We start from the raw sequence: 144,179 nt of genomic DNA on the forward strand, positions 1-144,179 counted from the left end.
TACGCAGGTGGAGACAGCAAGGAGGAGGTGATATGCAGGTGGAGACATCAGGGAGGAGGCGATATGCGGGTGGAGGCAGCAGGGAGGAGGAGACAGGTTGATGGAGACCACAGGGAGGAGGCAATATGCAGGTGGAGACAGCAGGGGGGAGTTAGAAGGGAGGAGGCGATTACAGGGTGGAGGCAGCAGGGAGGAGGTGATAGGTTCATGGAGACCACAGCAAGGAGGCGATACGCAGGTGGAGACAGCAGGTAGGCAGCGATACGCAGGTGGAGACAGCAAGGAGGAGATGATACGCAGCTGGAGACATCAGGGAGGAGGCGATACACAGGTGGAGAGAGCAGGGAGGAGGCCATACGCAGGTGGAGACATCAGGGAGGAGGCCATACGCAGGTGGAGACATCAGGGTGGAGGAGATACGCAGGTGGAGAGAGCAGGGAGGAGGCGATACGTAGGTGGAGGCAGCAGGGAGGAGGCGATTGGCAGCTGGAGACAGCAGGGAGGAGGCAATACGTGGGTGGAGATAGCAGGGAGGAGGCGATACGCAGGTGGAGGCAGCAGGGAGGAGGCAATATGCAGGTGGAGACAGCAGGGGGGAGTTAGAAGGGAGGAGGCGATACGCGGGTGGAGGCAGCAGGGAGGAGGCAATACGTTGATGGAGACCACAGGGAGGAGGCGATATGGAGGTGGAGATAGCAGGGGGGAGTTAGAAGGGAGTAGGTGATACGCAGGTAGAGATAGCAGGGAGGAGGCGATACGCAGGTGGATACAGCAGGAAGGAGGCGATACGCAGCTGGACACCGCATGGAGGTAGCGATACATAGGTGGAGACAGTAGGGAGAATGCAATATGCAAGTGGAGACAGGACGTGGGAGGCGATACACAGTTGGAGACAGAAGGGAGGAGGCTATACACAGGTGGAGACAGCAGGCGATACGCAGGTGGAAACAGCAGGGAGGAGGCAATACGCAGTTGTAGACAGCAAAGAGAAGGCAATACGCAGGTGGAGACAGCAGGTTGGAAGTGATACGCAGTTGGAGACAGCAGGTGGGAGGTGATACGCATGTGGAGACAGCGGGGAGGAGGCGATACGCAGGTGGAGGTTGAAGGGAGGAGGCAATACGCAGCTGGAGACAGCAGGGAGGAGGCAATATGCAGCTGGAGACAGCAGGCAGAAGGTGATACGCAGGTGGAGACAGCAGTGAGCCGGCGATACGCAGGTGGAGGCAGCAGGGAGGAGGCGATATGCATTTGGAGACAGCATGGAGGAGGCGATATGCAGCAGGAGACAGCAGGGTGGAGGCGATACGAAGGTGGAGGCTGCAGGGAGAAGGTAATATGCAGGTGGAGACAGCAGGTGGGAGGTGATAAGCAGGTGGAGACAGCAAATAGGCGGCGATACGCAGGTGGAGGCAGCAGGGAAGAGGAAATATGCATTTGGAGACAGCAGGGAGGAGGCGATACGCAAGTGGAGACAGTGGAGGGGAGGCGATACGCAGCTGGAAACAGCAGGGAGGAGGCAATACGCAAGTGGAGACAGTAGGTGGGAGGTGATACGCAGTTGGAGACAGCAGGGAGGAGGCGATACGCAGGTGGAGGTTGAAGGGAGGAGGCAATGCGCAGGTGGAGTTTGAAGGGAGGAGGCAATACGCAGGTGGAGACATCAGGGAGGAGGCGATACTCAGGTGGAGGCAGCAGGGAAGAGGAAATATGCATTTGGAGACAGCAGGGAGGAGGCGATACGCAAGTGGAGACAGTGGAGGGGAGGCGATACGCAGCTGGAAACAGCAGGGAGGAGGCAATACGCAAGTGGAGACAGTAGGTGGGAGGTGATAAGCAGTTGGAGACAGCAGGGAGGAGGCGATACGCAGGTGGAGGTTGAAGGGAGGAGGCAATGCGCAGGTGGAGTTTGAAGGGAGGAGGCAATACGCAGGTGGAGACATCAGGGAGGAGGCGATACTCAGGTGGAGAGAGCAGGGAGGAGGTGATACGTAGGTGGAGGCAGTAGGGAGGAGGCGACATGCAGGTGGAGACAGCAGGGAGGAGGAAATACTCAGGTGGAGACAGCAGAGAGGAGGCAATACGTGGGTGGAGACAGCAGGGAGGAGGCGATATGAGGGTTGAGGCAGCAGGGAGGAAGCGATATGCGGATGGAGACCACAAGGAGGAGGTGATATGCAGGTGGAGACAGCAGGGGGGAGTTAGAAGGGAGGAGGCGATACGAGGGTGGAGGCTGCAGAGAGGAGGCGATACGTTGATGGAGACCACAGGAAGGAGGCGATATGGAGGTGGAGACAGCAGAGGGGAGTTAGAAGGGAGGAGGCGATATGCAGGTGGAGATAGCAGGGAGGAGGCGATACACAGGTGGAGACAGCAGGAAGGAGACGATACGCAGCTGGAGATCGCAGGGAGGTGGCGATACGTAGGTGGAGACAGTAGGGAGAAGGCAATATGCAGGTAGAGACTGGACGTGGGAGGTGATACACAGTTGGGGACAGTAGGGAGGAGGCTATACACAGGTGGAGACAGCAGGGGATACGTAGGTGGAAACAGCAGGGAGGAGGCGATACGCAGGTGGAGGTTGAAGGGAGGAGGCAATACGCAGGTGGAGACAGCAGTGATGAGGCAATATGCAGCTGGACACAGCAGTCGGAAGGTGATACGCAGGTGGAGACAGCAAGGAGGCGGCGATACGCAGGTGGAGGCAGCAGGGAGGAGGCGATATGCATTTGGAGATAGCAGGGAGGAGGCGATACGTAGGTGGAGACAGCAGGGAGGAGGCGATATGAAGGTGGAGACAGCAGGGGGGAGTTAGAAGGGAGGAGGCGATACACAGGTGGAGATAGCAGGGAGGAGGCGATACGCAGGTGGAGACAGCAGGACGGAGGCGATATGCAGCTGGAGACTGCAGGGAGGTGGCGATATGTAGGTGGAGACAGTAGGGAGAAGGCAATATGCAGGTGGAGATAGGACGTGGGAGGCGATACAAAGTTGGAGACAGCAGGGAGGAGGCGATACGCAGCAGGAGACAGTAGGGCGGAGGCGATATGCAAGTGCAGGCTGCAGGGAGGAGGCAATACGTAGGTGGAGACAGCAAGGGGGGTTAGAAGGGAAGAGGCAATACACAGGTGGAGATAGCAGGCAGGAGGCGATACGCAGGTGGAGACAGCAGGAAGGAGGCGATACGCAGTTGCAGACCGCAGGGAGGTGGCGATACGTAGGTGGAGACAGTAGGGAGAAGGCAATATGCAGGTGGAGACAGGACGTGGGAGGCGATACACAGTTGGAGACAGTAGGGAGGAGGCTATACGCAGGTGGAGACAGCAGGGAGGAGGCAAGACGCAGTTGTAGACAGCAGAGAGAAGGCAATACGTAGGTAGAGACAGCAGGTGGGAGGCGATACGCAGTTGGAAAAAGCAGGGAGGAGGCGATACGCAGGTGGAGATAGCGGAGGGGAGGCGATACGCAGCTGGAGGCAGCAGGGAGGAGGCGATACGCAGGTGGAGACATGAGAAAGGTGTTGATACACAGCTGAAGACAGCAGGGAAGAGGCGATACGCAGGTGGAGGCTGCAGAGAGGAGGCGATCTGTTGATGGAGACCACAGGGAGGAGGCGATATGGAGGTGGAGATAGCGGGGGGGAGTTAGAAGGGAGGAGGCGATACGCAGGTGGAGATAGTAGGGAGGAGGCGATACGCAGGTGGATACAGCAGGAAGGAGGCGATACGCAGGTGGAGACATCAGGGAGGAGGCGATACGCACGTGGAGACAGCAGGTAGGAGGCGATACGCAGGTGGAGACAGCAAGGAGGAGGTGATATGCAGGTGGAGACATCAGGGAGGAGGCGATATGCGGGTGGAGGCAGCAGGGAGGAGGAGACAGGTTGATGGAGACCACAGGGAGGAGGCAATATGCAGGTGGAGACAGCAGGGGGGAGTTAGAAGGGAGGAGGCGATTACCGGGTGGAGGCAGCAGGGAGGAGGCGATAGGTTCATGGAGACCACAGCGAGGAGGCGATACGCACGTGGAGACAGCGGGTAGGCAGCGATACGCAGGGGGAGAAAGCAAGGAGGAGATGATACGCAGCTGGAGACATCAGGGAGGAGGCGATACACAGGTGGAGAGAGCAGGGAGGAGGCCATACGCAGGTGGAGACATCAGAGAGGAGGCCATACGCAGGTGGAGACATCAGGGTGGAGGCGATACGCAGCTGGAGACAGAAGGGAGGAGGCAATACGCAGGTGGAGACAGCAGGGAGGAGGCAATACGCGGGTGGAGACAGCAGGAAGGAGGCGATACGCGGGTGGAGGCAGCAGGGAGGAGGCGATACGTTGATGGAGACCATAGGGAGGAGGTGATATGTAGGTGGAGACAGCAGGGGGGAGTTAGAAGGGAGGAGGCGATACGCAGGTGGAGATAGCAGGGATGAGGAGATACGCAGGTGGAGAGAGCAGGGAGGAGGCGATACGTAGGTGGAGGCAGCAGGGAGGAGGCGATTGGCAGCTGGAGACAGCAGGGAGGAGGCAATACGCAGGTGGATACAGCAGGGAGGAGGCAATACGTGGGTGGAGATAGCAGGGAGGAGGCGATACGCAGGTGGAGACCACAGGGAGGAGGCGATATGCAGGTGGAGACAGCAGGGGGAAGTTAGAAGGGAGGAGGCGATACGCGGGTGGAGGCAGCAGGGAGGAGGCGATACGTTGATGGAGACCACAGGGAGGAGGCGATATGGAGGTGGAGATAGCAGGGGGGAGTTAGAAGGGAGGAGGCGATACGCAGGTAGAGATAGCAGGGAGGAGGCGATACGCAGGTGGATACAGCAGGAAGGAGGCGATACGCAGCTGGACACCGCAGGGAGGTGGCGATACGTTGGTGGAGACAGTAGGGAGAATGCAGTATGCAAGTGGAGACAGGACGTGGGAGGCGATACACAGTTGGAGACAGTAGGGAGCAGGCTATACACAGGTGGAGACAGCAGGCGATACGCAGGTGGAAACAGCAGGGAGGAGGCAATACGCAGTTGTAGACAGCAAAGAGAAGGCAATACGCAGGTGGAGATAGCAGGTTGGAAGCGATACGCAGTTGGAGACAGCAGGTGGGAGGTGATACGCATGTGGAGACAGCGGGGAGGAGGCGATACGCAGGTGGAGGTTGCAGGGAGGAGGCAATACGCAGCTGGAGACAGCAGGGAGGAGGCAATATGCAGCTGGAGACAGCAGGCGGAAGGTGATACGCAGGTGGAGACAGCAAGGAGGCGGCGATACGCAGGTGGAGGCAGCAGGGAGGAGGCGATATGCATTTGGAAACAGCAGGGAGGAGGCGATACGTAGGTGGAGACAGCAGGGAGGAGGCAATACGCAGCAGGAGACAGTAGGGCGGAGCCGATATGCAGGTGGAGGCTGCAGGGATGAGGCAATATGGAGGTGGAGACAGCAGGGGGGAGTTAGAATGGAGGAGGCGATACACAGGTGGAGATAGCAGGCAGGAGGCGATACGCAGGTGGAGACAGCAGGTAGGAGGCGATACGCAGCTGGAGACTGCAGGGAGGTGGCGATACGTAGGTGGAGACAGTAGGGAGAAGGCAATATGCAGGTGGAGACAGGACGTGGGAGGCGATACACAGTTGGAGATAGTAGGGAGGAGGCTATACGCAGGTGAAGACAGCAGGCGATACGCAGGTGGAAATAGCAGGGGGAGGCAATACGCAATTGTAGACAGCAGAGAAAAGGCAATACGCAGGTGGAGACAGCAGGTGGGAGGCGATACGCAGTTGGAGACAGCAGGGAGGAGGGGATACGCATGTGGAGACAGCAGGGAGGAGACAATACACAGGTGGAGACAGCAGTGAGGAGGCAATATGCAGCTGAAGACAGCAGGCAGAAGGTGATACGCAGGTGGAGACAGCAGTGAGCCGGCGATACGCAGGTGGAGGCAGCAGGGAGGAGGCGATATGCAGCAGGAGACAGCAGGGTGGAGGCGATACGAAGGTGGAGGCTGCAGGGAGGAGGTAATATGCAGCTGGAGACAGCAGGTGGGAGGTGATAAGCAGGTGGAAACAGCAAAGAGGCGGCGATACGCAGGTGGAGGCAGCAGGGAAGAGGCAATATGCATTTGGAGACAGCAGGGAGGAGGCGATACGCAAGTGGAGACAGTGGAGGGGAGGCGATACGCAGCTGGAAACAGCAGGGAGGAGGCAATACGCAAGTGGAGACAGTAGGTGGGAGGTGATACGCAGTTGGAGACAGCAGGGAGGAGGCGATACGCAGGTGGAGGTTGAAGGGAGGAGGCAATGCGCAGGTGGAGTTTGAAGGGAGGAGGCAATACGCAGGTGGAGACATCAGGGAGGAGGCGATACTCAGGTGGAGAGAGCAGGGAGGAGGTGATACGTAGGTGGAGGCAGTAGGGAGGAGGCGATATGCAGGTGGAGACAGCAGGGAGGAGGAAATACTCAGGTGGAGACAGCAAAGAGGAGGCAATACGTGGGTGGAGACAGCAGGGAGGAGGCGATACGAGGGTGGAGGCAGCAGGGAGGAGGTGATACGCGGATGGAGACCACAGGGAGGAGGTGATATGCAGGTGGAGACAGCAGGGGGGAGTTAGAAGGGAGGAGGCGATACGAGGGTGGAGGCAGCAGGAAGGAGGCGATACGTTGATGGAGACCACAGGAAGGAGGCGATATGGAGGTGGAGACAGCAGAGGGGAGTTAGAAGGGAGGAGGCGATATGCAGGTGGAGATAGCAGGGAGGAGGCGATACACAGGTGGAGACAGCAGGAAGGAGACGATACGCAGCTGGAGATCGCAGGGAGTGGCGATACGTAGGTGGAGACAGTAGGGAGAAGGCAATATGCAGGTGGAGACAGGACGTGGGAGGTGATACACAGTTGGGGACAGTAGGGAGGAGGCTATACACAGGTCGAGACAGCAGGGTATTCGTAGGTGGAAACAGCAGGGAGGAGGCGATACGCAGGTGGAGGTTGAAGGGAGGAGGCAATACCCAGGTGGAGACAGCAGTGAGGAGGCAATATGCAGCTGGACACAGCAGTCGGAAGGTGATACGCAGGTGGAGACAGCAAGGAGGCGGCGATACGCAGGTGGAGGCAGCAGGGAGGAGGCGATATGCATTTGGAGATAGCAGGGAGGAGGCGATACGTAGGTGGAGACAGCAGGGAGGAGGCGATATGCAGCAGGAGACAGCAGGGCGGAGGCGATATGCAGGTGGAGGCTGCAGGGAGGAGGCGATATGAAGGTGGAAACAGCAGGGGGGAGTTAGAAGGGAGGAGGCGATACACAGGTGGAGATAGCTGGGAGGAGGCGATACGCAGGTGGAGACAGCAGGACGGAGGCGATACGCAGCTGGAGACTGCAGGGAGGTGGCGAATGTAGGTGGAGACAGTAGGGAGAAGGCAATATGCAGGTGGAGACAGGACGTGAGGCGATACACAGTTGGAGACAGTAGGGAGGAGGCTATACGCAGGTGGAGACAGCAGGCGATACGCAGGTGGAAACAGCAGGGGGAGGCAATACGCAATTGTAGACAGCAGAGAGAAGGCAATACGCAGGTGGAGACAGCAGGTGGGAGGCGATACGCAGTTGGAGATAGCAGGAAGAGGTGATATGCATGTGGATACAGTAGGGAGGAGGCGATACGCAGGTGGAGGTTGAAGGGAGGAGGCAATACGCAGGTGGAGACAGCAGTGAGGAGGCAATATGCAGCTGGAGACAGCAGGCAGAAGGTGATACGCAGGTGAAAACAGCAGTGAGGTGGCGATACGCAGGTGGAGGCAGCAGGGAGGAGGCGATATGCATTTGGAGACAGCAGGGAGGAGGCGATACGCAGCAGGAGACAGCAGGGTGGAGGCGATACGAAGGTCGAGGCTGCAGGGAGGAGGTAATATGCAGGTGGAGACAGCAGGTGGGAGGTGATAAGCAGGTGGAGACAGCAAGGAGGCGGCGATACGCAGCTGGAGGCAGCAGGGAAGAGGCGATATGCATTTGGAGACAGCAGGGAGGAGGCGATACGCAAGTGGAGACAGTGGAGGGTAAGCGATACGCAGCTGGAAACAGCAGGGAGGAGGCGATACGCAAGTGGAGACAGCAGGTGGGAGGCGATACGCTGTTGGAGACAGCAGGGAGGAGGCGATACGCAGGTGGAGGTTGAAGGGAGGAGGCAATGCGCAGGTGGAGTTTGAAGGGAGGAGGCAATGCGCAGGTGGAGACATCAGGGAGGAGGCGATACACAGGTGCAGAGAGCAGGGAGGAGGTGATACGTAGGTGGAGGCAGTAGGGAGGAGGCGATACGCAGGTGGAGACAGCAGAGGGGAGTTAGAAGGGAGGAGGCGATATGCAGGTGGAGATGGCAGGGAGGAGGCGATACGCAGGTGGAAATAGCAGGGAGGAGGCGATACGCAGGTGGAGACAGCAGGAAGGAGACGATACGCAGCTGGAGACCGCAGGGAGGTGGAGATACGTAGGTGGAGACAGTAGGGAGAAGGCAATATGCAGGTGGAGACAGCAAAGGGGAGTTAGAAGGGAGGAGGCGATATGCAGGTGGAGATAGCAGGGAGGAGGCGATACGCAGGTGGAGACAGCAGGAAGGAGACGATACGCAGCTGGAGACCGCAGGGAGGTGGCGATACGTAGGTGGAGACAGCAGGGAGGAGGCGATACGCAGGTGGAGGTTGAAGGGAGGAGGCAATACGCAGGTGGAGACAGCAGTGAGGAGGCCATATGCAGCTGGAGACAGCAGGCAGAAGGTTATACGCAGGTGTAGACAGCAGTGAGGCGGCGATACGCAGGTGGAGGCAGCAGGGAGGAGGCGATATGCATTTCGAGACAGCAGGGAGGAGGCGATACGCAGGAGACAGCAGGGTGGAGGCGATACGAAGGTGGAGGCTGCAGGGAGGATGTAATATGCTGGTGGAGACAGCAGGTGGGAGGTGATAAGCAGGTGGAGACAGCAAGGAGGCGGCTATACGCAGGTGGAGGCAGCAGGGAAGAGGCGATATGCATTTGGAGACAGCACGGAGGAGGCGATACGCAAGTGGAGACAGTGGAGGGGAGGCGATACGCAGCTGGAAACAGCAGGGAGGAGGCGATACGCAAGTGGAGACAGCAGGTGGGAGGCGATACGCAGTTGAAGACAGCAGGGAGGAGGCGATACGCAGGTGGAGGTTGAAGGGAGGAGGCAATGCGCAGGTGGAGTTTGAAGGGAGGAGGCAATGCGCAGGTGGAGACATCAGGGAGGAGGCGATACTCAGGTGGAGAGAGCAGGAAGGAGGTGATACGTAGGTGGAGGCAGTAGGGAGGAGGCGATACGCAGGTGGAGACAGCAGGGAGGAGGCAATACGCGGGTGGAGACAGCAGGGAGGAGGCAATACGTGGGTGGAGACAGCAGGGAGGAGGCGATACGAGGGTGGAGGCAGCAGGGAGGAGGCGATACGCGGATGGAGACCACAGGGAGGAGGTGATATGCAGGTGGAGACAGCAGGGGGCAGTTAGAAGGGAGGAGGCGATACGAGGGTGGAGGCAGCAGGGAGGAGGCGATACGTTGATGGAGACCACAGGAAGGAGGCGATATGGAGGTGGAGACAGCAGAGGGGAGTTAGAAGGGAGGAGGCGATATGCAGGTGGAGATAGCAGGGAGGAGGCGATACGCAGGTGGAGACAGCAGGAAGGAGACGATACGCAGCTGGAGACAGCAAGGAGGTGGCAATACGTAGGTGGAGACAGTAGGGAGAAGGCAATATGCAGGTGGAGACAGGACGTGGGAGGCGATACACAGTTGGGGACAGTAGGGAGGAGGCTATACACAGGTGGAGACAGCAGGGAATACGCAGGTGGAAACAGCAGGGAGGAGGCGATACGCAGGTGGAGGTTGAACGGAGGAGGCAATACGCAGGTGGAGACAGCAAGGAGGAGGTGATACGCAGGTGGAGACATCAGGGAGGATGCGATACACAGGTGGAGAGAGCAGTTAGGAGGCCATACGCAGGTGGAGACAGAAGGGAGGAGGCAATACGCAGGTGGAGACAGCAGGGAGGAGGCAATACGCGGGTGGAGACGGCAGGAAGGAGGCGATACGCAGGTGGAGGCAGCAGGGAGGAGGCGATACGTTGATGGAGACCATAGGGAGGAGGTGATATGTAGGTGGAGACAGCAGGGGGGAGTTAGAAGGGAGGAGGCGATACGCAGGTGGAGATAGCAGGGAGGAGGCGATACGTAGGTGGAGACAGCAGGGAGGAAGCGATTGGCAGCTGGAGACAGCAGGGAGGAGGCAATACGCAGGTGGATACAGCAGGGAGGAGGCAATTCGTGGGTGGGGATAGCAGGGGGGAGGCGATACGCAGGTGGAGGCAGCAGGGAGGCGGCGATACGTTGATGGAGACCACAGGGAGGAGGCGATATGCAGGTGGACACAGCAGGGGGGAGTTAGAAGGGAGGAGGCGATACATCGGTGGAGGCAGCAGGGAGGAGGCGATACGTTGATGGAGACCACAGGGAGGAGGCGATATGGTGGTGGAGATAGCAGGGGGGAGTTAGAAGGGAGGAGGCGATACGCAGGTGGAGATAGCAGGAAGGAGGCAATATGCAGCTGGACACTGCAGGGAGGTGGCGATATGTAGGTGGAGACAGTAGGGAGAATGCAATATGCAAGTGGAGACAGGACATGGGAGGCGATACACAGTTGGAGACAGTATGTAGGAGGCTATACACAGGTGGAGACAGCAGGCGATACGCAGGTGGAAACAGCCGGGAGGAGGCAATACGCAGTAGTAGACAGCAAAGAGAAGGCAATACGCAGGTGGAGACAGCAGGTTGGAAGCGATAAGCAGTTGGAGACAGCAGGGAGGAGGCAATACGCAGGGGGAGACAGCAGGGAGGAGGCAATACGTGGGTGGAAACAGCAGGGAGGAGGCGATAGCAGGGGGGAGTTAGAAGGAAGGAGGCGATACGCGGGTGGAGACCACAGGGAGGAGGTGATATGCAGGTGGAGACAGCAGGGGGGAGTTAGAAGGGAGGAGGCGATACGAGGGTGGAGGCAGCAGGGAGGAGGCAATACATTGATGGAGACCACAGGGAGGAGGCGATATGGAGGTGGAGACAGCAGAGGGGAGTTAGAAGGGAGGAGGCGATATGCAGGTGGAGATAGCAGGGAGGAGGCGATACGCAGGTGGAGACAGCAGGAAGGAGACGATACGCAGCTGGAGACCGCAGGGAGGTGGCGATACGTAGGTGGAGACAGTAGGTTGAAGGCAATATGCAGGAGACAGCAGGGAGGAGGCAATACGCAGGGGGAGACAGCAGGGAGGAGGCAATACGTGGGTGGAAACAGCAGGGAGGAGGCGATAGGAGGGTGGAGGCAGCAGGGAGGAGGCGATACGCGGGTGGAGACCACAGGGAGGAGGTGATATGCAGGTGGAGACAGCAGGGGGGAGTTAGAAGGGAGGAGGCGATACGAGGGTGGAGGCAGCAGGGAGGAGGCAATACATTGATGGAGACCACAGGGAGGAGGCGATATGGAGGTGGAGACAGCAGAGGGGAGTTAGAAGGGAGGAGGCGATATGCAGGTGGAGATAGCAGGGAGGAGGCGATACGCAGGTGGAGACCGCAGGGAGGTGGCGATACGTAGGTGGAGACAGCAGGGAGGAGGCGATACGCAGGTGGAGGTTGAAGGGAGGAGGCAATAAGCAGGTGGAGACAGCAGTGAGAAGGCAATATGCAGCTGGAGACAGCAGGCAGAAGGTGATACGCAGGTGGAGACAGCAGTGAGGCGGCGATACGCAGGTGGAGGCAGCAGGGAGGAGGCGATATGCATTTCGAGACAGCAGGGAGGAGGCGATACGCAGGAGACAGCAGGGTGGAGGCGATACGAAGGTGGAGGCTGCAGGGAGGAGGTAATATGCAGGTGGAGACAGCAGGTGGGAGGTGATAAGCAGGTGGAGACAGCAAGGAGGCGGCGATACGCAGGTGGAGGCAGCTGGGAAGAGGCGATATGCATTTGGAGACAGCACGGTGGAGGCGATACGCAAGTGGAGACAGTGGAGGGGAGGCGATACGCAGCTGGAAACAGCAGGGAGGAGGCAATACGCAAGTGGAGACAGCAGGTGGAAGGCGATACGCAGTTGAAGACAGCAGGGAGGAGGCGATACGCAGGTGGAGGTTGAAGGGAGGAGGCAATGCGCAGGTGGAATTTGAAGGGAGGAGGCAATGCGCAGGTGGAGACCTCAGGGAGGAGGCGATACTCAGGTGGAGAGAGGAGGAAGGAGGTGATACGTAGATGGAGGCAGTAGGGAGGAGGCGATACGCAGGTGGAGACAGCAGGGAGGAGGCAATACGCAGGTGGAGACAGCAGGGAGGAGGCAATACGTGGGTGGAGGCAGCAGGGAGGAGGCGATACGCGGATGGAGACCACAGGGAGGAGGTGATATGCAGGTGGAGACAGCAGGGCGGAGATAGAAGGGAGGAGGCGATACGAGGGTGGAGGCAGCAGGGAGGAGGCGATACGTTGATGGAGACCACAGGAAGGAGGCGAAATGGAGGTGGAGATAGCAGGGAAGAGGCGATACGCAGGTGGAGACAGCAGGAAGGATACGATTCGCAGCTGGAGACCGCAGGGAGGTGGCGATACGTAGGTGGAGACAGTAGGGAGAAGGCAATATGCAGGTGGAGACAGGACGTGGGAGGCGGTACACAGTTGGGGACAGTAGGGAGGAGGCTATACACAGGTGGAGACCGCAGGGAGGTGGCGATACGTAGGTGGAGACAGTAGGGAGGAGGCAATATGCAGGTGGAGACAGGACGTGGGAGGCGATACACAGTTGGGGACAGTAGGGAGGAGGCTATACACAGGTGGAGACAGCAGGGGATACGCAGGTGGAAACAGCAGGGAGGAGGCGATACGCAGGTGGAGGTTGAAGGGAGGAGGCAATATGCAGAGGGAGACAGCAGTGAGGAGGCAATATGCAGCTGGACACAGCAGGCTGAAGGTGATACGCAGGTGGAGACAGCAAGGAGGCGGCGATACGCAGGTGGAGGCAGCAGGGAGGAGGCGATATGCATTTGTAGACAGCAGGGAGGAGGCGATACGTAGGTGGAGACAGCAGGGAGGAGGCGATATGCAACAGGAGACAGCAGGGCGGAGGCGATATGCAGGTGGAGGCTGCAGGGAGGAGGCGATATGAAGGTGGAGGCAGCAGGGAGGAGGCGATATGCATTTGGAGACAGCAGGGAGGAGGTGATACGCAGCAGGAGACAGCAGGGTGGAGGCGATACGAGGGTGGAGGCAGCAGGGAGGAGGCGATACGTTGATGGAGACCATACGGAGGAGGTGATATGTAGGTGGAGACAGCAGGGGGGAGTTAGAAGGCAGGAGGCGATACGCAGGTGGAGATAGCAGGGATGAGGAGATACGCAGGTGGAGAGAGCAGGGAGGAGGCGATACGTAGGTGGAGGCAGCAGGGAGGAGGCGATTGGCAGCTGGAGACAGCAGGGAGGAGGCAATACGCAGGTGGATACAGCAGGGAGGAGGCAATACGTGGGTGGAGATAGCAGGGAGGAGGCGATACGCAGGTGGAGGCAGCAGGGAGGAGGCGATACGTTGATGGAGACCACAGGGAGGAGGCGATATGCAGGTGGAGACAGCAGGGGGGAGTTAGAAGGGAGGAGGCGATACACGGGTGGAGGCAGCAGGGAGGAGGCGATACGTTGATGGAGACCACAGGGAGGGGGCGATATGGAGGTGGAGATAGCAGGGGGGAATTAGAAGGGAGGAGGCGATATGCAGGTGGAGGCAGCAGGGAAGAGGCGATATGCATTTCGAGACAGCAGGGAGGAGGCGATACGCAAGTGGAGACAGCTGAGGGGAGGCGATACGCAGCTGGAGACAGCAGGGAGGAGGCGATACGCAAGTGGAGACAGCAGGTGGGAGGAGATACGCAGTTGGAGACAGCAGGGAGGAGGCGATACGCAGGTGGAGGTTGAAGGGAGGAGGCAATGCGCAGGTGGAGTTTGAAGGGAGGAGGCAATGCGCAGGTGGAGACATCAGGGAGGAAGCGATACACAGGTGGAGAGAGCAGGGAGGAGGCGATACGTAGGTGGAGGCAGTAGGGAGGAGGCGATTCGCAGCTGGAGACAGCAGGGAGGAGGCAATACGCAGGTGGAAGCAGCAGGGAGGAGGCAATGCGTGGGTGGAGACATCAGAGAGGAGGCGATACACAGGTGGAGAGAGCAGATAGGAGGCGATATGTAGGTGGAGGCAGTAGGGAGGATACGATTCGCAGCTGGAGACAGCAGGGAGGAGGCAATACGTGGGTGGAGACAGCAGGGAGGAGGCGATATGCGGGTGGAGGCAGCTGGGAGGAGGAGACACGTTGATGGAGACCACAGGGAGGAGGCAATATGCAGGTGGAGACAGCAGGGGGGAGTTAGAACGGAGGAGGCGATACGCGGGTGGAGGCAGCAGGGAGGAGGCGATACGTTGATGGAGACCACAGGGAGGAGGCGATATGGAGGTGCAGACAGCATGGGGGAGTTAGAAGGGAGGAGGCGATATGCAGGTGGAGGTTGAAGGGAGGAGGCAATGCGCAGGTGGAGTTTGAAGGGAGGAGGCAAGGCGCAGGTGGAGACAACAGGGAGGAGGCGATACACAGGTGGAGAGAGCAGGTAGGAGGCTTAATCTAGGTGGAGGCAGTAGGGAGGAGGCGAATCGCAGCTGGAGACAGCAGGGAGGAGACAATACGTGGGTGGAGACAGCAGGGAGGAGGCGATACGCGGTTGGAGGCAGCAGGGAGGCGGCGACATGCATTTGGAGACAGCAGGGAGGAGGCGATACGTAGGTGGAGACAGCAGGGAGGAGCCGACATGCAACAGGAGACAGCAGGGCGGAGGCGATATGAAGGTGGAGGCAGCAGGGAGGAGGCGATATGCATTTGGAGACAGCAGGGAGGAGGTGATACGCAGCAGGAGACAGCAGGGTGGAGGCGATACGAGGGTGGACGCAGCAGGAAGGAGGCGATACGTTGATGGAGACCATAGGGAGGAGGTGATATGTAGGTGGAGACAGCAGGGGGGAGTTAGAAGGGAGGAGGCGATACGCAGGTGGAGATAGCAGGGATGAGGAGATACGCAGGTGGAGAGAGCAGGGAGGAGGCGATACGCAGGTGGAGAGAGCAGGGAGGAGGCGATACGCAGGTGGAGAGAGCAGGGAGGAGGCGATACGTAGGTGGAGGCAGCAGGGAGGAGGCGATTGGCAGCTGGAGACAGCAGGGAGGAGGCAATACGCAGGTGGATACAGCAGGGAGGAGGCAATACGTGGGTGGAGATAGCAGGGAGGAGGCGATACGCAGGTGGAGGCAGCAGGGAGGAGGCGATACGTTGATGGAGACCACAGGGAGGAGGCGATATGGAGGTGGAGATAGCAGGGGGGAGTTAGAAGGGAGGAGGCGATATGCAGGTGGAGATAGCAGGGAGGAGGCGATACGCAGGTGGATACAGCGGGAAGGAGGCGATACGCAGCTGGACACCGCAGGGAGGTGGCAATACGTAGGTGGAGACAGTAGGGAGAATGCAATATGCAAGTGGAGACAGGACGTGGGAGGCGATACACAGTTGGAGACAGTAGGGAGGAGGCTATACACAGGTGGAGACAGCAGGCGATAAGCAGGTGGAAACAGCAGGCAGGAGGCAATACGCAGTTGTAGACAGCAAAGAGAAGGCAATACGCAGGTGGAGACAGTAGGTTGGAAGCGATACGCAGTTGGAGACAGCAGGTGGGAGGTGATACGCATGTGGAGACAGCGGGGAGGAGGCGATACGCAGGTGGAGGTTGAAGGGAGGAGGCAATACGCAGCTGGAGACAGCAGTGAGGAGGCAATATGCAGCTGGAGACAGCAGGCGGAAGGTGATACGCAGGTGGAGACAGCAAGGAGGCGGCGATACGCAGGTGGAGGCAGCAGGGAGGAGGCGATATGCATTTGGAGACAGCAGGGAGGAGGCGATACGTAGGTGGAGACAGCAGGGAGGAGGCGATACGCAGCAGGAGACAGCAGGTCGGAGGCGATACGCAGCTGGAGACTGCAGGGAGGTGGCGATACGTAGGTGGAGACAGTAGGGAGAAGGCAATATGCAGGTGGAGACAGGACGTGGGATGCGATACACAGTTGGAGACAGTAGAGAGGAGGCTATACGCAGATGGAGACAGCAGGCGATACGCAGGAGGAGACAGCATGGAGGAGGCAAAACGCAGTTGTAGACAGCAGAGAGATGGCAATATGCAGGTGGAGACAGCAGGTGGGAGGCGAAACGCAGTTGGAGACAGCAGGGAGGAGGTGATACGCATGTGGAGACAGCAGGGAGGAGGCAATACGCAGGTGGAGGTTGAAGGGAGCAGGCAATATGCAGGTGGAGACAGCAGTGAGTTGGCAATATGCAGCTGGAGACAGCAGGCGGAAGGTGATACACAGGTGGAGACAGCAGGGAGGCGGCGATACGCAGGTGGAAGCAGCAGGGAGGAGGCTATATGCATTTGGAGATAGCAGGTAGGAGGCGATACGCAGGTGGAAACAGCAGGGAGGAGGCGATACGCAGCAGGAGACAGCAGGGAGGAGGCGATACGCAAGTGGAGGCTGCAGGTGGAGACAGCAGGTGGGAGATGATACGCAGGTGGAGACAGCAGGGAGGTGGCGATACGCAGGTGGAGGCAGCAGGGAAGAAGCGATACGCATTTCGAGACAGCAGGGGGAAGGCGATACGCAAGTGGAGACAGCTGAGGGGAGGCGATACGCAGCTGGAGACAGCAGGGAGGAGGCGATACGCAAGTGGAGACAGCAGGTGGGAGGAGATACGCAGTTGGAGACAACAGGGAGGAGGCGATACGCAGGTGGAGGTTGAAGGGAGGAGGCAATGCACAGGTGGAGTTTGAAGGGAGGAGGCAATGCGCAGGTGGAGACATCAGGGAGGAAGCGATACACAGGTGGAGAGAGCAAGGAGGAGGCGATACGTAGGTGGAGGCAGTAGGGAGGAGGCGATACGTTGATGGAGACCACAGGGAGGAGGCGATATGGAGGTGGAGATAGCAGGGGGGAGTTAGAAGGGAGGAGGCGATATGCAGGTGGAGATAGCAGGGAGGAGGCGATACGCAGGTGGATACAGCGGGAAGGAGGCGATACGCAGCTGGACACCGCAGGGAGGTGGCAATACGTAGGTGGAGACAGTAGGGAGAATGCAATATGCAAGTGGAGACAGGACGTGGGAGGCGATACACAGTTGGAGACAGTAGGGAGGAGGCTATACACAGGTGGAGACAGCAGGCGATAAGCAGGTGGAAACAGCAGGCAGGAGGCAATACGCAGTTGTAGACAGCAAAGAGAAGGCAATACGCAGGTGGAGACAGTAGGTTGGAAGCGATACGCAGTTGGAGACAGCATGTGGGAGGTGATACGCATGTGGAGACAGCGGGGAGGAGGCGATACGCAGGTGGAGGTTGAAGGGAGGAGGCAATACGCAGCTGGAGACAGCAGTGAGGAGGCAATATGCAGCTGGAGACAGCAGGCGGAAGGTGATACGCAGGTGGAGACAGCAAGGAGGCGGCGATACGCAGGTGGAGGCAGCAGGGAGGAGGCGATATGCATTTGGAGACAGCAGGGAGGAGGCGATACGTAGGTGGAGACAGCAGGGAGGAGGCGATACGCAGCAGGAGACAGCAGGTCGGAGGCGATACGCAGCTGGAGACTGCAGGGAGGTGGCGATACGTAGGTGGAGACAGTAGGGAGAAGGCAATATGCAGGTGGAGACAGGACGTGGGATGCGATACACAGTTGGAGACAGTAGAGAGGAGGCTATACGCAGATGGAGACAGCAGGCGATACGCAGGAGGAGACAGCATGGAGGAGGCAATACGCAGTTGTAGACAGCAGAGAGATGGCAATATGCAGGTGGAGACAGCAGGTGGGAGGCGAAACGCAGTTGGAGACAGCAGGGAGGAGGTGATACGCATGTGGAGACAGCAGGGAGGAGGCAATACGCAGGTGGAGGTTGAAGGGAGCAGGCAATATGCAGGTGGAGACAGCAGTGAGTTGGCAATATGCAGCTGGAGACAGCAGGCGGAAGGTGATACACAGGTGGAGACAGCAGGGAGGCGGCGATACGCAGGTGGAAGCAGCAGGGAGGAGGCTATATGCATTTGGAGATAGCAGGTAGGAGGCGATACGCAGGTGGAAACAGCAGGGAGGAGGCGATACGCAGCAGGAGACAGCAGGGAGGAGGCGATACGCAAGTGGAGGCTGCAGGTGGAGACAGCAGGTGGGAGATGATACGCAGGTGGAGACAGCAGGGAGGTGGCGATACGCAGGTGGAGGCAGCAGGGAAGAAGCGATACGCATTTCGAGACAGCAGGGGGAAGGCGATACGCAAGTGGAGACAGCTGAGGGGAGGCGATACGCAGCTGGAGACAGCAGGGAGGAGGCGATACGCAAGTGGAGACAGCAGGTGGGAGGAGATACGCAGTTGGAGACAACAGGGAGGAGGCGATACGCAGGTGGAGGTTGAAGGGAGGAGGCAATGCACAGGTGGAGTTTGAAGGGAGGAGGCAATGCGCAGGTGGAGACATCAGGGAGGAAGCGATACACAGGTGGAGAGAGCAAGGAGGAGGCGATACGTAGGTGGAGGCAGTAGGGAGGAGGCGATTCGCAGCATGAGACAGCAGGGAGGAGGCAATACGCAGGTGGAAACAGCAGGGAGGAGGCAATGCGTGGGTGGAGACAGTAGAGAGGAGGCGATACGTGGGTGGAGGCAGCAGGGGGGAGGCGATACGCAGATGGAGACCACAGGGAGGAGGCGATATGCAGGTGGAGACGGCAGGGGGGAGTTACAAGGGAGGAGGCGATTACCGGGTGGAGGCAGCAGGGAGGAGGCGATACGTTCATGGATTCCACAGGGAGGAGGCGATATGGAGATGGAGACAGCAGGGGGGAGTTAGAAGGAAGGAGGCGATATGCAGGTGGAGATAGCAGGGAGGAGGCGATACGCAGGTGGAGACAGCAGGAAGCAGGCGATACGCAGTTGGAGACCGCAGGGAGGTGGGGATACGAAGGTGGAGACAGTAGGGAGAAGGCAATATGCAGATTGAGACAGGACGTGGGAGGCGATACACAGTTGGAGACAGTAGGGAGGAGGCTATACGCAGGTGGAGACAGCAGGCGATATGCAGGTGGAAATAGCAGGGAGGAGGCAATACGCAGTTGTAGACAGCAGAGAGAAGGCAATACGTAGGTGGAGACAGCAGGTGGGAGGCGATACGTAGTTGGAAAAAGCAGGGAGGAGGCGATACGCAGGTGGAGACATCACAAAGGTGTTGATACGCAGCTGGAGACAGCAGGGAGGAGGCGATACACAGGTGGAGACAGCGGAGGGGAGGCGATACGCAGCTGGAGGCAGCAGGGAGGAGGCGATACGCAGCTGGAGACATCACAAAGGTGTTGATACGCAGCTGGAGACAGCAGGGAGGAGGCGATACGCAGGTGGAGGCTGCACGGAGGAGGCGATACGTTGATGGAGACCACAGGGAGGAGGCGATATGGAGGTGGAAATAGCAGGGGGGAGTTAGAAGGAAGGAGGCGATACGCAGGTGGAGATAGTAGGGAGGAGGGGATACGCAGGTGGATACTGCAGGTAGGAGGCGATACGCAGGTGGAGACAGCAGGAAGAAGGTGATACGCAGGTGGAGACATCAGGGAGGAGGCGATACACAGGTGCAGAGAGCAGGGAGGAGGCCATACGCAGGTGGAGACATCAGGGAGGAGGCGATACGCAGCGGGAGACAGAAGGGAGGAGGCAATACGCAGGTGGAGACAGCAGGGAGGAGGCAATACGCGGGTGGAGACAGCAGGAAGGAGGCGATACGCAGGTGGAGGCAGCAGGTCGGAGGCGATACGTTGATGGAGACCATAGGGAGGAGGTGATATGTAGGTGGAGACAGCAGGGGGGAGTTAGAAGGGAGGAGGCGATATGCAGGTGGAGATAGCAGGGATGAGGAGATACGCAGGTGGAGAGAGCAGGGAGGAGGCGATACGTAGGTGGAGGCAGCAGGGAGGAGGCAATACGCAGGTGGATACAGCAGGGAGGAGGCAATACGTGGGTGGAGATAGCAGGGAGGAGGCGATACGCAGGTGGAGGCAGCAGGGAGGAGGCGATACGTTGATTGAGACCACAGGGAGGAGGCGATATGCAGGTGGAGACAGCAGGGAGGAGTTAGAAGGGAGGAGGCGATACGCGGGTGGAGGCAGCAGGGAGGAGGCGATACGTTGATGGAGACCACAGGGAGGAGGCGATATGGAGGTGGAGATAGCAGGGGGAGTTAGAAGGGAGGAGGCGAAACACAGGTGGATACAGCAGGAAGCAGGCAATACGCAGCTGGACACCGCAGGGAGGTGGCGATTCATAGGTGGAGACAGTAGGGAGAATGCAATATGCAAGTGGAGACAGGACGTGCGAGGCGATACACAGTTGGAGACAGTAGGGAGGAGGCTATACACAGGTGGAGACAGCAGGCGATACGCAGGTGGAAACAGCAGGGAGGAGGCAATACGCAGTTGTAGACAGCAAAGAGAAGGCAATACGCAGGTGGAGACAGTAGGTTGGAAGCAATACGCAGTTGGAGACAGCAGGTGGGAGGTGATACGCATGTGGAGACAGCGGGGAGGAGGCGATACGCAGGTGAAGGTTGAAGGGAGGAGGCAATACGCAGCTGGAGACAGCAGTGAGGAGGCAATATGAAGCTGGAGACAGCAGGCGGAAGGTGATACGCAGGTGGAGACAGCAAGGAGGCGGCGATACGCAGGTGGAGGCTGCAGGGAGGAGGCGATATGCATTTGGAGACAGCAGGGAGGAGGCGATACGTAGGTGGAGACAGCAGGGAGGAGGCGATACGCAGCAGGAGACAGTAGAGCGGAGGCGATATGCAGGTGGAGGCTGCAGGGAGGAGGCAATACGTAGGTATAGACAGCTGGGGTGAGTTAGAAGGGAGGAGGCGATACACAGGTGGAGATAGCAGACAGGAGGCGATACGCAGGTGGAGACAGCAGGAAGGAGGCGATACGCAGCTGGAGACAGCAGGGAGGTGGCGATACGTAGGTGGAGACAGTAGGGAGAAGGCAATATGCAGGTGGAGACAGGACGTGGGAGGCGATACACAGTTGGAGATAATAGGGAGGAGGCGATACGTAGGTGGAAACAGCAGGGAGGAGGCGATACGCAAGTGGAGACAGCAGGTGGGAGGCGATACGAGTTGGAGACAGCAGGGAGGAGGCGATACACAGGTGGAGGTTGAAGGGAGGAGGCAATGCGCAGGTGGAGACATCAGGGAGGAGGCGATACACAGGTGGAGAGTGCAGGGAGGAGGTGATACGTAGGTGGAGGCAGTAGGGAGGAGGCGATACGCAGGTGGAGACAGCAGGGAGGAGGCAATACGCAGCTGGAGACAGCAGGGAGGAGGCAATACGTGGGTGGAGACATCAGGGAGGAGGCGATACGAGGGTGGAGGCAGCAGGGAGGAGGCGATACGAGGATGGAGACCACAGGGAGGAGGCGATATGCAGGTGGAGACAGCAGGGGGGAGTTAGAACGGAGGAGGCGATACGCGGGTGGAGGCAGCAGGGAGGAGGCGATACGTTGATGGAGACCACAGGATGGAGGCGATATGGATGTGGAGACAGCAGAGGGGAGTTAGAAGGGAGGAGGCGATATGCAGGTGGAGATAGCAGGGAGGAGGCGATACGCAGGTGGAGACGGCAGGAAGGAGGCGATACGCAGCTGGACACCGCAGGGAGGTGACGATACGTAGGTGGAGACAGTAGGGAGAAGGCAGTATGCAGGTGGAGACAGGATGTGAGAGGCGAAACACAGTTGGGGACAGTAGGGCGGAGCCTATACACAGGTGGAGACAGCAGGCGATACGCAGGTGGAAACAGCAGGGAGGTGGCAATACGCAGTTGTAGACAGCAAAGAGAAGGCAATACGCAGGTGGAGACAGCAGGTGGGAGGCGATACGCAGGTGGAGGTTGAAGGGAGGAGGCAATGCGCAGGTGGAGGTTGAAGGGAGGATGCAATGCGCAGGTGGAGGTTGAAGGGAGGAGGCGATACGTAGGTGGAGGCAGTAGGGAGGAGATGATTCGCAGCTGGATACAGCAGGGAGGAGGCGATACGCAGGTGGAGGTTGTAGGGAGGAGGCAATGCGCAGGTGGAGTTTGAAGGGAGGAGGCAATGCGCAGGTGAAGACATCAGGGAGGAGGCGATACACAGGTGGAGAGAGCAGGGAGGAGGTGATACGTAGGTGGAGGCAGCAGGGAGGAGGCGATACGCAGGTGGAGACAGCAGGGAGGAGGCAATACGCAGGTGGAGACAGCAGGGAGGAGGCAATACGTGGGTGGAGACAGCAGGGAGGAGGCGATACGAGGGTGGAGGCAGCAGGGAGGAGGCGATCCTTGGATGGAGACCACAGGGAGGAAGCGATATGCAGGTGGAGACAGCAGGGGGGAGTTAGAAGGGAGGAGGCGATATGCAGGTGGAGATAGCAGGGAGGAGGCGATACGCAGGTGGAGACAGCAGGAAGGAGGCGATACGCAGCTGGAGACCGCAGGGAGGTGGCGATACGTAGGTGGAGACAGTACGGAGAAGGCAATACGCAGTTGTAGACAGCAAAGAGAAGGCAATACGCAGGTGGAGACAGCCGGTGGGAAGCGATACGCAGTTGGAGACAGCAGGTGGGAGGTGATACGCATGTGGAGACAGCGGGGAGGAGGCGATACGCAGGTGGAGGTTGAAGGGAGGAGGCAATACGCAGGTGGAGACAGCAGTGAGGAGGCAATATGCAGCTGGAGACAGCAGGCGGAAGGTGATACGCAGGTGGAGACAGCAGGGAGGCGGCGATACGCAGGTGGAGGCAGCAGGGAGGAGGCGATATGCATTTGGAGACAGCAGGGAGGAGGCGATACGTAGGTGAAGACAGCAGGGAGCAGGCGATATGCAGCAGGAGACAGCAGGGCGGAGGTGATATGCAGGTGGAGGCTGCAGGGAGGAGGCGATATGGAGGTGGAGACAGCAGGGGGGAGTTAGAAGGCAGGAGGCGATACACAGGTGGAGATAGAAGGGAGGAGGCGATACACAGGTGGAGATAGCAGGAAGGAGGCGATACGCAGTTGGAGACAGCAGGAAGGAGGCAATACGCAGCTGGAGACTGCAGGGAGGTGGCGATACGTAGGTGGAGACAGTAGGGAGAAGGCAATATGCAGGTGGAGACAGGACGTGGGAGGCGATACACAGTTGGAGACAGTAGGGAGGAGGCTATACGCAGGTGGAGACAGCAGGCGATACGCAGGTGGAAACAGCAGGGGGAGGCAATACGCAGTTGTAGACAGCAGAGAGAAGGCAATACGCGGGTGGAGACAGCAGGTGGGAGGCGATACGCAGTTGGAGACAGCAGGGAGGAGGTGATACGCATGTGGAGACAGCAGGGAGGAGGCGATACGCAGGTGGAGGTTGAGGGGAGGAGGCAATACGCAGGTGGAGACAGCAGTGAGGAGGCAATATGCAGCTGGAGACAGCAGGCGGAAGGTGATACGCAGGTGGAGACAGCAGTGAAGCGGCGATACGCAGGTGGAGGCAGCAGGGAGGAGGCGATATGCATTTGCAGACAGCAGGGAGGAGGCATTACGCAGCAGGAGACAGCAGGGTGGAGGCGATACGAAGGTGGAGGCTGCAGGGAGGAGGTAATATGCAGGTGGAGACAGCAGGTGGGAGGTGATAAGCAGGTGGAGACAGCAAGGAGGTGGCGATACGCAGGTGGAGGCAGCAGGGAAGAGGCGATACGCAAATGTAGACAGCGGGGGGTGGCGATACGCAGCTGAAGACAGCAGGGAGGAGGCGATACGCAGGTGGAGACATCAGGGAGGAGGCGATACGCAATTGGAGACAGCAGGGAGGAGGCGATACGCAAGCGGAGACAGCAGGGAGGAGGCGATACGCAAGCGGAGACAGCAGGGAGGAGGCGATACGCACGCGGAGACAGCAGGGAGGAGGTGATACGCGGGTGGAGACAGCAGGGAGGAGGCGATACACGGGTGGATACATCAGGGAGGAGAGCAGGGAGGAGGCGATACGCAGGTGGAGACCTCAGGGAGGAGGCGATACACAGGTGGAGAGAGCAGAGAGGAGGCGATACGCAGGTGGAGACTTCAGGGAGGAGGCGATACACAGGTGGAGAGAGCAGGGAGGAGGCCATATGCAGGTGGAGGTACCAGGGAGGAGGCGATAAGCAGGTGGAGACAGCAGGGAGGTGGTGATATGCAGTTGGAGACCGCAGACAGCAGGCATGAGGCGGGGGTTCAGGGCTCTGGGCAGGGGGCTTGCAGTTCAGGGACGCTGATCGTGGAGTCTTCTAGTCGTAAAACACATTTTTGAGTGATGTGAAGGTGATAACAGAGAGTACAGCGGAGTTCAGTGACCAAACATACAGGTTAAAGAAGCTTCATAAACGATGTAACATGCATGTGCTGTGTGTTCTGCGTGTGCCGCACTGCAGGGGAGAGGCTGAGGCTTTCTCCTTTATAGGAGAAAGGGCTGTGATAATATATGGTGGGCTGCATTGCTCCATAGGGGAGTGCTGTGATATGTGGGGTCTGTCATGCTCTATTGGGATAGGGATTGTGATTATATATGAGGGCTGTCATGATATATGGGAGACTCTGTTGCTCTACAGGGTAGGGGGCTGTGATTATATATGGGGCCTGTGATGCTGTATAGGGGGCTGTGATGATAAATGGGGGGCTTTGTTGCTCTATATGGGAGGGGACTGTGATGTATATGATCTGTGATGCTCTATATGAGAGGGGGCTCTGATGATATATATGGCTACGTGGTGCTCTATGGGGGGGGTGTTTCTGATGATGGAGGGCTGTGAAGCTCTATAGGGGAGGGGATGTGTTAGTCCAGTGGAAGGCAAAAAAAAAAACAAGAGGCAGGAGCCAACTAGCCCTTTGGGGGGGGAAATTCCTTTCCGACTCCCTAATGGCAGCCAGAATAATCCCTGGATTAGCCTCTGATAGTACCTACCTGACTGTAAGACCCGGATCACCAACCCGCTGGCCACCTAATGTCTATATCCTGTAATATCACAGAAAGGCAGCTAGTCCCTCTTACACTCCTCTATGGATCTTGCCATCACCACGTCCTCAGGCAGAGAGTTCCACAGTCTCACTGCTCTTACAGTAAAGAACCCCCTTCTATGTTGGTGATGAAACCTGCTTTCTTCTAGACGTAGCGGATGCCCTCTTGTTACCGCCGCAGTCCTGGGTATAAACAGATCCTGGCAGAGATCCTTGTATCGTCCCCTCATGGATTTATACAGAGTTATTTGGTCGCCCCTTAGCCGTCTGTTTTCCGGGGTGAATAATCCCAGTTTTGGTGCCTCTCTGGGTATTCCAGTCCCGTCATTCCATGTATTAGTTTAGTTGCCCTTCTTTGAACCCCCTCCAGTACTGTAACATCTTTCCTGAGCGCCGGTGACCAGAACTGTCCGCAGTATTCCATGTGGGGCCTGACAAGTGCCTTATATAGTGGGGGGGATGATGTTCTCGTCCCTCGCCCCTATACCTCTTTTACTGCACCCCAAGACTCTACTACCTTTTGCAGCAGCTGCCTGGCATTGGTTACTCCAGTTTAGTCTACAGCCCACTAGTACCCCAGGTCTTTTCCCTAGCTGTACCCCATTCAGTGTATATTGGTGACATCCGTTTCTCCTGCCCATATGCAGAACCTTACATTTATTCACCTTGACCTTCATTCCCCATTACCCCCCCCCCCCCCCCCCCGATCCCCCGGCTTATCTCGGTCCGTTTGTAGCCGCACATTGCCCTCCATTGCATTGATTACATTGTATAATTTTGTATCATCTACAAATATTGATACTTTGCTGTGCAGCCCCTCTATCAGGTCGTTGGTAAATATATTGAACAGAATGGGGCCCAATATTGAGCCCTGTGCCCCCCCCCCCCACTAGTGACGGGGGCCCAATCAGAGTACGAACCATTTATTACCCCCCTCTGCCTTCTATCTCTGCCAGTTCTTTACCCACATACACACGTTTTCACCCAATCCGAGCTTCTCATTTTGTATATCAGCCTATCATGCGGCACGGTGTCAAAGGCTTTAGAGAAGTCCAGATATACGAGATCTATAGACTCTCCCCGGTCCAGCCTAGAGCTTACTTCATGGTAGAAGCTGATCAGATTGGTCTGACATGATCGACCCCTCATGAACCCGTGCTGGTGAGGAGTTATTCCGTTGTTCTCCTTGAGGTATTCTTCGATGGCGTCTCTCAGAAACCCCTCCAATATTTTCCCAGTTATTGAAGTGAGACTTACCGGCCTGTAGTTGGAACCACATTTGCATATCTTATTTTTCCCCTGTATGATTTCAGCGCTTCTTCGCTGCCTTCTTGCTTTAGTAGTTTGAACGCTTTCTTTTTTTCGTTTATTGCCCCCCTTACCGTCTTGTCTAGCCACATTGGTTTCCTTCTACTTGAAGTTCTTTTATTTTTAAAGGGAATGAACTGCTCACATGAGGTGATTAGGATCCTTTTAAACTCCTCCCATTTGTCCTCCGTACTGATATTTTTGAGGATGTTGTCCCAATTAATGTTACCGATTAGTAGTTCTCAGCTCATCAAATGTTGCTTTACTAAAGTTTAGTTTATTTGTCGCTCCCTGATGAGGCTTCTTATTGAACGACAGCTGGAAGTTGATTATATTGTGGTCACTGTTCCCCAAGTGCACCTCAACCTGCACCCCCATGATTCTGTCCGGTTTGTTAGTTAGTACTAAGCCCAGAGTGGCCCTCCCTCTCGTTGGCTCCCGCACAAGTTGGTTCAGGTAATTATCTTTAATTGTTTTCAAGAACTTATCACCCCTGTGAGATTTGCAGGTTTCGTTTTCTCATATTATATCCGGATAATTAAACTCCCCCATGATAATTACTTTGTTGCGGTTTGACACCTCTTCTATCTGCCTTAGTAGTAAGGTTTCAGTTTCTTCTGTTGCTTTTGGTGGTCTATCAGTACTTTATTTTTTTTTCTCCCTGTATTTCTACCCACAGAGATTCCACGTGTTCTTCTCCTACTCCTATATCCTCCTGTAGTCTCGGCATTAAGTACGATTTAACATACAGACACACCCCTCCCCCTTTTGTTTTCACCACGGTCTCTTCTGCAGAGATTGTAACCCTGTACATTAACCGCCCAATCGCACTTATCATCAAGCCATGTTTCCGTTATTCCGACTATATCATAGTTTTCATTGGCCATTCTCGCTTCAAGCTCACCCACTTTACCGATCAGACTCCTTGCATTTGTTGCCATACAATTTATACGGTTGTTGATCTTTAAATACATTGTGCTACTTATGGTTCTATTAGCTGTTCTATTAGTTCTAACTGTACTAACCCCTCCCCCTGCTAGACCCCCATTCCCATTGCTTAGACCCGGGTCGCTAGCTACACTGACTACCCCCTTGTTTTTCTTTTTGCCCTCCCCCAGTCCCTAGTTTAAACACTCCTCCAGCCTTCTAGCCATCTTTTCCCCCAGCACAGCTGCACCCTCCCCATTGAGATGCAGCCCATCCCTACAGTAGAGCCTGTAGCCGACAGCAAAGTCAGCCCAGTTCTCCAGGAACCCAAATCCCTCCTTTTTACACCAACTCTGGAGCCACTTGTTTACCTCCCTAAGATCCTGCTGCCTTTCTAGTGTGGCTTTAGGTACAGGTAGTATTTCCGAGAAAACTACCCTGGAGGTCCTCGCCCTGAGCTTGGACCCCAAGTTCCTGAAATCATTTTTGAGGGCCCTCCATTGACCTCTAACTTGTTCATTGGAGCCAACGTGCACCATGACCGCTGGATCCTCACCAGCCCCTCCCAGGAATCTGTCAATCCGATCCGCGATGTGTCGAACTCGAGCGCCAGGAAGACAACACACCGTTCGACGATCCCGGTCTTTATGGCAGATTACCCTGTCTGTCCCCCTAATAATTGAGTCCCCCACCACTAGGACCTGTCTAGCCTGCCCTCCACTCCCCGTCCCCGTCTCACTGGAGCAGTCATCCCCCTGGCGTGAGGTTCTGATGCTGGATAGGGGGCTGTTATACTCTGTAGTGGAAGGGATATGATGATGGCTGGATGGCTGTGATGCTCTATAGGGGAGGGGATGTGATGATGGATGAAGGCTGTGAATGCTCTGTATGGCAGGGGATGTGATGATGAGTGGGGACTGTGATGCTCTATAGGAGAGGGGATGAGATGATGGATGGGGGACTGTGATGCTCTATAGGTGGGGGGATGTGATGATGGATGGGGGACTGTGATGCTCTATAGGTGGGGGGATGTGATGATGGATGGGGGACTGTGATGCTCCATAGGGAAGGGGAAGTGATGATGGATGGGGCTGAGATGTTTTATAGGGGAGAGGATGTGATGATGTATAGGGGAGGGGATGAGATGATTGTTTGGAGGCTGTGATGCTCTATAGGGGAGGGGATAAGATGATGGATGGGGGGCTGTGATGCTCCATAGGGGAGGGGATGTGATGATGGAAGGGGGGCTGTGATGCTCTAGAGGGGAGGGGATGTGATGCTGGATGGGGGGCTGTGGTGTTCTATAGGGGAGGGGATGTGATGATGGATGGGGTTGAGATGCTCTACAGGGGAGGGGATGTGATGATGGATGGAAGGTTGTGATGCTCTATAGGGGATGATGAATGGAGTGGTTGTGGATCTCTGTAGGGGATGTGATGATGGATGGGGGCCTGTAATGCTCCATAGGGGAGGGGATGTGATGATGGATGGGAGTCTGTGATTCTCTATAGGGGATGGGATGTAATGATGGATGGGGCTGTGATGCTATATAAGGCAGGGGCTATGATGATGGATGGGGTGGCTGTGGATCTTTATAGGGGATGGGATGTGACGATGGATGGGGGTCTGTAAAGCTCTATAGGGGAGGGGATGTGATGATGGATGGGGGCTGTGAATGCTCTGTAGGGGTGGGGATGAGATGATGGATGGGGGGCTGTGATGCTCCATAGGGGAGGGGATGTGATGATGGAAGGGGGGCTGTGATGCTATAGAGGGGAGGGGATGTGATGATGGATGGGGGTCTGTAAAGCTCTATAGGGGAGGGGATGTGATGATGGATGGGGGCTGTGAATGCTCTGTAGGGGAGGGGATGTGATAAAGGATGGCGGTGGTGATGCTCTATAGGGCAGGGGATGTGATAATAGATGGGGACTGTGATGTTCTATAGTGGAGGGAATGTGATTATGGCTGGGGGGCTGTTGTGCTCTATAGGGGAGGGGATGTGATAATGGATGGATGGGTGCTGTGATGCTGTAGAGGGGAGGGGATATGATGATGGATGGGTGCTGTGATGCTGTATAGGGGAGGGGATGTGATGATGGATGGAAGGTTGTGATACTCTATAGGAGAGGGAAAGTGATGATGGATGGAGGATTGAGATGCTCTATAGGGGAGGGGACGTGATGATAGATGGGGTTGTGATGCTCTATAGGGGAAGTGATGTAATTATAGATGGGGTGTTGTGATGCTCTATAGGGGAGGGGAAGTGATGACAGATGGAGGTCTGTAATGCTTCATAGTGGAGGGGGTGTGATGATGGATGGGGCTGTGATGCTCCATAGGGGTGGGGATGAGATGATGGATGGGGGGCTGTGATGCTCCATAGGGGAGGTGATGTGATGATGCAAGGGGGGCTGTGATGCTCTAGAGGGGAGGGGATGTGATGGTGGATGGGGGGCTGTGATGCTCTATAGGGGAGGGGATGTGATGATGGATGGGTGCTATGATGTGGTATAGGGGAGAGGATGTGATGATGGATGGGGTTGAGATGCTCTACAGGGGAGGTGATGTGATGATGGATGGAAGGTTGTGATGCTCTATAGGGGAGGGAATGTGATGATGGATAGAAGGTTGTGATGCTCTATAGGGGAGGGGAGGGGATGATGAATGGAGTGGCTGTGGATCTCTATAGGGGATGTGATGGATGCGGGGCTGTAATGCTCCATAGGGGAGGGGATGTGATGATGGATGGGAGTCTGTGATTCTCTATAGGGGATGGGATGTAATGATGGATGAGGCTGTGATGCTATATAAGGCAGGGGCTATGATGATGGATGGGGTGGCTGTGGATCTTTATAGGGGATGGGATGTGACGATGGATGGGGGTCTGTAATGCTCTATAGGGGAGGGGATGTGATGATGGATGGGGGTCTGTAAAGCTCTGTAGGGGAGGGGATGTGATAAAGGATGGCGGTGGTGATGCTCTATAGGGCAGGGGATGTGATAATAGATGGGGACTGTGATGTTCTATAGTGGAGGGAATGTGATTATGGCTGGGGGGCTGTTGTGCTCTATAGGGGAGGGGATGTGATGATGGATGGATGGATGGGTGCTGTGATGCTGTAGAGGGGAGGGGATATGATGATGGATGGGTGCTGCGATGCTGTATAGGGGAGGGGATGTGATGATGGATGGAAGGTTGTGATACTCTATAGGAGAGGGAAAGTGATGATGGATGGAGGATTGAGATGCTCCATAGGGGAGGGGACGTGATGATAGATGGGGTTGTGATGCTCTATAGGAGAAGTGATGTAATTATAGATGGGGTGTTGTGATGCTCTATAGGGGAGTGGAAGTAATGATGGATGGAGGTCTGTAATGCTCCATAGTGGAGGGGGTGTGATGATGGATAGGGTATGTGATGCTCTATAGGGGAAGTGATGTAATGATAGATGGGGGTTGTGGTGCTCTATAGGGGAGTTGATGTGATGATGGATTGGGGGCCGTGATGCTCTATGGGGGAGGTGATGTAATGACGGATGGGGGTTGTGATGCTCTGTAGGAGAGGGGATGAGATGATGGATGGGGGGCTGTGATGCTCTATAGGGGAGGGGATGAGATGATGGATGGGGCTGAGATGTTTTATAGGGGAGGGGATGTAATGATGTATAGGGGAGGGGGGGATGAGATGATTGTTTGGAGGCTGTGATGCTCTATAGGGGAGGGGATAAGATGATGGATGGGGGGCTGTGATGCTCTATAGGGGAGGGGATGTGATGATGGATGGGGCTGTGATGCTCCATAGGGGTGGGGATGAGATGATGGATGGGGGGCTGTGATGCTCCATAGGGGAGGGGATGTGATGATGGAAGGGGGGCTGTGATGCTCTAGAGGGGAGGGGATGTGATGGTGGATGGGGGGCTGTGATGCTCTATAGGGGAGGGGATGTGATGATGGATGGGTGCTATGATGTGGTATAGGGGAGAGGATGTGATGATGGATGGGGTTGAGATGCTCTACAGGGGAGGGGATGTGATGATGGATGGAAGGTTGTGATGCTCTATAGGGGAGGGGAGGGGATGATGAATGGAGTGGCTGTGGATCTCTATAGGGGATGTGATGATGGATGCAGGGCTGTAATGCTCCATAGGGGAGGGGATGTGATGATGGATGGGAGTCTGTGATTCTCTATAGGGGATGGGATGTAATGATGGATGAGGCTGTGATGCTATATAAGGCAGGGGCTATGATGATGGATGGGGTGGCTGTGGATCTTTATAGGGGATGGGATGTGACGATGGATGGGGGTCTGTAATGCTCTATAGGGGAGGGGATGTGATGATGGATGGGGGCTGTGAATGCTCTGTAGGGGAGGGGATGTGATGGATGGCGGTGGTGATGCTCTATAGGGGAAGGGATGTGATAATAGATGGGGACTGTGATGTTCTATAGTGGAGGGAATGTGATTATGGCTGGGGGGCTATTGTGCTCTATAGGGGAGGGGATGTGATGATGGATGGATGGATGGATGGGTGCTGTGATGCTGTAGAGGGGAGGGGATATGATGATGGATGGGTGCTGTGATGCTGTATAGGGGAGGGGATGTGATGATGGATGGAAGGTTGTGATACTCTATAGGAGAGGGAAAGTGATGATGGATGGAGGATTGAGATGCTCTATAGGGGAGGGGACGTGATGATAGATGGGGTTGTGATGCTCTATAGGAGAAGTGATGTAATTATAGATGGGGTGTTGTGATGCTCTATAGGGGAGTGGAAGTAATGATGGATGGAGGTCTGTAATGCTCCATAGTGGAGGGGGTGTGATGATGGATAGGGTATGTGATGCTCTATAGGGGAAGTGATGTAATGATAGATGGGGGTTGTGGTGCTCTATAGGGGAGTTGATGTGATGATGGATTGGGGGCCGTGATGCTCTATGGGGGAGGGGATGTGATGACGGATGGGGGTTGTGATGCTCTGTAGGAGAGGGGATGAGATGATGGATGGGGGGGCTGTGATGCTCTATAGGGGAGGGGATGAGATGATGGATGGGGGGCTGTGATGCTCCATAGGGGAGGGGAAGTGATGATGGATGGGGCTGAGATGTTTTATAGGGGAGGGGATGTAATGATGTATAGGGGAGGGGATGAGATGATTGTTTGGAGGCTGTGATGCTCTATAGGGGAGGGGATGAGATGATGGATGGGGCTGTGATGCTCCATAGGGGAGGGGATGTAATGATGATGGGGCTGAGATGCTCTATAGGGGAGGGGATGTGATGATGGATGGGGCTGAGATGCTCTATAGGGGAGGGGATGTGATGATGGATGGGGCTGAGATGCTCTATAGGGAAGTTGATGTGATGATGGATGGGGCTGTGATGCTCCATAGGGGTGGGGATGAGATGATGGATGGGGGGCTGTGATGCTCCATAGGGGAGGGGATGTGATGATGGATGGGGGGCTGTGATGCTCCATAGGGGAGGGGATGTGATGATGGATGGGGCTGAGATGCTCTATAGGGGAGGGGATGTGATGGTGGATGGGGGGCTGTGATGCTCTATAGGGGAGGGCATGTGATGATGGATTGGGGGCCGTGATGCCCTATAGGGGAGGGGTGTGATGATGGATGGGGGGGAGTGGTTCTCTATAGGGGAGGGGGTGTGATGATGTATGGGTGGATGTGGTTATCTATAGGGGAGGGGATGTGATGATGGATGGGGGGGTCTGGTTCTCTATAGGGGAGGGGGTGTGATGATGGATGGGGTTGTGATGCCCTATAGGGGAGGGGATGTGATGATGGATGGGGGGGGGGGTCTGGTTCTCTATAGGGGAGGGGGTGTGATGATGGATGGGGTTGTGATGCCCTATAGGGGAGGGGTGTGATGATGGATGGGGGGATGTGGTTCTCTATAGGGGAGGGGATGTGATGATGGATGGGGGGGGTCTGGTTCTCTATAGGGGAGGGGTGTGATGATGGATGGGGGGATGTGGTTCTCTATAGGGGAGGGGGTGTGATGATGGATGGGGGGGTCTGGTTCTCTATAGGGGAGGGGATGTGATGATGGATGGGGGGCTGTGATGCCCTATAGGGGAGGGGTGTGATGATGGATGGGGTTGTGATGCCCTATAGGGGAGGGGATGTGATGATGGATGGGGGGGGGTCTGGTTCTCTATAGGGGAGGGGTGTGATGATGGATGGGGGGATGTGGTTCTCTATAGGGGAGGGGGGGTGATGATGGATGGGGGGGTCTGGTTCTCTATAGGGGAGGGGATGTGATGATGGATGGGGCTGAGATGCCCTATAGGGGAGGGGGTGTGATGATGGATGGGGGGGTCTGGTTCTCTATAGGGGAGGGGATGTGATGTTACTCCCCTCCTTCCCCCTTCCTCCGTAGCCAGTGGGTGGCGGCCTCAGCAGGAGGGGTCGCTGGGGGCCCCCGGGTGCGGGCTGTGAGGGCCCCAGTCTACACACAGAGGAGGGGGAGTCAGACAAAGAGCAGCAGGCGGGGAGGAGGGGGCGCTGCTGCCTCTCTGGTCGCTCCGGCTTCCGTAGCTGATGCTGGGGATTTGGGGGGATCCGGGGTTATCGATCAGCCGGGCGAACCCCGACACTGCAGCGAGGAGCCGCCCCTCCCCCCGCCGGAGACACCCGACAGACACAAAGTATCAACCGGGGAGATGAGGAGCCGCCCGGCCGGGGGGAGAGGCCAGGGCCGGCCCGGAGAGCCCGCCGCCCGGAGGACGAGGTGACCGCAGACGGCGGGTGAGCGCAGACCCGAGCCTATATGTGCTGTATCTAATGTGTCGGTGCCCCTATATATATATATATATGTGTGTGTGCCTGGATGTATAGGTTTCCCCTCATACATGTGCCCCCCTATATAATGTGTGGGTGTCCCCTGTGTGTGTATGTGATGCCACCTATATAATGTGCCCCCTGTGTGTTTGTATGCCTATATTGTCCCTCATACACGTGCCCCTATATATTTTCCCCTATACAATGTGTGTGCCCCTATATGTATTCATGTGTCCCCTGTGTGTCTGTATGTACATGTCCCTCGTATTTATACGTGCCCCCTATATGTTTGACTGCAACTTGCGTGTCTATATGTGCCCTTGTGTGTGTGTATGTATGTGGTGCCCCTATATAATGTGCCGCCTGCATGGTTGTATGTACGTGTGCCTCCCATATAATGTGTGATCACCCCTATACATCTATATGTGCCCCTGTGTGTATGTATGTGAAGCGCCAAAATATTGTGTGCCCCTATATTAATGTATATGCCTCCTATATAATATTTCTCCCCCATATAATGTGTGCCCCTATATGTATGTGCCCCGTGTGTCTGTATGTACATGGTGCCCCGTATATAATGTGTGATTACCCCTATATGTATATGCCCCGTGTGTCTGTATGTACATCATGCTCCATATATAATGTGCGTGAGTACCCTATATGTATTTATACACTTCCTATGGAATATTTCTGCCCCTATGTAATGTGGTTTGCCCCGTATATGTGCCCCCTATGTGTTTGTATGTACATGGTGCCCCGTATATAATGTGTGGTTGCCCCTGTAGGTATATATGTGCCCCCTGTGTGTCTGTATGTACACGGTGCTCCATATATAATGTGTGGTTGCCCTTATAGGTATATATGTGCCCCCTGTGTGTCTGTATGTACATGGTGCCCCATATATAATGTGTGGTTACCCCTATATGTATGTATTTGCCCCGTGTGTCTGTATGTACATGGTGCCCCGTATATAATGTGTGGTTGCCCCTATAGGTATGTATTTGCCCTGTGTGTCTGTATGTACATGGTGCCCCGTATATAATGTGTGGTTGCCCTTATAGATATAGATATGTGCCCCCTGTTTGTCCCATATATAACGTGTGGTTGCCCCTGTATGTATGTGCCCCCCTGTGTGTCTGCATGTACACGGTGCTCCATATATAATGTGTGGTTGCCCTTATAGGTATATATGTACCCCATGTGTGTCTGAATGTACATGGTGCCCCATATATAATGTGTGGTTGCCCCTATATGTATGTGCCCCCTGTGTGTCTGTATGTACATGTGCCCCATATATAATGTGTGGTTGCCCAAATAGGTATATATGTGCCCCCTGTGTGTCTGTATGTACATGGTGCCCCATATATAATTTGTGTGGTTGCCCCAATAGGTATATATGTGCCCCCTGTGTGTCTGTATGTACATGGTGCCCCATATATAATGTGTGGTTGCCCTTATAGGTATATATGTACCCCATGTGTGTCTGAATGTACATGGTGCCCCATATATAATGTGTGGTTGCCCCTATATGTATGTGCCCCCTGTGTGTCTGTATGTACATGTGCCCCATATATAATGTGTGGTTGCCCAAATAGGTATATATGTGCCCCCTGTGTGTCTGTATGTACATGGTGCCCCATATATAATTTGTGTGGTTGCCCCAATAGGTATATATGTGCCCCCTGTGTGTCTGTATGTACATGGTGCCCCATATATAATGTGTGGTTGCCTCTATCGGTATGTATGTGCCCCCTGTGTGTCTGTATGTACACGGTGCCCCATATATAATGTGTAGTTGCCCCTATATGTATGTGCCCCCTGTGTGTCTATTTGTACACGGTGCCCCATATATAATGTGTAGTTGCCCCTATATGTATGTGCCCCCTGTGTGTCAATATTTACATGGTGCCCCATTTATAATGTGTGGTTGCCCCTATAGGTATATATGTACCCCATGTGTGTCTGAATGTACATGGTGCCCCATATATAATGTATGGTTGCCCCTATAGGTATGTATGTGCCCCCCTGTGTGTCTGTATGTACATGTTGCCCCATATATAATGTGTGGTTGCCCCTATATGTATGTGCCCCCTGTGTGTCTGTATGTACATGGTGCCCCATATATAATGTGTGGTTCCCCCTATAGGTATGTATGTGCCCTCTGTGTGTCTGTATGTACATGGTGCAGCATATATAATGTGTGGTTGCCTCTATATGTATGTGCCCCCTTTGTGTCTGTATGTACATGGTGCCCCATATATAATGTGTGGTTGCCCCTATAGGTATGTATGTGCCCCCTGTGTGTCTATATGTACACGGTGCCCCATATATAATGTGTAGTTGCCCCTATATGTATGTGCCCCCTGTGTGTCTATATGTACACGGTGCCCCATATATAATGTGTAGTTGCCCCTATATGTATGTGCCCCCTGTGTGTCTATATGTACACGGTGCCCCATATATAATGTGTAGCTGCCCCTATATGTATGTGCCCCCTGTGTGTCAATATTTACATGGTGCCCCATTTATAATGTGTGGTTGCCCCTATAGGTATATATGTACCCCATGTGTGTCTGAATGTACATGGTGCCCCATATATAATGTATGGTTGCCCTATAGGTATGTATGTGCCCCCCTGTGTGTCTGTATGTACATGTTGCCCCATATATAATGTGTGGTTGCCCCTATATGTATGTGCCCCCTGTGTGTCTGTATGTACATGGTGCCCCATATATAATGTGTGGTTACCCCTATAGGTATATATGTGCCCCCCATGTGTCTGTATGTACATGGTGCCCCATATATAATGTGTGGTTCCCCCTATAGGTATGTATGTGCCCCCCGTGTGTCTGTATGTACATGGTGCCCCATATATAATGTGTTTCCCCCTATAGGTATGTATGTGCCCCCTGTGTGTCTGTATGTACATGGTGCCCCATATATAATGTGTGGTTCCCCCTATAGATATATATGTGCCCCCTGTGTGTCTGTATGTACATAGTTTCCCATATATAATGTGTGGTTGCCCCTATATGTATGTGCCCCCTTTGTGTCTGTATGTACATGGTGCCCCATATATAATGTGTGGTTGCCCCCTATAGGTATGTATGTGCCCCCTGTGTGTCTGTATGTACATGGTTTCCCATATATAATGTGTGGTTGCCCCTATAGGTATGTATGTGCCCCCTGTGTGTCTGTATATACATGGTGCCCCATATATAATGTGTGGTTGCCCCCTATAGGTATGTATGTGCCCCCTGTGTGTCTGTATGTACATGGTGCCCCATATATAATGTGTGGTTCCCCCTATAGATATATATGTGCCCCCTGTGTGTCTGTATGTACATAGTTTCCCATATATAATGTGTGGTTGCCCCTATATGTATGTGCCCTCTGTGTGTCTGTATGTACATGCTGCCGCATACTGTATATAATGTGTGGTTGCCCCTATATGTATGTGCCCCCTTTGTGTCTGTATGTACATGGTGTCCCATATATAATGTGTGGTTCCCCCTATAGGTATGTATGTGCCCCCTGTGTGTCTGTATGTACATGGTGTCCCATATATAATATGTGGTTGCCCCTATAGGTATATATGTGCCCCCTGTGTGTCTGTATGTACATGGTGTCCCATGTATAATGTGTGGTTGCCCCTATAGGTATGTATGTGCCCCCTGTGTGTCTGTATGTACATGGTGTCCCATATATAATGTGTGGTTCCCCCTATAGGTATGTATGTGCCCCCTGTGTGTCTGTATGTACATGGTGTCCCATATATAATGTGTGGTTCCCCCTATAGGTATGTATGTGCCCCCTGTGTGTCTGTATGTACATGGTGTCCCATATATAATGTGTGGTTGCCCCTATAGGTATGTATGTGCCCCCTGTGTGTCTGTATGTACATGGTGTCCCATATATAATGTGTGGTTGCCCCTATAGGTATGTATGTGCCCCCTGTGTGTCTGTATGTACATGGTGTCCCATATATAATGTGTGGTTCCCCCTATAGGTATGTATGTGCCCCCTGTGTGTCTGTATGTACATGGTGTCCCATATATAATGTGTGGTTGCCCCTATAGGTATGTATGTGCCCCCTGTGTGTCTGTATGTACATGGTGTCCCATATATAATGTGTGGTTCCCCCTATAGGTATGTATGTGCCCCCTGTGTGTCTGTATGTACATGGTGTCCCATATATAATGTGTGGTTGCTCCTATAGGTATATATGTGCCCCCTGTGTGTCTGTATGTACGTGGTCACAGCCCCAGGTATTGGTGTGATTCCACCCCTTCTGGATAAGTGTGCAGCTGCAGACCCGCCTGTTGCTGGCTAGGGGGGCTCTGGAGACCGTCCGCCGGCGCCCCCTACAGGGTTCTTGCTGCAGAGACCTGGTTGCTTCTGGGGTGAAAGAGTTTTTCAAGCAAACTTAAATCAATGATGTTGTGTTGGGACTAAAGAGTCGCCCTGACTGCTGCATACGGGTGTACGGTGTGACGCTATAGACTCTATAGGCACTGAATTAACTGTTCCTCTCAGGTAAGTATGGCGCTTCATGGGCACTCCTTATCTAGGTGTTAATACAGTATGGCGATCTGGGCACTATGTTCGTACAGTATGGCGCACTGGGCACTATTGGGCACTATGTTCGTACAGTATGGCGCATTGGGCACTATGTTAGTACAGTATGGCGCTCTGGGCACTATTGGGCAGTATGTTAGTACAGTATGGCGCACTGGGCACTATTGGGCACTATGTTAGTACAGTATGGCGCTCTGGGCACTATGTTAGTATAGTATGGCGCTCTGGGCACTATGTTAGCACAGTATGGCGCTCTGGGCACTATGTTAGTATAGTATGGCGCTCTGGGCACTGTTAGTACAGTATGGCACTCTTGGCACTGTTAGTACAGTATGGTGCTCTGGGCACTCTTGGCACTGTTAGTACAGTATGGTGCTCTGGGCACTGTTAGTACAGTATGGCGCTCTGGGCACTGTTATGCACTATATTAGTAATGTATGGGGCTCTGGGCACGGCTGGGCACTGTTAGTACAGTATGGCGCTCTGGGCACTGTTAGTACAGTATGGCGCTCTGGGCACTATGTTAGCACAGTATGGCGCTCTGGGCACTGTTGGGCACTATGTTAGTACAGTGTGGTGCTCTGGGCACTGTTGGGCACTATGTTAGCACAGTATGGCGCTCTGGGCACTGTTGGGCACTATGTTAGCACAGTATGGCGCTCTGGGCACTGTTGGGCACTATGTTAGCACAGTATGGCGCTCTGGGCACTGTTGGGCACTATGTTAGTACAGTGTGGTGCTCTGGGCACTGTTAGTACAGTATGGCACTCTTGGCACTGTTATGCACTATATTAGTAAAGTATGGGGCTCTGGGCACGGCTGGGCACTGTTAGTACAGTATGGCGCTCTGGGCACTATGTTAGTACAGTATGGCGCTCTGGGCACTGTTAGTGCAGTATGGCGCTCTGGGCACTATGTTAGTACAGTATGGCGCTCTGGGCACTGTTAGTACAGTGTGGTGCTCTGGGCACTGTTAGCACAGTATGGTGCTCTGGGCACTGTTAGCACAGTATGGCGCTCTGGGCACTATGTTAGTACAGTATGGCGCTCTGGGCACTATGTTAGTAGTGTTTGGCGCTGTGGGCACTGTTGGTCACTGTTAGTACAGTATGGCGCACTGGGCACTGTTAGTACGGTATGGCGCTCTGGGCACTGGTAACTTTGTTAGTACAGTATGGCGCTGTGGGCACTGTTGGGCACTATGTTAGTATAGTATGGCGCTCTGGGCACTGTTGGTCACTATGTTAGTACAGTATGGCGCACTGGGCACTATGTTAGTACGGTATGGCGCTCTGGGCACTGTTGGGCACTATGTTAGTATAGTATGGCACTCTGGGCACTGTTAGTACTGTATGGCGCTCTGGGCACTGTTGGGCACTATGTTAGTACAGTATGGCGCTCTGGGCACTATGTTAGTATAGTATGGCGCTCTGGGCACTGTTAGTACAGTATGGTGCTCTGGGCACTGTTAGTACAGTATGGTACTCTTGGCACTGTTATGCACCATGTTAGCACAGTATGGCGCTCTGGGCACCGTTGGGCACTATGTTAGTACAGTAGGGCACTCTGGCGCACTGTTGGGCACTATGTTAGCACAGTATGGTGCTGTGGGCACTGTTGGGCACTGTTAGTACAGCAAGGCACTCTTGGCACTGGGCACTATGTGAGTACAGTATGGCACTCTGGGCACTGTTAGTACAGTATGGCGCTCTGGGCACTGTTGGGCACTATTAGTACAGTATGGCGCTCTGGGCACTGTTGGGCACTATGTTAGCACAGTATGGCGCTCTGAGCCCTGTTTGGCACTGTTAGTACAATATGGCGCTCTGGGCATTGTTGGGCACTATGTTAGTACAGTGTGGCGCTGTGGGCACTTATGGGCACTATGTTAGTACAGTATGGCGCACTGGGCACTGTTAGTACAGTATGGCGCTTTGGGCACTTATGGGCACCATGTTAGCATAGTATGGCACTCTGTGCCCTGTTGGGCACTATGTTAGTACAATATGGCGCTCTGGGCACTGTTGGGCACTATGTTAGTACAATATGGCGCTCTGGGCATTGTTGGGCACTATGTTAGTACAATATGGCGCTCTGGGCACTGTTGGGCACTATGTTAGTACAGTATGGCGCTTTCGGCACTGTTGGGCACTGATAGTACAGCAAGGCACTCTTGGCACTGGGCACTATGTTAGTACAGTATGGCGCTCTGGGCACAATGTTAGCACAGTATGACGCTCTGGGCACAGCTGGGCATTATATTAGTACAGTATGGCACTCTTGGCACTGTTATGCACTATGTTAGCACAGTATGGCGCTCTGGGCACTGTTGGGCACTATGTTAGTACAGTATGGCGCTCTGGGCACTGCTGGGCACTATGTTAGCACGGTATGGCGCTCTGGGCACTGTTGGGCACTATATTAGTACAGTATGGCACTCTGGGCACTATGTTAGTACAGAAAGGCACTCTGGGCACTGTTAGTACAGCATGGCGCTCTGGGCACTGTTGGGCACTATGTTAGCACAGATTGGCGCTCTGGGCACTGTTGGGCACTATGTTAGCACAGATTGGTGCTCTGGGCACTGCGGGGCATTATGTTAGCACAGTATGGCGCTCTGGGCACTGTTGGGCACTGTTAGTACAGTGTGGTGCTGTGGGCACTCTGTTGGTACAGTATGGCACTCTTGGCACTGTTATGCACTATGTTAGTACAGTATGGCGCTCTGGGCACTGCTGGGCACTATGTTAGCACGGTATGGCGCTCTGGGCACTGTTGGGCACTATATTAGTACAGTATGGCACTCTGGGCACTATGTTAGTACAGAAAGCCACTCTGGGCACTGTTAGTACAGCATGGCGCTCTGGGCACTATGTTAGCACAGATTGGTGCTCTGGGCACTGTTTGGGCACTATGTTAGCACAGATTGGTGCTCTGGGCACTGCGGGGCACTATGTTAGCACAGTAGGGCGCTCTGGGCACTCTTGGGCACTGTTAGTACAGTGTGGTGCTGTGGGCACTCTGTTAGTACAGTATGGCACTCTGGCACACTGTTGGGCACTATGTTAGTACACTATGGCGCTCTTGGCACTGTTGGGCACTGCTAGTACAGCAAGGCACTCTTGGCACTGGGCACTGTTAGTACAGTATGGCGCTCTGGGCACTGTTAGTACAGTATAGCGCTTTGGGCACTTATGGGCACCATGTTAGCAAAGTATGGCACTCTGTGCCCTGTTGGGCACTGTTAGTACAGTATGGCGCACTGGGCACTGTTGGGCACTGTTAGTAGAGTATGGCACTCTGTGCCCTGTTGGGCACTATGTTAGTACAATATGGCGCTCTGGGCACTGTTGGGCACTATGTAGTACAGTATGGCGCACTGGGCACTGTTGGGCACTATGTTAGTATAGTATGGCACTCTGTGCCCTGTTGGGCACTATGTTAGTACAATATGGCGCTCTGGGCACTATGTTAGTACAGTATGGCAATTTGTTCACTGTTGGGCACTACGTTAGTACAGTATGGTGCTCTGGGCACTGTTGGGCAATGTTAGTACAGTATGGTGCTCTGGGCACTGTTGGGCACGATGTTAGTACAGTATGAAGCTCAGGGCACTTATGGGCACTATGTTAGTACAGTATGGCGCTTTGGGCACTTATGGGCACTATGTTAGTACAGTATGGCACTCTGTTCACTGATGGGCACTATGTTAGTACAGTATGGCGCTCTGGGCATTGTTGGGCACTGATGGTACAGCAAGGCACTCTTGGCACTGGGCACTATGTTAGTACAGTATGGCGCTCTGGACACTGTTGGGCAATGTTAGTACAGTATGGCGCTCTGGGCACAGCTGGGCATTATATTAGCACAGTATGGCACTCTTGGCACTGTTGGGCACTATGCTAGCACAGTATGGCCCTCTGGGCACTGTTAGTACAGCATGGCACTCTTGGCAATGGGCACTATGTTAGTACAGTATGACACTCTGGGCACTGTTAGTACAGGATGGCGCTCTGGGCACTATGTTAGTACAGAAAGGCGCTCTGGGCACTGTTGGGCACTATGTTAGCACAGATTGGCGCTCTGGGCACTGCTGGGCACCATATTAGTACAGTATGGCACTCTGGGCACTGTTAGTACAGTATGGCGCTCTGGGCACTGTTGGGCACTCTTTTAGTACAGAAAGGCGCTCTGGGCACTATGTTAGCACAGATTGGCGCTCTGGGCACTGTTGGGCACTCTGTTAGTACAGTATGGCACTCTGGCGCACTGTTGGGCACTATGTTAGTACAGTGTGGTGCTGTGGGCACTGTTAGTACAGCAAGGCACTCTTGGCACTGTTACTACAGTATGGCGCTTTGGGCACTTATGGGCACTGTTATTACAGTATGGCTCTGGGCACTGTTGGGCACTATGTTAGCACAGTATGGCGCTCTGGGCACTGTTGGGCACTATGTTAGTACAGTATGGCGCTCTGGGCACTGTTGGGCACTATGTTAGCACAGTATGGCGCTCTGGGCACTGTTGGGCACTATGTAGTACAGTATGGCGCTCTGGGCACTGTTGGGCACTGTTAGTACAGTATGGCGCTCTGGGCACTGTTGGGCAGTATGTTAGTACAGTATGGCGCTCTGGGCACTGTTGGGCAGTATGTTAGTACAGTATGGCGCTCTGGGCACTGTTGGGCACTGTTAGTACAGTATGGCGCTCTGGGCACTGTTGGGCACTATGTTAGCACAGTATGGCGCTCTGGGCACTGTTGGGCACTGTTAGTACAGTATGGCGCTCTGGGCACTGTTGGGCACTATGTTAGCACAGTATGGCGCTCTGGGCACTGTTGGGCACTCTGTTAGTACACTATGGCGCTCTTGGCACTGTTGGGCACTGTTAGTACAGCAAGGCACTCTTGGCACTGTTGGGCACTATGTTAGTACAGAATGGCACTCTGGGCACTTATGGGCACTATGTTAATACAGTATGGCGCTTTGGGCACTATGTTAGTACAGTATGGCGCTTTGGGCACTGTTAGTACAGTATGGCGCTCTGGGCACTATGTTAGTACAGTATGGCGCTCTGGGCACTATGTTAGCACAGTATGGAGCTCTGGGCACTATTGGGCACTATGTTAGCACAGTATGGCGCTCTGGGCACTATGTTAGTACAGTATGGCGCTCTGGGCACTGTTGGGCAGTATGTTAGTACAGTATGGCGCTCTGGGCACTGTTGGGCACTATGTTAGCACAGTATGGCGCTCTGGGCACTGTTGGGCACTCTGTTAGTACAGTATGGCACTCTGGCGCACTGTTGGGCACTGTTAGTACAGCAAGGCACTCTTGGCACTGGGCACTATGTTAGTACAGAATGGCACTCTGGGCACTATGTTAGTACAGTATGGCGCTTTGGGCACTATGTTAGTACAGTATGGCGCTCTGGGCACTATGTTAGTACAGTATGGCGCTTTGGGCACTATGTTAGTACAGTATGGCGCTCTGGGCACTATGTTAGTACAGTATGGCGCTCTGGGCACTATGTTAGTACAGTATGGCGCTCTGGGCACTATGTTAATACAGTATGGCGCTCTGGGCACTATGTTAGCACAGTATGGAGCTCTGGGCACTATTGGGCACTATGTTAGCACAGTATGGCGCTCTGAGCCCTATTTGGCATTGTTAGTACAGTATGGCGGCGCACGGGGCACTATGTTAGTACAATATGGCACTCTGGGCACTGTTGGGCACTATGTTAGCACAGTATGGTGCTCTGGGCACTGTTTGGCACTATGTCAGTACAGTATGGCGCTCTGGGCGCTGTTGGGCACTGTTAGTACAGCAAGACACTCTTGGCTCTGGGCACTCTGTTAGTACAGTATGGCGCTCTGGGCACTGTTTGGCACTATGTCAGTACAGTATGGCACTCTGGGCACTCTGTTAGTACAGAAAGGCGCTCTGGGCACTGTTGGGCACTGTTAGCACAGATTGGCGCTCTGGGCACTGCTGGGCACTATGTTAGCACAGTATGGCGCTCTGGGCACTGTTGGACACTATGTTAGCACAGTATGGTGCTGTGGGCACTGTTGGGCACTATGTTAGCACAGTATGGTGCTCTGGGCATTGTTGGGCACTATGTTAGCACAGTATGGTGCTCTGGGCATTGTTGGGCACTATGTTAGCACAGTATGGTGCTCTGGGCATTGTTGGGCGCTATGTTAGCACAGTATGGTGCTCTGGGCATTGTTGGGCACTATGTTAGCACAGTATGGTGCTCTGGGCATTGTTGGGCGCTATGTTAGCACAGTATGGTGCTCTGGGCACTGTTGGGCACTATGTTAGCACAGTATAGCGCTCTGGGCATTGTTGGGCACTGTTAGCACAGTGTGGCGCTCTGGGCACTGTTGGGCACCATGGTAGCACAGTATGGTGCTCTGGGCATTGTTGGGCACTGTTAGCACAGTATGGTGCTCTGGGCATTGTTGGACGCTATGTTAGCACAGTATGGCGCTCTGGGCACTGTGGGGCACTATGTTAGCACAGTATGGTGCTCTGGGCATTGTTGGGCGCTATGTTAGCACGGTATGGTGCTCTGGGCACTATGTTAGCACAGGATGGCGCTCTGGGCATTGTTGGACACTATGTTAGCACAGCATGGCACTCTGGGCACTGTTGGGCACTATGTTAGCACAGTATGGCGCTCTGGGCACTGTTGGGCACTATGTTAGCACAGTATGGCGCTCTGGGCACTGTTGGGCACTATGATAGCACAGTATGGCGCTCTGGGCACTGTTAGAACAGTATGGCACTCTGAGCACTGTTGGGCACTGTTAGCACAGATTGGCGCTCTGGGCACTGCTGGGCACTATGTTAGCACAGTATGGCGCTCTGGGCACTGTTGGGCACTGTTAGCACAGTGCTGCGCTCTGGGCACTGTTGGGCACCATGGTAGCACAGTATGGTGCTCTGGGCATTGTTGGGCACTGTTAGCACAGTATGGTGCTCTGGGCATTGTTGGGCGCTATGTTAGCACAGTATGGTGCTCTGGGCATTGTTGGGCGCTATGTTAGCACAGTATGGCGCTCTGGGCACTGTTAGGCCCTATGTTAGCACAGTATGGCGCTTTGGGCACTATGTTAGCACAGTATGGTGCTCTGGGCACTGTTGGGCACTATGTTAACACAATATGGCGCTCTGGGCACTGTTGGGCACTATGTTAGCACAGTATGGTGCTCTGGGCATTGTTGGGCACTATGTTAGCACAGTATGGTGCTCTGGGCATTGTTGGGCGCTATGTTAGCACAGTATGGTGCTCTGGGCACTGTTGGGCACTATGTTAGCACAGTATAGCGCTCTGGGTATTGTTGGGCACTGTTAGCACAGTGTGGCGCTCTGGGCACTGTTGGGCACCATGGTAGCACAGTATGGTGCTCTGGGCATTGTTGGGCACTGTTAGCACAGTATGGTGCTCTGGGCATTGTTGGACACTATGTTAGCACAGTATGGCGCTCTGGGCACTGTGGGGCACTATGTTAGCACAGTATGGTGCTCTGGGCATTGTTGGGCGCTATGTTAGCACGGTATGGTGCTCTGGGCACTATGTTAGCACAGGATGGCGCTCTGGGCATTGTTGGACACTATGTTAGCACAGCATGGCACTCTGGGCACTGTTGGGCACTATGTTAGCACAGTATGGCGCTCTGGGCACTGTTGGGCACTATGTTAGCACAGTATGGCGCTCTGGGCACTGTTGGGCACTATGATAGCACAGTATGGCGCTCTGGGCACTGTTAGAACAGTATGGCACTCTGAGCACTGTTGGGCACTGTTAGCACAGATTGGCGCTCTGGGCACTGCTGGGCACTATGTTAGCACAGTATGGCGCTCTGGGCACTGTTGGGCACTGTTAGCACAGTGCTGCGCTCTGGGCACTGTTGGGCACCATGGTAGCACAGTATGGTGCTCTGGGCATTGTTGGGCACTGTTAGCACAGTATGGTGCTCTGGGCATTGTTGGGCGCTATGTTAGCACAGTATGGTGCTCTGGGCATTGTTGGGCGCTATGTTAGCACAGTATGGCGCTCTGGGCACTGTTAGGCACTATGTTAGCACAGTATGGCGCTTTGGGCACTATGTTAGCACAGTATGGTGCTCTGGGCACTGTTGGGCACTATGTTAACACAATATGGCGCTCTGGGCACTGTTGGGCACTATGTTAGCACAGTATGGCGCTCTGGGCACTGTTGGGCACTATGTTAGCACAGTATGGCGCTCTGGGCATTGTTGGGCACTATGTTAGTACAATATGGCACTCTGGCGCACTGTTGGGCACTATGTTAGCACAGTATGGTGCTCTGGGCGCTGTTGGGCACTGTTAGTACAGCAAGACACTCTTGGCTCTGGGCACTCTGTTAGTACAGTATGGCACTCTGGGCACTGTTTGGCACTATGTTAGTAGAGTATGGTGCTCTGGGCACTCTGTTAGTACAGAAAGGCGCTCTGGGCACTGCTGGGCACTATGTTAGCACAGTATGGCGCTCTGGGCACTGTTGGGCACTATGTTCGCACAGTATGGTGCTCTGGGCACTGTTGGGCACTATGTTAGCACAGTATAGCGCTCTGGGCATTGTTGGGCACTGTTAGCACAGTGTGGCGCTCTGGGCACTGTTGGGCACCATGGTAGCACAGTATGGTGCTCTGGGCATTGTTGGGCCCTGTTAGCACAGTATGGCGCTCTGGGCATTGCTGGGCACTATGTTAGCACAGTATGGTGCTCTGGGCATTGTTGGGCGCTATGTTAGCACAGTATGGCGCTCTGGGCACTGTGGGGCACTATGTTAGCACAGTATGGTGCTCTGGGCATTGTTGGGCGCTATGTTAGCACGGTATGGTGCTCTGGGCACTATGTTAGCACAGTATGGTGCTCTGGGCACTATGTTAGCACAGGATGGCGCTCTGGGCACTGTTGGGCACTATGTTAGCACAGCATGGCACTCTGGGCACTGTTGGGCACTATGTTAGCACAGTATGGCGCTCTGGGCACTGTTGGGCACTATGATAGCACAGTATGGCGCTCTGGGCACTGTTAGAACAGTATGGCACTCTGGGCACTGTTGGGCACTATGTTAGCACAATATGGCGCTCTGGGCACTGTTGGGCACTATGTTAGTACAGTATGGCGCTCTGGGCACTGTTGGGCACTATGTTAGCACAGTACGGCGCTCTGGGCACTGTTGGGCACTATGTTAGCACAGTATGGCGCTTTGGGCACTATGTTAGCACAGTATGGCGCTCTGGGCACTGTTGGGCACTATGTTAGCACAGTATGGCGCTCTGGGCACTGTTGGGCACTATGTTAGCACAGTATGGCGCTCTGGGCACTGTTGGGCACTATGTTAGCACAGTATGGCGCTCTGGGCACTGTTGGGCACTATGTTAGCACAGTATGGCGCTCTGGGCACTGTTGGGCACTATGTTAGCACAGTATGGCGCTCTGGGCATTGTTGGGCACTATGTTAGCACAGTATGGCACATAAAGGTGAGGTAGATTCTCCTCAGTATATACACATAGTGGTGAGGTAGATTCTCCTCAGTATATACACATAGAGGGGAGGTAGATTCTGCTAGTATATATAGAGGGGAGGTAGATTCTCCTCAGTATATACACATAGAGGGGAGGTAGATTCTCCTCAGTATATACACATAGAGGGGAGGTAGATTCTCCTCAGTATATACACAGAGAGGGGAGGTAGATTCTCCACAGTATATACACAAAGAGGGGAGGTAGATTCTCCTTAGTATATACACATAGAGGTGAGGTAGATGCTCCTCAGTATATACACACAGAGGGGAGGTAGATTCTCCACAGTATATACACAAAGAGGGGAGGTAGATTCTCCTTAGTATATACACATAGAGGTGAGGTAGATGCTCCTCAGTATATACACATAGAGGGGAGGTAGATTCTCCTCAGTATATACACATAGAGGTGAGGTAGATGCTCCTCAGTATATACACATAGAGGTGAGGTAGATTCTCCTCAGTATATACACATAGTGGTGAGGTAGATTCTCCTCAGTATATACACACACAGAGGTGAGGTGGATTCTCCTCAGTATATACACATAGAGGGGAGGTAGATTCTCCTCAGTATATACACATAGAGGGGAGGTAGATTCTCCTCAGCATATACACATAGAGGGGAGGTAGATTCTCCTCAGTATATACACATAGAGGGGAGGTAGATTCTCCTCAGTATATACACATAGAGGTGAGGTAGATTCCTCTCAGTATATACACACAGAGGGGAGGTAGATTCTCCTCAGTATATACACATAGAGGTGAGGTAGATTCCTCTCAGTATATACACACAGAGGGGAGGTAGATTCTCCTCAGTATATACACATAGAGCTGAGGTAGATTCTCCTCAGTATATACACAAAGAGGTGAGGTAGATTCTCCTCAGCATATACACACAGAGCTGAGGTAGATTCTCCTCAGTATATACACACAGAGGTGAGGTAGATTCCTCTCAGTATATACACATAGAGGTGAGGTAGATTCCTCTCAGTATATACACATAGAGGTGAGGTAGATTCCTCTCAGTATATACACACAGAGGGGAGGTAGATTCTCCTCAGTATATACACGTACAGGTGAGGTAGATTCTCCTCAGTATATACACGTAGTGGTGAGGTAGATTCTCCTCAGTATATACACATAGAGGTGAGGTAGATTCCTCTCAGTATATACACACAGAGGGGAGGTAGATTCTCCTCAGTATATACACATAGAGGTGAGGTAGATTCTCCTCAGTATATACACACAGAGCTGAGGTAGATTCTCCTCAGTATATACACATAGAGGTGAGGTAGATTCTCCTCAGTATATACACACAGAGCTGAGGTAGATTCTCCTCAGTATATACACATAGAGGTGAGGTAGATTCCTCTCAGTATATACACACAGAGGGGAGGTAGATTCTCCTCAGTATATACACATAGAGGTGAGGTAGATTCTCCTCAGTATATACACATAGAGTTGAGGTAGATTCCTCTCAGTATATACACATAGAGGTGAGGTAGATTCTCCTCAGTATATACACACAGAGCTGAGGTAGATTCTCCTCAGTATATACACACAGAGCTGAGGTAGATTCTCCTCAGTATATACACACAGAGGGGAGGTAGATTCTCCTCAGTATATACACATAGAGGTGAGGTAGATTCTCTTCAGTATATACACATAGAGGGAGGTAGATTCTCCTTAGTATATACACATAGAGGAGAGGTAGATTCTCCTCAGTATATACACATAGAGGAGAGGTAGATTCTCCTCAGTATATACACATAGAGGAGAGGTAGATTCTCCTCAGTATATAAACATAGAGGGGAGGTAGATTCTCCTCAGTATATACACATAGAGGAGATGTAGATTCTCCTCAGTATATAGATAGAGGTGAGGTAGATTCTCCTCAGTATATACACATAGAGGGGAGGTAGATTCTCCTCAGTATATACACATAGAGGTGAGGTAGATTCTCCTCAGTATATACACATAGAGGGGAGGTAGATTCTCCTCAGTATATACACATAGAGGAGAGGTAGATTCTCCTCAGTATATACACATAGAGGAGAGGTAGATTCTCCTCAGTATATACACATAGAGGAGAGGTAGATTCTCCTCAGTATATACACATAGAGGAGAGGTAGATTCTCCTCAGTATATACACATAGAGGAGAGGTAGATTCTCCTCAGTATATACACATAGAGGAGAGGTAGATTCTCCTCAGTATATACACATAGAGGAGAGGTAGATTCTCCTCAGTATATACACATAGAGGAGAGGTAGATTCTCCTCAGTATATAAACATAGAGGGGAGGTAGATTCTCCTCAGTATATACACATAGAGGGGAGGTAGATTCTCCTCAGTATATACACATAGAGGGGAGGTAGATTCTCCTCAGTATATACACATAGAGGAGAGGTAGATTCTCCTTAGTATATACACATAGAGGAGAGGTAGATTCTCCTCAGTATATACATAGAGGTGAGGTAGATTCTCCTCAGTATATACACATAGAGGGAAGGTAGATTCTCTTCAGTATATACATAGAGGTGAGGTAGATTCTCCTCAGTATATACACATAGAGGGGAGGTAGATTCTCTTCAGTATATACACACAGAGGTGAGGTAGATTCTCCTCAGTATATACACATACAGGTGAGGTAGATTCTCCTCAGTATATACACATAGAGGGGAGGTAGATTCTCTTCAGTATATACACACAGAGGGGAGGTAGATTCTCCTCAGTATATACACATACAGGTGAGGTAGATTCTCCTCAGTATATACACATAGAGGTTAGGTAGATTCTCCTCAGTATATACACATAGAGTTGAGGTAGATTCTCCTCAGTATATACACATAGAGGTGAGGTAGATTCTGCTCAGTATATATACAGATAGAGGGGAGGTAGATTCTCCTCAGTATATACACATAGAGGGGAGGTAGATTCTGCTCAGTATATACACATAGAGGGGAGGTAGATTCTCCTCAGTATATACACACAGAGGTGAGGTAGATTCTCCTCAGTATATACACATAGAGGTGAGGTAGATTCTCCTCAGTATATACACATAGAGGTGAGGTAGATTCTCCTCAGTATATACACACAGAGGTGAGGTAGATTCTCCTCAGTATATACACACGGAGGTGAGGTAGATTCTCTTTAGTATATACACATAGAGGTGAGGTAGATTCTCCTCAGTATATACACAGAGAGGGGAGGTAGATTCTCCTCAGTATATACACATAGAGGTGAGGTAGATTCTGCTCAGTATATATACAGATAGAGGGGAGGTAGATTCTCCTCAGTATATACACATAGAGGGGAGGTAGATTCTGCTCAGTATATACACATAGAGGGGAGGTAGATTCTCCTCAGTATATACACATAGAGGGGAGGTAGATTCTCCTCAGTATATACACACAGAGGTGAGGTAGATTCTCCTCAGTATATACACATAGAGGTGAGGTAGATTCTCCTCAGTATATACACATAGAGGTGAGGTAGATTCTCCTCAGTATATACACACAGAGGTGAGGTAGATTCTCCTCAGTATATACACACGGAGGTGAGGTAGATTCTCTTTAGTATATACACATAGAGGTGAGGTAGATTCTCCTCAGTATATACACACAGAGGTGAGGTAGATTCTCCTCAGTATATACACATAGTGGTGAGGTAGATTCTCCTCAGTATATACACATAAAGGTGAGGTAGATTCTCCTCAGTATATACACACAGAGCGGGGAGGTAGATTCTCCTCAGTATATACACATAGAGGGTAGGTAGATTTTCCTCTGTATATACACAGAGAGGGGAGGTAGATTCTCCTCTGTATATACACAGAGAGGGGAGGTAGATTCTCCTCAGTATATACACATAAAGGTGAGGTAGATTCTCCTCAGTATATACACATAGAGGGTAGGTAGATTCTCCTCAGTATATACACACACAGAGGTGAGGTAGATTCTCTTCAGTATATACACACAGAGGTGAGGTAGATTCTCCTCTGTATATACACAGAGAGGGGAGGTAGATTCTCCTCAGTGTATACACATAGAGGGGAGGTAGATTCTCCTCAGTATATACACATAGAGGTGAGGTAAATTCTCCTCAGTATATACACACAGAGGTGAGGTAGAATCTCCTCAGTATATACACATAGAGGGTAGGTAGATTCTCCTCAGTATATACACATAGAGGGTAGGTAGATTCTCCTCAGTATATACACATAGAGGGTAGGTAGATTCTCCTCAGTATATACACATAGAGGGTAGGTAGATTCTCCTCAGTATATACACATAGAGGGTAGGTAGATTCTCCTCAGTATATACACATAGAGGGGAGGTAGATTCTGCTCAGTATATACACATAGAGGGGAGGTAGATGCTCCTCAGTATATACACATAGAGGGGAGGTAGATGCTCCTCAGTATATACACATAGAGGCGAGGTAGATACCCCTCAGTATATACACATAGGGGTGAGGTAGATTCTCCTCAGTATATACACATAGAGGTGAGGCAGATTCTCCTCAGTATATACACATAGAGGGGAGGTAGATTCTCCTCAGTATATACACACAGAGCGGGGAGGTAGATTCTCCTCAGTATATACACATAGAGGGTAGGTAGATTCTCCTCTGTATATACACAGAGAGGGGAGGTAGATTCTCCTCTGTATATACACAGAGAGGGGAGGTAGATTCTCCTCAGTATATACACATAAAGGTGAGGTAGATTCTCCTCAGTATATACACATAGAGGGTAGGTAGATTCTCCTCAGTATATACACACACAGAGGTGAGGTAGATTCTCCTCAGTATATACACATAAAGGTGAGGTAGATTCTCCTCAGTATATACACACAGAGCCGGGAGGTAGATTCTCCTCAGTATATACACATAGAGGGTAGGTAGATTCTCCTCTGTATATACACAGAGAGGGGAGGTAGATTCTCCTCTGTATATACACAGAGAGGGGAGGTAGATTCTCCTCAGTATATACACATAAAGGTGAGGTAGATTCTCCTCAGTATATACACATAGAGGGTAGGTAGATTCTCCTCAGTATATACACACACAGAGGTGAGGTAGATTCTCTTCAGTATATACACACAGAGGTGAGGTAGATTCTCCTCTGTATATACACAGAGAGGGGAGGTAGATTCTCCTCAGTGTATACACATAGAGGGGAGGTAGATTCTCCTCAGTATATACACATAGAGGTGAGGTAAATTCTCCTCAGTATATACACACAGAGGTGAGGTAGATTCTCCTCAGTATATACACATAGAGGGAGGTAGATTCTCCTCAGTATATACACATAGAGGGTAGGTAGATACCCCTCAGTATATACACATAGCGGTTCGGTAGGTTCTCCTCAGTATATGCACATAGAGGGGAGGTAGATTCTCCTCAGTATACACACATAGAGGTGAGGTAGATTCTCCTCAGTATATACACATAGAGGTGAGGTAGATTCTCCTCAGTATATACACACAGAGGTGAGGTAGAATCTCCTCAGTATATACACATAGAGGGTAGGTAGATTCTCCTCAGTATATACACATAGAGGGTAGGTAGATTCTCCTCAGTATATACACACAGAGGTGAGGTAGATTCTGCTCAGTATATACACATAGAGGTGAGGTAGATTCTCCTCAGTATATACACATAGCGGTGAGGTAGATTCTCCTCAGTATATACACATAGAGGGGAGGTAGATTCTCCATAGTATATACACATAGAGGTGAGGTAGATTCTGCTCAGTATATAAACATAGAGGGGAGGTAGATTCTCCTCAGTATATACACATAGAGGTGAGGTAGATTCTCCTCAGTGTATACACATAGAGGTGAGGTAGATTCTCCTCAGTATATACACATAGAGGTGAGGTAGATTCTCCTCAGTATATACACATAGAGGGTAGGTAGATTCTCCTCAGTATATACACATAGAGGGTAGGTAGATTCTCCTCAGTATATACACACAGAGGTGAGGTAGATTCTGCTCAGTATATACACATAGAGGGGAGGTAGATGCTCCTCAGTATATACACATAGAGGCGAGGTAGATACCCCTCAGTATATACACATAGGGGTGAGGTAGATTCTCCTCAGTATATACACATAGAGGTGAGGTAGATTCTCCTCAGTATATACACATAGAGGTGAGGCAGATTCTCCTCAGTATATACACATAGAGGTGAGGTAGGTTCTTCTCAGTATACATATAATTTCCGGCTTCATGGCTGCTGAGAAAAGAACTCTCTCATGTATAGTGGATTTTCGCACTTAGCATTGAATTGTCAAGTTGTGACCCCGTTACTTTTCCTACTCCGGACCTATAGAATGCTCTTGCCAAATTTAATGTTTGAACGACATCGGGAAGTTAATGAATTAGCGATCAGTGAGTCAGTCAGTGAGGGTTTCTGCATATATTATTAATCAAACTGCTAACGACCACTTATCTATATGTATGTGAGTGAGTGCTTCTCATGCTCCGCACCTGCTGATGTCATTGCTCCGCCCCCTGGTAATGCCATCGAAGATCCTACAACATATATAAAACACAGAGTCTGATGGACAGAATACGGGCTCTCTGAAGGGGAGGACAAAAAAAACCACAATGAGAATAGAACTAAACCGCTATTACGTCAGACACAACTCAGCGGTCCCGAGAGAAGACACCGACCTACCACCACTACAGAGATCCGGAGGGCTGAAGGACCTGTGGTGATGTCACTGCTGTGGGAGGAGCCAAGCTGTGTGTGTGTTTTGTGGTAATCAAGCTGCTGTGAGTGTGATGCGCCACCAGAAACACTGGGACTATAATGGAAGGAGCCTGCTGCTATAACCTGGGTATCTTCTGTATAATAATTATATTTGTGCAGCTGGTATGCTGTGGGCATCTCCCGTATATAGTGATATGCACCATGCTGGTATAACCCAGGCATCTCCTGTATATTGTTTATGGAGCCTGCTGGTATAAACCGGGCATCTCCTGTCTATAGTGACATCTCTGCACCTTAACTCCAAAACATCACCGACTGTCTGTCCGCTGTCTCTAACACCATGTCCGCTCTCTACCTAAACTGAACCTCTCTAAAACTGACCTGCTGGTGTTTCCACCCTATATTGTATGCCTCATCCACAGCACCGCCCTACATTGTATCCCTCATCCACAGCACCGCCCTACATTGTATCCCTCATCCACAGCACCGCCCTACATTGTATCCCTCATCCACAGCACCGCCCTACATTGTATCCCTCATCCACAGCACTGCCCTACATTGTATCCTTCAGCCACAGCACCGCCCTACATTGTATCCCTCATCCACAGCACCGCCCTACATTGTATCCCTCATCCACAGCACCGCCCTACATTGTATCCCTCATCCACAGCACCACGCCGCCCTACATTGTATCCCTCATCCACAGCACCGCCCTACATTGTATCCCTCATCCACAGCACCGCCCTACATTGTATCCCTCATCCACAGCACCACGCCGCCCTACATTGTATCCCTCATCCACAGCACCGCCCTACATTGTATCCCTCATCCACAGCACCGCGCCACCCTACATTTTATCCCTCATCCACCGCACCGCCCTACATTGTATCCTTCATCCACAGAACCGCCCTACATTGTATCCCTCATCCACAGCACGGTGCTACATTGTATCCCTCACCCACAGCGCCGCCCTACATTGTATCCCTCACCCACAGCGCCGCCCTACATTGTATCCCTCACCCACAGCACCGCCCTACATTGTATCCCTCACCCACAGCACCGCCCTACATTGTATCCCGCACCCACAGCACCGCCCTACATTGTATCCCTCATCCACAGTACCGCCCTACATTGTATCTCTCATCCACAGCACGCCCTACATTGTATCCCTCATCCACAGCACCGCGCCACCCTACATTTTATCCCTCATCCACAGCACCGCACCGCCCTACATTGTTTCCTTCATCCACAGAACCGCCCTACATTGTATCCCTCATCCACAGCACCGCCCTACATTGTATCCCTCATCCACAGCACCGCCCTACATTGTATCCCTCATCCACAGCACTGTGCCGCCCTACATTGTATCCCTCATCCACAGCACTGTGCCGCCCTACATTGTATCCCTCACCCACAGCACCACGCCGCCCTACATTGTATCCCTCACCCACAGCACCACGCCGCCCTACATTGTATCCCTCATACACAGCACTGCGCCGCCCTACACTGTATCCCTTATCCACAGCGCCGCCCTACATTGTATCCCTCATCCACAGCACAGCGCCGCCCTACATCGTATCCCTCACCCACCGCACCACCCTACATTGTATCCCTCATCCACAGCACCGCCCTACATTGTATCCCTCATCCACAGCACCGCACCGCCCTACATTGTATCCCTCATCCACAGCACCGCACTGCCCTACATTGTATCCCTCATCCACAGCACCGCCCTACATTGTATCCCTCATCCACAGAGCCGCCCTACATTGTATCCCTCATCCACAGAGCCTCCCTACATTGTATCCCTCATCCACAGCACTGCGCCGCCCTACATTGTATCCCTCATCCACAGCACAGCGCCGCCCTACATTGTATCCCTCATCCACAGCACCGCGCCGCCCTACATTGTATCCCTCATCCACAGCACCGCGCCGCCCTACATTGTATCCCTCATCCACAGCACCGCGCCGCCCTACATTGTATCCCTCATCCACAGCACCGCCCCGCCCTACATTGTATCCCTCATCCACAGCACCGCCCTACATTGTATCCTTCATCCACAGCACCGCGCCGCCCTACATTGTATCCCTCATCCACAGCACCGCGCCGCCCTACATTGTATCCCTCATCCACAGCACCGCGACGCCCTACATTGTATCCCTCATCCACAGAGCCGCCCTACATTGTATCCCTCATCCACAGCACCGCCCTACATTGTATCCCTCATCCACAGCACCGCCCTACATTGTATCCCTCATCCACAGCACCGCCCTACATTGTATCCCTCATCCACAGCACCGCCCTACATTGTATCCCTCATCCACAGCACCGCCCTACATTGTATCCCTCATCCACAGCACCGCCCTACATTGTATCCCTCATCCACAGCACCGCCCTACATTGTATCCCTCATCCACAGCACCGCCCTACATTGTATCCCTCATCCACAGCACCGCCCTACATTGTATCCCTCATCCACAGCACCGCCCTACATTGCCTCCCTCATCTCAATCCATCACCCAGCCCGGGCTCTCCGCTCTGCTAACGAAACTAGACTGTGCACCCCTCTAATTCAAACTTCTCATTCCCGCCTCCAAGAGTTCTCCAGAGCAGCACCGGTCCTCTGGAAGGCACTACCAAAGGCTACCCGGGCAATCCAGGACTCGCAGAACTTCAGGCGTGCTCTAAAAATGCACTACTTCAGGGAGGCATACCGCATTCCCTTAACAATCCCCTCTGTACTACCCGGATAACATGCTCCCTGACCTACTGACTGCAATCCCTGCTAGCTGCCATCAACCGCCCCCTGCAGTCACACCAATTCTGTCGTCACACGGCTGAAAGTCTGACCATTGTTTGTGTATAGCATGCCTCACCCTCCGGGCGCATCTCCACCCCGCCGTACCGGGCGCATCTCCACCCCGCCGTACCGGGCGCATCTCCACCCCGCCGTACCGGGCGCATCTCCACCCCGCCGTACCGTGCGCATCTCCACCCCGCCGTACCGTGCGCATCTAAACCCCGCCGTACCGTGCGCATCTCCGCCCCGCCGTACCGCGCGCCCATCTCCGCCCCGCCGTACCGCGCGCCCATCTCCGCCCCGCCGTACCGCGCGCCCATCTCCGCCCCGCCGTACCGCGCGCCCATCTCCGCCCCGCCGTACCGCGCGCCCATCTCCCCCCCGCCGTACCGCGCCCATCTCCCGCCCGCCGTACCGCGCCCATCTCCCGCCGTACCGCGCCCATCTCCCGCCCGCCGTACCGCGCCCATCTCCCCCCCTCTCCCCCCCCCCCCCCCCCCCCCCCCGCCATACCGGGCACATCTCCACCCCGCCATACGGTGCACATCTCCACCCCCCCATACCGTGCACATCTCCACCCCCCATACCGTGCACATCTCCAGCCCCTTTACCTTCTGTATCACCCCATTACTTGTAGTATGTAAGCTGGTTGGAGCAGGCCCCGCACCCCTATTGTCTCCATCAGCTGATTACTATGTAACCGCGGTTCTGTAATGTTTGTACTTTTGTCTTTCTGTATCCCCCTGTCTATGTAAGCGCTGCGGAATATGGTGGCGCTATACAAATACAGATTATTATTATTATACAGAGTATGCTGGTATGACCCGGGCGTCTCCTGTATATTGTGATATGGATGGAGCCTGCTGGTATAACCTGGGCATATCCTGTATATTGTGATATGGATGGCGCATGCCAGTATAACCTCGGTATCTCCTGTATATAATTATATATGTACAGCTGGTATAACCCGGGCATCTCCTGTATATAGTGATATGGAGCCTGCTGGTATAACCTGGGCATCTCCTGTATATAGTGATATGGAGCCTGCTGGTATAACCTGGGCATCTCCGGCATATAGTGATATGGATGGGGCCTGCTGGTATAACCTGGGCATCTCCTGTATATAGTGATATGGAGCCTGCTGGTATAACCCAGGCGTCTCCTGTATATAGTGATATGGAGCCTGCTGGTATAACCCAGGCGTCTCCTGTATATAGTGATATGGAGCCTGCTGGTATAACCCGGGCGTCTCCTGTATTTAGTGATATGGAGCCTGCTGGTATAACCCGGGCATCTCCTGTATTTAGTGATATGGAGCCTGCTGGTATAACCTGGGCATCTCCTGTATTTAGTGATATGGAGCCTGCTGGTATAACCTGGGCATCTCCTGTATATAGTGATATGGAGCCTGCTGGTATAACCTGGGCATCTCCTGCATATAGTGATATGGATAGGGCCTGCTGGTATAACCTGGGCATCTCCTGTATATAGTGATATGGAGCCTGCTGGTATAACCTGGGCATTTCCTGCATATAGTGATATGGATGGAGCCTGCTGGTATAACCCAGGCGTCTCCTGTATATAGTGATATGGAGCCTGCTGGTATAACCCGGGCATCTCCTGTATTTAGTGATATGGAGCCTGCTGGTATAACCTGGGCATCTCCTGTATATAGTGATATGGAGCCTGCTGGTATAACCTGGGCATCTCCTGTATATAGTGATATGGAGCCTGCTGGTATAATCTGGGCATCTCCTGCATATAGTGATATGGATGGAGCCTGCTGGTATAACCTGGGCATCTCCTGTATATAGTGATATGGAGCCTGCTGGTATAACCTGGGCATCTCCTGCATATAGTGATATGGATGGGGCCTGCTGGTATAACCTGGGTATCCTGTATATAGTGATATAGAGCCTGCTGGTATAACCCAGGCATCTCCTGTATATAGAGATATGGATGGAGCATGCTGGTATAACCTGGGCATCTCCTGTATATAGTGATATGGATGGGGCCTGCTGGTATAACCTGGGTATCTCCTGTATATAGTGATATGGAGCCTGCTGGTATAACCCGGGCATCTCCTGTATATAGAGATATGGATGGAGCCTGCTGGTATAACCTGGGCATCTCCTGTATAATAATTATTTATGTACAGATGGTATACCGTGGGCATCTCCCGTATATAGTGATATGGACCATGCTGGTATGACCCGGGCGTCTCCTGTATATTATGATATGGATGGTGCATGCCAGTATAACCTCGGAATCTCCTGTATATAATTATATATGTACAGCTGGTATAACCCAGGCATCTCCTGTATATAGAGATATGGATGGAGCATGCTGGTATAACCTGGGCATCCCCTGTATATAGTGATATGGATGGGCCCTGCTGGTATAACCTGTGTATCTCCTGTATATAGTGATTTGGAGCCTGCTGGTATAACCTGGGCATCCCCTGTATATAGTGATATGGATGGGCCCTGCTGGTATAACCCAGGCATCTCCTGTATATAGAGATATGGATGGAGCATACTGGTATAACCAGGGCATTTTCTGTATATAGTGATGTGGATGGAGCCTGCTGGTATAACCTGGGTATCTCCTGTATATAGTGATATGGAGCCTGCTGGTATAACCCAGGCATCTCCTGTATATAGAGATATGGATGGAGCATGCTGGTATAACCTGGGCATCTCCTGTATATAGTGATATGGATAGAGCCTGCTGGTATAACCTGGGTATCTCCTTTATATAGTGATATGGAGCCTGCTGGTATAACCCGGGCATCTCCTGTATATAGAGATATGGATGGAGCCTGCTGGTATAACCTGCGTATCTCCTGTATAATAATTATATATGTAGAGATGGCATACCGTGGGCATCTCTCGTATATAGTGATATGGACCAAGCTGGTATGACCCGGGCGTCTCCTGTATATTGTGATATGGATGGCGCATGCCAGTATAACATCGGTATCTCCTGTATATAATTGTATATGTACAGCTGGTATAACCCAGGCATCTCCTGTATATAGAGATATGGATGGAGCATGCTGGTATAACCTGGGCATCCCCTGTATATAGTGATATGTATGGGCCCTGCTGGTATAACCTGGGTATCTCCTGTATATAGTGATATGGAGCCTGCTGGTATAACCCGGGCATCTCCTGTATATAGAGATATGGATGGAGCCTGCTGGTATAACCCGGGCATCTCCTGTATATAGAGATATGGATGGATCCTGCTGGTATAACCTGGGTATCTCCTGTATAATAATTATATATGTAGAGATGGCATACCGTGGGCATCTCTCTTATATAGTGATATGGCCCATTCTGGTATAACCTGGGCATCTCCTATATATAGTGATAAGGAGACTCCTGGTATAACCCAGGCATCTCCGGTATATAGTGATATGGATGGTGCATGCTGGTATAATCTGGGCATCTCCGTTTTATAGTGATATGCAGGCTCCTGGTATAACCCAGGCATCTCCTGTATATAGTGATATGGATGGAGCATGCTGGTATAACCCAAGCATCTCCTGTACTAGTGATATGGATAGAGCATGCTGATATAACCACGGCATCTCCTGTATATAGAAATATGGATGGAGCCTGCTGGTATAACCTGGGTATCTCCTGTATATTGTGATATGGAGCCTGCTAGTATAACCCGGGTATCTCCTGTATGTAGTGATATAGACCATGGTGGTATAACCTGGGTATCTCCTGTATATTGTGATATGGAGCCTGCTAATATAACCTGGGCATCTCCTGTATATTGTGATATGGAGCATGCTGGTATAACCCGGGCATCTCCTTTATGTAGTGATATAGACCATGGTGGTATAACTCGGGCATCTCCTTTATGTAGTTATATCCGTACACCTGGTATAACCTGGGCATCTCCTGTATGTAGTGATATAGACCATGGTGGTATAACCTGGGCATCTCCTGTATATTGTGATATGGAGCATGCTGGTATAACCCGGGCATCTCCTTTATGTAGTTATATCCGTACACCTGGTATAACCTGGGCATCTCCTGTATGTAGTGATATAGACCATGGTGGTATAACCTAGGCATCTCCTGTATATTGTGATATGGAGCATGCTGGTATAACCCGGGCATCTCCTTTATGTAGTGATATAGACCATGGGGGTATAACCCGGGGATCTCCTTTATGTAGTGATATCCGTACACCCGGTATAACATGGGATGTCTTTGTGTTCCCCTTTGCAGGACTTGCACCACCTGCGGACAGTGCTGGGTTGGCACCCCTGGGGGGCACATGGTGTCCGGTCTGCCCCTGCCCACCACAGAAGATGACCAGACTGCTGCTGGGCGTCACGCTAGAGCGGGTGTGTAAGGCGGTGCTGCTGCTGTGCCTCGTGCACTTCGTCATCATCATGATCCTCTACTTTGACGTTTACGCTCAGCGCTTGGACTTCTTCAATCGCTTCAACATCAGGAACTCCTCGCGGCTCCCGCCGTACTACAACTTCACCCGGCCCAACGGGACGGTCCACAGCTCCGCCGCCACCACCTCCGCCGCCGAGACCTTCACCGCCAGCGCCAAGATGGACCCTAACCAGACGGTGACGGAGAGGCCCCTGCCCCCGTGTCTGGACTCTCCGCCCGGTCTGGGTATGTGCGCTACAATGTATCGGTCTCCTTCCTGCCCTGGATTGTGACAGACCCTCAGCTGTGAGAAGTGCCCGCCTCTGATGGAACAGAAATGTCGCCATATCCTGACAGCAAGCAGAGATCTTGAACCGTTGCTGAATGGAAGCGCACAATGATGATGCTTCTTGTTCGTTCCTTGCAGTGTCTTCTGGGATATCTGTGCAGAGGGGCGGAACTATGTCCAGGGTGAATGATACCGCCCCCCGAAGGCCGCGACTGGACCGTTCAGCTGACACCCTGCAGGGATGTTCTCACGGAGGAAGTTACTGGCGCTGTTTGTGCAGAATCTGCCCGTTAACAGGGAGGCCACGGGTTGTAACCGCCGTGTGAACGTACCCCGTGGCGGCCGGACGCCCCTGTGCCCCCCGCGGCAGACAGTGGCCGGACACCCCAGTACCCCCCGCGGCAGACAGTGGCCGGACACCCCAGTACCCCCCGCGGCAGACAGTGGCCGGACACCCCAGTACCCCCCGCGGCAGACAGTGGCCGGACACCCCAGTACCCCCCGCGGCAGACAGTGACCGGACACCCCAGTACCCCCCGCGGCAGACAGTGGCCGGACACCCCTGTACCCCCCGCGGCAGACAGTGGCCGGACACCCCTGTACCCCCCGCGGCAGACAGTGACCAGACACCCCTGTACCCCCGGCGGCAGACAGTGACCGGACGCCCCTGTACCCCCCGCGGCAGACAGTGACCGGACACCCCTGTACCCCCCGCGGCAGACAGTGACCAGACCCCCCTCTTACTGTATCCCCCACAGCAGACAATGACTGGACCCCCTCTTACTGTATACCCCGTGAAGGGAGTCACCGGAGCCACCTCTTACTGTACACACACAGACACACAACACCCCTGTGGCAGACAGTGATCAGACCCCCCCTCTTGTTGTACCCCCCGTGGCACACAGTGACCGGACGCCTGTGTACCCCCCACGGCAGACAGTGACCGAACCCCCTCATACTGTACCCCCTGCGGCAGATAGTGACCGGACCCCCCCCCTTACTGTACACCCCACAGCAGACAGTGTCCAGACGCCCCTTTTGCTGTACCCCCCGTGGCAGACAGTGATCGGACGCCCCTGTACCCCCTGTGGCAGACAGTGACTGGAGCCACCTCTTACTGTACCCCGCGTGGCACACAGTGACCGGATGCCTGTGTACCCCCCACGGCAGACAGTGACCGAACCCCCTCATACTGTACACCCCCCCCCCCCCCCCCCGCAGAAGACAGTGACCAGACCCCCCTCATACTGTACACCCCCCCCCCCCCGCAGCAGGCAGTGACCAGACCCCCCTCATACTGTACACCCCCCCCCCCCCCCCCCCGCAGCAGGCAGTGACCAGACCCCTCTCATACTGTACCCCCTGCGGCAGATAGTGACCGGACACCCCTCTTACTGTACCCCCCACAGCAGACAGTGACCTGACCCCCCCCCCCCCTCTTACTGTACCCCCCCCCCCCCCGCGGCAGACAATGACCGGACCCCTACTCTTGCTGTACTCCCCACAGCAGACAGTGACCGGACCCCCCTCTTACTGTATACCCCGTGGCAGACAGTGACCGGACGCCCCTGTACCCCCCACAGCAGACAGTGACCAGACCCCCCTCATACTGTACCCCCGTGGCAGATAGTGACCGGACACCCCTCTTACTGTACCTCCCACGCCAGACGATGATCGGACACCCCTGTACCCCCCACAGCAGACTGTGATTGTACCCCCCTCTTACTGTACCCCCCCGCAGCAGATAGTGACCGGATACCCCTCTTACTGTACCGCCCACAGCAGACAGTGACCAGACCTCCCTCATACTGTACCCCCCCCCCCCCCCCCACCCGCGGCAGATAGTGACCGGACACCCCTCTTACTGTACCGCCCACTGCAGACAGTGACCGGATACCCCTCTTACTGTATCCCCCCACAGCAGACAGTGACCAGACCTCCCTCATACTGTACCCCCCGCGGCAGATAGTGACCGGACACCCCTCTTAATGTACCCCGTATGCCAGACAGTGATCTGACACTCCTGTACCCCCCACAGCAGACAGTGACCGGACCCCCCTCTTACTGTATCCCCCACAGCAGACAATGACCGGACCCCCTCTTACTGTATACCCCGTGGCAGGCAGTCACCGGAGCCACCTCTTACTGTACACACACAGACACACAACACCCCTGTGGCAGACAGTGATCAGACCCCCCCCTCTTACTGTACCCCCCGTGGCACACAGTGACCGGACGCCTGTGTACCCCCCACGGCAGACTGTGACCGAACCCCCTCATACTGTACCCCCTGTGGCAGATAGTGACCGGACCCCCCTCTTACTGTACCCCCTGTGGCAGATAGTGACCGGACCCCCCCCCTTACTGTACACCCCACAGCAGACAGTGTCCAGACGCCCCTTTTGCTGTACCCCCCGCGGCAGATAGTGACCGGACGCCCCTGTACCCCCCGCGGCAGACAGTGACCGGACGCCCCTGTACCCCCCGCGGCAGACAGTGACCGGACACCCCTGTACCCCCCGCGGCAGACAGTGACCGGACACCCCTCTACCCCCTGCGGCAGACAGTGACCAGACCCCCCCCCTTATTGTACCCCCCACAGCAGACAGTGACCGGACCCCCCCTCTTACTGTATCCCCCACAGCAGACAATGACTGGACCCCCTCTTACTGTATACCCCGTGAAGGGAGTCACCGGAGCCACCTCTTACTGTGCACACACAGACACACAACACCCCTGTGGCAGACAGTGATCAGACCCCCCCTCTTACTGTACCCCCCGTGGCACACAGTGAACGGACGCCTGTGTACCCCCCACGGCAGACAGTGACCGAACCCCCTCATACTGTACCCCCTGCGGCAGATAGTGACCGGACCCCCCCTCTTACTGTACCCCCTGTGGCAGATAGTGACCGGACCCCCCCCTCTTACTGTACACCCCACAGCAGACAGTGTCCAGACGCCCCTTTTGCTGTACCCCCCGTGGCAGACAGTGATCGGACGCCCCTGTACCCCCCGTGGCAGACAGTGACTGGAGCCACCTCTTATTGTACCCCGCGTGGCACACAGTGACCGGATGCCTGTGTACCCCCCACGGCAGACAGTGATCGAACCCCCTCATACTGTACACCCCCCCGCAGCAGACAGTGACCAGACCCCCCTCATACTGTACCGCCCGTGGCAGACAGTGATCGGACGCCCCTGCACCCCCCGCGGCAGACAATGACCGGACCCCTACTCTTACTATACCCCCCACAGCAGACAGTGACCGGACCCCCCTCTTACTGTACCGCCCGTGGCAGACAGTGATCGGACGCCCCAGTACCCCCCGCGGCAGATAGTGTCCAGATGCCCCTCTTACTGTACCCCCTGCTGCAGACAGTGATCGGACGCCCCAGTACCCCCCGCGGCAGACAGTGACCAGACCCCCTCTTACTGTACCCCCCGTGGCAGACAGTGATCGGACGACCCTGCACCCCACGCGGCAGATAGTGTCCAGATGCCCCTCTTACTGTACCCCCTGCTGCAGACAGTGACCGGACGCCCCTGTACCCCCCGCGGCAGACTGTGACAGGACCCCCCCTCTTACTGTACCCCCCGTGGCACACTGACCGGACGCCTGTGTACCCCCCACGGCAGACCGTGACCGAACCCCCTCATACTGTACCCCCCCCCCCCGCAGCAGACAGTGACCAGACCCCCCTCATACTGTACCCCCTGCGGCAGATAGTGACCGGACACCCCCTCTTACTGTACCCCCCTGCGGCAGACAATGACCGGACCCCTACTCTTACTGTACCCCCCACAGCAGACAGTGACCTGACCCCCCCTCTTACTGTACCCCCTGCGGCAGACAATGACCGGACCCCTACTCTTACTGTACTCCCCACAGCAGACAGTGACCGGACCCCCCTCTTACTGTATACCCCGCGGCAGACAGTGACCGGACCCCCCCTCTTACTGTACCCCCCGTGGCACACTGACCGGACGCCTGTGTACCCCCCACGGCAGACAGTGACCGAACCCCCTCATACTGTACCCCCCCCCCCCCCCGCAGCAGACAGTGACCAGACCCCCCTCATACTGTACCCCCTGCAGCAGATAGTGACCGGACACCCCTCTTACTGTACCCCCCACAGCAGACAGTGACCTGACCCCCCCCCTCTTACTGTACCCCCCCGCGGCAGACAATGACCGGACCCCTACTCTTACTGTACCCCCCACAGCAGACAGTGACCAGACCCCCCTCATACTGTACCCCCATGGCAGATAGTGACCGGACCCCCCTCTTACTGTACCCCCACAGCAGACAATGACGGGACCCCTACTGTTACTGTACCCCCCACAGCAGACAGTGATCGGATGCCCCTGTACCCCCCGCGGCAGACAATGACCGTACCCACCTCTTACTGTATCCCCTGCTGCAGACAGTGACCGTACCCACCTCTTACTGTACCCCCCCACAGCAGACAGTGAACGGATGCCCCTGTACCCCCCGCGGTAGACAGTGACCGTACCCACCTCTTACTGTACCCCCGCAGCAGACAGTGTCCAGACGCCCCTCTTACTGTACCCCCCCTTGGCAGACAGTGTCCGGACGCCCCTGTACCCCCCCACGGCAGACAGTGACCGGACCCCGCTTATACTGTACCCCCCACAGCAGACAGTGACCTGACCCCTCTCATACCATACCCCCCACGGCAGATAGTGACCGGACACCCCTCTTACTGTACCCCCCACGCCAGACGGTGATTGGACACCCCTATACCCCCCGCAGCAGACAGTGACCGGACCCCCCTCATACCGTACCCCCCGTGGCAGACAGTGACCGGAACCTCCTCCTACTGTACCCCCTGCTGCAGACAGTGACCGGACCCCCCTCTTACTGTGCCCCCTGTGGCAGATAGTGACCAGACCCCCCTCTTACTGTACCCCCCGCGGCAGACTCACAGTCACCGCTCCAGATCTCTGCTTGCTGTCAGTGAGTCCGTTCTCGGTTACACTTAGAGGCTGGGAATTCCTCCTGAGCTTTTACAGCTGAGGGTTTGTTACAGTGTATCAGTGTCCTGCGCTGCTACACTGTAACCAATGCCAGTTCTGACTGGCCGAGGCGCTGGAGGCACAAATAATGGGGGCTAAGTGGTATGGGGGGGTCTACAGATCCGCCCCCCTAAACGGCAGTGAGGACTGACACGGCTGGAAGGTGAGGACCGCCGCTGGCTCCGTGATGGTGGCCCCTCGTAGGCGTCACCCAAGCTGAGACGCTGCCGATATCGGAGCGAGGCCATACGCGAGCAGCGCCAATCGCACAGCACTGAAGAAGCCGCCATATTGATGACTAGGCCAGACGCGGGGGGTAACTGTGAGGTTGTGGGGGGCGATGGATCTATAAGGTGTCAGTCCTCACCGCCGTCTGGCATTCTCTTCCTCTATGGGGGGGTGGTCGCGGACGCTGATGGTTGTTCCTCCTTGCAGTCGGCCGCCTGCTGATTGAGTTCAGCTCCCCGATGAGTATGGAGCGGGTGCAGCGGGAGAACCCCGAGGTGACGGAGGGCGGCCACTACACCCCCAGCGACTGCCAGGCCAAGGAGAGGGTGGCCATCATCATTCCCTTCCGCCACCGTGAGCATCACCTGAAGTACTGGCTGCACTACCTGCACCCCATCCTGCGCCGCCAGAAGGTGGGCTACGGCATCTACATCATCAACCAGGTGAGCTCTGGCTCCTCCCACACCTGCCTGCCAGCGTCATGTGACCCGCCGGCGGCCGCCGATTATCAGCACGCATTGCTTCAATGTGAGAACCAATTACAGCGGCTCTAATTAACGGATCTTTGTTTCACCCGTAATTGTCTTAAAGCTGCGGGGGTCGGGGGAGGGGGGATGTTTACAGAATCCATCAGTCAGGATTACTCTGTTTAGTGGTGGCCCCGCCCCCAGCGCTGCGGGCCTGATGACATCATCGATCTCGCAGACTGTGTAGTCACTGTGTCGGTCTACACTGCAGCTCTGGCGTTCTATTCCTGAGCCACGATGTGTGATGTCACCAGTGACGATGCTGCAGCCGGCCTTCTCTTCCGTCACTTGTTACTATGACAACACGTAAGTAGCGGCCGCCGAGGAGGATCGTCACACAGCAACCAATCCTGCTACAGCCACGTCATCCTGCAGATCCCCCCCCCCCCCCCATCTGTCGCCCGTGAGGTTTGGCGCGGTGGGCGGATCGCTGCGCTCGGTGTTTGTGGCTCCATGTAGTTGCTGGGATTGGGCTTTGCGTGGCGCCCCCGCTCTACCTCGTGGGGTCCTGCAGGGGGCGGCGCTGAGATGACGCCTTTCATCTTTCTCGGCAGTTCGGCGAGGAGACGTTTAATCGCGCGAAGCTGCTGAATATCGGCTTCCTAGAGGCGCTGAAGGACGCGGAGTACGACTGCTTCATCTTCAGCGACGTGGACCTCATCCCCATGGACGACCGCAACCTCTACCACTGCTACGAGCAGCCGCGCCACTTCGCCATCGCCATGGATAAATTTGGCTTCCGGTAATGACTGTGAGCGCTGCGTTTACTGACACGGTCGGCCATCGCGCTGCCGATAACGGAGACCATGTGACCGCGACAAAGTGTGTAAATCATTAAAGGGCCGGCGCAGTGTGTGTGTATTCATGGCAGGGAGAGCCGCGCCCAGATGCACTGGAGTTGGATGCGCCAAATTTACTGCATCGCCGTTCGTGTGCCAGAAATTAAGGCTGTGAGGCGCGACGGAGAGCAACGCTATGATTTGTCAGCGTCTGACTCTATAGGTGGTCCCGCCCCCTGGCACCAAGCCCCGCCCACTGTCACAACCAAAACGTGTGCAAATCTGGCAGCGGATCATGTGACCTAACGCCAAAACTGTCACAAGTTCCATCATCTAGTTACACTCCGGTTCCTGTCATTCATTATTACAGATCCTGCTCACGGCTGCTGAGGTTGTTACAGTGTATCAGTGCAGCTTCCTGACCAGGAAGAGATTTGTGCTGCACCGACACAGTGTAACAAACCCTCAGCTGTGAGACCCGCTCTTCTGGATGCAGAGAACTTACAGATGGTGCGGCCCTTTAATAATACCCCCCCACTGTGTGTAACTCCCCCTGACTGCTGATGGTTTCCCTGTTTTGTCCCTCGCAGGCTCCCGTATGCCGGATATTTTGGGGGGGTCTCCGGTCTGACTAAGGCGCAGTTCTTGAAGATCAATGGTTTCCCCAACGAGTACTGGGGCTGGGGCGGCGAGGACGATGACATCTACAACAGGTGCGGAGCGGCCCTGTAGCCCCACATGATGCCCCCCTGTGCCCTCACAAGAGGCTGTGTACCCCCACATGACCCCCCCTATACTCCCACATGACCCCCCCTGTACCCGCACATGGTTCCCCCCCCTGTATCCACACATGATCCCCACCTGTACCCCCACATTCCCCCCCCCCCCTACTGTACCCCCACATGAGGCCCTCTACACCCACATAATTCCCCCCCTGTACCACCACATGATCCCCCTGTACCCCCACATGATGACCCCCGCCCCCCGTATCCCCACATAAGGCCATCTGTACCCCCACATGATCGCTCCCCTCCATACCCCCACATGATCGCTCCCCTCCGTACCCCCACATGATGCTCCCCTCCGTACCCCCAAATGATGCTCCCCTCCGTACCCCCACATGACGCCCCCCTGTACCCCCACATGATCCCCCCGCTGCACCACCACATGATCCCCCTGTACCGCCACATGATGACACCCCCCCCCCGTATCCCCACATGATCCCCCCCCTGTACCCGCACATGATCTCCCCCCCCTGTACCCGCACATGATTCTTTCCTCCCCCATATGATCCCCCTTTACACGCACATGATGCCCCCCTGTACCCCCACATGATGCCCGCCTGTATCCCTACATGATCCCTCCCCCCCCCGTACCTCCACAAAATCCCCCACATGAAGCTTCCCGTACCCCCACATAAAGCCCCCCCTGTACCCCCACATGATGCCCTCCTGTGCCCCCACAAGAGGCCCTGTACCTCACATGATGCCCCCATGTACTCCCACATGATGCCCCCCTCTGTGCCCCCACATGATTCCCCCCCCCTGTACCCCCACATGATCCTCTCCCCGTACCATCCTATGATCCCCCCCCTTCGTCCCCACATGAGGCCACCTGTACCCGCACATGATTCTCCCCTCCCCTGTACCCAGACATGATCCCCTCCTGGACCCCCACATTATCCCCCCTTGTACCCCCACATGATCCCCCCCCCTACTGTACCCCCACATGATTCTCCCCCCCCCCCTACTGTACCCCCACATAATCCCCCCCTTCTACTCCCACATGATTCTCCCCCCCCTGTACCCCCACATTATCCCCCCCAGTACCTCCACATGATCCCCCCCCTGTACCCCCACATAATTCTGTTCTTCCCTGTACCCCCACATGATCCTCCCACCCTCTTGTAACCCCACATGATTCCCCCCCCTGTACCCGCACGATTCTCTGATCCCCCCCATGTACCCCCACATGATCCTCCCCCCCCCTGTACCCCCACATGATCCTCCCCCCCCCCCCGTACCACCCTATGATTCTCTCCCCCCCCCCCCCCCCCCCCTGATCACCAGGTGAGGGGCCTGTACCTCCCCATGATCCTCCCCCCTGTACCCCCACATTATTCTCCTCCCCCATGCCCCCACATGATCCTCCCCTGTACCCCCCTATGATCCCTCCGTGTCCCCACATGAGGCCACCTGTACCTCCACATGATCCCCCTGTACCCCCACATTATTCTCCCCCCCTGTACCCCCACATGATTACCCCCCCTGTATCACCAGATGAGGCCCCCTGTACCTCCACATGATCCCCCCTGTACCCCCACATAATTCTGTTCTTCCCTGTACCCCCACATGATCCTCCCCCACTCTTGTAACCCCACATGATTCCCCCCCCCCTGTACCCGCACGATTCTCTGATTCTCCCCCCCCCTGTACCCCCACATGATCCCCCCCCCCCGTGTCCCCACATGAGGCCACCTGTACCCGCACATGATTCTCTCCCCCCTCCCCCCTGTACCCCCACATGATCCCCCCCCCCCCCCGTGTCCCCACATGAGGCCACCTGTACCCGCACATGATTCTCTCCCCCCTCCCCCCTGTACCCCCACACCAGGCTCTGCACTCACCCGCTCTTCTCTCCCCCGCAGGATCACGCTGAACGGGATGAAGGTCTCCAGACCCGACATTCGCATCGGCCGATACCGGATGATCAAACACGAGCGGGATAAGCACAACGAGCCCAACCCCCAGCGGTAGGTCCTAGAGCTCCGCCCCCCACTGGGTTCACTTACTTATACACTGACCTGACTGCTGATACACCAGTCCAATGCTGCAGCTATAGGTGCCAGACCGACTGCACAATGCACATACAGCTGAACAGTGATTGCAGCTCTGGGGGTGACTGGAGGAGAAGACAGGATGTAACAGCAGAACAGTGACCGCAGCTCTGGGGGTGACTGGAGGAGAAGACAGGATAGAAGAGGAGAACAGTGACTGCAGCTCTGGGGGTGACTGGAGGAGAAGACAGGATGGAACAGCAGAACAGTGACCGCAGCTCTGGGGGTGACTGGAGGAGAAGACAGGATGTAACAGCAGAACAGTGACCGCAGCTCTGGGGGTGACTGGAGGAGAAGACAGGATAGAAGATGAGAACAGTGACTGCAGCTCTGGGGGTGACTGAAGGAGAAGACCGGATGGAACAGCAGAACAGTGACCGCAGCTCTGGGGGTGACTGGAGGAGAAGACAGGATAGAAGAGGAGAACAGTGACTGCAGCTCTGGGGGTGACTGGAGGAGAAGACAGGATGTAACAGCAGAACAGTGACCGCAGCTCTGGGGGTGACTGGAGGAGAAGACAGGATAGAAGAGGAGAACAGTGACTGCAGCTCTGGGGGTGACTGGAGGAGAAGACAGGATGGAACAGCAGAACAGTGACCGCAGCTCTGGGGGTGACTGGAGGAGAAGACAGGATAGAAGAGGAGAACAGTGACTGCAGCTCTGGGGGTGACTGGAGGAGAAGACCGGATGGAACAGCAGAACAGTGACCGCAGCTCTGGGGGTGACTGGAGGAGAAGACAGGATAGAAGAGGAGAACAGTGACTGCAGCTCTGGGGGTGACTGGAGGAGAAGACAGGATGGAACAGCAGAACAGTGACCGCAGCTCTGGGGGTGACTGGAGGAGAAGACAGGATAGAAGAGGAGAACAGTGACTGCAGCTCTGGGGGTGACTGGAGGAGAAGACCGGATGGAACAGCAGAACAGTGACCGCAGCTCTGGGGGTGACTGGAGGAGAAGTCAGGATGTAGCAGCAGAATAGTGACTGCAGCTCTGGGGGTGACTGGAGGAGAAGTCAGGATGTAGCAGCAGAATAGTGACTGCAGCTCTGGAGGTGATTTGAGCAGAAGACAGGATAGAAGAGCAGAATAGTGACTGCAGCTTTGGAGGTGACTGGAGACAGGATGTAACAGCAGAATAGTGACTGCACCTCTGGCGGTGACTGGAGGAGAAGACAGGATAGAAGAGCAGAATAGTGACCGCAGCTCTGGAGGATAAGACAGGATGTAGTAGCAGAAAATGACTACAGCTCTGGGTGTGACTGGAGGAGAAGACAGGATGTAACAGTGGAACAGTGACTGCAGCTCTGGAGGTGACTGGAGAAGAGCATAATAGTGACTGCAGCTTTGGAGGTGACTGGAGACAGGATGTAACAGCAGAACAGTGATTGCAGCTCTGGAGGTGATTGGAGGAGAAGACAATGTAGCAGCAGAATAGTGACTGCAGCTCTGGAGGTGACTGGAGGAGAAGACAGGATGTAGCAGCAGAGTAGTGACTGTAGCTCTGGGGGTGACTGAAGGAGAAGACCTAATGTAATAGCAGAACAATGACTGCAGCTCTGGAGGATGAGGCACAATGTATTAGCAGAACAGTGATTGCAGCTCTGGAGGTGACTGGAGGATAAGACATGATGTAACAGCAGAACAGTGACTGCAGCTCTGGAGGTGACTGGAGGAGAAGACAGGATGTAACAGCAGAACAATGACTGCAGCTCTAGAGCTGACTGGAGGATGAGGCACAATGTATTAGCAGAGCAGTGATTGCAGCTCTGGAGGTGACTGGAGAAGAAGACTTGATGGAAGAGCAGAATAGTGACTGAAGCTCTGGGGGTGACTGGAGGAGAAGAGAGGATGTAACAGTAGAATAGTGACCGCAGCTCTGGGGGTGACTGGAGGAGAAGAGAGGATGTAACAATAGAATAGTGACTGCAGCTCTGGGGTGACTGGAGGAGAAGACAGGATAGAAGAGCAGACTAGTGACCGCAGCTTGAAGGTGACTGGAGGAGAACACAGGATGCAGCAGCAAAACAGAGACTGAAGCTCTAGTGGTGACTGGAGGAGAAGATATGATGTAACAGCAGAACAGTGACCGCAGCTCTGGGGGTGACTGGAGGAGAAGACAGGATAGAAGAGCAGAATAGTGACCGCAGCTCTGGAGGATAAGACAGGATGTAATAGCAGAAAATGACTACAGCTCTGGGTGTGACTGGAGGAGAAGACAGGATGTAACAGTGGAACAGTGACTGCAGCTCTGGAGGTGACTGGAGAAGAGCATAATAGTGACTGCAGCTCTGGAGGAAAAGACAGGATGTAACAGCAGAACAGTGATTGCAGCTCTGGAGGTGACTGGAGGAGAACACAGGATGCAGCAGCAAAAGAGTGACTGCAGCTCTGGAGGTGACTGGAGGAGAAGTCAGGATGTAGCAGCAGAATAGTGACTGCAGCTCTGGAGGTGATTTGAGCAGAAGACAGGATAGAAGAGCAGAATAGTGACTGCAGCTTTGGAGGTGACTGGAGACAGGATGTAACAGCAGAACAGTGATTGCAGCTCTGGAGGTGATTGGAGGAGAAGACAGGATGTAACAGCAGAACAGTGACCGCAGCTCTGGGGGTGAATGGAGGAGAAGACAGGATGTAGCAGCAGAGTAGTGACTGTAGCTCTGGGGGTGACTGAAGGAGAAGACCTAATGTAATAGCAGAACAATGACTGCAGCTCTGGAGGATGAGGCAAAATGTATTAGCAGAACAGTGATTGCAGCTCTGGAGGTGACTGGAGGATAAGACATGATGTAACAGCAGAACAGTGACTGCAGCTCTGGAGGTGACTGGAGGAGAAGACAGGATGTAACAGCAGAACAATGACTGCAGCTCTAGAGCTGACTGGAGGATGAGGCACAATGTATTAGCAGAGCAGTGATTGCAGCTCTGGAGGTGACTGGAGAAGAAGACTTGATGGAAGAGCAGAATAGTGACTGAAGCTCTGGGGGTGACTGGAGGAGAAGAGAGGATGTAACAGTAGAATAGTGACTGCAGCTCTGGGGGTGACTGGAGGAGAAGACAGGATAGAAGAGCAGACTAGTGACCGCAGCTTTGAAGGTGACTGGAGGAGAACACAGGATGCAGCAGCAAAACAGAGACTGAAGCTCTAGTGGTGACTGGAGGAGAAGATATGATGTAACAGCAGAACAGTGACTGCAGCTCTGGGGGTGACTGGAGGAGAAGACAGGATGGAACAGCAGAACAGTGACCGCAGCTCTGGGGGTGACTGGAGGAGAAGACAGGATAGAAGAGCAGAATAGTGACCGCAGCTCTGGAGGATAAGACAGGATGTAGTAGCAGAAAATGACTACAGCTCTGGGTGTGACTGGAGGAGAAGACAGGATGTAACAGTGGAACAGTGACTGCAGCTCTGGAGGTGACTGGAGAAGAGCATAATAGTGACTGCAGCTCTGGAGGAAAAGACAGGATGTAACAGCAGAACAGTGATTGCAGCTCTGGAGGTGACTGGAGGAGAACACAGGATGCAGCAGCAAAAGAGTGACTGCAGCTCTGGAGGTGACTGGAGGAGAAGTCAGGATGTAGCAGCAGAATAGTGACTGCAGCTCTGGAGGTGATTTGAGCAGAAGACAGGATAGAAGAGCAGAATAGTGACTGCAGCTTTGGAGGTGACTGGAGACAGGATGTAACAGCAGAACAGTGATTGCAGCTCTGGAGGTGATTGGAGGAGAAGACAATGTAGCAGCAGAACAATGACTGCAGCTCTAGAGCTGACTGGAGGATGAGGCACAATGTATTAGCAGAGCAGTGATTGCAGCTCTGGAGGTGACTGGAGAAGAAGACTTGATGGAAGAGCAGAATAGTGACTGAAGCTCTGGGGGTGACTGGAGGAGAAGAGAGGATGTAACAGTAGAATAGTGACCGCAGCTCTGGGGATGACTGGAGGAGAAGAGAGGATGTAACAATAGAATAGTGACTGCAGCTCTGGGGGTGACTGGAGGAGAAGACAGGATAGAAGAGCAGAATAGTGACTGCAGCTCTGGAGGTGACTGGAGGAGAAGTCAGTATGTAGCAGCAGAATAGTGACTGCAGCTCTAGGGGTGACTGGAGGAGAACACATGATGTAACAGCAGAATAGTGACTTCGGGTCTCGAGGAGAAGACAGGATAGAAGAGCAGACTAGTGACCGCAGCTTTGAAGGTGACTGGAGGAGAACACAGGATGCAGCAGCAAAACAGACTGAAGCTCTAGTGGTGACTGGAGGAGAAGATATGATGTAACAGCAGAACAGTGACTGCAGCTCTGGAGGTGATTGAAGGAGAAGACAGGATGTAACAGCAGAACAGTGACTGCAGCTCTGGAGGTGATTGAAGGAGAAGACAGGATGTAACAGCAGAACAGTGACTGCAGCTCTGGAGGTGAATAGAGGAAAAGACAGGATGTAACAGCAGCACAGTGACTGCAGCTCTGGAGGTGACTGGAGGAGAAGTCAGTATGTAGCAGCATAAAAGTGACTGCAGCTCTGGGGCTGACTGGAGGAGAAAACAGGATATAAGAGGAGAACAGTGCTGCAGCTCTGGAGGTGATTGGAGTAGAAGACAGAATGTATTAGCAGAACAGTGACTGCAGCTCTGGAGGTGACTGGAGGATGAGGCACAATGTATTAGCAGAGCAGTGACTGCAGCTCGGGAGGTGACTAGAGCATCAGAGGATTTCCTCTTTGCGCTATTTCTGCCGTGCCGTACGTTTTGCGTTCAGCTTTCCGCTTCCTTTGTTGCAGGTTCACGAAGATCCAGAACACGAAGGTGACGATGAAGAAGGACGGCATCCACACGCTGCGCTACCAGCTCATCCACTTTGCCAAATACCCCATGTACACAAACATCACAGTGGACATCGGGAAGCCGCCGCCGCGCCCGGCGAGAGGATAGCGCCCTGCGGACTCTGCCTTTCATGGCGGCTCCTCTGATGTTGGGATCTGTGATCATCCCCGCGTGAGATCTGCGTTGCGCGGACCCTTCGCAGTGGATAGCGGGGGGGTTTTAAGAATTTTTGGTAGTCTTTGTGGAACCTGCCTGGGGCATTAATGACTCCACTCACAGCCAAAGCTGCATTCACAATGTCTGTGGAGATCTCACCACGCTGCATTGCACTGAGAGATGATTGGACGGCGGGCTGTCCGGTGCCGTATATGAGGCTCCTCCCTCCGACATGGCGGAAGATTAATAAGCATTGTTATCTGAGTGTGGAATGTAATCCGATCGGCCGCTGTACGTAAGATGGCGGATCGTCCCGGGTGAAGGGAAGCCTACAGGTCAGCAACGGCGCAATCTTCGCAGCGTCCGTCATCGTCTTCCAGGCAGTAGGGGGTCATCACTGTGACCCTCTATGGGGGAGGGGGATATGGACGCTGATCTCCATTTTCCCCGCGTCCGGCAGCTTTGGCTCTCGTTTGCTCCTCCCCCGATCTTCACTATTTTTCACGTTTTTTTACAGCTGTACCTGGACGTAAATATAAAAAAACCGTAAAAGACGCGAAGTGCATGAGATTCCCGTCCGGAGCCCTCCGGTCCTGCATGTGAGTATCCACATATATCGTGCACACCGGGAGCGCCGCGAGGAGCGGGCGGCAACTTCTGAGGACTCCGCTGTATCTCCGAAGACAAAGGTGCAATCGCAGGAGCGGACTGGGAATGCGGGGCAGCGAGCGCCGCGCTGGGGGCCGCCAGGCAGCAGTTCTAGCATGAGCACCCCTATAGAAAGTCATGTGACATAGGGTCAGGTAAGTCGGCTCCACCTCGGGAGTTACTGATCCCGAGTCACATCAGCTCCTCTACTCCAATCCCAACCAAAGCTGCAATCCGTTTTATGCCACAACTTAATGCCCATTTAGACGGGAGCGGGTATCGCTGGCTGACAGCGGGGCGGCGGCAGGGGATTCCTCCTCGCCCCCCCTCTACACAGCGGCCGTTCACTACTGGCTACACGGAGCGATCAGCTGATCATCATCTATGCTGCGGATGGCGCCGGACGATCAGCTGATCATCATCTATGCTGCGGATGGCGCCGGACGATCAGCTGATCATCATCTATGCTGCGGATGGCGCCGGACGATCAGCTGATCATCATCTATGCTGCGGATGGCGCCGGACGATCAGCTGATCATCATCTATGCTGCGGATGGCGCCGGACGATCAGCTGATCATCATCTATGCTGCGGATGGCGCCGGACGATCAGCTGATCATCATCTATGCTGCGGATGGCGCCGGACGATCAGCTGATCATCATCTATGCTGCGGATGGCGCCGGACGATCAGCTGATCATCATCTATGCTGCGGATGGCGCCGGACGATCAGCTGATCATCATCTATGCTGCGGATGGCGCCGGACGATCAGCTGATCGCTCCGTGTGGCCAGCAGTCGGTCAGCACTGGGCCACGCTGTGTTAAGTCAATGGGGGGGGAGCGAGGAGGAATCTCCCGCCGCTGCCCCCCTGTCAGTCAGGGATACTGGCGCCCCTGCAGCAGCACCGCAGCGAGGACACACAGGGACCAGCTGCATCGTTTGCCCCACGCTCGTCCCGTCTAAATGGGCCTTTACTCTGTAACATGCAAGGCTGCAGTATAGGGAGTGCAGCTCTGGGTGTGAGTGTGGCAGAGGACACCATCTAACAGAAGAGTTACTGCAGCTTTGCATGTGAGTAGAGTAACTCTTCTGTTGGATGGTGTCCTCTGCCGCACTCACATCCAGAGCTGCACTCCCTATTCTGCAGTTGCATCATATCTTACACTCTGCTCACATGCAAAGCTGTCCTCACAATTCTGCTATTACATCATGTCTTTTGCTCCAGTCACCTCCAGAGCTGCTGGTTTCTGCATCGCACCAGCTAGGTGATGTCCCACAATGCACTGCTCTATAGGTTGTCCGTAGTTGTGAATGCAGAGCATGAACCAGCAGGGAGGTGCGAGGTCGGCAGCAAAATACTGACTGCAGCTCTGGATGTGACTGGAGGTTTATGGGATTTCCAGGGTTCTCCATTGGTTCAGCATTGGAGCTGTAACCTGGCTCGTCCTCGCTGGGCGCCCCTTGTCCGCAGTGGCGGCCTCTGACCGCACTAATTGCGCAGTTTTCACCCGCAGAGCCCAGATTTCTGTTGTGCGCAGGATTTCTGCTGGTTCTTGCGTCATCCTCCTGTTTCTGCACCTCGGGGCTCCCAGCAGGAGGCGCCATCCTGTCCGCTTCTGCTCTGGAACCTGCGGCTCTCTGGGACGGGCACCTCGGTGGTCGCACAACAGCTGGGGGCCGCAGGCTGCAGACCTCTGGGGCGCTATAGAGGCGCCGCCCCTTTAAGGAGCGGCGTTTACAGCTGCCAGAAAGTGAGACTGCCGGGACTGAAGGAGGCGGCGCTCGGCAGGGGAGAAGCATGGCTCTTATTTGGCACTGCCCCTTTAAGAGCGGTCCGGACTCACACGCTAGATGGTCCAATGTAGTGTCCTAGAACTGGTGCCTGCGGTGCCGCCGGAGCCCCCCGGGTGAGCGCTGCCCCCGGCTCTGCGGGTGGAAGGTCCGTCCACTTTGGATGCTTCTTGTACTTTTTTATGTCGCGGTTTGGCGATATTGTAATCTCCGACTTTACAGTTTTCATAAAATAATTCTTGAAAATGCTGCGGGAAGCGTCTTCTTTCCTGCGCGGAGACCGCCGCCAGCGCCGCGCCGCCATCCGTGACGCTCGGGGGGAACGCGGCCAAATGAGGAGACAGAGGCTGACGCTACAGGAGGAACGTTTAATGGAAAGTCCTTACATGTGGCGCCATCAGCGGAACGCGAGGCCGCTGCTATGATCAGTCATTGACACGCTACTACCAGGCGCCACCTAACACACCAACACAGGGGGCGCTGCAGTTATCCCAGGGGACTATAACCCTCCATATCCTAGTGTGAGCAGGGCCCCCCATTCGTGTGTGTATATATATATAATGCCGGCGTGGAGATCCGCCTGCGCTAACCATGGATGTATCGGTTGCTGCCATCCGCGCCTGGCCATCTATTACATTACTTTCTAGCATGCACTGTCCCCGCCCATGAGGAGCCACTAGCCCCGCCCCTGCTGTATGAAGTCCATGTCTAATGTGATAGGGGGCTGCTCTGCATATCAGTAAATCTGTAAGTAAAGTAGAGACGGACACACAAGGCTGAGCCCGCTGCGCTGCCACCGTGTGGTGGGGTGCTAGTATAACTAAGGGGGAGGGGACTGTGAGCTCCGCCCCTCTATCAGTTCTCCCCGTCGCTCCTCCATGCTGCAGTTCTTTGTCTTCTCGCATCTGGCCAGGCGGTTTCCTTCCCAGTAGCCCACATCCTGGCCGTCGTGGCAGCGGCACTTGGTACAGGCGTCCACCCACACGTACTGCCCGGCAGGAATCACACGGCTCTGAGCGCCATCCGCGTAGCAGTTGGGACCTGCAGGGGGCGACATTTATAAACATGAGGCTGGGCGCGGGCGCAGAGGGTTTCTGCAAAGATTAAAGGGGTTTTCTGCTGTTAATGTAAATCTGAGCGGCGGCTCCGGACCCCCGATGTGGAGGAGCAGCTCGGACCTCACAGCTGGAAGGGGGCCCTGCGGCGGCGTGTGGGTGGTGGGAGGAGCCGCCGCTGCTATGGGGCTACATGCTGGATACATTTCGTGCAGCGCCGCGTGGATGTGCGCACATCTCATCCGTGTGCAGCGGTAACGGCCGCCGCGATGTCTCTGCGGCCAATCAGAGCTGAAGCCTGCAAGTGATTGTTGGGTTTATGGTTTTTGCAGAGCCCGCCGATTCGCCGCCGCCGGTCACAGATTTCTTATATTATCCGCAGAATTTCCACCGTGCCGCAGCGGCCGCCAGCCGGACTGCAGCGACGCTCCTCCTGTTCAACCCATTTGGAATCGAGACCTGACAGCCTCATCCAATCCCTGTCTGGCGGCGCACGCTGCGTCATGCATGAATACTCGTACCGCCGTGCGGGCGCAATGTCAGCCTTTTTTTTTCACTCCCTTTAGAACAGGGGTCCCCAACCACCGGGCCGTTGGGTGTTTAGCGCCGGTCCGCGGCACCGCCGGGAACTTTTGCTCTAAACACGAGGCCTGCGGGCCGAATCACCACCGAAGCGATTACCAGCGGGGGCGCCGCAGCTCCCCGCTGGTAATTGCACTGATCTCGGCGCACACACTGACGTCTGTGCAGCCAGGATCCTCCTCCCCGAGTCCCCTGCTCATTAGTTCTGCAGGAGAGGACTCGGGGAGGAAGCATTCTGGGCTGCACACTGACGTCAGGGCAAGCAGAGAGGGAGCAACTCTGACAGCAGGGAGGAGGTAAGTATATGGGTTGGGGGGCTGCTTATTACTGGGGGGCTGGTTATTACTGGGGGGGACCTGCTTATTATTGGGAGGGGACCTGCTCATTACTGGGGAAGGGGCTGCTTATTACTGGGGGGGTGGGGGCTACTTATTACAGGGGAAGGGGCTGCTTATTACTGGGAGGGGACCTGCTTATTACTGGGGGAGAGGCTACTTATTACAGCGGAAGGCGCTGCTTATTACAGGGAGAGGGGCTGCTTATAACTGAGGGGGGGCTGCCTATTACGGGGGGAGGGGGTAGACCTGCTTATTACTGAGGGGTGGGGGCTGCTTATTGCTAGGGGGGGCTACTTAATACTGAGGGGGGGGGGGGATATATTATACTGCCCTATGTGTGTGCCGGGGGGGGGGGGATATATTATACTGCCCTATGTGTGTGCCGGGGGGGGGGGGGATATATTATATACTGCCCTATGTGTGTGCTGGGGGGGGTGGGGTGGATATATTATATACTGCCCTATGTGTGTGCCGGGGGGGGGGGGGGGGATATATTATACTGCCCTATGTGTGTGCCGGGGGGGGGGGGGGGATATATTATACTGCCCTATGTGTGTGCCGGGGGGGGGGGGGGATATATTATACTGCCCTATGTGTGTGCTGCAGGACATTCTAAATGTCATAATTAAATAAGAATGCACTAAACTCCAACCCCCTTCATAGCCCCGCCCCATATAACCAAAGCCCCGCCCATGTCCCGGCCAACCCTGCCGGGCCTTGTAAAAATGGTCTTGCTGGAAGCCGCTCCCTGGTGCCAAAAAGGTTGGGGCCCCCTGCTTTAGAACACGGTGCAATTTTTTTTTTTAATTGAGTGACATCACAACAGCTTTTACCTTGTAGCTCCGCCCACAAACACCCGCTGCCAATGATGCCATGCGCAGTAATGAGATAATATCAGCCGTGTGGATGGCGATGGGCTCATGTGGGCGTGTTCATGCAGTGCTGCATCGGGCCGTTCGCACGTTCTCGTTTGGTCTGTATTGCGCATTACACTAGTAAGGGCCCGGGGCCCCACATCCTAAAGCCCCCCGCTTCCTCTCCCACTGACCGTCTTTACATCGGGGGCAGCACTCTCCCTTCTCGTACAGCGGGTTGACACATGGCGGGGGGGCACAGTCGGCTACCAGGCAGCGGGCGATGCCATCCAGGTCACAGGTGCACTGCTCGCACTCCGAGGGCTGGAAGACAAGAGCGGCGGGTTACATCGGGGCGCAGCAGGACGCCCTCCTGGGAACCAAAACACAAAGCTGCAGAAATTACAGAAATCACAGCAAAAAGTGGCCACAAAGCGCCTCGCTGAAGATGTACCAACGCCCTGAACCCGCCTGGAAGCGCCGATCACAGCGGGGGCGTTGAGGAGAAGCTGCCACTAGATGGCGCCGTGCCCCTAGCGGAGGTCAGTGGCCGCCGCTATCGGGTGGCATTCCTTTTCCGCAGCACAATCGGCGTCCTCGCTGCGTCCGTCCGTGAAGCGTCCGCACCGGAGAGCCTTCAGCTGCCTCACCGCGGCGGATGCGGGCCCACGGCTGCGTTTGGTCGCACCCCACAGCAGGCCACCTCAGTTTCGGGCGTATTTTGGCCTTTCCTGAAGAGGAGCGCGCCATTTGGGAAGTTGATGCAATTGCGCTTCTTCCATCCGCGGCCGGCCGTGGCGGCTTTGCCCTTTTGCTTCAGTTCATCATCATTTCCAATATCTCTTCTTTCTGTCAATGAATGAAACTAAAGCTGAAGAAGCTTCCTGGTCACAAGTCTGTTACAATGTATCAGCGGAGATCCACAGGAAGTCGCCGGGTCCGGAGGGACACTCCTGGGGGCACAGCAGTGTGGAGCCGTCGGTTCTCTGCTCCTCCAACGCCCCGGGACCCCTGCCACCCGCAGGTAGGTGTGCTGCCGGAGGAGACCCTCAGAACCATCTGCATTTGGTCGGCACCGGAGGGGAATCATTTAGATATTTTTTGAAGCACTATTTCTGTATAGGGAAGCATTAAGGAGGCGGCATCACTGTGTGGGGGCACTAATGGAAATGGGTCCGGCTGGGGGGGCGTAGAGCGGTGATGTCACTGCTGTATAACTGATAGCGGGAGAGCGGTGATGTCACTGCTGTATAATATAACTGATAGCGGGAGAGCGGTGATGTCACTGCTGTATAACTGATAGCAGGAGAGCGGTGATGTCACTGCTGTATAATATAACTGATAGCTGGAGAGCGGTGATGTCACTGCTGTATAATATAACTGATAGCTGGAGAGCGGTGATGTCACTGCCGTATAATATAACTGATAGCGGGAGAGCAGTGATGTCACTGCTGTATAACTGATAGCAGGAGAGCCGTGATGTCACTGCCGTATAATATAACTGATAGCAGGAGAGCGGTGATGTCACTGCTGTATAATATAACTGATAGCAGGAGAGCGGTGATGTCACTGCTGTATAACTGATAGCTGGAGAGCGGTGATGTCACTGCTGTATAATATAACTGATAGCTGGAGAGCGGTGATGTCACTGCTGTATAATATAACTGATAGCTGGAGAGCGGTGATGTCACTGCCGTATAATATAACTGATAGCGGGAGAGCCGTGATGTCATTGCTGTATAATATAACTGATAGCGGGAGAGCGGTGATGTCACTGCTGTATAATATAACTGATAGCGGGAGAGCAGTGATGTCACTGCTGTATAATATAACTGATAGCGGGAGAGCGGTTATGTCACTGCTGTATAATATAACTGATAGCGGGAGAGCGGTGATGTCACTGCTGTATAATATAACTGATAGCTGGACAGCGGTGATGTCACTGCTGTATAATATAACTGATAGCGGGAGAGCGGTGATGTCACTGCTGTATAATATAACTGATAGCTGGAGAGCGGTGATGTCACTGCTGTATAATATAACTGATAGCGGGAGAGCGGTGATGTCACTGTTGTATAATATAACTGATAGCGGGAGAGCGGTGATGTCACTGCTGTATAATATAACGGATAGCTGGAGAGCGGTGATGTCACTACTGTATAATATAACTGATAGCGGGAGAGCGGTGATGTCACTGCTGTATAATATAACTGATAGCTGGAGAGCGGTGATGTCACTGCTGTATAATATAACTGATAGCGGGAGAGCGGTGATGTCACTGCCGTATAATATAACTGATAGCGGGAGAGCGGTGATGTCACTGCTGTATAATATAACTGATAGCTGGAGAGCGGTGATGTCACTGCTGTATAATATAACTGATAGCTGGAGAGCGGTGATGTCACTGCTGTATAATATAACTGATAGCTGGAGAGCGGTGATGTCACTGCTGTATAATATAACTGATAGCGGGAGAGCGGTGATGTCACTGCTGTATAATATAACTGATAGCTGGAGAGCGGTGATGTCACTGCTGTATAATATAACTGATAGCAGTAGAGCGGTGATGTCACTGCTGTATAATATAACTGATAGCAGTAGAGTGGTGATGTCACTGCTGTATAATATAACTGATAGCTGGAGAGCGGTGATGTCACTGCTGTATAATATAACTGATAGCGGGAGAGCGGTGATGTCACTGCTGTATAATATAACTGATAGCTGGAGAGCGGTGATGTCACTGCTGTATAATATAACTGATAGCGGGAGAGCGGTGATGTCACTGCTGTATAATATAACTGATAGCAGTAGAGTGGTGATGTCACTGCTGTATAATATAACTGATATCTGGAGAGCGGTGATGTCACTGCTGTATAATATAACTGATAGCAGTAGAGTGGTGATGTCACTGCTGTATAATATAACTGATAGCTGGAGAGCGGTGATGTCACTGCTGTATAATATAACTGATAGCTGGAGAGCGGTGATGTCACTGCTGTATAATATAACTGATAGCGGGAGAGCGGTGATGTCACTGCTGTATAATATAACTGATAGCAGTAGAGTGGTGATGTCACTGCTGTATAATATAACTGATAGCTGGAGAGCGGTGATGTCACTGCTGTATAATATAACTGATAGCTGGAGAGCGGTGATGTCACTGCTGTATAATATAACTGATAGCTGGAGAGCGGTGATGTCACTGCTGTATAATATAACTGATAGCTGGAGAGCGGTGATGTCACTGCTGTATAATATAACTGATAGCTGGAGAGCGGTGATGTCACTGCTGTATAATATAACTGATAGCTGGAGAGCGGTGATGTCACTGCTGTATAATATAACTGAGAGCGGTGATGTCACTGCTGTATAATATAACTGATAGCAGTAGAGTGGTGATGTCACTGCTGTATAATATAACTGATAGCTGGAGAGCGGTGATGTCACTGCTGTATAATATAACTGATAGCTGGAGAGCGGTGATGTCACTGCTGTATAATATAACTGATAGCGGGAGAGCGGTGATGTCACTGCTGTATAATATAACTGATAGCCGGAGAGCGGTGATGTCACTGCCGTATAATATAACTGATAGCTGGAGAGCCGTGATGTCATTGCTGTATAATATAACTGATAGCGGGAGAGCGGTGATGTCACTGCTGTATAATATAACTGATAGCGGGAGAGCGGTGATGTCACTGCTGTATAATATAACTGATAGCTGGAGAGCCGTGATGTCACTGCTGTATAATATAACTGATAGCGGGAGAACGGTGATGTTACTACTGTATAATATAACTGATAGCGGGAGAGCGGTGATGTCACTGCTGTATAATATAACTGATAGCGGGAGAACGGTGATGTTACTGCTGTATAATATAACTGATAGCGGGAGAGCGGTGAGGTCACTGCTGTATAATATAACTGATAGCTGGAGAGCGGTGATGTCACTGCTGTATAATATAACTAATAGCTGGAGAGCGGTGATGTCACTGCCGTATAACTGATAGCTGGAGAGCGGTGATGTCACTGCTGTATAATATAACTGATAGCTGGAGAGCGGTGATGTCCTTGCTGTATAATATAACTGATAGCTGGAGAGCGGTGATGTCACTACTGTATAATATAACTGATAGCGGGAGAGCAGTGATGTCACTGCTGTATAACTGATAGCAGGAGAGCGGTGATGTCACTGCTGTATAATATAACTGATAGCTGGAGAGCGGTGATGTCACTGCTGTATAATATAACTGATAGCGGGAGAGCGGTGATGTCACTGCTGTATAATATAACTGATAGCAGTAGAGCGGTGACGTCACTACTGTATAATATAACTGATAGCGGGAGAACGGTGATGTCACTGCTGTATAATATAACTGATAGCTGGAGAGCGGTGATGTCACTGCTGTATAATATAACTGATAGCAGTAGAGCGGTGACGTCACTACTGTATAATATAACTGATAGCGGGAGAACGGTGATGTTACTGCTGTATAATATAACTGATAGCGGGAGAGCGGTGATGTCACTGCTGTATAATATAACTGATAGCTGGAGAGCGGTGATGTCACTGCTGTATAATATAACTGATAGCTGGAGAGCGGTGATGTCACTGCCGTATAATATAACTGATAGCTGGAGAGCGGTGATGTCACTGCTGTATAATATAACTGATAGCGGGAGAGTGGTGATGTCACTGCTGTATAATATAACTGATAGCTGGACAGCGGTGATGTCACTGCTGTATAATATAACTGATAGCTGGAGAGCCGTGATGTCACTGCTATATAATATAACTGATAGCTGGTGAGCGGTGATGTCACTGCTGTATAATATAACTGATAGCTGGAGAGCGGTGATGTCACTGCTGTATAATATAACTGATAGCGGGAGAGCGGTGATGTCACTACTGTATAATATAACTGATAGCGGGAGAGCGGTGATGTCACTGCTGTATAATATAACTGATAGCGGGAGAGCGGTGATGTCACTGCCGTATAATATAACTGATAGCGGGAGAGCGGTGATGTCACTGCTGTATAATATAACTGATAGCGGGAGAGCGGTGATGTCACTGCTGTATAATATAACTGATAGCTGGAGAGCGGTGATGTCACTGCTGTATAATATAACTGATAGCTGGAGAGCGGTGATGTCACTGCTGTATAATATAACTGATAGCGGGAGAGTGGTGATGTCACTGCTGTATAATATAACTGATAGCTGGACAGCGGTGATGTCACTGCTGTATAATATAACTGATAGCTGGAGAGCGGTGATGTCACTGCTGTATAATATAACTGATAGCTGGAGAGCGGTGATGTCACTGCTGTATAATATAACTGATAGCGGGAGAGTGGTGATGTCACTGCTGTATAATATAACTGATAGCTGGACAGCGGTGATGTCACTGCTGTATAATATAACTGATAGCTGGAGAGCCGTGATGTCACTGCTGTATAATATAACTGATAGCGGGAGAACGGTGATGTCACTGCTGTATAATATAACTAATAGCTGGAGAGCGGTGATGTCACTGCTGTATAATATAACTGATAGCTGGTGAGCGGTGATGTCACTGCTGTATAATATAACTGATAGCTGGAGAGCGGTGATGTCACTGCTGTATAATATAACTGATAGCGGGAGAGCGGTGATGTCACTACTGTATAATATAACTGATAGCGGGAGAGCGGTGATGTCACTGCTGTATAATATAACTGATAGCGGGAGAGCGGTGATGTCACTGCCGTATAATATAACTGATAGCTGGAGAGCGGTGATGTCACTGCTGTATAATATAACTGATAGCTGGAGAGCGGTGATGTCACTGCTGTATAATATAACTGATAGCTGGAGAGCGGTGATGTCACTGCTGTATAATATAACTGATAGCAGTAGAGCGGTGATGTCACTGCTGTATAATATATCTGATAGCGGGAGAGCGGTGATGTCACTGCTGTATAATATATCTGATAGCGGGAGAGCGGTGATGTCACTGCTGTATAATATAACTGATAGCGGGAGAGCGCTGATGTCACTGCTGTATAATATATCTGATAGCTGGAGAGCGGTGATGTCACTGCTGTATAATATAACTGATAGCGGGAGAGCGGTGATGTCACTGCTGTATATTATAACTGATAGCGGGAGAGCGGTGATGTCACTGCCGTATAATATAACTGATAGCGGTGATGTCACTACTGTATAATATAACTGATAGCTGGAGAGCGGTGATGTCACTGCTGTATAATATAACATAGCGGGAGAGCGGTGATGTCACTGCTGTATAATATAACTGATAGCTGGAGAGCGGTGATGTCACTGCTGTATAATATAACATAGCTGGGGAGCGGTGATGTCACTGCTGTATAATATAACTGATAGCGGGAGAGCGGTGATGTCACTGCTGTATAATATAACTGATAGCTGGACAGCGGTGATGTCACTGCTGTATAATATAACTGATAGCTGGAGAGCCGTGATGTCACTGCTATATAATATAACTGATAGCTGGAGAGCGGTGATGTCACTGCTGTATAACTGATAGCTGGAGAGCGGTGATGTCACTGCTGTATAATATAACTGATAGCTGGAGAGCGGTGATGTCATTGCCGTATAATATAACTGATAGCCGGAGAGCGGTGATGTCACTGCTGTATAATATAACTGATAGCAGTAGAGCGGTGACGTCACTGCTGTATAATATAACTGATAGCGGGAGAGTGGTGATGTCACTACTGTATAATATAACTGATAGCGGGAGAGCGGTGATGTCACTGCTGTATAATATAACTGATAGCGGGAGAGCGGTGATGTCACTGCTGTATAATATAACTGATAGCGGGAGAACGGTGATGTTACTGCTGTATAATATAACTGATAGCGGGAGAGCGGTGATGTCACTGCTGTATAATATAACTGATAGCGGGAGAACGGTGATGTTACTGCTGTATAATATAACTGATAGCGGGAGAGCGGTGATGTCACTGCTGTATAATATAACTGATAGCAGTAGAGCGGTGACGTCACTGCTGTATAATATATCTGATAGCGGGAGAGCGGTGATGTCACTGCTGTATAATATAACGGATAGCTGGAGAGCGGTGATGTCACTACTGTATAATATAACTGATAGCGGGAGAGCGGTGATGTCACTGCTGTATAATATAACTGATAGCTGGAGAGCGGTGATGTCACTGCTGTATAATATAACTGATAGCGGGAGAGCGGTGATGTCACTGCCGTATAATATAACTGATAGCGGGAGAGCGGTGATGTCACTGCTGTATAATATAACTGATAGCTGGAGAGCGGTGATGTCACTGCTGTATAATATAACTGATAGCTGGAGAGCGGTGATGTCACTGCTGTATAATATAACTGATAGCTGGAGAGCGGTGATGTCACTGCTGTATAATATAACTGATAGCGGGAGAGCGGTGATGTCACTGCTGTATAATATAACTGATAGCTGGAGAGCGGTGATGTCACTGCTGTATAATATAACTGATAGCAGTAGAGCGGTGATGTCACTGCTGTATAATATAACTGATAGCAGTAGAGTGGTGATGTCACTGCTGTATAATATAACTGATAGCTGGAGAGCGGTGATGTCACTGCTGTATAATATAACTGATAGCGGGAGAGCGGTGATGTCACTGCTGTATAATATAACTGATAGCTGGAGAGCGGTGATGTCACTGCTGTATAATATAACTGATAGCGGGAGAGCGGTGATGTCACTGCTGTATAATATAACTGATAGCTGGAGAGCGGTGATGTCACTGCTGTATAATATATCTGATAGCGGGAGAGCGGTGATGTCACTGCTGTATAATATAACTGATAGCGGGAGAGCGCTGATGTCACTGCTGTATAATATATCTGATAGCTGGAGAGCGGTGATGTCACTGCTGTATAATATAACTGATAGCGGGAGAGCGGTGATGTCACTGCTGTATAATATAACTGATAGCAGTAGAGTGGTGATGTCACTGCTGTATAATATAACTGATATCTGGAGAGCGGTGATGTCACTGCTGTATAATATAACTGATAGCAGTAGAGTGGTGATGTCACTGCTGTATAATATAACTGATAGCTGGAGAGCGGTGATGTCACTGCTGTATAATATAACTGATAGCTGGAGAGCGGTGATGTCACTGCTGTATAATATAACTGATAGCGGGAGAGCGGTGATGTCACTGCTGTATAATATAACTGATAGCAGTAGAGTGGTGATGTCACTGCTGTATAATATAACTGATAGCTGGAGAGCGGTGATGTCACTGCTGTATAATATAACTGATAGCGGGAGAGCGGTGATGTCACTGCTGTATAATATAACTCATAGCTGGAGAGCGGTGATGTCACTGCTGTATAATATAACTGATAGCTGGAGAGCGGTGATGTCACTGCTGTATAATATAACTGATAGCTGGAGAGCGGTGATGTCACTGCTGTATAATATAACTGATAGCCGGAGAGCGGTGATGTCACTGCCGTATAATATAACTGATAGCTGGAGAGCCGTGATGTCATTGCTGTATAATATAACTGATAGCGGGAGAGCGGTGATGTCACTGCTGTATAATATAACTGATAGCGGGAGAACGGTGATGTTACTACTGTATAATATAACTGATAGCGGGAGAGCGGTGATGTCACTGCCGTATAATATAACTGATAGCGGGAGAACGGTGATGTTACTGCTGTATAATATAACTGATAGCGGGAGAGCGGTGAGGTCACTGCTGTATAATATAACTGATAGCTGGAGAGCGGTGATGTCACTGCTGTATAATATAACTAATAGCTGGAGAGCGGTGATGTCACTGCCGTATAACTGATAGCTGGAGAGCGGTGATGTCACTGCTGTATAATATAACTGATAGCTGGAGAGCGGTGATGTCCTTGCTGTATAATATAACTGATAGCTGGAGAGCGGTGAGGTCACTACTGTATAATATAACTGATAGCGGGAGAACGGTGATGTTACTGCTGTATAATATAACTGATAGCGGGAGAGCGGTGATGTCACTGCCGTATAACTGATAGCTGGAGAGCGGTGATGTCATTGCTGTATAATATAACTGATAGCGGGAGAGCGGTGATGTCACTGCTGTATAATATAACTGATAGCTGGAGAGCGGTGATGTCACTGCTGTATAATATAACTGATAGCTGGAGAGCGGTGATGTCACTGCTGTATAATATAACTGATAGCGGGAGAGTGGTGATGTCACTGCTGTATAATATAACTGATAGCTGGACAGCGGTGATGTCACTGCTGTATAATATAACTGATAGCTGGAGAGCGGTGATGTCACTGCTGTATAATATAACTGATAGCTGGAGAGCGGTGATGTCACTGCTGTATAATATAACTGATAGCGGGAGAGCGGTGATGTCACTACTGTATAATATAACTGATAGCGGGAGAGCGGTGATGTCACTGCTGTATAATATAACTGATAGCGGGAGAGCGGTGATGTCACTGCCGTATAATATAACTGATAGCGGGAGAGCGGTGATGTCACTGCTGTATAATATAACTGATAGCTGGAGAGCGGTGATGTCACTGCTGTATAATATAACTGATAGCTGGAGAGCGGTGATGTCACTGCTGTATAATATAACTGATAGCTGGAGAGCGGTGATGTCACTGCTGTATAATATAACTGATAGCGGGAGAGCGGTGATGTCACTGCTGTATAATATAACTGATAGCTGGAGAGCGGTGATGTCACTGCTGTATAATATAACTGATAGCAGTAGAGCGGTGATGTCACTGCTGTATAATATAACTGATAGCAGTAGAGTGGTGATGTCACTGCTGTATAATATAACTGATAGCTGGAGAGCGGTGATGTCACTGCTGTATAATATAACTGATAGCGGGAGAGCGGTGATGTCACTGCTGTATAATATAACTGATAGCTGGAGAGCGGTGATGTCACTGCTGTATAATATAACTGATAGCGGGAGAGCGGTGATGTCACTGCTGTATAATATAACTGATATCTGGAGAGCGGTGATGTCACTGCTGTATAATATAACTGATAGCAGTAGAGTGGTGATGTCACTGCTGTATAATATAACTGATAGCTGGAGAGCGGTGATGTCACTGCTGTATAATATAACTGATAGCTGGAGAGCGGTGATGTCACTGCTGTATAATATAACTGATAGCTGGAGAGCGGTGATGTCACTGCTGTATAATATAACTGATAGCGGGAGAGCGGTGATGTCACTGCTGTATAATATAACTGATAGCAGTAGAGTGGTGATGTCACTGCTGTATAATATAACTGATAGCTGGAGAGCGGTGATGTCACTGCTGTATAATATAACTGATAGCTGGAGAGCGGTGATGTCACTGCTGTATAATATAACTGATAGCTGGAGAGCGGTGATGTCACTACTGTATAATATAACTGATAGCAGTAGAGTGGTGATGTCACTGCTGTATAATATAACTGATAGCTGGAGAGCGGTGATGTCACTGCTGTATAATATAACTGATAGCTGGAGAGCGGTGATGTCACTGCTGTATAATATAACTGATAGCGGGAGAGCGGTGATGTCACTGCTGTATAATATAACTGATAGCCGGAGAGCGGTGATGTCACTGCCGTATAATATAACTGATAGCTGGAGAGCCGTGATGTCATTGCTGTATAATATAACTGATAGCGGGAGAGCGGTGATGTCACTGCTGTATAATATAACTGATAGCGGGAGAACGGTGATGTTACTACTGTATAATATAACTGATAGCGGGAGAGCGGTGATGTCACTGCTGTATAATATAACTGATAGCGGGAGAACGGTGATGTTACTGCTGTATAATATAACTGATAGCGGGAGAGCGGTGAGGTCACTGCTGTATAATATAACTGATAGCTGGAGAGCGGTGATGTCACTGCTGTATAATATAACTAATAGCTGGAGAGCGGTGATGTCACTGCCGTATAACTGATAGCTGGAGAGCGGTGATGTCACTGCTGTATAATATAACTGATAGCTGGAGAGCGGTGATGTCCTTGCTGTATAATATAACTGATAGCTGGAGAGCGGTGACGTCACTACTGTATAATATAACTGATAGCGGGAGAACGGTGATGTTACTGCTGTATAATATAACTGATAGCGGGAGAGCGGTGATGTCACTGCTGTATAATATAACTGATAGCTGGAGAGCGGTGATGTCACTGCTGTATAATATAACTGATAGCTGGAGAGCGGTGATGTCACTGCCGTATAATATAACTGATAGCTGGAGAGCGGTGATGTCACTGCTGTATAATATAACTGATAGCGGGAGAGTGGTGATGTCACTGCTGTATAATATAACTGATAGCTGGACAGCGGTGATGTCACTGCTGTATAATATAACTGATAGCTGGAGAGCCGTGATGTCACTGCTATATAATATAACTGATAGCTGGTGAGCGGTGATGTCACTGCTGTATAATATAACTGATAGCTGGAGAGCGGTGATGTCACTGCTGTATAATATAACTGATAGCGGGAGAGCGGTGATGTCACTACTGTATAATATAACTGATAGCGGGAGAGCGGTGATGTCACTGCTGTATAATATAACTGATAGCGGGAGAGCGGTGATGTCACTGCCGTATAATATAACTGATAGCGGGAGAGCGGTGATGTCACTGCTGTATAATATAACTGATAGCGGGAGAGCGGTGATGTCACTGCTGTATAATATAACTGATAGCTGGAGAGCGGTGATGTCACTGCTGTATAATATAACTGATAGCTGGAGAGCGGTGATGTCACTGCTGTATAATATAACTGATAGCGGGAGAGTGGTGATGTCACTGCTGTATAATATAACTGATAGCTGGACAGCGGTGATGTCACTGCTGTATAATATAACTGATAGCTGGAGAGCGGTGATGTCACTGCTGTATAATATAACTGATAGCTGGAGAGCGGTGATGTCACTGCTGTATAATATAACTGATAGCGGGAGAGTGGTGATGTCACTGCTGTATAATATAACTGATAGCTGGACAGCGGTGATGTCACTGCTGTATAATATAACTGATAGCTGGAGAGCCGTGATGTCACTGCTATATAATATAACTGATAGCTGGTGAGCGGTGATGTCACTGCTGTATAATATAACTGATAGCTGGAGAGCGGTGATGTCACTGCTGTATAATATAACTGATAGCGGGAGAGCGGTGACGTCACTGCTGTATAATATAACTGATAGCGGGAGAGCGGTGATGTCACTGCCGTATAATATAACTGATAGCTGGAGAGCGGTGATGTCACTGCTGTATAATATAACTGATAGCTGGAGAGCGGTGATGTCACTGCTGTATAATATAACTGATAGCTGGAGAGCGGTGATGTCACTGCTGTATAATATAACTGATAGCAGTAGAGCGGTGATGTCACTGCTGTATAATATATCTGATAGCGGGAGAGCGGTGATGTCACTGCTGTATAATATATCTGATAGCGGGAGAGCGGTGATGTCACTGCTGTATAATATAACTGATAGCGGGAGAGCGCTGATGTCACTGCTGTATAATATATCTGATAGCTGGAGAGCGGTGATGTCACTGCTGTATAATATAACTGATAGCGGGAGAGCGGTGATGTCACTGCTGTATATTATAACTGATAGCGGGAGAGCGGTGATGTCACTGCCGTATAATATAACTGATAGCGGTGATGTCACTACTGTATAATATAACTGATAGCTGGAGAGCGGTGATGTCACTGCTGTATAATATAACATAGCGGGAGAGCGGTGATGTCACTGCTGTATAATATAACTGATAGCTGGAGAGCGGTGATGTCACTGCTGTATAATATAACATAGCTGGGGAGCGGTGATGTCACTGCTGTATAATATAACTGATAGCGGGAGAGCGGTGATGTCACTGCTGTATAATATAACTGATAGCTGGACAGCGGTGATGTCACTGCTGTATAATATAACTGATAGCTGGAGAGCCGTGATGTCACTGCTATATAATATAACTGATAGCTGGAGAGCGGTGATGTCACTGCTGTATAACTGATAGCTGGAGAGCGGTGATGTCACTGCTGTATAATATAACTGATAGCTGGAGAGCGGTGATGTCATTGCCGTATAATATAACTGATAGCCGGAGAGCGGTGATGTCACTGCTGTATAATATAACTGATAGCAGTAGAGCGGTGACGTCACTGCTGTATAATATAACTGATAGCGGGAGAGTGGTGATGTCACTACTGTATAATATAACTGATAGCGGGAGAGCGGTGATGTCACTGCTGTATAATATAACTGATAGCGGGAGAGCGGTGATGTCACTGCTGTATAATATAACTGATAGCGGGAGAACGGTGATGTTACTGCTGTATAATATAACTGATAGCGGGAGAGCGGTGATGTCACTGCTGTATAATATAACTGATAGCGGGAGAACGGTGATGTTACTGCTGTATAATATAACTGATAGCGGGAGAGCGGTGATGTCACTGCTGTATAATATAACTGATAGCAGTAGAGCGGTGACGTCACTGCTGTATAATATATCTGATAGCGGGAGAGCCGTGATGTCACTGCTGTATAATATAACTGATAGCTGGAGAGCGGTGATGTCACTGCTGTATAATATAACTGATAGCGGGAGAGCCGTGATGTCACTGCTGTATAATATAACTGATAGCTGGAGAGCGGTGATGTCACTGCTGTATAATATAACTGATAGCGGTGATGTCACTGCTGTATAATATAACTGATAGCGGGAGAGCGGTGATGTCACTGCTGTATAATATAACTGATAGCGGGAGAGCGGTGATGTCACTGCTGTATAATATAACTGATAGCTGGAGAGCGGTGATGTCACTGCTGTATAATATAACTGATAGCTGGAGAGCGGTGATGTCACTGCTGTATAATATAACTGATAGCTGGAGAGCGGTGATGTCACTGCTGTATAATATAACTGATAGCTGGAGAGCGGTGATGTCACTGCTGTATAATATAACTGATAGCTGGAGAGCGGTGATGTCACTGCTGTATAATATAACTGATAGCTGGAGAGCGGTGATGTCACTGCTGTATAATATAACTGATAGCTGGAGAGCGGTGATGTCACTGCTGTATAATATAACTGATAGCTGGAGAGCGGTGATGTCACTGCTGTATAATATAACTGATAGCTGGAGAGCGGTGATGTCACTGCTGTATAATATAACTGATAGCTGGAGAGCGGTGATGTCACTGCTGTATAATATAACTGATAGCGGGAGAGCGGTGATGTCACTACTGTATAATATAACTGATAGCAGTAGAGTGGTGATGTCACTGCTGTATAATATAACTGATAGCTGGAGAGCGGTGATGTCACTGCTGTATAATATAACTGATAGCTGGAGAGCGGTGATGTCACTGCTGTATAATATAACTGATAGCGGGAGAGTGGTGATGTCACTGCTGTATAATATAACTGATAGCTGGAGAGCGGTGAGGTCACTGCTGTATAATATAACTGATAGCTGGAGAGCGGTGATGTCACTGCTGTATAATATAACTGATAGCGGGAGAACGGTGATGTTACTGCTGTATAATATAACTGATAGCGGGAGAGCGGTGATGTCACTGCTGTATAATATAACTGATAGCAGTAGAGCGGTGATGTCACTACTGCATAATATAACTGATAGCTGGAGAGCGGTGATGTCACTGCTGTATAATATAACTGATAGCTGGAGAGCGGTGATGTCATTGCTGTATAATATAACTGATAGCGGGAGAGCGGTGATGTCACTGCTGTATAATATAACTGATAGCTGGAGAGCGGTGATGTCACTGCTGTATAATATAACTGATAGCTGGAGAGCGGTGATGTCACTGCTGTATAATATAACTGATAGCTGGAGAGCAGTGATGTCACTGCCGTATAATATAACTGATAGCTGGAGAGTGGTGATGTCACTGCTGTATAATATAACTGATAGCTGGACAGCGGTGATGTCACTGCTGTATAATATAACTGATAGCTGGAGAGCCGTGATGTCACTGCTATATAATATAACTGATAGCTGGAGAGCGGTGATGTCACTGCCGTATAATATAACTGATAGCGGGAGAGTGGTGATGTCACTGCTGTATAATATAACTGATAGCTGGACAGCGGTGATGTCACTGCTGTATAATATAACTGATAGCTGGAGAGCCGTGATGTCACTGCTATATAATATAACTGATAGCTGGAGAGCGGTGATGTCACTGCTGTATAATATAACTGATAGCGGGAGAGCGGTGATGTCACTGCTGTATAATATAACTGATAGCGGGAGAGTGGTGATGTCACTACTGTATAATATAACTGATAGCGGGAGAGCGGTGATGTCACTGCTGTATAATATAACTGATAGCGGGAGAGCGGTGATGTCACTGCCGTATAATATAACTGATAGCTGGAGAGCGGTGATGTCACTGCCGTATAACTGATAGCTGGAGAGCGGTGATGTCACTGCTGTATAATATAACTGATAGCAGTAGAGCGGTGATGTCACTGCTGTATAATATATCTGATAGCGGGAGAGCGGTGATGTCACTGCTGTATAATATAACTGATAGCGGGAGAGCGGTGATGTCACTGCTGTATAATATATCTGATAGCTGGAGAGCGGTGATGTCACTGCTGTATAATATAACTGATAGCGGGAGAGCGGTGATGTCACTGCTGTATAATATAACTGATAGCGGGAGAGCGGTGATGTCACTGCCGTATAATATAACTGATAGCGGTGATGTCACTACTGTATAATATAACTGATAGCTGGAGAGCGGTGATGTCACTGCTGTATAATATAACATAGCGGGAGAGCGGTGATGTCACTGCCGTATAATATAACTGATAGCTGGAGAGCGGTGATGTCACTGCTGTATAATATAACTGATAGCGGGAGAGCGGTGATGTCACTGCTGTATAATATAACTGATAGCGGGAGAGCGGTGATGTCACTGCTGTATAATATAACTGATAGCTGGACAGCGGTGATGTCACTGCTGTATAATATAACTGATAGCTGGAGAGCCGTGATGTCACTGCTATATAATATAACTGATAGCTGGAGAGCGGTGATGTCACTGCTGTATAATATAACTGATAGCGGGAGAGCGGTGATGTCACTGCTGTATAATATAACTGATAGCGGGAGAGTGGTGATGTCACTACTGTATAATATAACTGATAGCGGGAGAGCGGTGATGTCACTGCTGTATAATATAACTGATAGCGGGAGAGCGGTGATGTCACTGCTGTATAATATAACTGATAGCAGTAGAGCCGTGATGTCACTGCTGTATAATATAACTGATAGCTGGAGAGCGGTGATGTCACTGCTGTATAATATAACTGATAGCTGGAGAGCGGTGATGTCACTGCTGTATAATATAACTGATAGCTGGAGAGCGGTGATGTCACTGCTGTATAATATAACTGATAGCTGGAGAGCGGTGATGTCACTGCTGTATAATATAACTGATAGCGGGAGAGCGGTGATGTCACTGCTGTATAATATAACTGATAGCAGTAGAGCGGTGACGTCACTGCTGTATAATATAACTGATAGCTGGAGAGCGGTGACGTCACTGCTGTATAATATAACTGATAGCGGTGATGTCACTGCTGTATAATATAACTGATAGCGGGAGAGCGGTGATGTCACTGCTGTATAATATAACTGATAGCGGGAGAGCGGTGATGTCACTGCTGTATAATATAACTGATAGCTGGAGAGCGGTGATGTCACTGCTGTATAATATAACTGATAGCTGGACAGCGGTGATGTCACTGCTGTATAATATAACTGATAGCTGGAGAGCCGTGATGTCACTGCTATATAATATAACTGATAGCTGGAGAGCGGTGATGTCACTGCTGTATAACTGATAGCTGGAGAGCGGTGATGTCACTGCTGTATAATATAACTGATAGCTGGAGAGCGGTGATGTCATTGCCGTATAATATAACTGATAGCCGGAGAGCGGTGATGTCACTGCTGTATAATATAACTGATAGCAGTAGAGCGGTGACGTCACTGCTGTATAATATAACTGATAGCGGGAGAGTGGTGATGTCACTACTGTATAATATAACTGATAGCGGGAGAGCGGTGATGTCACTGCTGTATAATATAACTGATAGCGGGAGAGCGGTGATGTCACTGCTGTATAATATAACTGATAGCGGGAGAACGGTGATGTTACTGCTGTATAATATAACTGATAGCGGGAGAGCGGTGATGTCACTGCTGTATAATATAACTGATAGCGGGAGAACGGTGATGTTACTGCTGTATAATATAACTGATAGCGGGAGAGCGGTGATGTCACTGCTGTATAATATAACTGATAGCAGTAGAGCGGTGACGTCACTGCTGTATAATATAACTGATAGCTGGAGAGCGGTGATGTCACTGCTGTATAATATAACTGATAGCAGTAGAGCGGTGACGTCACTGCTGTATAATATAACTGATAGCGGGAGAGTGGTGATGTCACTACTGTATAATATAACTGATAGCGGGAGAGCGGTGATGTCACTGCTGTATAATATAACTGATAGCGGGAGAGCGGTGATGTCACTGCTGTATAATATAACTGATAGCGGGAGAACGGTGATGTTACTGCTGTATAATATAACTGATAGCGGGAGAGCGGTGATGTCACTGCTGTATAATATAACTGATAGCGGGAGAACGGTGATGTTACTGCTGTATAATATAACTGATAGCGGGAGAGCGGTGATGTCACTGCTGTATAATATAACTGATAGCAGTAGAGCGGTGACGTCACTGCTGTATAATATAACTGATAGCTGTGATGTCACTGCTGTATAATATAACTGATAGCGGGAGAGCGGTGATGTCACTGCTGTATAATATAACTGATAGCGGGAGAGCGGTGATGTCACTGCTGTATAATATAACTGATAGCTGGAGAGCGGTGATGTCACTGCTGTATAATATAACTGATAGCTGGAGAGCGGTGATGTCACTGCTGTATAATATAACTGATAGCTGGAGAGCGGTGATGTCACTGCTGTATAATATAACTGATAGCTGGAGAGCGGTGATGTCACTGCTGTATAATATAACTGATAGCTGGAGAGCGGTGATGTCACTGCTGTATAATATAACTGATAGCTGGAGAGCGGTGATGTCACTGCTGTATAATATAACTGATAGCTGGAGAGCGGTGATGTCACTGCTGTATAATATAACTGATAGCTGGAGAGCGGTGATGTCACTGCTGTATAATATAACTGATAGCGGGAGAGCGGTGATGTCACTGCTGTATAATATAACTGATAGCGGGAGAGCGGTGATGTCACTGCTGTATAATATAACTGATAGCTGGAGAGCGGTGATGTCACTGCTGTATAATATAACTGATAGCTGGAGAGCGGTGATGTCACTGCTGTATAATATAACTGATAGCTGGAGAGCGGTGATGTCACTGCTGTATAATATAACTGATAGCTGGAGAGCGGTGATGTCACTGCTGTATAATATAACTGATAGCTGGAGAGCGGTGATGTCACTGCTGTATAATATAACTGATAGCTGGAGAGCGGTGATGTCACTGCTGTATAATATAACTGATAGCTGGAGAGCGGTGATGTCACTGCTGTATAATATAACTGATAGCTGGAGAGCGGTGATGTCACTGCTGTATAATATAACTGATAGCTGGAGAGCGGTGATGTCACTGCTGTATAATATAACTGATAGCTGGAGAGCGGTGATGTCACTGCTGTATAATATAACTGATAGCGGGAGAGCGGTGATGTCACTACTGTATAATATAACTGATAGCAGTAGAGTGGTGATGTCACTGCTGTATAATATAACTGATAGCTGGAGAGCGGTGATGTCACTGCTGTATAATATAACTGATAGCTGGAGAGCGGTGATGTCACTGCTGTATAATATAACTGATAGCGGGAGAGTGGTGATGTCACTGCTGTATAATATAACTGATAGCTGGAGAGCGGTGAGGTCACTGCTGTATAATATAACTGATAGCTGGAGAGCGGTGATGTCACTGCTGTATAATATAACTGATAGCGGGAGAACGGTGATGTTACTGCTGTATAATATAACTGATAGCGGGAGAGCGGTGATGTCACTGCTGTATAATATAACTGATAGCAGTAGAGCGGTGATGTCACTACTGCATAATATAACTGATAGCTGGAGAGCGGTGATGTCACTGCTGTATAATATAACTGATAGCTGGAGAGCGGTGATGTCATTGCTGTATAATATAACTGATAGCGGGAGAGCGGTGATGTCACTGCTGTATAATATAACTGATAGCTGGAGAGCGGTGATGTCACTGCTGTATAATATAACTGAAAGCGGGAGAGCGGTGATGTCACTGCTGTATAATATAACTGATAGCTGGAGAGCGGTGATGTCACTGCTGTATAATATAACTGATAGCTGGAGAGCGGTGATGTCACTGCTGTATAATATAACTGATAGCTGGAGAGCGGTGATGTCACTGCTGTATAATATAACTGATAGCTGGAGAGCGGTGATGTCACTGCTGTATAATATAACTGATAGCGGGAGAGTGGTGATGTCACTGCTGTATAATATAACTGATAGCTGGACAGCGGTGATGTCACTGCTGTATAATATAACTGATAGCTGGAGAGCCGTGATGTCACTGCTATATAATATAACTGATAGCTGGAGAGCGGTGATGTCACTGCTGTATAATATAACTGATAGCGGGAGAGCGGTGATGTCACTGCTGTATAATATAACTGATAGCGGGAGAGTGGTGATGTCACTACTGTATAATATAACTGATAGCGGGAGAGCGGTGATGTCACTGCTGTATAATATAACTGATAGCGGGAGAGCGGTGATGTCACTGCCGTATAATATAACTGATAGCTGGAGAGCGGTGATGTCACTGCCGTATAACTGATAGCTGGAGAGCGGTGATGTCACTGCTGTATAATATAACTGATAGCAGTAGAGCGGTGATGTCACTGCTGTATAATATATCTGATAGCGGGAGAGCGGTGATGTCACTGCTGTATAATATAACTGATAGCGGGAGAGCGGTGATGTCACTGCTGTATAATATATCTGATAGCTGGAGAGCGGTGATGTCACTGCTGTATAATATAACTGATAGCGGGAGAGCGGTGATGTCACTGCTGTATAATATAACTGATAGCGGGAGAGCGGTGATGTCACTGCCGTATAATATAACTGATAGCGGTGATGTCACTACTGTATAATATAACTGATAGCTGGAGAGCGGTGATGTCACTGCTGTATAATATAACATAGCGGGAGAGCGGTGATGTCACTGCCGTATAATATAACTGATAGCTGGAGAGCGGTGATGTCACTGCTGTATAATATAACTGATAGCGGGAGAGCGGTGATGTCACTGCTGTATAATATAACTGATAGCGGGAGAGCGGTGATGTCACTGCTGTATAATATAACTGATAGCTGGACAGCGGTGATGTCACTGCTGTATAATATAACTGATAGCTGGAGAGCCGTGATGTCACTGCTATATAATATAACTGATAGCTGGAGAGCGGTGATGTCACTGCTGTATAATATAACTGATAGCGGGAGAGCGGTGATGTCACTGCTGTATAATATAACTGATAGCGGGAGAGTGGTGATGTCACTACTGTATAATATAACTGATAGCGGGAGAGCGGTGATGTCACTGCTGTATAATATAACTGATAGCGGGAGAGCGGTGATGTCACTGCTGTATAATATAACTGATAGCAGTAGAGCCGTGATGTCACTGCTGTATAATATAACTGATAGCTGGAGAGCGGTGATGTCACTGCTGTATAATATAACTGATAGCGGGAGAGCGGTGATGTCACTGCTGTATAATATAACTGATAGCAGTAGAGCGGTGACGTCACTGCTGTATAATATAACTGATAGCTGGAGAGCGGTGACGTCACTGCTGTATAATATAACTGATAGCGGTGATGTCACTGCTGTATAATATAACTGATAGCGGGAGAGCGGTGATGTCACTGCTGTATAATATAACTGATAGCGGGAGAGCGGTGATGTCACTGCTGTATAATATAACTGATAGCTGGAGAGCGGTGATGTCACTGCTGTATAATATAACTGATAGCGGGAGAGCGGTGACGTCACTGCTGTATAATATAACTGATAGCTGGAGAGCGGTGACGTCACTGCTGTATAATATAACTGATAGCGGTGATGTCACTGCTGTATAATATAACTGATAGCTGGAGAGCGGCGATGTCACTGCTGTATAATATAACTGATAGCGGGAGAGCGGTGATGTCACTGCTGTATAATATAACTGATAGCTGGAGAGCGGTGACGTCACTGCTGTATAATATAACTGATAGCTGGAGAGCGGTGACGTCACTGCTGTATAATATAACTGATAGCGGTGATGTCACTGCTGTATAATATAACTGATAGCTGGAGAGCGGTGATGTCACTGCTGTATAATATAACTGATAGCTGGAGAGCGGTGATGTCACTGCCGTATAATATAACTGATAGCGGGAGAGCGGTGATGTCACTGCTGTATAATATAACATAGCGGGAGAGCGGTGATGTCACTGCTGTATAATATAACTGATAGCTGGAGAGCGATGATGTCACTGCTGTATAATATAACATAGCGGGAGAGCGGTGATGTCACTGCTGTATAATATAACTGATAGCGGGAGAGCGGTGATGTCACTGCTGTATAACTGATAGCTGGAGAGCGGTGACGTCACTGCTGTATAATATAACTGATAGCGGGAGAGCGGTGATGTCACTGCTGTATAATATAACTGATAGCTGGAGAGCGGTGATGTCACTACTGTATAATATAACTGATAGCTGGAGAGCGGTGATGTCACTGCTGTATAATATAACTGATAGCGGTGATGTCACTGCTGTAGAATATAACGGATAGCGGGAGAGCGGTGATGTCACTGTTGTATAATATAACTGATATCTGGAGAGCGGTGATGTCACTGCTGTATAATATAACTGACAGCGGGAGAGCAGTGATGTCACTGCTGTATAATATAACTGATAGCGGTGATGTCACTGCTGTATAATATAACTGATAGCGGTGATGTCACTGCTGTATAATATAACTGATAGCGGTGATGTCACTGCTGTATAATATAACTGATAGCGGTGATGTCACTGCTGTATAATATAACTGATAGCGGTGATGTCACTGCTGTATAATATAACTGATAGCGGTGATGTCACTGCTGTATAATATAACTGATAGCGGTGATGTCACTGCTGTATAATATAACTGATAGCGGGAGAGCGGTGATGTCACTGCTGTATAACTGATAGCTGGAGAGCAGTGATGTCACTGCTGTATAATATAACTGATAGCGGTGATGTGCAGCCTTCTACCCCAGCATTATTATCAGACAACTCGGCTGCATCATTTCTGATCTATATTCAGCACACCCTCTCCCTGTCCTACATGTTGTGTCCCCCTCGTTCTGCATTCAGGACCCCAGAATGACAAAGCGACAACAGAACCGGAGAAATCGGATGTTTTTTAAAAATGAAAAACTCCCGTTCCGCATCGCCATAAGTATTGACACCCCCGGTATGACACGTGTAGCTCTGGGGCTCCCATTCCTCTTGATCATCTCTGAGCGGTCTCTCTTGATTGGAGTTACCTGGGGTAAATTCATCTGATCGGACACAAGACCCTGTCTATATAAGGTCTCACCGCTCACAATGCATATCAGAGCCATAGCCGATCCATGAGGAGAACAGAGCTCAGAGACTGGATTGTGTGGAGGCGCCGATCTGGGGAAGCTACAAAACATTACTGCTGCCCTGAAAGATCCTAAGAGCCCAACGCCCTCCATAATACTTAGATGGAAGAACCACCAGGACTTCTCCTAGAGCCGCCGACCCCCAAACTAAGGGGAGAAGGGTCTTGTAAGAGAGGTGACCCAGAGCCCAGCGGTCACTCTGCCTGAGCTCCAAAGATCCTGTGCGCAAATTAGAGAAACTTCCAGAAGGTCGACCATCCCTGCAGCCTCCACCAATCTGGGCTTTATGGCGGAATGGACAGAAAGAAGCTCCTTAGTAAGAGACACCTACCATCCCCAGAGTGAAGCCCGGTGGGGGAGGGGAGACCGGTCAGGGTGGATGGAAAGCTGAATGGAGTGAGATACAGAGATAATGACAACCTGATCCGGAGCACAAGGGACCTCAGACCAGACATACGGGTCACCTTCCAACAAGACAATGACCCTAAGACCCCAGCCAAGATCACCCAGGAGTGGGGACAACTCTGTGAATGTCAGAGCCCTGAACCCAATGGGACATCTCTCGAGAGACCTGACAAAGGTTGGATGGGGGCCGTCTGTGGACAGCCAGACAGAAAACCCCCAAATCGAGGGGTGCAAACCTTGTGGCATCACCAAGAAGACTGGAGGCCAGAATCACTGCCAGAGGGGCTCCGACTAATACAGAGTACAGGGTGGGACTACTTCTGGCGCTGCGGGGGGGGGGGGTCCTTCTTTTAAAAAAAAAATTACAAAGATTTCTCCCGTTCTGTTGTCACTTTGTCATTATGGGGTGCTGAGTGCAAAACGAGGGGGTTACAAGATGTAGGACAGGGAGAGGGTGTGAGGACTTCACGGATGTGTTGTACTTGTAGCAGCGCATTGTTCAGGTGATGCAGGCAGGGAAGGGTTAAGCTCACTTCAGGGGAGGCAGATTAATGAAAGCCCCTATGGATCCCCTGCAGCTGGGGGGTCAGTCCGCAGCAGACAGGAGGCTGCAGATGCTGGGGGGGGTCAGTCCGCAGCAGACAGGAGGCTGCAGATGCTGGGGGGGGTCAGTCCGCAGCAGACAGGAGGCTGCTGATGCTGGGGGGGGTCAGTCCGCAGCAGACAGGAGGCTGCTGATGCTGGGGGGGGGGGTCAGTCCGCAGCAGACAGGAGGCTGCAGATGTGTCCTGCGACCCCTCCGTAATTAGTTCCAGGCGGGTAGCGATCCTGTCCGTACATCCCAGCGTCAATATGGCGGCAGAGGAGGAGCTCCAGGATGCGGCAATCAACGTATCATCCATGTCATCTGAATATCCTCCCCAGCAGATCTACGTCCTCACCTGTGCCGGGTGCTTAGGGCCGCCCTGCTGGGTCACGGGCTGGCTGACTACTGCGAGCTGTAATGGGGGCCATAATAGTTGTCAGCTTTCCCAGAAATGCATATATGTAAATTGGAAGGTGTTTGGATCTTGGCGGCCCGAGGGCCGAGCCGCACCCCAGAGACCGCCCCCACTATCTATAGCTGCAGGCTCACACCCAGCGCCAGGAGGGGGCGGCACACAGCGCCACCACTGCACTCCACAACTAATGTTCGCTGCAGTCCCATGTAAAGAAGTCTTCATCACTGCGCAACAAAGTGCATGGGATCTTTCCAATAGTGCTGGCGTCTCAATTCTTCACCATTCAAAATCTCTGCTTGCTGTGAAAGAAAGCATCAATTCTTTACATCCAGGAACGGCTCCCACAGCTGAGGGGTTGTTACAGTGTATAAGTGTAAACACAGCAGCAGCACAAACCTCATGCAGGACTTCAGGCCATCTACAGTGTTGCATGCTTCCATTCACTGTCAGCAAGTGGAGACCTGTGCAATGGAGAGGGTCCGGTCCCCTCATGCATGCAGCTGCAGCGGCCCTTCCGGGTGATGCCCCGTTTCCATGGAGATGTTGCCCCATACCACTATTAGCCTAAGTGCACGGCCAGTACAGAACGCACCCTCGCACGCGGCCGTAGATTACCCATAGCGCCTTTGTTAAAAGGGGTGACATTAACTTGCAGGAATGCTGCCATCCAAGGGGTGGCGCTGCAGAGGCATTGATCCCTCTTCCCATGTGCAGAACCATACATGTCATGACAACTGTGGGGCCCTAATACATTCTGTGGTTGGGGCCCGTGAGTCACACGTTCTGCCAAAGCTGCCCCTATAATGATGGATGATCGGAGTTGTTGTCCTTGTGTCGCTGCTCCTCCCTGCGCTGATGACACCCGCCCCCCCCCCCCCCCGCCCCCCGCCACAGAGCTGAAGGCTTCACATTCCAGACAAGCAGAATTTACTAAAAGCTCCAGACATGCAAACAAGACACGGCGCCAAAACCAGGGGCCCCAAACCCACAGCCTGGGGGTGCAAGCTGAATAATGGCACCAAAACCAGGGGCCCCAAACCCACAGCCTGGGGATACAAGCTGAATAATGGCACCAAAACCAGGGGCCCCAAACCCACAGCCTGGGGGTGCAAGCTTAATAATGGCACCAAAACCAGGGGCCCCAAACCCACAGCCTGAGGATACAAGCTGAATAATGGCACCAAAACCAGGGGCCCCAAACCCACAGCCTGAGGATACAAGCTTAATAATGGCACCAAACCCAGGGGCCCCAAACCCACAGCCTGAGGATACAAGCTTAATAATGGCACCAAAACCAGGGGCCCCAAACCCACAGCCTGGGGGTGCAAGCTGAATAATGGCACCAAAACCAGGGGCCCCAAACCCACACCCTGAGGATGCAAGCTGAATAATGGCACCAAAACCAGGGGCCCCAAACCCACAGCCTGGGGGTGCAAGCTTAAAAATGGCACCAAAACCAGGGGCCCCAAACCCACAGCCTGGGGGTGCAAGCTTAATAATGGCACCAAAACCAGGGGCCCCAAACCCACAGCCTGAGGATACAAGCTTAATAATGGCACCAAAACCAGGGGCCCCAAACTCACAGCCTGAGGATACAAGCTGAATAATGGCACCAAAACCAGGGGCCCCAAGCCCACAGCCTGGGGGTGCAAGCTTAATAATGGCACCAAAACCAGGGGCCCCAAACCCACAGCCTGAGGATACAAGCTGAATAATGGCACCAAAACCAGGGGCCCCAAACCCACAGCCTGAGGATACAAGCTGAATAATGGCACCAAAACCAGGGGCCCCAAGCCCACAGCCTGGGGGTGCAAGCTTAATAATGGCACCAAAACCAGGGGCCCCAAACCCACAGCCTGAGGATACAAGCTGAATAATGGCGCCAAAACCAGGGGCCCCAAACCCACAGCCTGAGGATACAAGCCTATAATGGCACCAAAACCAGGGGCCCCAAACCCACAGCCTGAGGATACAAGCTGAATAATGGCACCAAAACCAGGGGCCCCAAACCCACAGCCTGGGGGTGCAAGCTGAATAATGGCACCAAAACCAGGGGCCCCAAACCCACAGCCTGAGGATACAAGCTTAATAATGGCACCAAAACCAGGGGCCCCAAACCCACAGCCTGAGGATACAAGCTGAATAATGGCACCAAAACCAGGGGCCCCAAACCCACAGCCTCAGGATACAAGCTTAATAATGGCACCAAAACCAGGGGCCCCAAACCCACAGCCTGAGGATACAAGCTTAATAATGGCACCAAAACCAGGGGCCCCAAACCCACAGCCTGAGGATACAAGCTTAATAATGGCACCAAAACCAGGGGCCCCAAACCCACACCCTGAGGATGCAAGCTGAATAATGGCACCAAAGCCAGGGGCCCCAAACCCACAGCCTGAGGATACAAGCTAAATAATGCCACCAAAACCAGGGGCCCCAAACCCACAGCCTGAGGATACAAGCTGAATAATGGCACCAAAACCAGGGGCCCCAAACCCACAGCCTGGGGGTGCAAGCTTAATAATGGCACCAAAACCAGGGGCCCCAAACCCACAGCCTGAGGATACAAGCTTAATAATGGCACCAAAACCAGGGGCCCCAAACCCACAGCCTGGGGGTGCAAGCTGAATAATGGCACCAAAACCAGGGGCCCCAAACCCACAGCCTGAGGATACAAGCTAAATAATGCCACCAAAACCAGGGGCCCCAAACCCACACCCTGAGGATACAAGCTGAATAATGGCACCAAAACCAGGGGCCCCAAACCCACAGCCTGGGGGTGCAAGCTTAATAATGGCACCAAAACCAGGGGCCCCAAACCCACAGCCTGGGGGTGCAAGCTTAATAATGGCACCAAAACCAGGGGCCCCAAACCCACAGCCTGAGGATACAAGCTTAATAATGGCACCAAAACCAGGGGCCGCAAACCCACAGCCTGAGGATACAAGCTTAATAATGGCACCAAAACCAGGGGCCCCAAACCCACAGCCTGAGGATACAAGCTGAATAATGGCGCCAAAACCAGGGGCCCCAAACCCACAGCCTGAGGATACAAGCTGAATAATGGCACCAAAACCAGGGGCCCCAAACCCACAGCCTGAGGATACAAGCCTATAATGGCACCAAAACCAGGGGCCCCAAACCCACAGCCTGAGGATACAAGCTGAATAATGGCACCAAAACCAGGGGCCCCAAACCCACAGCCTGAGGATACAAGCTGAATAATGGCACCAAAACCAGGGGCCCCAAACCCACAGCCTGGGGGTGCAAGCTTAATAATGGCACCAAAACCAGGGGCCCCAAACCCACAGCCTGAGGATACAAGCTGAATAATGGCGCCAAAACCAGGGGCCCCAAACCCACAGCCTGAGGATACAAGCCTATAATGGCACCAAAACCAGGGGCCCCAAACCCACAGCCTGAGGATACAAGCTGAATAATGGCACCAAAACCAGGGGCCCCAAACCCACAGCCTGAGGATACAAGCTGAATAATGGCACCAAAACCAGGGGCCCCAAACCCACAGCCTGAGGATATAAGCTTAATAATGGCACCAAAACCAGGGGCCCCAAACCCACAGCCTGAGGATATAAGCTTAATAATGGCACCAAAACCAGGGGCCCCAAACCCACAGCCTGAGGATATAAGCTTAATAATGGCACCAAAACCAGGGGCCCCAAACCCACAGCCTGAGGATATAAGCTTAATAATGGCACCAAAACCAGGGGCCCCAAACCCACAGCCTGAGGATACAAGCTTAATAATGGCACCAAAACCAGGGGCCCCAAACCCACAGCCTGGGGGTGCAAGCTGAATAATGGCACCAAAACCAGGGGCCCCAAACCCACAGCCTGGGGGTGCAAGCTGAATAATGGCACCAAAACCAGGGGCCCCAAACCCACAGCCTGGGGGTGCAAGCTGAATAATGGCACCAAAACCAGGGGCCCCAAACCCACAGCCTGGGGGTGCAAGCTTAATAATGGCACCAAAACCAGGGGCCCCAAACCCACAGCCTGAGGATGCAAGCTTAATAATGGCACCAAAACCAGGGGCCCCAAACCCACAGCCTGAGGATACAAGCTGAATAATGGCACCAAAACCAGGGGCCCCAAACCCACAGCCTGGGGGTGCAAGCTGAATAATGGCACCAAAACCAGGGGCCCCAAACCCACAGCCTGGGGGTGCAAGCTGAATAATGGCACCAAAACCAGGGGCCCCAAACCCACAGCCTGGGGGTGCAAGCTGAATAATGGCACCAAAACCAGGGGCCCCAAACCCACAGCCTGAGGATGCAAGCTTAATAATGGCACCAAAACCAGGGGCCCCAAACCCACAGCCTGAGGATGCAAGCTGAATAATGGCACCAAAACCAGGGGCCCCAAACCCACAGCCTGAGGATACAAGCTTAATAATGGCACCAAAACCAGGGGCCCCAAACCCACAGCCTGGGGGTGCAAGCTTAATAATGGCACCAAAACCAGGGGCCCTAAACCCACAGCCTGAGGATACAAGCTTAATAATGGCACCAAAACCAGGGGCCCCAAACCCACAGCCTGAGGATACAAGCTTAATAATGGCACCAAAACCAGGGGCCCCAAACCCACAGCCTGGGAGTGCAAGCTGAATAATGGCACCAAAACCAGGGGCCCTAAACCCACAGCCTGATGATACAAGCTTAATAATGGCACCAAACCCAGGGGCCCCAAACCCACAGCCTAGGGCTGCATGGTGAATAATGGCGCCGAAACCAGGGGCCCCAAACCCACAGCCTGGGGATACAAGCTGAATAATGGCACCAAACCCAGGGACCCCAAACCCACAGCCTAGGGCTGCATGGTGAATAATGGCGCCGAAACCAGGGGCCCCAAACCCACAGCCTGATGATACAAGCTTAATAATGGCACCAAACCCAGGGGCCCCAAACCCACAGCCTAGGGCTGCATGGTAAATAATGGCGCCGAAACCAGGGGCGCCGAAACCAGGGGCCCCAAACCCACAGCCTGGGACTGCATGGTAAATAATGGCGCCAAAACCGGGGGCCCCAAACCCACAGCCTAGGGCTAAGGCTGATGAAATGGCACCAAAACCAGGGGCCCCAAACCCACAGCCTGAGGATACAAGCTTAATAATGGCACCAAAACCAGGGGCCCCGAACCCACAGCCTGAGGATACAAGCTGAATAATGGCACCAAAACCAGGGGCCCCAAACCCACAGCCTGGGGGTGCAAGCTGAATAATGGCACCAAAACCAGGGGCCCCAAACCCACAGCCTAGGGCTGCATGGTAAATAATGGCGCCAAAACCAGGGGCCCCAAACCCACAGCCTGGGGCTACAAGGTGAATAATGGCACCAAACCCAGGGGCCCCGAACCCACAGCCTGGGGCTGCATGGTAAATAATGGCACCAAGCCCACAGCCTAGGGCTGCATGGTAAATAATGGCACCAAACCCAGGGGCCCCAAGCCCACAGCCTAGGGCTGCATGGTAAATAATGGCACCAAAACCAGGGGCCCCAAACCCACAGGCTGGGGCAGCAAGGTGAATTATGGCACCAAAACCAGGGGCCCCAAACCCACAGCCTGGGGCTGCATGGTAAATAATGGCACCAAACCCAGGGGCCCCAAACCCACAGGCTGGGGCAGCAAGGTGAATAATGGCACCAAAACTAGGGGCCCCAAACCCACAGCCTGAGGATACAAGCTTAATAATGGCACCAAAACCAGGAGCCCCAAACCCACAGCCTGGGACTGCATGGTAAATAATGGCACCTAAACCAGGGGCCCCAAACCCACAGCCTGAGGATACAAGCTTAATAATGGCACCAAAACCAGGGGCCCCAAACCCACAGCCTGAGGATACAAGCTTAATAATGGCACCAAAACCAGGGGCCCCAAACCGACAGCCTGATGATACAAGCTTAATAATGGCACCAAACCCAGGGGCCCCAAACCCACAGCCTAGGGCTGCATGGTAAATAATGGCGCCGAAACCAGGGGCCCCAAACCCACAGCCTAGGGCTACAAGCTGATGAAATGGCACCAAAACCAGGGGCCCCAAACCCACAGCCTAAGGATACAAGCTTAATAATGGCACCAAAACCAGGGGCCCCAAACCCACAGCCTGAGGATACAAGCTTAATAATGGCACCAAAGCCAGGGGCCCCAAACCCACAGCCTGAGGATACAAGCTGAATAATGGCACCAAAACTAGGGGCCCCAAACCCACAGCCTAGGGCTGCATGGTAAATAATGGTGCCAAAACCAGGAGCCCCAAACCCACAGCCTGGGGATACAAGCTGAATAATGGCACTAAAACTAGGGGCCCCAAACCCACAGCCTGGGGCTACAAGGTAAATAATGGCACCAAACCCAGGGGCCCCGAACCCACAGCCTGGGGCTGCATGGTAAATAATGGCACCAAAACCAGGGGCCCCAAACCCACAGGCTGGGGCAGCAAGGTGAATTATGGCCCCAAACCCACAGCCTAGGGCTGCATGGTAAATAATGGCACCAAACCCAGGGGCCCCAAACCCACAGCCTGAGGATACAAGCTTAATAATGGCACCAAAACCAGGGGCCCCAAACCCACAGCCTGGGGGTGCAAGCTGAATAATGGCACCAAAACCAGGGGCCCCAAACCCACAGGCTGGGGCAGCAAGGTGAATTATGGCACCAAAACCAGGGGCCCCAAACCCACAGCCTGGGGCTGCATGGTAAATAATGGCACCAAACCCAGGGGCCCCAAACCCACAGGCTGGGGCAGCAAGGTGAATAATGGCACCAAAACTAGGGGCCCCAAACCCACAGCCTGAGGATACAAGCTTAATAATGGCACCAAAACCAGGAGCCCCAAACCCACAGCCTGGGACTGCATGGTAAATAATGGCACCTAAACCAGGGGCCCCAAACCCACAGCCTGAGGATACAAGCTTAATAATGGCACCAAAACCAGGGGCCCCAAACCCACAGCCTGAGGATACAAGCTTAATAATGGCACCAAAACCAGGGGCCCCAAACCCACAGCCTGATGATACAAGCTTAATAATGGCACCAAACCCAGGGGCCCCAAACCCACAGCCTAGGGCTGCATGGTAAATAATGGCGCCGAAACCAGGGGCCCCAAACCCACAGCCTAGGGCTACAAGCTGATGAAATGGCACCAAAACCAGGGGCCCCAAACCCACAGCCTAAGGATACAAGCTTAATAATGGCACCAAAACCAGGGGCCCCAAACCCACAGCCTGAGGATACAAGCTTAATAATGGCACCAAAGCCAGGGGCCCCAAACCCACAGCCTGAGGATACAAGCTGAATAATGGCACCAAAACTAGGGGCCCCAAACCCACAGCCTAGGGCTGCATGGTAAATAATGGTGCCAAAACCAGGAGCCCCAAACCCACAGCCTGGGGATACAAGCTGAATAATGGCACTAAAACTAGGGGCCCCAAACCCACAGCCTGGGGCTACAAGGTAAATAATGGCACCAAACCCAGGGGCCCCGAACCCACAGCCTGGGGCTGCATGGTAAATAATGGCACCAAAACCAGGGGCCCCAAACCCACAGGCTGGGGCAGCAAGGTGAATTATGGCCCCAAACCCACAGCCTAGGGCTGCATGGTAAATAATGGCACCAAACCCAGGGGCCCCAAACCCACAGCCTGAGGATACAAGCTTAATAATGGCACCAAAACCAGGGGCACCAAACCCACAGCCTGGGGGTGCAAGCTGAATAATGGCACCAAAACCAGGGGCCCCAAACCCACAGCCTAGGGCTGCATGGTAAATAATGGCGCCAAAACCAGGGGCCCCAAACCCACAGCCTGGGGATACAAGCTGAATAATGGCACCAAAACCAGGGGCCCCAAACCCACAGCCTGGGGGTGCAAGCTGAATAATGGCACCAAAACCAGGGGCCCCAAACCCACAGCCTGAGGGTGCAAGCTGAATAATGGCACCAAAACCAGGGGCCCCAAACCCACAGCCTGAGGATACAAGCTTAATAATGGCACCAAAACCAGGGGCCCCAAACCCACAGCCTGAGGATACAAGCTTAATAATGGCACCAAAACCAGGGGCCCCAAACCCACAGCCTGAGGATACAAGCTGAATAATGGCACCAAAACCAGGGGCCCCAAACCCACAGCCTGAGGATACAAGCTTAATAATGGCACCAAAACCAGGGGCCCCAAACCCACAGCCTGAGGATACAAGCTGAATAATGGCACCAAACCCAGGGGCCCCGAACCCACAGCCTGGGACTGCATGGTAAATAATGGCACCAAAACCAGGGGCCCCAAACCCACAGCCTGGGGATACAAGCTGAATAATGGCACCAAAACCAGGGGCCCCAAACCCACAGCCTGGGGGTGCAAGCTGAATAATGGCACCAAAACCAGGGGCCCCAAACCCACAGCCTGAGGATGCAAGCTGAATAATGGCACCAAAGCCAGGGGCCCCAAACCCACAGCCTGAGGATACAAGCTTAATAATGGCACCAAAACCAGGGGCCCCAAACCCACAGCCTGGGTATACAAGGTGAATAATTAAATTTTTTTGTGTTGTAGAGGCCAGTGCAGGATCACTAAATCATCCCAGACAGATGTCTGTCCGGCCTCTGAAGACTTCCATTGAAGGAGAACTCACCCCCTCCTGTGGCAACCTGTTTCACTCATTGATCCCCTCACTGTCTAATATCTTATCTGAGTCTCCTCCCTTTCAGTTTCATCCCATTGCTTCTAGTCTTTCCTTGTACAGATGAGAATAGGGCTGATCCCTCTGCACTGTGACCGCCCTTCAGGTATTTGTAGACGGCTATTTGGATATACGCCCCCCCCCCCCCCCCCATACAATTCTATATTGTTTTTGCTGTAACAATAATGAGTCACACAGTCACCAAATGTATCAATATATCCGCAGACTATACATAGCGTCACTCCAAGGCCACAGCGCCGCCACATAGTGCTAATAGCACTGGGGAGAGCTTCCTGCCGACATGTATTACACTGCTGAATGCTATGTGTTACTTATAGCGCGGTGTATATAATGCTGCCCTGCTATTAGTACTTCCTCACTCTGGGACATTAGCGGTACATTATGGTATGCGGCACCCTCAGCATTAGCAGCAGGTTGGGCACTGCCCGGAGAGGTACCTACCTGGAAGTGCTCGCCCAGCTCGTACACTTCTCCTCGGTACTCACAGCCGATTTTCTCGCAGCGCGGGCAGCAGTCGGTGGGGTAGTGGCTGACGTGCATGCAGGCGGGTGGCAGCGCAGTGCACTCGGTCCTGGCACAGGCTGGGCCCTCTGGGGTGCACTCACACTGGGTGCAGTGATCTGAGTCCAGAAAGTACCACTCTCCAACATAATAGATGCTGCCGTTGGCCTCACAGGTGTTCAGGGAGAGGCCCATGTGAGTCATGAGCAGTAGGCACAGCAGTGAGGTTGGTACCCACCTGTTCAGCATGGTGCTCGCAGTGGAAGCTGGCAGTAGACACCTGCCCAGAGATCTGCAGAACCCTAGAAAGTTTGCTCTTCTGAGTTGGTTAGTAGTATCACAGGTGCAGTGCGTGCCCAGCAGGGTGGTATCACAGGTGCAGTGCGTGCCCAGCAGGGTGGTATCACAGGTGCAGTGCGTGCCCAGGCAGGGTGGTATCACAGGTGCAGTGCGTGCCCAGGCAGGGTGGTATCACAGGTGCAGTGCGTGCCCAGCAGGGTGGTATCACAGGTGCAGTGCGTGCCCAGCAGGGTGGTATCACAGGTGCAGTGCGTGCCCAGGCAGGGTGGTATCACAGGTGCAGTGTGTGCCCAGGCAGGGTGGTATCACAGGTGCAGTGTGTGCCCAGGCAGGGTGGTATCACAGGTGCAGTGCGTGCCCAGCAGGGTGGTATCACAGGTGCAGTGTGTGCCCAGGCAGGGTGGTATCACGGGTGCAGTGCGTGCCCGGGCAGGGTGGTATCACGGGTGCAGTGCGTGCCCGGGCAGGGTGGTATCACGGGCGCAGTGCGTGCCCAGCAGGGTGGTATCACAGGTGCAGTGATTGCAGTGCGGTGCTATCAGTAGTCCCTGCCCTGGTTGCCACACAAATGACCGTCAGATGCCTTCTGTTTCTGCTGCTGGACTTTGCTTGGAGCTGAGAAGTTTGCAGTCCCCGTGAGGCTGGGGGTCTGGCTGTGCCCCCCGCCTGCTGCACTTCATGAGGAGGGAGGGCTGAGCTCTCATTACAGCCTCATTCTTCTGTCCTGGGCTGGCCTTCAGCATGTGATCAAATCCCCCTCCCCCTCCTTCAATATACTACAGCCAGAGCACAGCGCCTGGCATAGCGAGACTGGGCACCAGGGCATTATAGAGTTAACTTGAAAGTCCGGCATCCCCTGATGCTCCTCAGCAGATAATCAGAGAGCTGTGCAGAAGATTCTGGAAGGAGAGCAGAGGTCTAAAGACCCTCCAACTGCAGAAGTTTTAACTCTGTTCAACTTTGAAATGAATGACCCCCACTGTGCCCCCCCCCCCCCCAAGTTCTGTTCCGCCGCTGATTTAATACTTTACTGCAAGTAAAACAGAAAGGTATAAAGTTTTGTGATCTAACACCAATCCTTTATATATACACACAATCCTTGTCAGTCACATCCCCCCCTAGAATGATATATATACACACACTCATTGTCAGTCACATCCCCCCCTAGAATGATATATATACACACACTCATTGTCAGTCACATCCCCCCCTAGAATGATATATATACACACACTCCTTGTCAGTCACATCCCCCCCTAGAATGATATATATACACACACTCATTGTCAGTCACATCCCCCCCTAGAATGATATATATACACACACTCATTGTCAGTCACATCCCCCCCTAGAATGATATATATACACACACTCCTTGTCAGTCACATCCCCCCCTAGAATGATATATATACACACACTCATTGTCAGTCACATCCCCCCCTAGAATGATATATACACACACACTCATTGTCAGTCACATCCCCCCTAGAATGATATATATACACACACTCCTTGTCAGTCACATCCCCCCCTAGAATGATATATATACACACACTCCTTGTCAGTCACATCCCCCCCTAGAATGATATATATACACACACACTCATTGTCAGTCACATCCCCCCCTAGAATGATATATATACACACACACTCATTGTCAGTCACATCCCCCCTAGAATGATATATATACACACACTCATTGTCAGTCACATCCCCCCCTAGAATGATATATATACACACACTCCTTGTCAGTCACATCCCCCCCTAGAATGATATATATACACACACACTCATTGTCAGTCACATCCCCCCCTAGAATGATATATATATACACACTCATTGTCAGTCACATCCCCCCTAGAATGATATATATACACACACTCATTGTCAGTCACATCCCCCCCTAGAATGATATATATACACACACTCCTTGTCAGTCACATCCCCCCCTAGAATGATATATATACACACACTCATTGTCAGTCACATCCCCCCCTAGAATGATATATATATACACACTCATTGTCAGTCACATCCCCCCCTAGAATGATATATATACATACACACTCCTTGTCAGTCACATCCCCCCCTAGAATGATATATATACACACACTCCTTGTCAGTCACATCCCCCCCTAGAATGATATATATACACACACTCCTTGTCAGTCACATCCCCCCCTAGAATGATATATATACACACACTCATTGTCAGTCACATCCCCCTAGAATGATATATATACACACACTCCTCATTCTAGGGGGGGATGTGACTGACAATGAGTGTGTGTATATATATCATTCTATCATTGAGCCGTGCATTAGCCGTCGGTGAGCCATGTGTGAGCCGTGCGTTAGCCGTCCGTGAGCCGTGCGTTAGCCGTCCGTGAGCCGTGCGTTAGCCGTCCGTGAGCCGTGTCTGAGCCGTCCGTGAGCCGCCTTTGAGCCGTGCGTTAGCCGTCTGTGAGCCGTGCGTTAGCCGTCCGTGAGCCGTGTCTGAGCCGTCCTTGAGCCGTGTCTGAGCCGTCCGTTAGCCGCCTGTGAGCCGTGCGTTAGCCGTCTGTGAACCGTGCGTTAGTTGTCTGTGAGCCGTCTGTGAGCCGTGCGTTAGCCGTCTGTGAGCCGTGCGTTAGCCGTCTGTGAGCCGTGCGTTAGCCGTGTGTGAGCCGTGCGTTAGCCGTGTGTGAGCCGTGCGTTAGCCGTGTGTGAGCCGTGCGTTAGCCGTGTGTGAGCCGTCGGTGAGCCGTGTCTGAGCCGTCCGTGAGCCGTCTGTGAGCCATCCGTTAGCCGTCTGTGAGCCGTGTCTGAGCCGTGCGTTAGCCGTCCGTGAGCCGTGCGTTAGCCGTCCGTGAGCCGTGTCTGAGCCGTCCGTGAGCCGTGTCTGAGCTGTGCGTTAGCCGTCCGTGAGCCGTGTCCGAGCCGTGCGTTAGCCTGTCTTATCTGTTCCGTTTACTGGATCCGCTCAGGAGGATGGAAAATAATTATCTACACTAAGAAGTGGATCCACTAAAACGGACACAAATGGAAGCGAATGATCCCGGTCGTGGAGGATCCTCCAGTGAAGCTTCAGTCAGCCGCAGTTTCACTGTATAAGAATCCGTTAAAAATAAAACCCTGAACGCCGGCGTGAACCGAGGCGGGCGCGAAGAGTGACATCATCAGGCGGCAGCGCCGATCCGGGTTTTGTAGCGTTTTTATACACATCATTTATTGTTACTTTAAAGTAGAGGATGAGAAAGAAAGTGCGGCGTGCGCCGCGTCAAGAACCGCCGCCCGCGTCAAGAACCGCCGCCCGCGTCAAGAACCGCCGCCCGCGTCAAGAACCGCCGCCCGCGCCCCGAACCGCCGCCCGCGTCAAGAACCGCCGCCCGCGCCAAGAACCGCCGCCCGCGTCAAGAACCGCCGCCCGCGTCAAGAACCGCCGCCCGCGTCAAGAACCGCCGCCCGCGTCAAGAACCGCCGCCCGCGTCAAGAACCGCCGTCCGCACCCCGAACCGCCGCCCGCGTCAAGAACCGCCGTCCGCGCCCCGAACCGCCGCCCGCGTCAAGAACCGCCGTCCGCGCCCCGAACCGCCGTCCGCGCCCCGAACCGCCGTCCGCGCCCCGAACCGCCGTCCGCGCCCCGAACCGCCGCCCGCGGCAAGAACCGCCGCCCGCGGCAAGAACCGCCGCCCGCGTCAAGAACCGCCGCCCGCGTCCCGAACCGCCGTCCGCAGCCTTTTCTCTCAAATTCTTCCTGCTTTAAATGTCACAAAATAAAAACCCTGGAAATGCTGTGAAAATTGCGCATGTGAAGGCAGCCGAAGGGCAGAGGCGGTAAATCCGGACATTGATGCTGCTTGGAAACCCCCGTGACGCGCAGCGGCTGCGCCAATCATGCTGATTCCTTTATATTCCAGGATTGGAAAGTAATATTATACTGAGGAACAAAGCGATCCGACCGCGAAGAATCTGTTAAGCGCCCGGGAGCGGCCGGACCGTGAATCCTGCAGCACCTGGAACCGCTGGGTGCAGTGCACTGTGTGTATATATATATATATACACACACAGGGATCGGGCACCGCTGAGGGACAACCAGCTTGGCCCTATTTGGCGCGATACGGGAGAAGTGGCGTCCGCAGGAGATGATTCCTCGTTAGATGTGTAGCAAAGAATCCGCCAATCTGCCGCTGTGACAACTATTGGGGGCTATGGACCCTCCGGCTTTCACCAGGCAGGTTAACCCTTCACCAACCGTGGTGTGATGCCACTTGTCTGACAACGATAAGCATGCAGCAGGTCTGCAGGAGGGGTGCAGCTTTAGGGGCCGCAGAAGTCCCGTCCAGTCTGAGCAGCCTGAGTACCCCTACACATACAAAGACCCCAGGATTATACATGGCGGGGGGGTCCTTCATTGCAATTGGTCTGTTCCTTACCTGCTGCTGTGCAGGAACATGACTACACAAGACCCCCATAATCTGTAGGTGAAGACCCCTATATACTCCATCACAGATAGATAGGAAGAGGGCGTCACATAGGTACGCCCGGCGCGGTTCTCGCCCACAATCTGCTGACAATAGCGTTATTCGCAGCCGTTCCACTTGCAGCGCCCGCGGAGATATGAAGCCTCATGTGCAAAAATAACGGACTTCATATAACGAATCCGCAGGATGCAGAACGTTCCCGTTAACCTTCCCCAGCTGTACGGACCGGGGGGCTCCCACGCAGATGGAGACTCCGGGAGAGGAGGGGGTGATTCCATCAAGGATCACTAGGGTCCACAAACACAGCAGCACCTCCCGTCCCCTCTAGTCCTGGACTCCAGGCACTGATACATTGTAACAAACCCTCAGCTAGGAGCAGGCCTGCCAAAACGTTGTTACTTTCTGAATGTTTCCATTCACTGTCAGCTAGCAGAGAACCTTGATGTGTGAGCTTGCAGAACAATTTGAAGTGCTGATTGATGACCAGGGAGCATGGCCGGCGCTGTCCGCCCTGCAGCTGAATAGGGAGGTGGCGGGGATACAGAGACACCAGGAGATGCAACAACCGTCCGGCATCAGAAAACCCAGCAGCAATACAGCGGCAGATCCCTGCGAGAAACCAGCAGACGCCGGAAACAAGAGGCGGCGCCGCTCCAGAAGAAACCGCCAAGGAATGAGACCGCAGGGAGCGTGTGTGTGTGCGTGTATGTGTGTGTGTGTGTGTGCGCGTGTATGTGTGTGTGTGTGTGTGTGCGTGCGTGTGCGTGTGCGTGTATATATATGTGTGTCTGTGTGTGTGTGTGTGCGCGTGTATATATATGTGTGTGTGCGTGCATGCATGTGTGCGTGTGTACACATACACACACAGGAGAGGGGAAGTAGTACTGTGTAGTATATATATACAGGAGAGGAGAAGTAGTACTGTGTAGTATATATATACAGGAGAGGAGAAGTAGTACTGTGCAGTATATATATACAGGAGAGGGGAAGTAGTACTGTGTAGTATATATATACAGGAGAGGGGAAGTAGTACTGTGTAGTATATATATACAGGAGAGGAGAAGTAGTACTGTGTAGTATATATATACAGGAGAGGAGAAGTAGTACTGTGTAGTATATATATACAGGAGAGGAGAAGTAGTACTGTGTAGTATATATATACAGGAGAGGGGAAGTAGTACTGTGTAGTATATATACAGGAGAGGGGAAGTAGTACTGTGTAGTATATATATACAGGAGAGGGGAAGTAGTACTGTGTAGTGTATATATACAGGAGAGGGGAAGTAGTACTGTGTAGTATATATATACAGGAGAGGAGAAGTAGTACTGTGTAGTGTATATATACAGGAGAGGGGAAGTAGTACTGTGTAGTATATATATACAGGAGAGGGGAAGTAGTACTGTGTAGTATATATATATACAGGAGAGGGGAAGTAGTACTGTGTAGTATATATATACAGGAGAGGGGAAGTAGTACTGTGTAGTGTATATATACAGGAGAGGAGAAGTAGTACTGTGTAGTGTATATATACAGGAGAGGGGAAGTAGTACTGTGTAGTGTATATATACAGGAGAGGGGAAGTAGTACTGTGTAGTATATATATACAGGAGAGGGGAAGTAGTACTGTGTAGTATATATATACAGGAGAGGGGAAGTAGTACTGTGTAGTATATATATACAGGAGAGGGGAAGTAGTACTGTGTAGTATATATACAGGAGAGGAGAAGTAGTACTGTGTAGTGTATATATACAGGAGAGGGGAAGTAGTACTGTGTAGTATATATATATATATACAGGAGAGGGGAAGTAGTACTGTGTAGTGTATATATACAGGAGAGGGGAAGTAGTACTGTGTAGTGTATATATACAGGAGAGGAGAAGTAGTACTGTGTAGTGTATATATACAGGAGAGGGGAAGTAGTACTGTGTAGTGTGTATATATATACAGGAGAGGGGAAGTAGTACTGTGTAGTATATATATACAGGAGAGGGGAAGTAGTACTGTGTAGTATATATATACAGGAGAGGGGAAGTAGTACTGTGTAGTGTGTATATATATACAGGAGAGGGGAAGTAGTACTGTGTAGTGTATATATACAGGAGAGGAGAAGTAGTACTGTGTAGTATATATATACAGGAGAGGGGAAGTAGTACTGTGTAGTGTGTATATATATACAGGAGAGGGGAAGTAGTACTGTGTAGTGTATATATACAGGAGAGGGGAAGTAGTACTGTGTAGTATATATATACAGGAGAGGGGAAGTAGTACTGTGTAGTATATATATACAGGAGAGGGGAAGTAGTACTGTGTAGTGTATATATACAGGAGAGGAGAAGTAGTACTGTGTAGTATATATATACAGGAGAGGGGAAGTAGTACTGTGTAGTATATATATACAGGAGAGGGGAAGTAGTACTGTGTAGTATATATATACAGGAGAGGAGAAGTAGTACTGTGTAGTGTATATATACAGGAGAGGGGAAGTAGTACTGTGTAGTATATATACAGGAGAGGGGAAGTAGTACTGTGTAGTATATATATACAGGAGAGGGGAAGTAGTACTGTGTAGTATATATATACAGGAGAGGGGAAGTAGTACTGTGTAGTATATATATACAGGAGAGGAGAAGTAGTACTGTGTAGTATATATATACAGGAGAGGAGAAGTAGTACTGTGTACTGTATATATACAGGAGAGGGGAAGTAGTACTGTGTAGTATATATACAGGAGAGGGGAAGTAGTACTGTGTAGTATATATATACAGGAGAGGAGAAGTAGTACTGTGTAGTGTGTATATATACAGGAGAGGGGAAGTAGTACTGTGTAGTATATATACAGGAGAGGAGAAGTAGTACTGTGTAGTATATATATACAGGAGAGGGGAAGTAGTACTGTGTAGTATATATATACAGGAGAGGGGAAGTAGTACTGTGTAGTATATATACAGGAGAGGGGAAGTAGTACTGTGTAGTATATATATACAGGAGAGGGGAAGTAGTACTGTGTAGTATATATATACAGGAGAGGGGAAGTAGTACTGTGTAGTATATATACAGGAGAGGGGAAGTAGTACTGTGTAGTATATATATACAGGAGAGGGGAAGTAGTACTGTGTAGTATATATATACAGGAGAGGGGAAGTAGTACTGTGTAGTATATATATACAGGAGAGGGGAAGTAGTACTGTGTAGTATATATATACAGGAGAGGGGAAGTAGTACTGTGTAGTATATATATACAGGAGAGGGGAAGTAGTACTGTGTAGTATATATATACAGGAGAGGGGAAGTAGTACTGTGTAGTGTATATATACAGGAGAGGGGAAGTAGTACTGTGTAGTGTATATATACAGGAGAGGAGAAGTAGTACTGTGTAGTATATATATACAGGAGAGGGGAAGTAGTACTGTATAGTATATATATACAGGAGAGGGGAAGTAGTACTGTGTAGTATATATATACAGGAGAGGGGAAGTAGTACTGTGTAGTATATATATACAGGAGAGGGGAAGTAGTACTGTGTAGTATATATATACAGGAGAGGGGAAGTAGTACTGTGTAGTATATATACAGGAGAGGGGAAGTAGTACTGTGTAGTATATATATACAGGAGAGGGGAAGTAGTACTGTGTAGTATATATATACAGGAGAGGGGAAGTAGTACTGTGTAGTATATATATACAGGAGAGGGGAAGTAGTACTGTGTAGTGTATATATACAGGAGAGGGGAAGTAGTACTGTGCAGTATATATATACAGGAGAGGGGAAGTAGTACTATGTAGTATATATATACAGGAGAGGGGAAGTAGTACTGTGTAGTATATATATACAGGAGAGGGGAAGTAGTACTGTGTAGTGTATATATATATACAGGAGAGGAGAAGTAGTACTGTGTAGTGTGTATATATATATAGGAGAGGAGAAGTAGTACTGTGTAGTATATATATACAGGAGAGGAGAAGTAGTACTGTGTAGTGTATATATACAGGAGAGGGGAAGTAGTACTGTGTAGTATATATATACAGGAGAGGGGAAGTAGTACTGTGTAGTGTATATATACAGGAAAGGAGAAGTAGTACTGTGTAGTGTATATATACAGGAGAGGGGAAGTAGTACTGTGTAGTATATATATACAGGAGAGGGGAAGTAGTACTGTGTAGTATATATATACAGGAGAGGAGAAGTAGTACTGTGTAGTGTATATATACAGGAGAGGGGAAGTAGTACTGTGTAGTATATATACAGGAGAGGGGAAGTAGTACTGTGTAGTATATATATATATACAGGAGAGGAGAAGTAGTACTGTGTAGTGTGTATATATATACAGGAGAGGGGAAGTAGTACTGTGTAGTATATATATACAGGAGAGGGGAAGTAGTACTGTGTAGTATATATATACAGGAGAGGAGAAGTAGTACTGTGTAGTATATATATACAGGAGAGGGGAAGTAGTACTGTGTAGTATATATATACAGGAGAGGGGAAGTAGTACTGTGTAGTATATATACAGGAGAGGGGAAGTAGTACTGTGTAGTATATATATACAGGAGAGGGGAAGTAGTACTGTGTAGTATATATATACAGGAGAGGGGAAGTAGTACTGTGTAGTATATATACAGGAGAGGGGAAGTAGTACTGTGTAGTATATATATACAGGAGAGGGGAAGTAGTACTGTGTAGTATATATATACAGGAGAGGAGAAGTAGTACTGTGTAGTATATATACAGGAGAGGGGAAGTAGTACTGTGTAGTATATATACAGGAGAGGGGAAGTAGTACTGTGTAGTATATATATACAGGAGAGGGGAAGTAGTACTGTGTAGTATATATATACAGGAGAGGGGAAGTAGTACTGTGTAGTATATATATACAGGAGAGGGGAAGTAGTACTGTGTAGTATATATATACAGGAGAGGAGAAGTAGTACTGTGTACTGTATATATACAGGAGAGGGGAAGTAGTACTGTGTAGTATATATACAGGAGAGGAGAAGTAGTACTGTGTAGTATATATATACAGGAGAGGGGAAGTAGTACTGTGTAGTATATATATACAGGAGAGGGGAAGTAGTACTGTGTAGTATATATATACAGGAGAGGGGAAGTAGTACTGTGTAGTATATATATACAGGAGAGGGGAAGTAGTACTGTGTAGTATATATATACAGGAGAGGGGAAGTAGTACTGTGTAGTGTATATATATACAGGAGAGGAGAAGTAGTACTGTGTAGTATATATATACAGGAGAGGAGAAGTAGTACTGTGTAGTATATATATACAGGAGAGGGGAAGTAGTACTGTGTAGTATATATATACAGGAGAGGGGAAGTAGTACTGTGTAGTATATATATACAGGAGAGGGGAAGTAGTACTGTGTAGTATATATACAGGAGAGGGGAAGTAGTACTGTGTAGTATATATATACAGGAGAGGGGAAGTAGTACTGTGTAGTATATATATACAGGAGAGGAGAAGTAGTACTGTGTAGTATATATACAGGAGAGGGGAAGTAGTACTGTGTAGTATATATATACAGGAGAGGGGAAGTAGTACTGTGTAGTATATATATATAGGAGAGGGGAAGTAGTACTGTGTAGTATATATATACAGGAGAGGGGAAGTAGTACTGTGCAGTGTATATATACAGGAGAGGAGAAGTAGTACTGTGTAGTATATATATACAGGAGAGGAGAAGTAGTACTGTGTAGTGTATATATACAGGAGAGGAGAAGTAGTACTGTGTAGTGTGTATATACAGGAGAGGAGAAGTAGTACTGTGTAGTGTATATATACAGGAGAGGAGAAGTAGTACTGTGTAGTGTATATATACAGGAGAGGGGAAGTAGTACTGTGTAGTATATATATACAGGAGAGGGGAAGTAGTACTGTGTAGTATATATATATACAGGAGAGGAGAAGTAGTACTGTGTAGTATATATATACAGGAGAGGGGAAGTAGTACTGTGTAGTATATATATACAGGAGAGGGGAAGTAGTACTGTGTAGTATATATATACAGGAGAGGGGAAGTAGTACTGTGTAGTATATATATACAGGAGAGGGGAAGTAGTACTGTGTAGTATATATATATACAGGAGAGGGGAAGTAGTACTGTGTAGTATATATATACAGGAGAGGGGAAGTAGTACTGTGCAGTATATATATACAGGAGAGGGGAAGTAGTACTGTGTAGTATATATATACAGGAGAGGAGAAGTAGTACTGTGTAGTATATATATACAGGAGAGGAGAAGTAGTACTGTGTAGTATATATACAGGAGAGGGGAAGTAGTACTGTGTAGTATATATACAGGAGAGGGGAAGTAGTACTGTGTAGTATATATATACAGGAGAGGGGAAGTAGTACTGTGTAGTGTGTATATATATATAGGAGAGGAGAAGTAGTACTGTGTAGTGTATATATACAGGAGAGGGGAAGTAGTACTGTGTAGTATATATATATACAGGAGAGGGGAAGTAGTACTGTGTAGTATATATATACAGGAGAGGGGAAGTAGTACTGTGTAGTATATATATACAGGAGAGGGGAAGTAGTACTGTGTAGTCTATATATACAGGAGAGGGGAAGTAGTACTGTGTAGTATATATATACAGGAGAGGGGAAGTAGTACTGTGTAGTATATATATATATACAGGAGAGGAGAAGTAGTACTGTGTAGTGTGTATATACAGGAGAGGAGAAGTAGTACTGTGTAGTATATATATACAGGAGAGGGGAAGTAGTACTGTGTAGTATATATATACAGGAGAGGAGAAGTAGTACTGTGTAGTATATATATACAGGAGAGGGGAAGTAGTACTGTGTAGTATATATATACAGGAGAGGGGAAGTAGTACTGTGTAGTATATATATACAGGAGAGGAGAAGTAGTACTGTGTAGTATATATATACAGGAGAGGGGAAGTAGTACTGTGTAGTGTATATATACAGGAGAGGAGAAGTAGTACTGTGTAGTATATATATATACAGGAGAGGGGAAGTAGTACTGTGTAGTATATATACAGGAGAGGAGAAGTAGTACTGTGTAGTATATATACAGGAGAGGGGAAGTAGTACTGTGTAGTATATATATATACAGGAGAGGGGAAGTAGTACTGTGTAGTATATATATACAGGAGAGGAGAAGTAGTACTGTGTAGTATATATATACAGGAGAGGGGAAGTAGTACTGTGTAGTATATATATACAGGAGAGGGGAAGTAGTACTGTGTAGTATATATATATAGGAGAGGGGAAGTAGTACTGTGTAGTATATATATACAGGAGAGGGGAAGTAGTACTGTGCAGTATATATATACAGGAGAGGAGAAGTAGTACTGTGTAGTATATATATACAGGAGAGGAGAAGTAGTACTGTGTAGTATATATATACAGGAGAGGGGAAGTAGTACTGTGCAGTATATATATATACAGGAGAGGGGAAGTAGTACTGTGTAGTATATATATACAGGAGAGGGGAAGTAGTACTGTGTAGTGTATATATACAGGAGAGGAGAAGTAGTACTGTGTAGTATATATATACAGGAGAGGGGAAGTAGTACTGTGTAGTATATATATACAGGAGAGAGGAAGTAGTACTGTGTAGTATATATATATACAGGAGAGGAGAAGTAGTACTGTGTAGTGTATATATACAGGAGAGGAGAAGTAGTACTGTGTAGTATATATATATACAGGAGAGGAGAAGTAGTACTGTGTAGTATATATATACAGGAGAGGGGAAGTAGTACTGTGTAGTATATATATACAGGAGAGGGGAAGTAGTACTGTGTAGTATATATATATACAGGAGAGGGGAAGTAGTACTGTGTAGTATATATATACAGGAGAGGGGAAGTAGTACTGTGTAGTATATATATACAGGAGAGGGGAAGTAGTACTGTGTAGTATATATATACAGGAGAGGGGAAGTAGTACTGTGCAGTATATATATACAGGAGAGGGGAAGTAGTACTGTGTAGTATATATATATATACAGGAGAGGAGAAGTAGTACTGTGTAGTATATATATACAGGAGAGGGGAAGTAGTACTGTGTAGTATATATATACAGGAGAGGGGAAGTAGTACTGTGTAGTATATATATATACAGGAGAGGGGAAGTAGTACTGTGTAGTATATATATACAGGAGAGGGGAAGTAGTACTGTGTAGTACATATATACAGGAGAGGAGAAGTAGTACTGTGTAGTATATATATACAGGAGAGGAGAAGTAGTACTGTGTAGTATATATATACAGGAGAGGGGAAGTAGTACTGTGTAGTATATATATACAGGAGAGGAGAAGTAGTACTGTGTAGTATATATATACAGGAGAGGAGAAGTAGTACTGTGTAGTATATATATACAGGAGAGGAGAAGTAGTACTGTGTAGTATATATATATACAGGAGAGGGGAAGTAGTACTGTGTAGTATATATATACAGGAGAGGGGAAGTAGTACTGTGTAGTACATATATACAGGAGAGGAGAAGTAGTACTGTGTAGTATATATATACAGGAGAGGAGAAGTAGTACTGTGTAGTATATATATACAGGAGAGGGGAAGTAGTACTGTGTAGTATATATATACAGGAGAGGGGAAGTAGTACTGTGTAGTATATATACAGGAGAGGGGAAGTAGTACTGTGTAGTATATATATACAGGAGAGGGGAAGTAGTACTGTGTAGTATACATATACAGGAGAGGGGAAGTAGTACTGTGTAGTATATATATACAGGAGAGGAGCAGTAGTACTGTGTAGTATATATATACAGGATAGGGGAAGTAGTACTGTGTAGTATATATATACAGGAGAGGGGAAGTAGTACTGTGTACAATATATATACAGGAGAGGGGAAGTAGTACTGTGTAGTATATATATACAGGAGAGGGGAAGTAGTACTGTGCAGTATATATATACAGGAGAGGGGAAGTAGTACTGTGTTGTATATATATATACAGGAGAGGAGAAGTAGTACTGTGTAGTATATATATACAGGAGAGGGGAAGTAGTACTGTGTAGTATATATATACAGGAGAGGGGAAGTAGTACTGTGTAGTACATATATACAGGAGAGGAGAAGTAGTACTGTGTAGTATATATATACAGGAGAGGAGAAGTAGTACTGTGTAGTATATATATATACAGGAGAGGGGAAGTAGTACTGTGTAGTATATATATACAGGAGAGGGGAAGTAGTACTGTGTAGTATATATATATATACACAGGAGAGGAGAAGTAGTACTGTGTAGTATATATATACAGGAGAGGGGAAGTAGTACTGTGTAGTGTATATATACAGGAGAGGGGAAGTAGTACTGTGTAGTATATATATATACAGGAGAGGGGAAGTAGTACTGTGTAGTGTATATATACAGGAGAGGAGAAGTAGTACTGTGCAGTATATATATACAGGAGAGGGGAAGTAGTACTGTGTAGTGTATATATACAGGAGAGGGGAAGTAGTACTGTGTAGTGTATATATACAGGAGAGGGGAAGTAGTACTGTGTAGTGTATATATACAGGAGAGGGGAAGTAGTACTGTGTAGTATATATATACAGGAGAGGGGAAGTAGTACTGTGTAGTATATATATACAGGAGAGGAGAAGTAGTACTGTGTAGTATATATATACAGGAGAGGGGAAGTAGTACTGTGTAGTGTATATATACAGGAGAGGGGAAGTAGTACTGTGTAGTATATATATACAGGAGAGGGGAAGTAGTACTGTGTAGTATATATATATACAGGAGAGGGGAAGTAGTACTGTGTAGTATATATACAGGAGAGGGGAAGTAGTACTGTGTAGTATATATATACAGGAGAGGGGAAGTAGTACTGTGTAGTATATATATATACAGGAGAGGGGAAGTAGTACTGTGTAGTATATATATACAGGAGAGGGGAAGTAGTACTGTGTAGTGTATATATACAGGAGAGGGGAAGTAGTACTGTGTAGTGTATATACACAGGAGAGGAGAAGTAGTACTGTGTAGTATATATACACAGGAGAGGGGAAGTAGTACTGTGTAGTATATATATACAGGAGAGGGGAAGTAGTACTGTGTAGTGTATATATATATAGGAGAGGAGAAGTAGTACTGTGTAGTATATATATACAGGAGAGGAGAAGTAGTACTGTGTAGTGTATATATACAGGAGAGGGGAAGTAGTACTGTGTAGTATATATATACAGGAGAGGAGAAGTAGTACTGTGTAGTATATATATACAGGAGAGGGGAAGTAGTACTGTGTAGTGTATATATACAGGAGAGGGGAAGTAGTACTGTGTAGTGTATATATACAGGAGAGGGGAAGTAGTACTGTGTAGTGTATATATACAGGAGAGGGGAAGTAGTACTGTGTAGTGTATATATACAGGAAAGGAGAAGTAGTACTGTGTAGTGTATATATACAGGAGAGGGGAAGTAGTACTGTGTAGTATATATATACAGGAGAGGAGAAGTAGTACTGTGTAGTGTATATATACAGGAGAGGGGAAGTAGTACTGTGTAGTATATATACAGGAGAGGAGAAGTAGTACTGTGTAGTATATATATACAGGAGAGGGGAAGTAGTACTGTGTAGTATATATATACAGGAGAGGGGAAGTAGTACTGTGTAGTATATATACAGGAGAGGGGAAGTAGTACTGTGTAGTATATATATACAGGAGAGGGGAAGTAGTACTGTGTAGTATATATACAGGAGAGGGGAAGTAGTACTGTGTAGTATATATACAGGAGAGGGGAAGTAGTACTGTGTAGTATATATATACAGGAGAGGGGAAGTAGTACTGTGTAGTATATATATACAGGAGAGGGGAAGTAGTACTGTGTAGTATATATATACAGGAGAGGGGAAGTAGTACTGTGTAGTATATATATACAGGAGAGGGAAGTAGTACTGTGTAGTGTATATATACAGGAGAGGGGAAGTAGTACTGTGTAGTGTATATATACAGGAGAGGAGAAGTAGTACTGTGTAGTGTATATATACAGGAGAGGGGAAGTAGTACTGTGTAGTGTATATATACAGGAGAGGAGAAGTAGTACTGTGTAGTATATATACACAGGAGAGGGAAGTAGTACTGTGTAGTATATATACAGGAGAGGGGAAGTAGTACTGTGTAGTATATATATACAGGAGAGGGGAAGTAGTACTGTGTAGTATATATACAGGAGAGGGGAAGTAGTACTGTGTAGTATATATATACAGGAGAGGGGAAGTAGTACTGTGTAGTATATATATACAGGAGAGGGGAAGTAGTACTGTGTAGTATATATACAGGAGAGGGGAAGTAGTACTGTGTAGTATATATACAGGAGAGGGGAAGTAGTACTGTGTAGTATATATATACAGGAGAGGGGAAGTAGTACTGTGTAGTATATATATACAGGAGAGGGGAAGTAGTACTGTGTAGTATATATATACAGGAGAGGGGAAGTAGTACTGTGTAGTATATATATACAGGAGAGGGGAAGTAGTACTGTGTAGTATATATACACAGGAGAGGGGAAGTAGTACTGTGTAGTGTATATATACAGGAGAGGGGAAGTAGTACTCTGTAGTATATATATACAGGAGAGGAGAAGTAGTACTGTGTAGTGTATATATACAGGAGAGGGGAAGTAGTACTGTGTAGTATATATATACAGGAGAGGGGAAGTAGTACTGTGTAGTGTATATATACAGGAGAGGGGAAGTAGTACTGTGTAGTATATATATACAGGAGAGGGGAAGTAGTACTGTGTAGTATATATATACAGGAGAGGGGAAGTAGTACTGTGTAGTATATATATACAGGAGAGGGGAAGTAGTACTGTGTAGTATATATATACAGGAGAGGGGAAGTAGTACTGTGTAGTGTATATATACAGGAGAGGGGAAGTAGTACTGTGTAGTGTATATATACAGGAGAGGAGAAGTAGTACTGTGTAGTATATATACACAGGAGAGGGGAAGTAGTACTGTGTAGTATATATATACAGGAGAGGGGAAGTAGTACTGTGTAGTGTGTATATATATATAGGAGAGGAGAAGTAGTACTGTGTAGTATATATATACAGGAGAGGAGAAGCAGTACTGTGTAGTGTATATATACAGGAGAGGGGAAGTAGTACTGTGTAGTGTATATATACAGGAGAGGGGAAGTAGTACTATGTAGTGTATATATACAGGAGAGGGGAAGTAGTACTGTGTAGTGTATATATACAGGAAAGGAGAAGTAGTACTGTGTAGTGTATATATACAGGAGAGGGGAAGTAGTACTGTGTAGTATATATATACAGGAGAGGAGAAGTAGTACTGTGTAGTGTATATATACAGGAGAGGGGAAGTAGTACTGTGTAGTATATATATACAGGAGAGGGAAGTAGTACTGTGTAGTATATATACAGGAGAGGGGAAGTAGTACTGTGTAGTATATATATACAGGAGAGGGGAAGTAGTACTGTGTAGTATATATATACAGGAGAGGGGAAGTAGTACTGTGTAGTATATATATACAGGAGAGGGGAAGTAGTACTGTGTAGTATATATATACAGGAGAGGGGAAGTAGTACTGTGTAGTATATATATACAGGAGAGGGGAAGTAGTACTGTGTAGTATATATACAGGAGAGGGGAAGTAGTACTGTGTAGTATATATACAGGAGAGGGGAAGTAGTACTGTGTAGTATATATACAGGAGAGGGGAAGTAGTACTGTGTAGTATATATATACAGGAGAGGAGAAGTAGTACTGTGTAGTATATATACAGGAGAGGGGAAGTAGTACTGTGTAGTATATATATACAGGAGAGGGGAAGTAGTACTGTGTAGTGTGTATATATATATAGGAGAGGAGAAGTAGTACTGTGTAGTGTATATATACAGGAGAGGGGAAGTAGTACTGTGTAGTATATATATATACAGGAGAGGGGAAGTAGTACTGTGTAGTATATATATACAGGAGAGGGGAAGTAGTACTGTGTAGTATATATATACAGGAGAGGGGAAGTAGTACTGTGTAGTGTATATATACAGGAGAGGGGAAGTAGTACTGTGTAGTATATATATACAGGAGAGGGGAAGTAGTACTGTGTAGTATATATATACAGGAGAGGAGAAGTAGTACTGTGTAGTATATATATACAGGAGAGGGGAAGTAGTACTGTGTAGTATATATATATACAGGAGAGGGGAAGTAGTACTGTGTAGTATATATATATATAGGAGAGGGGAAGTAGTACTGTGTAGTATATATATACAGGAGAGGGGAAGTAGTACTGTGCAGTATATATATACAGGAGAGGAGAAGTAGTACTGTGTAGTATATATATACAGGAGAGGAGAAGTAGTACTGTGTAGTATATATATACAGGAGAGGGGAAGTAGTACTGTGCAGTATATATATATACAGGAGAGGGGAAGTAGTACTGTGTAGTATATATATACAGGAGAGGGGAAGTAGTACTGTGTAGTGTATATATACAGGAGAGGAGAAGTAGTACTGTGTAGTATATATATACAGGAGAGGGGAAGTAGTACGGTGCAGTATATATATACAGGAGAGGGGAAGTAGTACTGTGTAGTATATATATATATACAGGAGAGGAGAAGTAGTACTGTGTAGTGTATATATACAGGAGAGGAGAAGTAGTACTGTGTAGTATATATATATACAGGAGAGGAGAAGTAGTACTGTGTAGTATATATATACAGGAGAGGGGAAGTAGTACTGTGTAGTATATATATACAGGAGAGGGGAAGTAGTACTGTGTAGTATATATATACAGGAGAGGGGAAGTAGTACTGTGTAGTATATATATACAGGAGAGGGGAAGTAGTACTGTGTAGTATATATATACAGGAGAGGGGAAGTAGTACTGTGTAGTATATATATACAGGAGAGGGGAAGTAGTACTGTGTAGTATATATATACAGGAGAGGGGAAGTAGTACTGTGCAGTATATATATACAGGAGAGGGGAAGTAGTACTGTGTAGTATATATATATACAGGAGAGGAGAAGTAGTACTGTGTAGTATATATATACAGGAGAGGGGAAGTAGTACTGTGTAGTATATATATACAGGAGAGGGGAAGTAGTACTGTGTAGTACATATATACAGGAGAGGAGAAGTAGTACTGTGTAGTATATATATACAGGAGAGGAGAAGTAGTACTGTGTAGTATATATATACAGGAGAGGGGAAGTAGTACTGTGTAGTATATATATACAGGAGAGGGGAAGTAGTACTGTGTAGTATATATACAGGAGAGGGGAAGTAGTACTGTGTAGTATATATATACAGGAGAGGGGAAGTAGTACTGTGTAGTGTGTATATATATATAGGAGAGGAGAAGTAGTACTGTGTAGTATATATATACAGGAGAGGAGAAGTAGTACTGTGTAGTGTATATATACAGGAGAGGGGAAGTAGTACTCTGTAGTGTATATATACAGGAGAGGGGAAGTAGTACTGTGTAGTGTATATATACAGGAAAGGAGAAGTAGTACTGTGTAGTGTATATATACAGGAGAGGGGAAGTAGTACTGTGTAGTATATATATACAGGAGAGGAGAAGTAGTACTGTGTAGTGTATATATACAGGAGAGGGGAAGTAGTACTGTGTAGTATATATACAGGAGAGGGGAAGTAGTACTGTGTAGTATATATATACAGGAGAGGAGAAGTAGTACTGTGTAGTATATATATACAGGAGAGGGGAAGTAGTACTGTGTAGTATATATATACAGGAGAGGGGAAGTAGTACTGTGTAGTATATATACAGGAGAGGGGAAGTAGTACTGTGTAGTATATATATACAGGAGAGGGGAAGTAGTACTGTGTAGTATATATATACAGGAGAGGGGAAGTAGTACTGTGTAGTATATATACAGGAGAGGGGAAGTAGTACTGTGTAGTATATATATACAGGAGAGGGGAAGTAGTACTGTGTAGTATATATATACAGGAGAGGGGAAGTAGTACTGTGTAGTATATATATACAGGAGAGGGGAAGTAGTACTGTGTAGTATATATATACAGGAGAGGGGAAGTAGTACTGTGTAGTGTATATATACAGGAGAGGGGAAGTAGTACTGTGTAGTGTATATATACAGGAGAGGAGAAGTAGTACTGTGTAGTATATATACACAGGAGAGGAGAAGTAGTACTGTGTAGTATATATATACAGGAGAGGGGAAGTAGTACTGTGTAGTATATATATACAGGAGAGGGGAAGTAGTACTGTGTAGTATATATACAGGAGAGGGGAAGTAGTACTGTGTAGTATATATATACAGGAGAGGGGAAGTAGTACTGTGTAGTATATATATACAGGAGAGGGGAAGTAGTACTGTGTAGTATATATACAGGAGAGGGGAAGTAGTACTGTGTAGTATATATATACAGGAGAGGGGAAGTAGTACTGTGTAGTATATATATACAGGAGAGGGGAAGTAGTACTGTGTAGTATATATATACAGGAGAGGGGAAGTAGTACTGTGTAGTATATATATACAGGAGAGGGGAAGTAGTACTGTGTAGTATATATATACAGGAGAGGGGAAGTAGTACTGTGTAGTGTATATATACAGGAGAGGGGAAGTAGTACTGTGTAGTGTATATATACAGGAGAGGAGAAGTAGTACTGTGTAGTATATATATACAGGAGAGGGGAAGTAGTACTGTGTAGTGTGTATATATATATAGGAGAGGAGAAGTAGTACTGTGTAGTATATATATACAGGAGAGGAGAAGTAGTACTGTGTAGTATATATACACAGGAGAGGGGAAGTAGTACTGTGTAGTGTGTATATATATATATAGGAGAGGAGAAGTAGTACTGTGTAGTATATATATACAGGAGAGGAGAAGCAGTACTGTGTAGTGTATATATACAGGAGAGGGGAAGTAGTACTGTGTAGTGTATATATACAGGAGAGGGGAAGTAGTACTGTGTAGTATATATATACAGGAGAGGGGAAGTAGTACTGTGTAGTATATATATACAGGAGAGGGGAAGTAGTACTGTGTAGTATATATACAGGAGAGGGGAAGTAGTACTGTGTAGTATATATATACAGGAGAGGGGAAGTAGTACTGTGTAGTATATATATACAGGAGAGGGGAAGTAGTACTGTGTAGTATATATACAGGAGAGGGGAAGTAGTACTGTGTAGTATATATATACAGGAGAGGGGAAGTAGTACTGTGTAGTATATATATACAGGAGAGGGGAAGTAGTACTGTGTAGTATATATATACAGGAGAGGGGAAGTAGTACTGTGTAGTATATATATACAGGAGAGGGGAAGTAGTACTGTGTAGTATATATATACAGGAGAGGGGAAGTAGTACTGTGTAGTATATATATACAGGAGAGGGGAAGTAGTACTGTGTAGTATATATATACAGGAGAGGAGAAGTAGTACTGTGTAGTATATATACAGGAGAGGGGAAGTAGTACTGTGTAGTATATATACAGGAGAGGGGAAGTAGTACTGTGTAGTATATATACAGGAGAGGGGAAGTAGTACTGTGTAGTATATATACAGGAGAGGGGAAGTAGTACTGTGTAGTATATATATACAGGAGAGGAGAAGTAGTACTGTGTAGTATATATACAGGAGAGGGGAAGTAGTACTGTGTAGTATATATATACAGGAGAGGGGAAGTAGTACTGTGTAGTGTGTATATATATATATAGGAGAGGAGAAGTAGTACTGTGTAGTGTATATATACAGGAGAGGGGAAGTAGTACTGTGTAGTATATATATATACAGGAGAGGGGAAGTAGTACTGTGTATTATATATATACAGGAGAGGGGAAGTAGTACTGTGTAGTATATATATACAGGAGAGGGGAAGTAGTACTGTGTAGTGTATATATACAGGAGAGGGGAAGTAGTACTGTGTAGTATATATATACAGGAGAGGGGAAGTAGTACTGTGTAGTATATATATACAGGAGAGGAGAAGTAGTACTGTGTAGTATATATATACAGGAGAGGGGAAGTAGTACTGTGTAGTATATATATATATAGGAGAGGGGAAGTAGTACTGTGTAGTATATATATACAGGAGAGGGGAAGTAGTACTGTGCAGTATATATATACAGGAGAGGAGAAGTAGTACTGTGTAGTATATATATACAGGAGAGGAGAAGTAGTACTGTGTAGTATATATATACAGGAGAGGGGAAGTAGTACTGTGCAGTATATATATATACAGGAGAGGGGAAGTAGTACTGTGTAGTATATATATACAGGAGAGGGGAAGTAGTACTGTGTAGTGTATATATACAGGAGAGGAGAAGTAGTACTGTGTAGTATATATATACAGGAGAGGGGAAGTAGTACGGTGCAGTATATATATACAGGAGAGGGGAAGTAGTACTGTGTAGTATATATATATACAGGAGAGGAGAAGTAGTACTGTGTAGTGTATATATACAGGAGAGGAGAAGTAGTACTGTGTAGTATATATATATACAGGAGAGGAGAAGTAGTACTGTGTAGTATATATATACAGGAGAGGGGAAGTAGTACTGTGTAGTATATATATACAGGAGAGGGGAAGTAGTACTGTGTAGTATATATATACAGGAGAGGGGAAGTAGTACTGTGTAGTATATATATACAGGAGAGGGGAAGTAGTACTGTGTAGTATATATATACAGGAGAGGGGAAGTAGTACTGTGTAGTATATATATACAGGAGAGGGGAAGTAGTACTGTGTAGTATATATATACAGGAGAGGGGAAGTAGTACTGTGCAGTATATATATACAGGAGAGGAGAAGTAGTACTGTGTAGTATATATATACAGGAGAGGAGAAGTAGTACTGTGTAGTATATATATACAGGAGAGGGGAAGTAGTACTGTGTAGTATATATATACAGGAGAGGGGAAGTAGTACTGTGTAGTATATATACAGGAGAGGGGAAGTAGTACTGTGTAGTATATATATACAGGAGAGGGGAAGTAGTACTGTGTAGTGTGTATATATATATAGGAGAGGAGAAGTAGTACTGTGTAGTATATATATACAGGAGAGGAGAAGTAGTACTGTGTAGTGTATATATACAGGAGAGGGGAAGTAGTACTGTGTAGTGTATATATACAGGAGAGGGGAAGTAGTACTATGTAGTGTATATATACAGGAGAGGGGAAGTAGTACTGTGTAGTGTATATATACAGGAAAGGAGAAGTAGTACTGTGTAGTGTATATATACAGGAGAGGGGAAGTAGTACTGTGTAGTATATATATACAGGAGAGGAGAAGTAGTACTGTGTAGTGTATATATACAGGAGAGGGGAAGTAGTACTGTGTAGTATATATACAGGAGAGGGGAAGTAGTACTGTGTAGTATATATATACAGGAGAGGAGAAGTAGTACTGTGTAGTATATATATACAGGAGAGGGGAAGTAGTACTGTGTAGTATATATATACAGGAGAGGGGAAGTAGTACTGTGTAGTATATATACAGGAGAGGGGAAGTAGTACTGTGTAGTATATATATACAGGAGAGGGGAAGTAGTACTGTGTAGTATATATATACAGGAGAGGGGAAGTAGTACTGTGTAGTATATATACAGGAGAGGGGAAGTAGTACTGTGTAGTATATATATACAGGAGAGGGGAAGTAGTACTGTGTAGTATATATATACAGGAGAGGGGAAGTAGTACTGTGTAGTATATATATACAGGAGAGGGGAAGTAGTACTGTGTAGTATATATATACAGGAGAGGGGAAGTAGTACTGTGTAGTGTATATATACAGGAGAGGGGAAGTAGTACTGTGTAGTGTATATATACAGGAGAGGAGAAGTAGTACTGTGTAGTATATATACACAGGAGAGGAGAAGTAGTACTGTGTAGTATATATATACAGGAGAGGGGAAGTAGTACTGTGTAGTATATATATACAGGAGAGGGGAAGTAGTACTGTGTAGTATATATACAGGAGAGGGGAAGTAGTACTGTGTAGTATATATATACAGGAGAGGGGAAGTAGTACTGTGTAGTATATATATACAGGAGAGGGGAAGTAGTACTGTGTAGTATATATACAGGAGAGGGGAAGTAGTACTGTGTAGTATATATATACAGGAGAGGGGAAGTAGTACTGTGTAGTATATATATACAGGAGAGGGGAAGTAGTACTGTGTAGTATATATATACAGGAGAGGGGAAGTAGTACTGTGTAGTATATATATACAGGAGAGGGGAAGTAGTACTGTGTAGTATATATATACAGGAGAGGGGAAGTAGTACTGTGTAGTGTATATATACAGGAGAGGGGAAGTAGTACTGTGTAGTGTATATATACAGGAGAGGAGAAGTAGTACTGTGTAGTATATATATACAGGAGAGGGGAAGTAGTACTGTGTAGTGTGTATATATATATAGGAGAGGAGAAGTAGTACTGTGTAGTATATATATACAGGAGAGGAGAAGCAGTACTGTGTAGTGTATATATACAGGAGAGGAGAAGTAGTACTGTGTAGTATATATACACAGGAGAGGGGAAGTAGTACTGTGTAGTGTGTATATATATATATAGGAGAGGAGAAGTAGTACTGTGTAGTATATATATACAGGAGAGGAGAAGCAGTACTGTGTAGTGTATATATACAGGAGAGGGGAAGTAGTACTGTGTAGTGTATATATACAGGAGAGGGGAAGTAGTACTATGTAGTGTATATATACAGGAGAGGGGAAGTAGTACTGTGTAGTGTGTATATATATATATAGGAGAGGAGAAGTAGTACTGTGTAGTATATATATACAGGAGAGGAGAAGCAGTACTGTGTAGTGTATATATACAGGAGAGGGGAAGTAGTACTGTGTAGTGTATATATACAGGAGAGGGGAAGTAGTACTGTGTAGTATATATATACAGGAGAGGGGAAGTAGTACTGTGTAGTATATATATACAGGAGAGGGGAAGTAGTACTGTGTAGTATATATATACAGGAGAGGGGAAGTAGTACTGTGTAGTATATATATACAGGAGAGGGGAAGTAGTACTGTGTAGTATATATATACAGGAGAGGGGAAGTAGTACTGTGTAGTATATATACAGGAGAGGGGAAGTAGTACTGTGTAGTATATATATACAGGAGAGGGGAAGTAGTACTGTGTAGTATATATATACAGGAGAGGGGAAGTAGTACTGTGTAGTATATATATACAGGAGAGGGGAAGTAGTACTGTGTAGTATATATATACAGGAGAGGGGAAGTAGTACTGTGTAGTATATATATACAGGAGAGGGGAAGTAGTACTGTGTAGTATATATATACAGGAGAGGGGAAGTAGTACTGTGTAGTATATCTATACAGGAGAGGGGAAGTAGTACTGTGTAGTATATCTATACAGGAGAGGGGAAGTAGTACTGTGTAGTATATATATACAGGAGAGGAGAAGTAGTACTGTGTAGTGTGTATATATACAGGAGAGGGGAAGTAGTACTGTGTAGTATATATACAGGAGAGGAGAAGTAGTACTGTGTAGTATATATATACAGGAGAGGGGAAGTAGTACTGTGTAGTATATATATACAGGAGAGGGGAAGTAGTACTGTGTAGTATATATACAGGAGAGGGGAAGTAGTACTGTGTAGTATATATATATACAGGAGAGGGGAAGTAGTACTGTGTAGTATATATATACAGGAGAGGGGAAGTAGTACTGTGTAGTATATATACAGGAGAGGGGAAGTAGTACTGTGTAGTATATATATACAGGAGAGGGGAAGTAGTACTGTGTAGTATATATATACAGGAGAGGGGAAGTAGTACTGTGTAGTATATATATACAGGAGAGGGGAAGTAGTACTGTGTAGTATATATATACAGGAGAGGGGAAGTAGTACTGTGTAGTATATATATACAGGAGAGGGGAAGTAGTACTGTGTAGTATATATATACAGGAGAGGGGAAGTAGTACTGTGTAGTATATATATACAGGAGAGGGGAAGTAGTACTGTGTAGTATATATATACAGGAGAGGGGAAGTAGTACTGTGTAGTATATATATACAGGAGAGGGGAAGTAGTACTGTGTAGTATATATATACAGGAGAGGAGAAGTAGTACTGTGTAGTATATATACAGTAGAGGGGAAGTAGTACTGTGTAGTATATATACAGGAGAGGGGAAGTAGTACTGTGTAGTATATATACAGGAGAGGGGAAGTAGTACTGTGTAGTATATATACAGGAGAGGGGAAGTAGTACTGTGTAGTATATATATACAGGAGAGGAGAAGTAGTACTGTGTAGTATATATACAGGAGAGGGGAAGTAGTACTGTGTAGTATATATATACAGGAGAGGGGAAGTAGTACTGTGTAGTGTATATATATATAGGAGAGGAGAAGTAGTACTGTGTAGTGTATATATACAGGAGAGGGGAAGTAGTACTGTGTAGTATATATATATACAGGAGAGGGGAAGTAGTACTGTGTAGTATATATATACAGGAGAGGGGAAGTAGTACTGTGTAGTATATATATACAGGAGAGGGAAGTAGTACTGTGTAGTGTATATATACAGGAGAGGGGAAGTAGTACTGTGTAGTATATATATACAGGAGAGGGGAAGTAGTACTGTGTAGTATATATATACAGGAGAGGAGAAGTAGTACTGTGTAGTATATATATACAGGAGAGGGGAAGTAGTACTGTGTAGTATATATATATATACAGGAGAGGGGAAGTAGTACTGTGTAGTATATATATATATAGGAGAGGGGAAGTAGTACTGTGTAGTATATATATACAGGAGAGGGGAAGTAGTACTGTGCAGTATATATATACAGGAGAGGAGAAGTAGTACTGTGTAGTATATATATACAGGAGAGGAGAAGTAGTACTGTGTAGTATATATATACAGGAGAGGGGAAGTAGTACTGTGTAGTATATATATATACAGGAGAGGGGAAGTAGTACTGTGTAGTATATATATACAGGAGAGGGGAAGTAGTACTGTGTAGTGTATATATACAGGAGAGGAGAAGTAGTATGTGTAGTATATATATACAGGAGAGGGGAAGTAGTACTGTGCAGTATATATATACAGGAGAGGGGAAGTAGTACTGTGTAGTATATATATATACAGGAGAGGAGAAGTAGTACTGTGTAGTGTATATATACAGGAGAGGAGAAGTAGTACTGTGTAGTATATATATAAGGAGAGGAGAAGTAGTACTGTGTAGTATATATATACAGGAGAGGGGAAGTAGTACTGTGTAGTATATATATACAGGAGAGGGAAGTAGTACTGTGTAGTATATATATACAGGAGAGGGGAAGTAGTACTGTGTAGTATATATATACAGGAGAGGGGAAGTAGTACTGTGTAGTATATATATACAGGAGAGGGGAAGTAGTACTGTGTAGTATATATATACAGGAGAGGGGAAGTAGTACTGTGTAGTATATATATACAGGAGAGGGGAAGTAGTACTGTGTAGTATATATATACAGGAGAGGGGAAGTAGTACTGTGTAGTATATATATACAGGAGAGGGAAGTAGTACTGTGTAGTATATATATACAGGAGAGGGGAAGTAGTACTGTGTAGTATATATATACAGGAGAGGGGAAGTAGTACTGTGTAGTATATATATACAGGAGAGGGGAAGTAGTACTGTGTAGTATATATACAGGAGAGGGAAGTAGTACTGTGTAGTATATATATACAGGAGAGGGGAAGTAGTACTGTGTAGTATATATATACAGGAGAGGGGAAGTAGTACTGTGTAGTATATATATACAGGAGAGGGGAAGTAGTACTGTGTAGTATATATATACAGGAGAGGGGAAGTAGTACTGTGTAGTATATATATACAGGAGAGGGGAAGTAGTACTGTGTAGTATATATATACAGGAGAGGGGAAGTAGTACTGTGTAGTATATATACAGGAGAGGGGAAGTAGTACTGTGTAGTATATATATACACAGGAGAGGAGAAGTAGTACTGTGTAGTATATATATACAGGAGAGAGAAGTAGTACTGTGTAGTATATATATACAGGAGAGGAGAAGTAGTACTGTGTAGTATATATATACAGGAGAGGAGAAGTAGTACTGTGTAGTATATATATACAGGAGAGGGGAAGTAGTACTGTGTAGTATATATATACAGGAGAGGGGAAAGAGAGGGGAAGTAGTACTGTGTAGTATATATATACAGGAGAGGGGAAGTAGTACTGTGTAGTATATATATACAGGAGAGGGGAAGTAGTACTGTGCAGTATATATATACAGGAGAGGGGAAGTAGTACTGTGTAGTATACATACAGGAGAGGAGAAGTAGTACTGTGTAGTATATATATACAGGAGAGGGGAAGTAGTACTGTGTATTGTATATATACAGGAGAGGGGAAGTAGTACTGTGTAGTGTGTATATACAGGAGAGGGGAAGTAGTACTATGTAGTATATATATACAGGAGAGGGGAAGTAGTACTATGTAGTGTGTATATATATACAGGAGAGGGGAAGTAGTACTGTGTAGTATATATATACAGGAGAGGGGAAGTAGTACTGTGTAGTATATATATACAGGAGAGGAGAAGTAGTACTGTGTAGTATATATACAGGAGAGGGGAAGTAGTACTGTGTAGTATATATATACAGGAGAGGGGAAGTAGTACTGTGTAGTATATATATACAGGAGAGGGGAAGTAGTACTGTGTAGTATATATATATACAGGAGAGGGGAAGTAGTACTGTGCAGTATATATA

The 144,179-nt window shown here is 50.2% G+C and overlaps 2 protein-coding genes across 2 annotated transcripts; one reads left to right on the forward strand and one right to left on the reverse strand.

The window, feature by feature from the left end:
• The first annotated feature begins 33,789 nt into the window (after window positions 1-33,789).
• Window positions 33,790-79,623, forward strand: B4GALT2 (beta-1,4-galactosyltransferase 2). The gene is made up of 7 exons (XM_066588950.1): window positions 33,790-34,157; window positions 62,110-62,514; window positions 68,032-68,267; window positions 68,906-69,093; window positions 69,721-69,843; window positions 71,778-71,882; window positions 76,740-79,623. Exons 2-7 carry the CDS (start codon window positions 62,193-62,195, stop codon window positions 76,888-76,890), a joined length of 1,125 nt encoding a protein of 374 aa, XP_066445047.1. The 5' UTR covers window positions 33,790-34,157; window positions 62,110-62,192; the 3' UTR covers window positions 76,891-79,623.
• Window positions 79,624-79,731: 108 nt separating this feature from the next.
• On the reverse strand, window positions 79,732-116,682 carry LOC136605438 (von Willebrand factor C domain-containing protein 2-like). Its single transcript, XM_066588949.1, has 3 exons — window positions 115,606-116,682; window positions 82,401-82,530; window positions 79,732-80,418 (listed from the first exon to the last, which is right to left on the reverse strand). Exons 1-3 carry the CDS (start codon window positions 115,912-115,914, stop codon window positions 80,198-80,200), a joined length of 660 nt encoding a protein of 219 aa, XP_066445046.1. The 5' UTR covers window positions 115,915-116,682; the 3' UTR covers window positions 79,732-80,197.
• Between the last annotated feature and the right edge of the window lie 27,497 nt (window positions 116,683-144,179).

Source organism: Eleutherodactylus coqui, unplaced genomic scaffold (genome assembly GCF_035609145.1).
Source record: "Eleutherodactylus coqui strain aEleCoq1 unplaced genomic scaffold, aEleCoq1.hap1 HAP1_SCAFFOLD_211, whole genome shotgun sequence".
Classification (NCBI taxonomy): Eukaryota; Metazoa; Chordata; class Amphibia; order Anura; family Eleutherodactylidae; genus Eleutherodactylus; species Eleutherodactylus coqui.

Excerpts from the sequence above, each read along its gene's own strand:
- B4GALT2 (XM_066588950.1), top strand. The coding sequence starts at position 62,193 with ATGACCAGACTGCTGCTGGGCGTCACGCTAGAGCGGGTGTGTAAGGCG. Across the intron at positions 62,515-68,031 it reads GGACTCTCCGCCCGGTCTGG|TCGGCCGCCTGCTGATTGAG; the intron begins GTATGTGCGCTA and ends TCCTCCTTGCAG. Across the intron at positions 69,844-71,777 it reads GACGATGACATCTACAACAG|GATCACGCTGAACGGGATGA; the intron begins GTGCGGAGCGGC and ends TCTCCCCCGCAG.
- LOC136605438 (XM_066588949.1), bottom strand. The coding sequence starts at position 115,914 with ATGCTGAACAGGTGGGTACCAACCTCACTGCTGTGCCTACTGCTCATG. Across the intron at positions 82,531-115,605 it reads AGCTGGGCGAGCACTTCCAG|CCCTCGGAGTGCGAGCAGTG; the intron begins GTAGGTACCTCT and ends CTTGTCTTCCAG. Across the intron at positions 80,419-82,400 it reads CTGCCCCCGATGTAAAGACG|GTCCCAACTGCTACGCGGAT; the intron begins GTCAGTGGGAGA and ends CGCCCCCTGCAG.